Source organism: Peromyscus maniculatus, chromosome 3 (genome assembly GCF_049852395.1).
Source record: "Peromyscus maniculatus bairdii isolate BWxNUB_F1_BW_parent chromosome 3, HU_Pman_BW_mat_3.1, whole genome shotgun sequence".
Taxonomy (NCBI): Eukaryota; Metazoa; Chordata; class Mammalia; order Rodentia; family Cricetidae; genus Peromyscus; species Peromyscus maniculatus.
In genome coordinates, this window is record NC_134854.1 from 169,881,913 (window position 1) to 170,026,091 (window position 144,179).

At 41.8% G+C, this 144,179-nt stretch overlaps 1 protein-coding gene and 3 pseudogenes across 9 annotated transcripts; 1 reads left to right on the forward strand and 3 right to left on the reverse strand.

Moving 5' to 3' along the window:
• Nucleotides 1–18,592: 18,592 nt before the first annotated feature.
• LOC143272578 (large ribosomal subunit protein eL31 pseudogene) lies at nt 18,593–23,205 on the reverse strand (annotated as a pseudogene).
• Nucleotides 23,206–37,017: 13,812 nt separating this feature from the next.
• On the reverse strand, nt 37,018–70,079 carry LOC107399857 (large ribosomal subunit protein eL8-like; annotated as a pseudogene). The gene is made up of 3 exons (XR_013050255.1): nt 70,006–70,079; nt 38,494–38,590; nt 37,018–38,120 (listed from the first exon to the last, which is right to left on the reverse strand). The product of XR_013050255.1 is annotated as a large ribosomal subunit protein eL8-like (transcript).
• On the reverse strand, nt 48,957–70,127 carry LOC102921415 (EARP and GARP complex-interacting protein 1 pseudogene; annotated as a pseudogene). Its single transcript, XR_013049658.1, has 3 exons — nt 70,006–70,127; nt 59,300–59,935; nt 48,957–57,760 (listed from the first exon to the last, which is right to left on the reverse strand). The product of XR_013049658.1 is annotated as an EARP and GARP complex-interacting protein 1 pseudogene (transcript).
• Nucleotides 70,128–79,359: 9,232 nt separating this feature from the next.
• Nucleotides 79,360–110,047, forward strand: Resf1 (retroelement silencing factor 1). Of its 7 annotated transcripts, none has more exons than XM_006995910.4 (5): nt 79,360–79,478; nt 80,291–80,350; nt 99,832–104,293; nt 105,981–106,064; nt 109,164–110,047. In XM_006995910.4, the coding sequence occupies exons 3-5, from the start codon at nt 99,889–99,891 to the stop codon at nt 109,319–109,321; spliced, it is 4,647 nt and encodes a 1,548-aa protein (XP_006995972.1). In that variant the 5' UTR covers nt 79,360–79,478; nt 80,291–80,350; nt 99,832–99,888; the 3' UTR covers nt 109,322–110,047. The 7 variants fall into 7 exon arrangements, with proteins under 7 accessions (XP_006995972.1, XP_015844808.1, XP_042130328.1 ...); XM_015989322.3 differs by having other exon boundaries at nt 79,361–79,478; nt 80,291–80,332; XM_042274394.2 differs by having other exon boundaries at nt 79,448–79,885.
• Nucleotides 110,048–144,179: the final 34,132 nt, after the last annotated feature.

Genomic DNA, 144,179 nt, shown 5'->3' on the forward strand with positions numbered 1-144,179 from the left:
GCCCAGGTTTGAACATGACAATAAAAGGAACCTTATGTGCTTGTATCAGAAAGTGGCTCCTTGGTGGTCTCTGGGGGTTTCAAAATGGGCACAACAGTTGAAAAACATGTTTTGCAATTTACATCAAATCTAAGAAACAGGAACTTATTCTCAATCACAAATAGAAATCTTAACTTGTAAGGACTTAACACAGGACAAACAGGAACTTATTCTTTAACTGCAAACAGGAACCTTAACCTGCACAGGTATATTGTTGCTGTTTTGGTCTCTCATTATGTCAACTAGGCTGGCTTCAAACTCACAGAGATCAACCTGCCTCTGCTGTACTAAAGATGTGTGCCTCGTTGTGGTGATATTTGTGCTTTGAAAAATAAAGTTTGTGTGGAGATCAGGGGGGAAAGGCCAGCCATTTTAAGTAAACAAACTCAGGCAGCACACGCCCTTAATCTGATCACTTATCAGGCAGGGTCTCTGTGTGTTCAAGGCCATACTAGGGAACAGAGCCAAGCCTGGAGACACACGCCTTTAATCCCAGTACCAATAGAGACCTGGAGGTCTGTACAGACAGGCAGTGACAAGGAAGTGAGGTAGCTGGGCTAAGAGCCAATGAAAAGGCAGGAAAGCAAGGCAATAAAGGTGTGGGTAGACAGGAAGTAACTCACATTCGGAAGCTACAGAGTTGGTGAGGTAAGGTTGGCTGGTGGCTTTCACCCCTATATTTGGCTCTGAGTTTTTTTTTTTAATTTAATAAGACCACTTAGAAATTCATCTACACCTCATGCCCTTCTAAAACCCCTTCTCAAGTTAGCTATCTGATCAACTCTGTGAGTACTAGCTTTCTTCCCCTTGAGTTGGCTGGTTCAGGTTGAGATTCCAATAAATAAGCCTTATCTGTGTTGTTCTGAATATGAGACATGGCCTCATTCCTGTTTCTCCTGTGATAAGATCCCACCATCTAGTATCAGTCCTTTTTTTTGTTTTTCATTTTTCTCTTTTATTGAAAATAGATTATTTTCTCATACAATAAATCCTGGTTACAGTTTCTCCTCCCTGTATTCCTCCCAGTTCCTTCCCACCTCCCCTCCCATCCAAATCCACTCCCTTTCTGTTTCTCATTTTAAAAAGACTTCTAAAAGATAATAATAAAATATAACAAAATAAGCCGGGCAGTGGTGGCACACACCTTTAATCCCAGCACTTGGGAGGCAGAGGCAGGCAGATCTCAGTGAGTTCGAGGCCAGCCTGGTCTATAGAGTGAGTTCCTGGACAGGCTCCAAAGCTACAGAAAAACCTTGTCTCGAAGGAAAAACAAAACAAAACACACACACACACACACACACATATATATATGTATATATATATATATAATAGTAAGATAAAATTAAAACTATCACATTGCAGTTGGATAAGACAAACAGAAGGGGAAAAGCCCAAGATAAGACACAATAATCAGAGATCCACTGGTTTGAACACTCAGGAATCCCTAAACTGGGAGCCGTAATATATAAGCAGAGGTCCTAGTGCAGACTCATGTAGGCCCTGTGCATTCTACTTCAGTCTCTGGAAGTTCATATGAGATTTGGTCATTTAGAGTATTTTCTTGGTGGCCTCCATCCCCTCTGGTTCTTACACTCTCTCTGCCTCCTCTTCTACAGGGTTTCTCTGAGGCCTGAGGGAAGAATCTTGATAGAGAATTCCCATTTAGGGCCAAATGTTTCAAGATCTCTCACACTCTGTATAATTCCTGGATGCAAGTTTCTATATTTGTTCCCATCTGCTGCAAGAGGAAGTTTCTCTGATGATGGCTGAAGCAAGGCACTGATTGATTGTTATGCCCATGTCCTGAGTCCCCCCCAACAAGACCATCAAGGAACCGACTTCTAATGCATAAACAAAAGGTTTCTTTATTCAAGGCAGGCCTGGGCAGGGACTTCATCCAACACTTAGTTACAGCAAATGAAGGAGGAAGTCCCTGGGCACTTATTACAAGGGGTATTATAGGAAAAAGTTTACATGCAGTGGGTTACACATCTTGTCATTCCGGGATTGGATCAGGAAGCTAGGGGTGAGGTAGTTCTTTGAAGTTATTGGTAGAACTATAAACATGAAATTAGTAATGGCTGACAGGGTGCAGGGTATCTACAGAGACATAAATTTTTACTCCCTATATTCTGTTTTGCTGGATCCAGGATGTATACATTCAGATTTATTGTTCCAGTTCAGTCACTGGTCAGCTCTGAGTTCACCTACTGGTCAGCTCTGGGTTCACTTGCAGGTCAGCTCTAAATTCATCTACTGATCAGCTCTTTGTTCACCTGCAGGTCAGCAGATACCGCAAGCTGGGGGCTGACTCTCAGGAGGGCTACTGGTTTTTTCCCTTCACTATAAGTACAGCAGAATATTATACCATTAGGAGTAATTTTATCACTACTTTGTTTTTTCAGTAGTACTTGGTCTCACCCTAGGTCCCTGTGCTATCTAGTCTATGGTTCTTAGTCACCCAAGCAGTGTTGAGTATGGCTCCATCTCATGGAGTAGGTCTTAAGTAAAATCAGATTTTGTTCGATTACTCCCACAAGTTTTGTGCCATCATTGACCTAGCATATCTTACAGGCAGGACACCATTGTAGATCAAAGTGTTTGTGGCTGGGTTGGTGTTTACCTTTGTCTTTTGATAGTGTGGGAATGTGACAGTCAGTCTTAACCCGATGGCACTGTGTTATTGCCTGCCCGGGGGGGGGGGGGAAACACTCTCTATCTCAGTCATTAATGACACTTCTTTCCATTTTTTCCCACAGTGATCTAGTTTGTGTGACAATTTATACATGATTCTCCTGTGATGCCTAAAGAACTTAACTTGGTATCAGGCACCACTTAACAGCCACTTTACTTTGTTTTGAAATGCCTATGAGAGTCTAGTGGCCTGCAGGTATTATGGCTGTGAGATAAGAATAATAAAAATGGTATTCTCACTATTGTGAGATAATCAACCACTTGCTTCGGTTTTTGGATGAATATTCTCTTTATTGCTGTATAATGGGAATGAGAAACAACTGAAGAGAATAAAGCAATTTTCTCTCCCAGCTGTGGAATCCTTAGGGCATGAGGTAATCATGATGCCTACCTTTGATGTCCATCTTCATAAACCTGTCCTTTAGTCCCTTTTGGCTCTAAGGCTATTGTCCTCCTACCAGTAAGAATAAAATTATGCTGGGCAGTGGTGGTACATACCTTTAATCCCAGCACTCAGGAGGCAGAGGCTGGTGAACCTCTAAGTTTGAGGCCAGCCTGCTCCACAAAATGAGTTCCAGGACAGCTATGGCTACACAGAGAAACCCTGACTAAAAAAAGAAAGAAAGAGAGAGAGAGAGAGAGAGAGAGAGAGAGAGAGAGAGAGAGAGAGAAGGAGGGAAGGAGGGAAGGAGGGAGAAAGGAAGGAAGGGAGGTAAGAAAAAAAGAAAAAGAAAAAGAAAAAAAGGATAAAAATCATTTAATCTAAATTTGAATTGAGTCTAAGTCTTGGGTCTTTCTGAGTGGATTGAAGTTCACAACATGTAAAATACCACCCTGTACCAAAGACACTCGTACATAGGGAAGAAGGCTCTATGTAGGCAACAGCTCAACTCTTCCAGGTTCAATGAGTTGTGTAGGTGTTGTCTTCAGCAATGGGATCTTACCATCAATTTGTGGACAGCAATCTACATCTTAGCAACAGCCTGAGTTATCTGGGGATTCCCATGGGATCCCTTGGTCAGCAACCCAGTTAGATGTAACCCAGTCCTGATACCAGAAGCTTCATTTGATGTCAAAAAAAGGCCAGTTGAATCTCCCCCACTATGTGGCAATTTCATTTAGACTTAGGAAGCTTCTACTATATTAGGTTGCCATATTACCCCTCAAATGCCTAATTTTACCCCTTAATTTTAGCTGTCTCTCCTCATATTCCTTCCCTCACATCTCTCCCCTCCCCCTTGCCACTTGATCCTCCTATTCCAACCTCTTCCGTTCATCCATAATTATCTGTCCTATTTCCCTTTCCTAATGAGATCTATCTCTACTTTCTAGTCTCTTACTGGAGACTACTAGTCCCTACCCTCTGTGGTTCTATGGACTGTAGTAGCTTAGTTATCAGTGAGTTAGCAGCTAATATCCATACATAAGTAAATACATAGCATATTTGTCTTTCTGGATCTGGGATACCTCACTCAGGCTAATCTTTTCTAGTTCCATCTATTTGGAACTAGAAATTTGCCTTGAAAATTTCATAATGTCTTTTTTTTTTTTTATGGCTAATACTTCATTGTCAAATGTACCACATTTTATCCATTCTTCTGTTGAGGGACATCAAGGTTGTTTACAATTTCTGGATATTATGCATATAGCAGCAATGAATATGGTTGAGCTAGTGTCTTTGTGGTAGAATGAAATGTCCTTTGGGCATATGTGGTGATACTTTGTTGTACTCTAATAAATTTGCCTAAAGATCAGAGGACAGAGTCAGTCACTAGATTAAACACAGAGGTCAGGCAGTGGTGGCACACACCTTTAATCCTAGCACTAGGGAGGCAGAGATCCATCTGGACCTCTATGAGTTCAAGGTCACACTGGGCTACATGAGATTGATCTAGTCTAGGAGAGAAACAGAGCCAGGCAGTAGTGGCACACACCTTTAACCCCAGTATTTGGGAAGCACACGTGCCATTAATCCCAGCACTACGAAGGTTGAAATGGCTGGGTGGAGAAAGGCATATAAGGCATGAGGAACTTTTGGCTGAGGACTGAGGCATTCAGTCTGAGGATTTGTGGAGACAGGATCAGCTGAGGAGTTGGGGAGGTAAGAAGTGACTGTGTCTTGTTTTCTCTGACTTTTCAGCATATCTGACTCCAGATTTTTATTATAAGACCATTTAGGATTTGTGCAAGAGGTATATACCTAGGAGTGGTATGGCTAGATCTTGAGGAAAATCTATTCTCAACTTCCTGAGGAATGGCCACACTGATTTCCGTAGTGGCTGTACAAGTTTGCATTCCCACCAGCAATCAAAGAGTGTTCTCCTTGCTCCACATCCTCACCAGCATGAGCTGCCACTTATGTTATTGATCTTGGCCACTCTGACAGGTGTAAGATGGAATCTCAAAGTAGTTTTGATTTACATTTTCCTGATGGCTAAGAATGTTAAACACTTTTTAAAAAGTGTTTCTCAGCCATTTGAAATTCCTCTACTGAGAATTCTTTGTTTAGACATGCACTCCATTTTTTAATTGGATTATTTGTTTGTTTGGTTTCTTTCTTTTTTTTTTGGTATCTAGTTTTTTTAGTTCTTTATATATTTTAGATATTAGCTCTCTATTGGATATATAGTTGCTAAAAATATTTTCCTATTCTGAAGGTTTTTATTTTGTCTGAATGACAGTCCTTTACCATGTAGAAGCTTCTCAGCTTCATGAGGTCCCATTTATTAATTGTTGATCTTAGTGCCTGTGCTAACAGTGTCTTTTAGCTTTTCCTGTGCCGATGATATCAAGGCTATTCCTTACTTTCTCTTTTATCAGGATCTGTGTACCTGGTTTTATGTTACAATCTTTGATCAATTTGAAGTTAAGTTTTGTTTAGGATGATAATATGGATCTATTGGATTCTTCTACCCGCAGCCATCCAGTTATACTAGCACCATTTGTTGGAGATGCTGTTTTTTAGTCCAGTGTGCATATAAAGAAACCAGAAGTTTCTTTACTAAAGAAAATCGGGTGATCATAGGTATGTGGATGTATGTCTGCGAATGCAATTTGATTTTATTGATTAACTTGTCTGTTTTTGTGTAACTACCTTTTTTTTTTATTAAAATAATTCTACAGTACAACTTCAGGGAAGGTCATACCTTTGGCAGTTCTTTTATTATTCAGTATTGCTTTAGCTATCCTGTTTGTGTGTGTTTATTTCCATATGAAGCTGAGAATTGTCCTTTAAAGACCTATGAACAATTGTGTTAGAATTTTGATGGGGATTGCATTGAATCTGTAGATTGCTTTTGGTAGGATGGCCATTTTCACTATGTTAATCAACCACACTAAGAATTTATTTATTTATTTATTTATTTATTTATTTATTTATTTATTTATTTATTTATGGCATTACTCCATTCTTGGACCATGTTCCAATAGATTCTAGTTCCTCTTCCAGGTCTTGAACAGTTTTATTTATTTCCTTCCATTGTTTGTGTTTTCATAGATTTCTTTAAGGGATTTATTCATTTCCTCTTTAAGGACCTCTATCGTATTCACAAAGGCTGTTTTATGTACTTCCTTGTGCTTCAGCTGTGTTGGCACATTCAGGGCCTGCTGTGATTCAGTTGTTGGGCTCTAGTAGAGACATATTGTTCTGGTTGTTATTGATTGTGCTCTTATGCTGCTCTTTGCTTTTGTATATGGATTCAGACACCTTGGTGGTCTTTGGGGTTCCCCATGATCTGGGCATAACAGTATCTAGGCATCTGGGAAGGAAGACTGTAATTTGAGGTGCTGATATCTGGTCTTGTCTTTGTTGGATGGGTATTTTTTTTCCTTGGTTTCTGTTTCCTCTCTGGTTCTGAGGAGTGGCCAGAGAAGAAGTTCTACTATAGAGCTAGACTTGGAGGAATGGAGTGGGAGGAGAAGCTCTGCAGTTATCCTACCTGCTTCCCTGCAAAGAGTGGCCTGTGGGTTCCTAGGGGGTGCCTGATGGAGTTGGGGCCTGGGACAAAGCAATGGACTTGAGAGGGGGAAGTAGAGTTTGGAGTGGAATATCTATGTGATCCACCAGAGATTGGTACAGGGTGGAAACAGAGTGCAACAGGTGTTTTGCTGCAAAGCTGGGGATAAGACTGGGGGATTGGGTTTGGAGGAGCAGAGAGAAACGTGAAGATCATCAGTTAGCTTCCCTGCTTCCCTGGCCAGAATGACCTCTGGATTCCAGGTGTTATGCCAAAAACACCCCCAGAGAGACCACCAAAGACCAAAGATGTCCAGAATGCAAAAGCAAGGTTTATTTTTGTTTCAAGTCACAATAGGGAACTTGTCTCAAGCACTTACTCATTGTAGCACAGCCAGGAAGGGAGGAGTTGCTCTTTCTTTGTGAGGCTGGCTTTTTAAAGGAAAAAACCACGAGTCCCTCCAGGTTGTGGGGGAGCTATATGGGTACGATTCTAATTGGCTAAATCTTCCTTGGCCTCCGTGTTATCTTATTTTAGTTTGTCCGTTTGTTCTGTTAGAACTTTTACAGCCCGTCTCTGGAATTGAGAAGTGCCATCTCCGGCGTCGGGACATCCCGTGGTTAATCAGTCACTGCCAAATGGTCTGGCTTTTGTCTGGCATTTGGGGCACTCTTTTGTTAATTAGTTGTTACCAGATGGCTGTACTTTTAAGTTCCTGGGGCTGGAGCCATCATTTCTGGGAGCTTGAAACTGGCCTGGGTCTATCTATATTAAGATATCTTTGTCTAAGCCTCCTTCTTTGCCTTAGAGAATAGAGTGAGGGACTCACACAGGGAGTGCCTGCTAGACTTTGTTGTTTGAGATAGCATGTCCTCACCAGGCAGTGGTGATACATGCCTTTAATTCCAGCACTCAGGAGGCAGAGCCAGTCCGATCTCTGTGAGTTCAAGGCCAGCCTAGTCTACAGAGCAAGCTCCAGGACAGGCACCAAAACTACACAGACAAACCCAGTCTCAAACAAACAAAAGACAAAGAGAGAGAGAGAAAGAGAGAGAGAGAGAGAGAGAGAGAGAGAGAGAGAGAGAGAGAGAGAGAGAGAGAGAGAGAGCACGAGCTTGTCCTCCTAAATGCCAGGTTGGCCTCAAATTCACTTTGTAGTCAATGATGGCTTTGAATTCCTGATCATTTCATCTCTTCCTCATAAGTGGTAGGATTACGGGAGTGTATCACTATGCCCAACACTGTCAGTGCTTGATCAAATGAAGCAAGGATACAGAATACAATTTTCTTCCTTGCATACTTTCCTGACTCAGTATGGTGTGTGTGTGTGTGTGTGTGTGTGTGTGTGTGTGTGTGTGTGTGTGTGTGTGTGTTTTCCTGGAAACTGAACCAGAGCCTTGTGCACTCTAGAGAAACACTCTCCAAGCTGAACTCCATCCCCAGCCCACCTCAAAGAGAATTTCTTATTTATCACTGCCTGGGGGACCAGCCTCCAACAGCACAGGACTAGAAAGGAATCCATGGTGTGGGAACATACTAAGACTTTTCTAATTGAGGGAGTTAGGGAAAAAAACATTCACACTTTCTTGATAGTTTCCTTCTGTATTCTCTGTTCTTCCATGTTCTTTTTGTGTTCTTTCATTGTCAATTGAAGAAAAAAGGTACTCGGGGTTGGGGATTTAGCTCAGTGGTAGAGTGCTTGCTTAGCAAGCGCAAGGCCCTGGGATCGGTCCTCAGCTCTGAAAAAAAAAAGGGGGGGGGGGCGCTCCAAGACAAATTTTTAAGGCCTATGTGACAGTAGGAAGGTCCAGCCTCTTCTGATGGACTAAACTGGATGGGACTGGACCCTGAAAAATATACAAAGGCATATTCATTGATTATTACACAAAGTATTTCCTCATACCAATGTCCCTAATCTTAATTTACATGTCTTACTGTAAATTAAGCCTCCATGACTCTAGTCATTTTATTATGTATCATGTGCAATACAAGAGCCTCAGGTATGCCTGAGTGGTCTTGTTATCAAAGTCATGGGATAACTACAAAGTCCTTTCAGCAAAAGAATCATTGTTTTCCACAAGGATTCTTCAAGGTCAAAGTACTTCTAAAAAACAGCTGTTCATTCTAATATTTATCCTATACAATGATTCTGCTAAATTCCTACAGAGTACAGGTAAAAACATGTTTTTCATCTCCCTTACATGATTAAAAACAAAGTCATCCCAATAACCCATATACATTTACATCTAAGTAACTTGTTACATATTAACAGAACATGAGCAAGCAGAAAGTATTTTTTCATAGCCAACTCTTTTGTTGGCAGGTGATAGCAGCAGCAAACATGTAAAGGCACAGCAGAAGCAAAAGATATTTTGGGGGTGTGTGGTCTCAAGGCTTTGCCCCAAGATTCCAGGGGAGGTTGCCTCCTGGTGGGCTGACTGTTATTATTCCTAGTCACCTCCCAGCTACATGATTCTCCATGCACTATCCAGCAGTCAGGCAAAATGCTTAGTCACTCCAGGGCCTTACGTCCTACGTAATCCGTGTGCATTATGGTCACATAATTTATGCACATGTGTGGTGTAGCTACAGGAGCCCATACACGAATGTGTGAGGTGACCTATAAAAACAGGCTCCACCCACTCCCTGACTCTCTCTCTTCTGCACCTCTCTTTCTGGTAGGCCTATTTGCACATTCCCCCTTTCCCTTCCCTAATAAAACTCTTAAAGTGGGTTCCATTGTTTTCTTATGCCTGGTAAATAGCGCCACAAATAAATAACATTGGTTCTGCGACCAACCAGGCCCTCCCTGTGCCCTGCACTGGGATTCTGAAACAAGGTTGGTTCATCTACAACTGCCCACGTTCCATCTGCCTGACCTCTGAATCGCTCCACACAACACCAGCTACTTTGATTGGTGAGTTTTTCCTTAACCATTCAGTGAAGCAGGTCATTGGAGCTACAGGAATGACCATCAATTGTCTGGCAGATTTCTGGTGTCCTTGGAACTGGGAGTACCCCCATCCATGGTCTTCAGTGGCTATGGTCGGCCCCCATGGCTGACTATCACACTCAGCCATTCCCCACAACTGTGGTCTGAGGTATCATTCTCATTTGTTTCTCATCTCTCAGACCCTCATCCTTGGGCTACTGCCCCAGCTCTCACTCTTGAATGGATGGAACACTGAGTGACTTGTGCTGTTGTGCCCAGATCGTGACCCTCAGAGAGACCACCAAAGACGAGCATGCCGGAATGCAAAAGCAAGGTTTAATTCTGGATATCCAAAAGCAATACAAGCCTAGGCAGGGACTTCGTCCAATACATCCAACGCAGTGGAGGCTGGAGGAAGCGCCCACCTGTCTGCAAGCTCAGTTTTTAAAGGGAAAAGTCACAAGGTTACATCATTTAGGGGTGCTAGTACAGGTACAATTCTGATTGGCTCGCTTCTAGGGACTTCTAGAAATTACTTCTAAGGGAGTGGTTGCCCGCCACCATTTCTCATTGGCTGCCCTCAGGTGGGGGCATTTCTGTGGTCAGTTACCCTGGAAACCAGGGAGAGGACATTCCATAGTCCAGCAGGCATTACCTCGTGACTATCTTGTGACTCTGTACTTTTACACTTCCTGGTTTCTGGAATCTGAACTGACTGGTTTCAGTAACTAATAGCTTATTCCCAAAAGGAGAAATCTTAGGCCTTAATTTTAGGGTGAAAGCATTTTGGTCTTATTTCTAAGATGGCTCATTTTGGTCTCACAGTGCCATTAATCGATCCTTGCTTGATCTCTGGGACCCCTGAGATGTTTTAACCATTGGCTCTCGTTTTTTTGTTTTTTGTTTCCCTCTCTGTCGCAGTCATTGGAAACAAGGATTCTAATCCCATAAGACCGATATTTCCTCTGGGATACCTAAATATCTCATAGATAACAATAAAAAATGGCTACCTAATGGCTTGTTGGACCCTGATATTTTACAGGAGTTATCTAACTTCTGTCAGCAAACGGGCAGATGGAAAGAGTTATCTTATATCCAGGCCTTTTTCTATTTCAGCTCCAAACCCGCTCTCCTTGACTCCATGAAAATAGAAGCTGGTGATAGAATTGCTCAATTATTATTGCTTTCATATTTTAAATGCAAAATGGCGCTTATATGTAGAACTGGAGGCTTTGGAAGTACAAGAAAAGAGGTGTTTTGACAAACAGTTATCAATGATAAGCAGCCTAAATTAAACATAAAATTATATGGGATTGAGATTAAAAGATTGTTGGATTCTGGTGCTGGATATATCTATAATTTCACAAGAATCCTGAGATCCCAATTGGCCCCTTAAAAATTCTACCTCTAACCTACAAGGTATTGGCACAGCTCATTTTTTAGTAAAAAGGGGGGACCTTTAGGGCCCTGGTCTCCTCCCACATTGAGTAAAGCCATTGTCTGCTTGCCGACCTTGACCAGATGTCCTCCCTATGCTAATTCCCTGCGGTATACACCCTCCTGAATGCTTAAGGGAAGTTCCTTGTCTGTGTATCCTGCATACTGGGTGTTAACAGCTTAGATGCAAGAATGTAGAACATTCTGTAGCGAACTTCTGCCCTCTGGGGTTCTCCCATTGTGCTGTAAGCCTGTATTTAAGGTTTCCTCCCTCTTTCAATAAATGGCATTTGGAATTCAGCTGTGGCGAATGACTTGCTGTCTTTTGTCTCTTATTTATTTATTTATTTATTTATTTATTTATTTGGTTTTTCGAGACATAGTTTCTCTGTGTAGTTTTGCGCCTCTCCTGGGACTCACTTGGTAGTCCAGGCTGGCCTCGAACTCACAGAGATCCGCCTGGCTCTGCCTCCTGAGTGCTGGGATTAAAGGCGTGCGCCACCACTGCCCGGCCTTGTCTCTTATTTTTTAATCCACAGCTCCTCACTCGGACGTGGTGAACGGGTATCGGTAGCACGGGCGTTACCGCAACACTACTCACTTGCCCACGTGCTGCTAGCTACACACCTCGAACCAGAGGAACTCCTCACTACTGCTCTGGACCCTGCTAATGAACCCCCACCTGATGTAGCTGGACGGAAAGAGGAAGTAAGTGGCAGGGCACAGAAAAGTATATAGGTGTGAGTTTACAGGAAGTAGCTCTCTCAGAAGCTGAGGATTTCAGTCAGAGGATTTGTGGACTTCTTGAGGTTATAGCCAGTGGCTGTGGCTTGTTTTATCCTGCTGAGCTTTCAGCTTTCACCCCAATATCTGGCTCTATTTTGTTTTTAATTTATAAGACCATTTAACAACTCATGTCACACCCACCTTTCTGACCTCCTTCTCCTTCTCCTCCAGTGACTGCTTCTTTGGCTCCTTCAGCTCCTTCCTCCTCTCCACCCAACTCTGGCTCCCACCTTTACTCCTCCTGTCACTCATTCTTGAGCTGCTAAGGAACCCCAGCCATGCCAACCCGGCAGCCATCCTCCCTTTGTGAGAGGTAGCCAGGGTGGATGGACTGGTTAAGGTACATGTCCCTTTCTCACTAGCTGAACTCTCTCAGACTGAAAAAACTGGGTTCTAGTATGTCCAACTCTACTTCCTTTATTAAACAATTACAATATATTACCCAACCCTAGAGTCTCACATGATATATACATGATCCTAACTAACAACCTACTTCCTGAGGAGGGTAGATGAGTTTGAGAACAGGCTACGATGCATGCAGATGAGGTCCACCAGACTAAGGCAGCACATCCTCCCAGGGCAGAAGTGGTTCCTGATTGGGACCCACAATAGAATTATAATACCCCAGGTGGCACTCTAGCTAGGGATCAATTTATGACCTGCCTCCTGGCAGGTCTTTGCAAGGCTGCCCTTACACCAGTAAACTATGAAAAGCTTCAAGAGATAGTTCAGGACAAAAAAGAGAATCCATCTTAATTTCTAGAATGACTTACAAAGGCCCTCTTATAATATACTAATCTAGATCCTGAGAGCCCAGAGGGCAGACAGTTCCTTATGACCCATTTCATCTCACAGAGCTTCCCCAATATTAAGGCCAAACTTAAGGATATGGAGAGAGGGTCCTGACCCTCTAGACAGAAGTCCTAGTGCTGGCTTTTAACGTGAACCATGGGGGAGATGAGAAACCCCATAAACAATATTGCTAAATTCTGGCCAAGGCTATCTGACTGGCCACCTGAGGGTCCCCAGGTCCCTGTTTCAAATGTGGTCAAGAAGGCCATTGGGTTCATACCTGATCCACCCCACATGGGTCACCTGGGCCCTGTCCAAAGTGCCACCAAGAGGAACACTGGTCAGTTGACTGCCCCTGGGCACCTCATGGCACGGGGACATCAAGTGCAGACCACCCTCCAGCTGATCTCCTAGGCTTGGCCATGGATGATGATAATTGAAAGTGCCCAGGTTCTGACCCAACAACTGTCATCTCTTACAAGGAACCTCTCTCACAGGGTAGCCATTACAGTATTAGGGCGATCCATTTGGACAACAGGGTCACTTACTCGGTCCTGAGGGAGTTTTGGGGTCCCACCTCTTCTTATCTCCCTATCGTCAGGATAGGCAGACAGCCTTACTTACCCCACCAGACCCTACCACTTAATTGTATTTTCAGGGTTATCCTTCTTACCCACACATTTTTGGTCATGCCAACTTGTCCTGTGCCCTTAATGGGAAGAGATTTTTTTAGCCAAGGTAGGAGCTTCTATTTCATTTGCTGCCCCCATTTGCCTGACCCCAGACTTGCCAGCAGCTCCTCTCCTCCTTCTCCTAGCCACCCACCCTACTAGCTCTAACATGTCATCTCCCTTGCCAGGCTCTAAGGTGGACCCCAAAGTCTGGGACACCCATAACCCTTCTATTGCTTGGCACCATTCCCCTATTGTTATCCAGTTGCAGGACCCACCCAAGCTCAGTACCCTCTCTCACTCCAGAGCCTTAGGGGACTTAAGCCTATCATCTCTCACCTTCTCAGAACAAAGCTACTTCACCCAATATCTTCTCCTTTTAACACCCCTATTCTTGCAGTTAAGAAGGCTAATGGAACCTATCACCTGGTTCAAGACCTCTGACTCATTAATTTTGCAGTGGTCCCCCTCTATCCTGTGGTCCCCAATCCTTATACACTCCTTTCCATTATCCCTTCAGGAACCTCCCATTTCTCAGTTCTGGATCTCAAGGATGCTTTCTTCTCTATTCCTCTCAGCCCTCAGTCTGAAAATACCTTTGCCTCTATCTGGACTGACCCTGACACTCCCCTGTCCATGCAGTTGACCTGGACTGTTTTGTCACAGGGATTCAGAGACAGCCCACACCTGTATGGTCAGGCCCTCATCTCTGACTTGCTCTCTTTGTCCCTCCCTGACCCTAAACTCATACAGTACATAGATGACATTCTGCTCTGCAGCCTGTCATTACAAGTTAGCCAAACTAACACCTCTGCTCTCCTAAATTTCTTGTCCAGCTGGGGTTATAGAGTCTTGCCTTCCAAGGTCCAGCTGTCCACTCCTTAGGTTACCTATTTTGATATAACCATTACCCCAACCCATAAGGCTATTACCTTAAATAGAAACATCTAATCTAGTCTCTTGCAGTCCCCTCTACTAAACAAGAGATTCTGTCATTTCTGGGAATAGCTGGCTTCTTATGTTCCTGGGTTCCATCTTTTTCTCTCCTTGCCTGCCCCTTATATGAGGCAGCTCTGGGCTTCCCACATGAACTCCTCCTTCACCCCATTACTAAACCCTTCTAGAAGCCCCAATGGGCTCTCCTCCAGGCCCTAGCACTTTATTTCCTAGATCTAACTTGTCCCTTCTCCCTCTATGGAACAGAAAGAGAGGGATATGCCTAAGGGAACCCTAGGGTACCAGCTGGGACCCTCCTTTGCACCCATAGCATACCTGTCCAAAAAAAAAAAACTAGACCTCACCACTCCAGGACAGGCACCTTACATATGTACTTTAGTGGATGCTGAGCTCCTTATTCATGAATCAAAGAAATGAACCTTTAGGTCACCCACCACTATCTTCTCCCACCACAACCTGTCCCATCTCTTAACTTATAAAGACTTAACAAACTTTACCTCCTCTCCCAGTTCTTTCTCTCCAAGTGGTATTACTAGAAGATGCCACACTTACTTTCTAGACTTGCTCACTCCTTAATAATTCAAGCCTCCTCCTTTGATCTAATGCTGACTATTCCCCATTTCATTCCTGCACTGAAACCCTAGAGGAACTATTGCCCCATCCTTCACACATACAGGAGGGCACACTGCCTCAGGCCACTTAAACCTGGTGCACTGATGGCAGCTCCTTTTTACATGAGGGGACCCGTAAAGTAGGCTATGCTATAGTGTCAGATACTGGGGTGGTTGAAACACAGGCACTACCCACACATACCACTAACCAACAGGCTGAGCTGATAGCTCTCACCCATGCCTTCCAATTGGCACAGGGACAATCCCTAAATGCTTATATAGACTTCAAATATGCTTATCATATCTTCCTGTCCCACACAGTTATCTGGAAAGAACACGGGCTCCTTACAGCAAAGGGAGGTCCATATCTAACTCAGGCTAAGTAATGGCCATGCTAAAAGCCTCCCATTTCCCCAAAGTTATAGGAATTATTCACTGCCGGTCTCATCACACTGACAGCTCCATCATCTCTAAGGGAAATAATCAGGCTGACCAGGCAGCAGGGACAGCGGCCCTCCAGGGCCCAGACTCACCCCACCCACTAAAGGAAATCTATACAGTACAGCTCACACCCTCACAGTCACCCTCTGACACTCGGCAAATTCTGTCCTATCTACACCAGCTCTTTCACCCTGATAGTCAGGCTCTGTCTCATTTTGTCAAAGCTCACCTGCAGCCCACCTCTGAGGACTTACAGTTCTTAAGAACTATTACTGCCTCTTGTAAAGTTTGTCAAAAGTCAGATCCCAATTCCAAATATTGGAGCCAACTTTTTCCCACGCACCAGGCTAGAGGCTCCCTTCCACAGACTGACTAGCAGGTTGATTTTACCCATATGCCCACTGTCAGACAAATTAAATATGTTCTTGTGCTTGTAGATTCCTCTTGAGCTGAGTAGAAGCATTTCTGATTTCTAATAAATGGGCTCAGACAGTCGCCAGCCTCCTTTTCCAGGAGGTCATCCCCCGATTTGGGATCCCTGCTTCTCTCCAGTCTGATAATGGCTCGAAGTTCACCTCTCAGATTTTCCAAACCCTATCTAAAGCTCTTAACATCCCTTGGCATTTCCATATCCCTCACCATCCTCAGTCATCAGAGAAGGTGGAACGTACCAACTGCTCTTTAAAAAACGTTCTTATTAAGATGTCTCAGAAACTTCACCTTGACTGGGTAAAATTATTGCCTCTGGCTCTTTTCAGGCTCCAGGCTCTTCCCAAGCAACCGGGTAGCATGAATCTTAACAGGTCTTATTAATAAAAACAAACTCAGAGCCAGATATTGGGGTGAATGCTGAAAGATCAGAGAAGCAGAACAAGCCACAGCCACCTCACCTTGCCAATTCCTCAGCTGATCCTGTTTCCTCAGACTGCAAGCCTCTGAGTCCTCATCCAAATGGATCTCAGCTGAACTGCTTCTTGAAAGCCTGAAAGCTTAACCAGCCTAGTTCCTGATCCTCACGCCTTATACACCTTTCTGCCATCACTTCCTGGAATTAAAAGGTTCTTGTTACCATGCCTGGCTGTTTCCAGTGTGGCCTTGAACTCACAGAGATCCAGGTGGATCTCTGCCTTTGGAATGCTAGGATTAAATGTGTGAGTGCCACCACTGTCTAACCTCTATGTTTAATATTGTGGCTGTTCTGTTCTCTGACCCCAGATAAGTTTGTTAGGGTGCACAATACTTTGGGGAACACAATATCACCACACAGCCCCTCTCCATCGGACCATTCAGACTCATGTACGGGAGGCCAGTTCTAACCCCTGGCCCCCTCTCCAAACCTTCGCCCCTCCCCGACCACCTGCTCACCCCCTTGCTCTCATCACCTCAGTTCTCTCCTATGGAATTTTGCTGACCATTCCCTCCCTGAGTCATAGGACAACCCCTGCCCACCCCCAATCAGTATTAGGGATCAGGTCCTTCTTTACCCTCCAGGCCAGTGTCCCCCACCCCTTCCCCATAAATGGCAGGGACCCTTCAAGGTAATTCTTGTAACCCCCACAGCTGCTAAGCTCAAGGGCTTCCCTCACTGGATTCATCTGTCTCACCCGAAGCCGTTTTCCCCACCCCCAACCCAGGGGAATTCCTCCTCATACACAGTGACACAAACAGGGTCCTGCTTTCTTAAACTCCAGAGGACATCAAGATCAACTGCCTTGTCTCCAATTCCAAAAGAATGAGATTTCATCCCATAATCGTATTCAATCCCACTGGATAGGGAACCCCATATGTTTTTTCTTCCTGATTCCCCTCTGTGTTCTCCTGTCCTTACTGATCACATTTGGCTTCATTATCTTCCTCTCCCTGTCAGCTCTGTTACAGGACCAACATCAGCCATGGAGCTGGGGGTGCGAGGACCAACAAATACACCCAGATGGCAAGAAACACTCCAGAGGTATTCACACCCCAGACTCAGAAGAGTCTGGACCCTGCCAAAACAAACAAACAAAACCAGACTTTATTAAATGCCCTCAGCATTTAATAAAACAAAACCAGACTGTTAAATGCCCTCGGCAACCTTTGTCTCTTAGATGCTGAAATGATACTGCGGTAATGAAAGGAAACAGGTGCCTTAAGGTTTGTCTCAGGTGAAGATAGGAAGCCTAATTTACAATAAGAAAAAAAAATAAAGCATGTTCCAGATTTCTCTCCTCTCTCTCTTTCTCTCTCTCTGTCTCTTTCTCTGTCTCTGTCTCTCTTTCTCTCTCTCTAACACTAACTAATAAAATTCTGATCTCGTGTCCACCAGCACAGGATTTTACACTCCCTTGTGGTTCCTTCTTAATATGTTTAAAATTTGTCTCCTTTGTAAACTTAAAAATTCTTCTGAGCTCCAGAGTTGGCTTGGACCTGCCTGGATAGGTCAGAACCACTTCAGATAAGTATCACTCAAACTTTCCTGGTCTTGGGACCCCCTCTCTAATCCTGGAACCTTTCAGGGACACCTCCATCTCATCTCCCTCTTCCTCCAAAGTAAAAATTTTTTTCTTCTTCTTCTGCCTCACCAGCACCTTGTCAGATCCAAGCAGTGATGGATATATTCCACAGGGCTAAAAGCAGCACGAAAACAATCAGCTACCTCAAAACATCTGGCTACCTCAAGAAAAGCCCCCTCCTGTTGTTATTACCAACTATTAGGATATAAAGAAATGAAAGTTAGTAGTTAGACATTATAATAGAACTTACAGTCATATTAGGTGTGTTTTCAAGATTGAGTAGATATATTTTAGATAGGCAGGTTATCTTCAAACCCTTTAGAGATCTACAGAATATAGCATTTAAAATGTTTTAATAACTTAGAATTTTTTTCTTTTTTGTCATGACTATGAGACATGTCGGCTCCTGGCAGTACCACTCTACTTCAGAGAAAATATGGGCATTGAAAAAACTGCAATTGGAGTTAACTTTCATTGTGGCAAAAGTTAGCCACTGGACAACAAAGTATCCTCGAATCAACTACTGACAAACAGGACAGACAGGACACCAAACAAAGGACTACCGATTCTTGCCAAAACAAGTGTGGTTATGGCTTTATCAAAAGGCATCTTCTGAGGCCAGGACATTATGGCACCATCCCTGAAGTGGCCTTCACAATCCGGAAAAGGTACAGTGCCTTTTTCTTCAAAGGCAGCTTAACAGGCAGTGGGCCGATGGCTTCTGATGTGCAATGGGACAGCAGCTGAAACAGTTATTCTTGAAGAGTAATTAAGCTCACACCTCTCAATAGTAGAATGACATTTAATAGAGGGATGTGGAGAAGAACGGGATGCTGAGATGAAGCCACATACACACATAGCCAAGAAGAATGGACAGCTGAATTTAAAAAACATCAATTTCCAGAATTCAAAATCCTGAATCATGACATGACACTAGTGGAATTCAGGTGTTTCTCGTATATAGACTGCTCTCACCCAATGTGAGGTTGAACTGTTGACCTTGTATACATCCTACTTCACAAATGAGTCTGTCAGATACGTTAAGCCTATAGGCTGAAAATGATGCCCCAACACTGTGGAGAAACCTCAGATGACTGTCCAAGCAGCTGGCTGTTTCTGTCAACTCACAATTTTTTGGAAGTTGCTTGCATGTACTTCCTGTTTTTATTTTTGTTAGCTAATATTATTTCCTTCTTGGGTCTCTGGGGAAGTTGAAGTTTAGTTAGTTATAGTTGAAGATTAATTAGGATAGAAAGTGAATTAGATACAATAGGATAGATAATGGAATTATTTTCTCTGAATTTGTCAAATACAAGTGAACTAGACATTGTTTAGGTATTTATTACTTGTATATATTGCATATAGTTATTGTACTTTTGTATATAGCTTTTCTTATGTTAGTTATAAGCTTTTTCCTTTTTTCTTTTTTTTAAAATAGAAAAGGGGAAATATGGTGATATTTTATTTGTATTAAAATGTTATTTGTTGGCCGGGCAGTGGTGGCGCACGCCTTTAATCCCAGCACTCGGTAGGCAGAGGCAGACAGATCTCTGTGAGTTCAAGACCAGCCTGGGCTACCAAGTGAGTTCCAGGAAAGGCGCAAAGCTACACAAGAGAAACCCTGTCTCGGAAAAAAAAATGTTATTTGTATGTTAATAAAGTTGCCCAGGGGTCAGAGCTATTAGCAAGCCATAGGAAAGCAGGGCAGTGGTGGCGTACACTTGTAATCCCAGCACTTGGTAGGCAGAGCTAGGTGAGTCTCTGTGTGTTCAGGGATTCAGCCAGTATTGGACACACATGCCTTTAATCTCAATACCAACCATAGAAAACCTATCTATACAGACAGGCCGTGACGAGGTCATGTGGTTGGGTTTACAACCAATGAGAAGGCAGAAACTCTATATAAAGACTTTAACACAGGAAGTAGCTCTGGTTGGGAGAGGTAGGACCACTGCAGGAGGAAGGGTAAGGTTTTAGCTCTTAGCTCTGACCTCTTGGCTTTCTTCTTTGCATTGATTCTGTGTTTCTTATTTAATAAGATGGTTGGTTACATCCACACCCTCCCCATACCCAAAAATTAATAGATGCCCACCAAGTCAGCCAGAAGCAGTTCTGAGAGATATGGTGCCCCATTCCCATTCACTCGCTACCCCTAACTCCCTACTTTTTATAATAACAAAAAGTGTGTAATCTTATTCCTAGTCACCTCCCAGCTACATGACTGCATGCACTGTTCAGCAGTCAGGCGAAATGCTTAGTCACTCTAGGGTCTTTTTTTTTTTTTTTTTTTTGAAGGTAGTTCTTCAACTTTATTTGACACTCTGCAGCTTAGTTCTCATCCACATTGACTGTCTGTAGATTTTTGAATGTGGTAACAGGTACGTAAGCTACCAGTGTGTAGAGCTTATTTGGGGAATCCTCATCCTCATTACGTTTTCTGGACAAACATACACAGATACGGTATGGAACATTCCTTATTCCTTTGGCCCAGACGGCTTTATTGAGCCTGGTATCAATGCGCACATCTGGAGTACCCATCTCCTTCATGGCAAATTTCCGGATTTCTTTGAGTGCCCTAGGGGCTCGCTTCTTGAAGCCCACTCCATGGATGTGCTTGTGAATGTTGATGGTGCATTCTCAGGTCACCACCTCGTTGATGGCAGAACGGCCCTTCTTCTTCTCGCCACCCTTCTTTGCGGGAGCCATTCTGCCGGGCCCAAGTTGGAAAGGACGGGCGCGAGGGATTGTCCACTCTAGGGTCTTATGTCGTACGTAATCTGTGCGCAGCATGTGTAGCATAGCCAAGTAAGCCCCTTTTATATGCATGCTCGAGCTGACCTATAAAAGCAGGCTCCACCCACTCCCTGACTCTCTCTCGACTCTCTCTCTCTTCTTCATCTCTCTTTCTGGTAGGCTTATTTAAATGTTCTCCTTTTCCCTTCCCTAACAAAACTCTTATAGTGTGTTCAGTTGTAACTTGTGTTTTCTTGAGCCCAGTAAATAAATAACACTGACCCCTTGAACTTCAATGGCCACCTGTTGCTCCTCTGGCATGGCCTCTAGCACTTGTCCTTTAAACAACCTTTTAAAAATGTCTTATAGGTCAACTCAAGTCTGTTAAAAGTATTCCTTTCTGTAGAAAGAGAAACACAACTTATTAACTGTATTTCTGCTTTTTAGTTGGTAATATCATTCTATACTTTTCTGAGATTACTATGATGGGCCTGTCGAAAATGAAGACATTCTAAAGAGACACGAATCAGACTATTGAAATAATGGTCCCCTAAGAAATGGGAATCCTCCATGAATCTCATGCTGCAAGAAGGAAAAGGCACCAATTAGAGAAGGAACTTGTCTCCCAGAAAAAGATCTCACTCTGTACTATTAGAAGTCCAGATAATAATGGGTCAAGAAGGGTGGGACCACATTAATAGGTTTTCTGTAACTCAATAATAGGTTTCTCCATGACCAATGCAGTAAGCCAGATCAAGCTGGATGAAAAACTAAAAGAACAGGTTTATTACAGCAAAGCAATTCCTGGGTGAGTTTTCCAGTCCTAGAGATTGAGACAGGAGAAGTCACACACCTGAACTAAAGTAGGGAGCTTATGGTTACATGAATTCCTAAATAGTCTTAATAAAAAACACGGAGCCAGAAATTGGGGTAAATACTGAAAGATCAGAGAGACAAAGGAGCAAGCCACCTCTTACTACTGGGACTCCTCAGCCTGAAAAGCTTTCCTCAGCCAAAAGATTCCTAGTTCCTGTCTTTTCACACCTTACATACCTTTCTCTACCCAGCCATTAAAGGCATGTGTGCTTCCCAAGTATTGAGATTAAAGGTGTGTGCCACTACTGCCTGGCCTCTATGTTTGATCTAGTGACTTGTTCTGTTCTCTGATCTTCAGGTAAATTTCATTAGGGTACACAATATATCATCACAGCTTATATAGCCTGTAGGTGAGGGGTGATGACATGTCTCAAGTATGGTCAAGAACTGAGTGCTTTTGACTTGGGGCTTCAGGGGAGGAGCTGGCAGAGCTGCTGCAAATTTAGAATTGGACTTTTTGGTGCCTTTTCTTTATTTGAGGTTCTCTGACAGGGTTGGGTTCAGCAGGAGAGAAATGAGGCTTTTGGGATCAAGCAGGAGTGAGTTGGCGGTTCCAGCCAAAAACATACCTAGATCAGAGCTGCTTAGATGTGCAAATCCTTGGCCCTCTATTTCAACATAGATCTCATTTCAGGACCCTGGATAGGGTTATTGCTAAGTCAGGATAAATACATTCTTCCCCCCTGCCCCTTGGATTTTTGAGATAAGATTTCTCTGTATAACCCTAACAACCCTGGAACTTGCTCTGTAAACCAAGCTAGCCTCAAACTCAGTGATCTGCCTGCCTCTGCCTCCCAAGTGCTGAAACCAAAGGTATGCTTGAGGAGTTTGCTTGGTCTCTTTGTCTCTTTTCCCAATGTGGCCACATTGAATAAATAACCTTTTTTCTGCTTCCCATTTTTAATTTGGCTCTTTAAATTGTCTTATTGATGATGGATGGCTGGACATGACTTGGGGGATGGAGTCTTGCCTATATTTGCTTTGTTTCTTCTACTCCCCTAATCTCTTTGTTTTAAATATAGTTATGCTTAATAAAGAGGCTGTTCCTGACAATTGAACCACTAACTGATTTTTTTTCATCATAGAGGTCACTTATACAAACACATATTGTGAGGGTCAGCACTTATAGTGGCCAAAAGAGACAGAAAGGAAGTGGTAGACATAAGATGAATATGGTTGCTGAGACACAAAACAACACGATCCAGACAGTCCAAGAGATGAGCAGTATAAATGCTCTTCCTCCATGGATGCACACATTATTCTAGTCACTTAGAGATGGAGGCTTTTCCTTCAAATTCATCTGCCTTCACCTTGTGACTTACCTTGACTGGTAAAATTACAGCAAAGTTGATAGAACCCATAGCCTATTAGAATGCTCATGGAGTAAGTGTACAGTGAAATGGCAAGATTGTTTCTATGAAATTAAACCAATTAGTGAGAATTTACTCTAAGCATTCAGATAATAAGAGGGAAAAATAAATCTTTAAAACCTAGAAGTCATTTGGTTCTGGCTAATGCACAAAGAAAAACCAGCCCCAAACAGAAATCGCTTACTATTAGATCAGGATTGATGGAAGCAGCATAAAATTGGAAGAACAAGGAGCCAGGCATGATAGGAATTCCAGTCATGCCCCCACTTAGTCATTTCTGGGTCCTACATCCTAGGTAGTCTATGTGCTGTATGGTCATGTAAATTGTGCACAGTGATTGACCATGTGATCTATATCTATGCACGTGAGTGGAGTAGCCATGTGGGCCCAAATGCGATCGCGTGTGGGGGTTGGGGGTGGGAGGGTGGGGGGTAGTCCTTAAAAGGTGGACCCCATGTACCCCCCCACCTTCTCATGTATCTTTCCAGCAGGCCTGATCACATCCTGTCCTTTCCTCTTCCTAATAAAACTCTTGATAGTGGGTTTTTGTTGTGTCTTGTGACTTTTCCTTACAGGGTAAGAGCACAGCATAAAACCAACAAGGCATGCTAACGCATGCCTTTAATCCCAGCACTCAGGAGGCAGAGGTGAAAGACCCTAACCCTTCAGGCTTACACCCCCAAGCCCCAGGAGAATGAGGAACTAAAAAGCTAGTTCCAAGGGCAAAGTGACTCAGCCATTACTCAACCACCCTTACCATAATGTATGGAGATTTCTGTTAAGATATGTTGCTCACCTGTGACTAGGATAATTGCAAGTGTTCCAGGAAAGACCACTGTAACCTTTGTGTAACCTTCACTCCCACCCTGATACCCCCCCCCCCTGAGGTTCCGGGAAAAATGTGCATATGGATGTAATTGAACCTACCCTGTGATCAGGCCATGATCTTGTGAAATTAGCCCCTAGACATGAACCAATCGGAATGAAATTGCATGGGAATTGCAATCTTATGGTTTTTGTGGTTTTTTTTCCTTTAAAAGTACCTATGTGGCTGCAGTAGGGTGCGACTCTTGGGAGGAGAGGAGCCTGACTGTACAGCCGCATCAATAAACCTCTTGCTGTTTGCATCAACTGGACTGGAGTCTGGGTTCTTGGGGCACCCACCCAAGAAGGTAGTACCCTGAGTCTGGGTCTATCAGAGGCAAGCAGAGTTCATGGCCAGCTTGGTTTATAGAGTGAGTTCCAGAACAGCTGGGAATATACAAAGAAACCTGTCTCAAAAGAAAACCAGAGAGAGAGAGAGAGAGAGAGAGAGAGAGAGAGAGAGAGAGAGAGAGAGAGAGAGAGAGAGAGAGAAACCTCTACAGAAATAGACTGGCCTTTAATTATAAAAAAAAAAAAAAAAAAAAAAAAAGAAGGGCATCCATCTATCTAGGGGGTGGGTGGATACTGTGTGTGCCAAGGTACAGGGGTTTGGGGAGTTTTATAAGTCAGAGGGATTTTCAGGGTGGAAGATTCCATCTGTAAATTTGTTTTCGGGCAGTCTCAAAGTTATAAATACCAATGAAGGCTGAAATGTTGACCTGCTTCCCAGGAGCTTCCCAGATCCTAACCTTCTGTAGAAGATGTTATCAGTGTGTCAACTTTCATTTCTAAAGTTTCTCAGCTCACTTGAGGTTTTTAAGTTATTAGATCTTTATTCCGTAAATCTGTGACATAAAAAGCCCATTCATAAGAGGAGTCTTGTCACTGAATTTTTTTGTCTGGCCCCATCTTTTGTTTTTTGATATACAATTTTTTTTCAAACATAGGCCTAGCGAAAATAAGAAACTTGAGAAACCCATTTGTTCATCTTTAAAGAAGCCGTAGCCATCAAAAAGAAAAAAATCTTTAAGTTGTTTGTATTTATATATACATTCACTTATTTATAAAACATGTTTAAAAGCACACACATAAGTTATTATTATCCAAAGGGAGCATGAATATACAATAGGACAAAGGTTTCCTGAAGCAGGAGTGATCATCTCTTAAAGTTAATTTATACCCTCAAGCAATGGGACCACGTTGTGGAACCAGAATTGGGATAAGGATCAAAGAGATGACATTTTCACCAGAACTGTAGGACTATGCATGTCTTGTCTTTAAAAGAAAATTTAAAATGTAAACAATTATGTTCATTGTCCATAAATAGCAAAATAAACTGAGGAAGGAATTTTGTGATCTCAGCTCAAGGAAGCAGAGTTTGGAGACAGCTAACTAGTATCACAGCTTGAGGTCTCTCAGAGTTGCAGAAGAGACAAGGGATGGAGAAAGAGATAAAGGAGCTTTTAAAAAACAAAACAAAACAACTCAAGACCCTATTTGTCTTTAGATGGTGAATAACTTCCCAAATCTCCCTAAGGAATGTTGCCAGCCCAGTTCCAGGACTGGCAGGGGCGGTGAGGGGGTGGGGTATGTGTGTGTTTCCAGCAGCTTAACAGTCTGTGTGCTTTCTCCATGTCACAGTTAAGGAATTAGCTTTACTTTTTGTATCCTTTTACAATAGTTGTTTTTACTATAGACATCTCTCTATAATTAATAGAAACCTCTGCTGGAAATAGATTACCCATTAGCTGTCCTTAAGGCACCATGTCCTTACTTCCTGAGCTGTTTTATTTTCCTTTTCCCTGTTACGGAGTCAGGAGGCCAGCTTGACCCAGGACAGGGATTTGGAGGACATTTTGAGACAAACATGCTTGAGTCTGAAGTAAGATGGCCAAAACTCATCTCCACACCCAGCTTCTCAGTGAGCTTAAATAGCACAAGGCAATTTGCCAACACAACCTATCAACAAGCATAGGGATCAGAAATGTCTTTTTGTTCTTGCAGGATTTAGGGGACTTCTCAGTAGGAAAGAAGTCACAGATCTCAACTGGACCTTTTGTGTCAAGGAGTGTGAGTGGGATATGTGTTTGCAATACATAAAATTTGTGATAGAGAGGAGGCAGTGTTTTTTAAAAAGTTAGTCTAGTAGTATCATCAACCATGAGGCTAAATGGTGATGTGGCAGATACCTTGGCTCCTTGTGGCTTTTGCCATTGTACCCAAACAAAAGGGTAAGGCTTTCTGTAAGGGTTCAAATTATAATGTCACCTTAAAAGACAAGCTGAAGCACACTGCCTGCAGACAAAGTTTATTCTAGCCATAATGATAAGGATGGCCAGTTGGGAACCATGTCTTCTATTTGTATAGAATAAGTGTCCCAAAATGGTGCCTTTGAGACTGGTTTCATAAAGAGTGTGGGGTTATATTATAGTATGTCAGTTTTGATAATTACCTTGGTTAAAAAGAAATTGGGCTGGCAAGATGTTTCAGTAGGTAAAGGTGTTTGCTGTCAAATCTAACCATTTAAATTCATCCCTGTTATCCATATGGTAAAAAGAGAGAACCAATTCCTTCACATTGCCCTCTGACCTCTACATGTACCCTGTGGCATGCACCACTCCCACCCATAAATAAAAATATTTGTGTGGAGGGGGAGATTCCTGATTTGTCATGGCTCACTTACATGTTCAAGGAACAAACTGACATATGTGGGGAAAGGCTTTTTATTAAGGTTATTTATTATTGTTATGATGTCAAGAGCTTGGCAGAAACAGCCTGCTGGTCAGAATGACCTATGTGACTGAGGGCTCATACCACATATTTTCACTGAGCTGAAGAAATTATCTGAGCTTGTTCTTGAACATTTTGAATCCACTCTCAAGAAGATATAATAAACCATGGCTCTCTGGTATCCAATGTGCTGTCCTTAAAATCTCTAATGCTTGTCCTGATTTTTTAAATTACAAGTGTAAATAAAACTTTGTCATAATTTGGAGTCCCAAGAGTAGTGAGTCTGTTCAGGACAAGGGTACATATTTTTAAACTAACTAAAATCACGTAAAGGAGAAGCCAGGAAAGGACACATCAGTATTATGAGAAATCCATGGAGTCTGCTTAAAGGGTAAAAGAATTTATTAGGGAGGAAAACTCACTACAGCATGGGAGATTTATTGTAGGGTCCTGGAAAGCTAAGTTACAGTCCCAAGCTGTTCTTCTGCCTGGTCTATCTCAGTACCCAAACCCCACAAGGGAGAGCAGAGAGAGGTCTACATGGCTCTCAGTCTTAAGGGTAGCCCTGAGCCATGCCCCAGGGGCAGGTACTTCAAGGTCATAGGTAGGTAAGACAGTTACCTCCTACATCTCTGGGCTTGTGCTTTAAGGTCATGGACAGAACAGCTACCCACTACACATCAGCTTCCAGTGGCTGTGATGCTTATGAGTTCAAGAAATCCCTAATTTTGTTTTGGTAGCTGGCAAGGTGAAGTCATGAGGAGGTTCCATTACCTGATAACACCATGACCAAGAGAATATACTTTGGTTTAATGAAATTGGAATTGGTCCTTTGAGACTTTATCCTTTTTGTTAATGTTACTAGCAAGTGGAAGCATTCAATTCCTCAAGACTCTGTTTGGAAAAAACAATAGAAAACCACTTGTCATGTAAGACTCACTATATCCGGGTCATGGAAGGAGACAAACTGATAGATGAAGATCAGAGAGGTGTGGTGATATATTGTATACCCTAAATGAGGTAAGAGGTGGTGGCTGTGGCTTGTTCTGCTTCTCTGATCTTCAGGTAAATTTTATTAGGGTATACAATATATCACCACAGAAAGGTTATACTAGGAATTGTTGGGCTGATCCTGAAATCTTAACTAAGGAGATTTAGAAAGTGCTTAACTATGTTATATAGGATTGATCTGTTTGTTTTTCATTTATTGTGTGTATCGAGGCAGGGTTTAACCCCTTGATTTGTCTCTAATTCACAGAAATCCCCCTGCTTCAGTCTCTAGAGTGCAGGAATTACAGGTATGAATCACCATATGCTGTGGAATAATCCTTCTGTATACTGTTAATATGTATTGCTCTCATTGGTTAATCAAAAGCTGACAGGCTAGTAGCCAAGCAGGAAGATTAGATGGGATAGCTGTATACAGAAGACTCTGGGAGAAGGAAGGACATAGTCAGGAGAGATCACCAGCCAGCTGCTGTGGAAGCAGGACATATAGAAAATGAAGTAACAAGTCATGAGCCATGTGTTGAAGCATAGATAAGAAATATGGATTAATTTAAGTGTAAGCGTTAGCTAGTAACAAGCCTGAGCTATTGGCCAAAAATTTATAAGTAATATTAATCCTCTGAGTAGTTATTTGGGAACTGACAGGTGGGAGAGAAATGACTGACTACACCATACCCACAAAATGTGATTTTAAATAAGGTTTAAAGCTATAGGGTTAACTAGATTGATCATCATCCTTATCTAATGCCTAGTGAGAAGGATATGGATTTTAGATACTCAGTATTTTTACTAGCCTATCCTAAGAAGCTTAATGTAAGCAATTATACAACTTTTCTTTGGAAGACTCTTCATGCCCACTTAAAAATATTGACCATTTGCTGATAGTGCTAGCCTATAATCCCAGTCTGACGCAGGTGGATCACCACTAGTTCATATCCAAGGTCAGTCTGTACTACCTAGTTAGTTCCAGGACAGCTTGGGATATAGAATAAGACTCTGTCTCAAAACAAAACACACACACACAAAAATGACTATTGAATTTATATTTACAGTGTTATGTGAGTGGATTTTTTTTTCATATCTCAGGTTCCACTGAATGGCTGCAGTTCTTTCTCTCTTCTTCCTTCCTTCCTTCCTTCCTTCCTTCCTTCCTTCCTTCCTTCCTTCCTTCCTTCCTTCCTTCCTTCCTCCCTCCCTCCCTCCTTCCCTCCCTCCCTCTCTCTCTCTCTCTCTCTCTCCCTCCCTCTCTCTCTTTCTGTCTTTCTTTCTTCCTGGCTGCAGTTCTAAAGTGTCCATATTAAGACTCTGCTAGGCTGGGGCTACATGTTAACTCGGTGGCAGAGTACTTGTCTAGCATGTACTACAGCTCTGGGTAACTTCTCAAGCATTATCCAAAACCCAGACCAAACCAAACAAAAATGTTTACCTTACTTACTAGCCAGATATAGTGGCACAAGCCTGTAATCCACAGCATTCAGTAGGTCTAAGAGGCAGGAGGATGTCCACAAGTCTGAGGTCAGCTTGCACATTGTGAGTTAGAGGCCAGCCAGGACTACATGGTGAGATCTTGTCTCAAAAAAACAAACCAAAACCAAACAAAAATAAAATGACAACAAAAAAGAGAATAAGAGCTCACATGGTACTTCAACATGGGGAGAAGGTTGCTCAAAGCAATGCTCACTTTGTAGACTAGTCATTGTGACTTGAGAGGACACAAAGGGTGTGGGCCATGTTTTGTGCTCCTTGTTGTAGCCCAGGCCAAGCACATAGTTCAGTTAGATTCAAATTGAGGCATCACAGTTTTAGAAAACACAGCTTAAAACCCTGTTGGGGTTCAGAATATGAAATTCAAACTATGGTGATTTGTTGTGTTGAATGTTTTGAGTTTGGGCACATTTTTTTTTTTTAAGATTTATTTATTTATTTATTATGTATACAGCATGTATGACTGCAGGCCAGAAGAGGGCACCAGATCTTGTTACAGATGGTTGTGAGCCACCATGTGGTTGCTGGGAATTGAACTCAGAACCTCTGGAGGAACAGTCAGTGCTCTTAACCTCTGAGCCATCTCTCCAGCCCAAGTTTGGGCACATTTTTATTTGTTGTTTTACAAATTCCCACTCTTAATCCTTCTGTGTCTGCCTCCTGCCCTGCTTGTATTCTAGACCATTTTTCTGTCAAGAAACCAGTATGGTGGTGTTTTTGTTTGTTTGTGGTGCTGTGACAGGGCAAGAAAATGCTGTTTCCTCCATCTCAGATTCTTGCTGAAGCCACTTAAGTTTCACTATAATTTGATTTCCTTGATGGAAAATTCCATAGGAAATTACTCAAATCTATTCTAAGTGAAGATGCTTCAACTAACTTGTCTTGGCTTCTGTTAAGCTGCCTGCTTGTGCAAACCAACCCCTCCAGCTAATTGCTTGTTTTCTGTTAAACTATTTGCTTGTATAAAACTTCCCACCTGTAGCTGCCAGCAAGATAACAGAACATGGAGGTTGCCTTTAAAAGCACATTGCTCTAACAGCTTGGTTATACTTGAGTTATGAATGCCTGAGTATAATTCCAGCTAGCCAGAATAAAGACTCTCTATGGGCTATGTCTGAGTGGTTTTCTCTGGTAGGGTCCCCATAAAAGCACAGAGGATGAAACCTAGGTCCTGGTACATGCTAGATACCCAGTCTTTGCTGAGTACTTTGATTGAGATAAAGGCCGGTGGGAAACCTCAAAAGAAGATTCAGAATTGTACTGACTAGTTTTATACCAACTCAATACAACCTAGAGTCATTTGGGAAGTGGGAGTTGAGAAAATGTCACCACCAAATGGCCTGTGAGTGAGCATGTGGTGCATTTTCTTTTCTTTCTTTTTCTTTTTCTCTTATATGCATTGGTGTTTTGCCATGGGTGTTGGTTTCTCTGGAACTGGAGTCACAGACTGCTGTAACTTCCATGTGGTTGCTGGGAGTAGAACCCCAGTCCTCTGGAAGAGCAGTCAGTGCTCTTAACTGCTGAGCCATCTCTCCAGCATCCTTCTTTTCTTTCTCTTTCTTCCTTTCTTCCTTTCTTCCTTTCTTCCTTTCTTCCTTTCTTCCTTCCTTCCTTCCTTCCTTCCTTCCTTCCTTCCTTCCTTCCTTCCTTCCTTTCTTTCTTTCTTTCTTTCTTTCTTTCTTTCTTTCTTTCTTTCTTTCTTTCTTTCTTCTTTCTTTTCTCTCTCTCTCTTTCTCTCTTGATTTCTTCCTTTCTTGAGATAGTTTTACTGTAGCGGTAACGCCCGCATTACCAATACCCGTTTACCATGTCTGAGCAAAGGGCTGCGGATTAAAAATAGAGACAAGAGACAGCGGGTCATTCGTATGATTGGATGTCGAATGCCGTTTATTGAAAGAGGGAAGAAACCTTAAATACAGGCTTACAACACAAATGGAGGATCCCCTGAGGGCAGAAGTTCGCTACCAATGGTCTACATTCTAGACCCAATGTTCTGTATTCTTGCATCTAAGTTGTTTACACCAAATACAGGATGCACCTAAGTTGTTTACACCACAAGCAGGATGTAGGAACAAAGAACCTCCGGTAAGCTCTCCGATGATCCTAAGGTGAGAAGGACACCGGCAGGGAATCTGAATAGGGAGGACACCTGGTCAGCAAGCAAGGCTGCAGCCACTCACAGTCGGGGGCCAGGGCCCATGGCGCCCACAGGTCCCCCCTTTTTATTAAATGAGCTTCTGACTTAGGTTGCGTGGGACCAGCAGACCACCTTACCCGTCATAGAGACACCTGCCCAGGCCACACAAGTGCTCTGTCTTAGGTTGATGGCAGCCCCCCAAGCATTACCCGTCTCTGAATACTCATTATCATACAGACTCAACCACGTGAGCTGTAGAGTGACTGCTGCCAAAGATCTCAAAGTGGCACTGGGCTTGCAATCTGTGCGACACAGAAAAGACCAACAGAAGTCCTAACCCACCCATAGCCAGAAGGCTACAGGCAATTGAACCATTCCCTATTTAAACGAGCCTTACCGCAAATAGGAGTCCTGTAAGGTGGTATCCCGAGCAAATGGAACTTGAGTTTTAAATAATTTACAACTTACAAAGCCAATTATAATGTATAAAAGTGGAATTAAATTTATCATGCCCAATAAGAAGAAAGATTAACTAACTGTGGTAGCTACTTTTGCTGCCAGGGTCTCCATTGTGCTAGTTGTAGTAACCAATTATGAAATAGCAATCCCAGAAACAATAGCAGCAGTGGCCACCACTGCTATAACAGCAACAATGGCAATAGCAATGTCAGAGTCTCTTCTGGAGCGTGTGAGTATCATCTGTGTCTAGCTGCCACGGTCCACTGGCATGGACACGGCTCCAGGAACACGAACCACCAAGGCCCATTTTTCTTGATCCCAGCACTACTTAGGCTGGCAGGTCTGCAAGAGAACAACTGAGAAACATAAAGAAAACAGAAAACAAAAACAGCAAACAAGGAGCAGAACTAATGGCCTCAGTAATGGCTACATTCAGGCTCACAAATTTTGAGGTATCTTCAGAAAGGCTAGATGAATTTCAGGAGGCAAATAAATGTTGCACAGAGCCATTCCTGAAAAGTAGGTACTACACCAGCTTGAGGGGGGTTGCAAAATGCGAAAAGCTTAGCTGGCATGCTACTGTTAGCAAATGAAGTTCATTGACCTTCAGAGTTATCCTTAATCTCCAAGGTGTGATACATTCTCAATGTTTTTGAAAAAAGTTACCATACATTACCTTCTGAAGAATCCAACCACATGGCTACAGTTCCTAGGCTTACAATAATGTTGGCCAAGGCTGGCCGTATTGGGCTCTCAATCCCCATTGGCATCAGAAGGGGAGAGTTTTTTACGAAGGCCCAATAGGTCTCTGCCATGTTGGGATTCAGCAGCAGCCACAGGGCGCACACAGCGTTCAGGAACCCACAGACAGATCCCCGGGCCCATACCAACACCGGATCGGGTCCCCTCCAAGTGCCAGTAGAAAGATCTTTCCATCGCACCAGAGGATGATTTGCAACAGGAGCCCTCCAGTGCTTATCTGCAGCAGATACTCCAGCAGAATCCACTGATAAAAAATTTAAAATATATAAAACAAAGGAAAGAATAGAATGTGGAGAGGAGAGATGAGCCCCTAACTCCCCCCTTTTTACTTTAGCAATATAAGTTTTTAAGGTACGATGGCAGCGTTCTACTATAGCCTGTCCTTGAGGATTATAAGGAATACCAGTCTTATTAACAATAGAAAAATCTTGGCAGAATTTTGAAAATCCCGTACTACTGTAGGTGGGACCATTATCAGTCTTTATGCATTTTGGCACTCCCATGTAAGTAAAAGCATGAAGACAATGATTCTTTACATCCTTAACCTTTTCCCCTGAATGGACAGAAGCAAAATTTAGAGAAGAATATGTATCAATAGACACATGGACATATTGTAATTTTTCAAAGGAAGGCACGTGTGTGACGTCCATCTGCCACACATGATTAGGTAAAAGTCCTCGAGGATTAACTCCCAAATGAGGTAAAAATTCCACACAAATAGGGCATGATTTAACTATGTGAATGGCTTGTTCCCGGGTTATGTCTGTATGATAACGGAGAGATCCAGCATTAAGATGATAATGCTGATGTAACTGAGTAGCCTTATCAAAGGCAGAACAGACTAATGTGACAGCCATACGAGTAATGGCGTCAGCCCTCTGATTACCTTCACTTAGAGGTCCAGGCAATTGAGTATGAGCTCTAATATGGCCCACATAAAGGTTATGTGAGCGAGACCATATAAGTCCTTGTACTTGCAATAAGTATTCATGAATGGAAGAAATGGATGGTATGTAGGCTGTTGTTTCCAAAGGCATAATGGCATGTGCCACATATTGACTATCGGTATAAATATTTACACTCTCATCAGAAAACATCTGTAAAGCAAGCAACAGCGCCTGTACCTCTGCCACCTGGGCAGAAGTGCCCTGGACTTTTATTCTCTTTACTATGTTACCAGAAACCACCACAGCAAAACCACGTGAAGTGCCATCAGTAAATACCACACGGGCCTGAGGAATAGGAGTCATTTGTACTATCTTGGGAAATATAACAGGATGCAATTTAAAAAATTGACACATATCATTGGAGGGGTAGTGAGTATCAAACTGACCCTGCATGGAGCATGTCAATATGGCCCAATCATTATCATTAGCTTGCAACCATGCTACTTGAGACTGGGTGTATGGGGTCACCACAATATCTGGCTCCTTACCAAAAGTTTGAACATTGATCTTGATTCCCTTAAATATAATCTGAGCGACAGCCTGTGGATAAGGAGTGATGATTTTTGCTGGAGAAGCTGGGGAATGTACCCATAAAATAGGACCTGTTTGCCAAAACACTCCAGTAGGTGAATGAGTAAAACAAAATATCAAATACAATAAGGGAGAATTAAGATCCATATACTGTACGTGAGCCTGTTTCAGGGCCTTTTGTACACGTTGTAGGGCTACATGTCCTTCAGCTGTTAATTTACGGGGAGATGAAGGGTCAGGGTCGCCCTTTAAGACATCATATAAGGGGCGAAGCTGACCTGTTGGAATTTTTAAAGTGGGCCGAAGCCATTGAATATCTCCCAGAAAGGTTTGGAAATCATTAAGTGTGCGTAGCTGATCCATGCGCAGAGTAATCTTTTGTGGGCGTATGCCCGTGCGTAACAATTCATGACCTAAATAATGATAGGGAAAAGATACCTGTACCTTTTCTGGGGCTATCTGTAAATTAGCCAAGCTAAGAACCTCTTGTAAATAAGAAAAGGCATCAAAAACAAGTTTTTTTATCTCTAGCAGCCATTAATATATCATCCATATAGTGAATTATATAAACAACTGGAAAAGCTTTTCGAACTGAAGCTAGGGCCAAAGACACATAATTTTGACATATAGTAGGGCTATTGACCATTCCTTGAGGCAATACCACCCACTGATATCTCTGATAAGGTTCCTTAAGATTTTCTGAAGGAACACTGAAAGCAAAGCGAGGACTGTCCTCGGGATGCAAAGGAATGGTGAAGAAACAATCCCTCAAGTCAACCACAATTAAGTGCCAATGCTTAGGAATTGCCACAGGGGCAGGCAAGCCAGGTTGTGTTGCTCCCATGAGAAGCATGGTTTTATTTACAGCTCTAAGATCCTGTAACAGCCTCCATTTTCCTGATTTCTTTTTAATAACAAATATAGGTGAGTTCCAAGGTGAAGTGGAAGGAATGATATGTCCAGCATCTAACTGTTCCTTAACCAATGCATACGCAGCCTCCAATTTTTCCTTAGTAAGGGGCCACTGCTCCACCCATACAGGGTCATCACTTTTCCAAGTGATTTTTATCAGTTGTATTATTGAAGGCTGTTGTGCAGTGACCCCTATGGAAAAGACCCTAATCCTCTAGTATCGCCAGGACCCCTAGTGACACAGTTTTTGTCTGCCGCAGGGAGCGGGTCTCCTTGTAACATTTTCCCTAAGCCTTTGTCCGGGCAGTAGCCCTGACTCTTTAGCATCTGTTGTACAGGCTGTGTAGTAAGCACCGTTCTCATACCATTTAACACATCTCCTCCCCACAAGTTCACTGGAATGTCAGGTAGCACAAATGGTTGAAAAGTTCCTGCATGACCTTCCTCATCCTTCCAATTTAAAAGTAGCCTGCTCTGTAATGGCGTCTGAGCTGTGCCAATACCTTGTAGGTTAGAGGTAGAATTTTTAAGGGGCCAATTGGGATCTCAGGATTCTTGTGAAATTATAGATATATCCAGCACCAGAATCCAATAATCTTTTTATCTCAATCCCATATAATTTTATTTTTAATTTAGGCTGTTTATCATTGATAACTGTTTGTCAAAACACCTTTTTCCCTGTACTCCCAAAGCCTCCAGTTCTATATATCAGCACCATTTTGAATTTAAAATATGAAAGCAATAATAATTGAGCAATTCTATCACCAGCTTTTGTTTTCATGGTCTTTTTTACATATGCCAATTATAAAAGCATTAAATACAATCTCTATAGGATTTGAAAAGGCAAACTTTAGGTAATACTCTTCTAGAGTATTTTATAAAATCTTAAAAAGAGGATTCTTTTTTATAGATTTCAAGTAACACATTAATGTAAATAACCAATTATTAACAATGTGGACCACACAATTTACCTGTATTTTATTTACTGGAAAAATAATTTTGTAACCTCTTTATCAGGAAGAGATTATTATTTATGGGTTTATCTTAGCAACATTATTTAATAAGCTAATAACCCAAACCATTTCAGGTGTTATATTTTTATAGAACTAAACCAAGAATTTCTAGAAAGCAACTTAAATTGTAGAGCCAAATTTTCAGTAATGATCAACAGACAAGACCATACCTAATATATAGTTTAAAATTATGAATTTTGTTCCTTTAGTTTATCAACCATGAGGATCAAACATTCATCCAAACATTTATCAAGACAATCAAAAGAACAAAACATCCTTTATTCAAACAGCATTGACTTAGCATTCAATGTCCTGACTGAAACCATATTTCACCAGAAGTTAGGCCCAGTTTAAAATTTTAGTGCTAGTCCCTTCCCGGCCTCTGTTCGCTGAAGCGAGAGCTGAGGCTGCAGCTTAGCTTTGCTCTGCCCACTGTTCGGGCTCTATTGCCAGTACCTGCCTGGGCCGCACTCCATCACGGCTCTGCCTCCCACCGGCGCGTACCTGCTTTGGGCTATCTCCTGCGCCTTTGTCCACCACAGCCGCTGGGCGCGCCCCGCACACACAAACACATTTAAACTTCCTACTCCCATGAAGGGACTACCTAACAATGAGTTATTCCCACCATAAGGGAAAACAGAAAAACATTTCCCACAAAGGGATCCTAAATATTGAATTATTCCCATTCTGAGGGAAAAAATAAAAAGCATTTGAAACAAAATTAAGCAAACAGCAAAACTTTAAGCTCTGGGCTCACTTGCTGTTCAGCCAGCAGCAATGAGGCCTACCTGTTGATTCTTTGTAATTCAGATGCTGCCGCTCTGCACTGGCAGAGAGAAAGAGCTCAAGAGTTTTCAGCTATCCTGAAAACTCTACAACTGGAAAATGTCTTTACATTCTCCATTACCACTGGGAAGAGGTTTCTCTCTTTCCTTCATCCTTCCTCTACAAGGCCCCAATCTTTAGGCCTAGTTTCAAAAATTTTTCCCCTTTTTACCGGGAAAATTCTTTTTTCTTGATTAAAAATTTTTCTCCCTTTTCTAACGGGAAACTTCCTTTCCTTCCCTCTTCTCTATTGGGAAGATTCCCTTTTTCATTTAAAATCTTAAGCTGTCTTGCCCTTACTTAACTTTGGTGCCTTCTTGCTTCAACAGTCCAATTAACTGACTGTGAGCTAGCTGTACCCATTTCAATTCACTCTTACCTTTAAAATGCCGGCCGGCCTTCCAAGAGTGTCCGTCAGCTGGTCCTTCTTTCCCAGATCTCGGTAGGAACCTCCATTTGTAGCGGTAACGCCCGCATTACCAATACCCGTTTACCATGTCTGAGCGAAGGGCTGCGGATTAAAAATAGAGACAAGAGACAGCGGGTCATTCGTATGATTGGATGTCGAATGCCGTTTATTGAAAGAGGGAAGAAACCTTAAATACAGGCTTACAACACAAATGGAGGATCCCCTGAGGGCAGAAGTTCGCTACCAATGGTCTACATTCTAGACCCAATGTTCTGTATTCTTGCATCTAAGTTGTTTACACCAAATACAGGATGCACCTAAGTTGTTTACACCACAAGCAGGATGTAGGAACAAAGAACCTCCGGTAAGCTCTCCGATGATCCTAAGGTGAGAAGGACACCGGCAGGGAATCTGAATAGGGAGGACACCTGGTCAGCAAGCAAGGCTGCAGCCACTCACAGTCGGGGGCCAGGGCCCATGGCGCCCACATTTTACAATTATATTTATGAAGAGAAAACTTAGCAGTGTACATTTAACACAGTTTAGTGGCAAGTTCTTTGCCCTTTGCCTTTTCCAGCTTGGCAATTCAAGTCACAGGTTTAGGATCCAGGATGTTGCCTCCCCAATGGTGCAGGTCTCATCATATTTGTAGTTGTCTTTGTAATTGGTCCTAATAGCTTTCACCAGCTTATCCAGAGCACTCTTGTCTTTCGAGTAAACCTGTGTGAAGGCAACAATGGTGCATGTCTTCCTGTGGACCAGCCACCATAGCCTGGTCTTTCCCCTAATGGTACAGTAGGGGACCCCCATCTTTTGACACAGGGTAGGCAGGAAGACTACCAACTCAATGGGGTCTACATCATGGGCAATCACCACTAGATAAGACTTCTTGTTCTCCACCAAGGTGGTGACTGTATTGACTCCTGCTCAAAGGACAGGTGGTCTTTAAGTTGGGATGTCCCCTTGGCCAGCAGCTTTCTTTTCAACATGGGCCAAAAGCCTTTACTTCTTCCCCTGCTTTGTCTCTGACCTGTTCTTGTGGGCAAGCTTAAGCAGCTGGGTAGCTGTTTGCCGGTCCAGGGCCTGGGGAACTGGTTAATGGCAGGAGGTACTTGGAGCCGCTTATAGAGGATGACCCTTTACTGCTGCAGCCTAATGCAGTGGGGGGCCATTTGAGGAAGTGTGTGAGATCTTTTTTGGGCTGGATGTCCTGCCCAATGTCAAAGATTGTAGGCCTTTTCTCAAACAAAGGTTTCACTGTTGGTTTTTGCAGCGCTCTTACCCTGTGAGGAAAAGTCACAAAACACGACAGAATCCACTAACAATAGTTTTATTAAGATAAGGGAGAGGGACAGATGTGCACAGGCCTGCAGAAAGACATGTGAGTGAAGGGAGAATCATGGCGCCGGCTTATAAAGGCTGGGCATGCACACACAGGCCATGTGGCTATTCCACACATTCGTGTAGATCACATGGATGTGCAGTGCTTTATGCAACCACGCACAGCCATGGGGTCCTGGTCATGCAAGACATTTTGATCAGGAAATGACTAGGTGGAAATGACTAGGTTCCTCTGGGCATGCGTGACCATGCCCAATCGTGGGGGCATGTTGTGAATCCATATCATTCACTACCTTTTTGGCTTCCTGTTTCTTCACAACAGCTGGAGCCAATGCCACCTCCTTCCCCTTGGCCTTCTTTCCTTTGGACATCTTGTTCTGCTGGAGGAGCGAGAGTATGGTGCATTTTCTTGATGTTTGATGTGGGAGGGCCCAGCTCACTTGGGGCAGTGCCACCCCTGGTCAGGTGGTCCTGAATGGTATAAGAAGGCAAGGTAAGCAAGCCATGAACAGCAGTCCTCCATGACTGCTTCAGTTCTTGCCTCCAGGTTCTTGCCTTGGCTTCCGTCAGGGATGGATTTATAAGTAATAAGGTGAAATAAACTTTTTCTGCCTCAAGTTGTTTTTGGTCATGGTGTTTAATGACAGCACTAGAAATCCTAACCAAGACAAGAATCAAGATCCTCCACAAGAGCAACAATACTTTTATCCACTGTGCCATTTCTCCAGCCCAAAAATAAAAATTTCAAAACTCCAGTTTTAGCAAAGAACTATGCTTAGTCAGTTTAGTTAGTTAGAACCTAACTCTCTGTATCTGATTAGATTCCCTATCTGTGGTGGTTTGAATAAGAATAGTCTCCATAGGCTCAGATAATTGGATGCTTAGTCATCAGGGAAGGGCACTAATCAAGGGGAATAAGGAGTTGTGGTCTTGAGGGAAGCATGGGCTCTAGCATTTCAAATGTTCAAGCCAGGTCCAGTGTCTCTCTCCCTGCAGCCTGTGGAGCTGGATGCAGAACTCTCAAGCTCCTTCTTCAGCACCATGTCTGCCTGCATGTTACCATGCTTCCTGCCATGATGGTAATGGACTAACTCTCTGAAACAGTAAGCCAGCCCCAATTAAATGCTTTCCTTCATAAGAGTTGTCATGGTGTCTCTTCACATGGGTTAGAATTTTGATTGACACCCTCCCCCTTTAAGCTGCAGGTGATACATGGTTGTCTTGGCCTGTTGAGTTTTTTAGCCAGAATTGCCTTCATCCCTGACATTATCTTTTGACACTTTTCCATCTGTCCCTTGTAAGACAATTGGTAAACACCTTATTAATAAAAACCTGGAGCTGGGCGGTGGTGGCCCACGCCTTTAATCCCAGCACTCGGGAGGCAGAGGCAGGCGGGTCTCTGTGAGTTCGAAGCCAGCCTGGTCTCCAAAACGAGTTCCAGGAAAGGCGCAAAGCTACACAGAGAAACCCTGTCAAAGCTACACAGAGAAACCCTGTCTTGAAAAAAACAAAACAAACCAAACAAACAAACAAACAAACAAAAAATCTTTCTTTAGCCGGGCGGTGGTGGCCCACGCCTTTAATCCCAGCACTCAGGAGGCAGAGCCAGGCGGATCGCTCTGAGTTCGAGGCCAGCCTGGGCTACCAAGTGAGCTCCAGGAAAGGCGCAAAGCTACGCAGAGAAACCCTGTCTCGAAAAACCAAAAAAAAAAAAAAAAAAAAAATCTGGAGCCAGATATTGGGGAGAAAGCCAAGAGATCAAGGAATAGGACAAGCCAGAACCAACCTCACCTCACCAACTCCTCAGCTTCCAAAGAGATGTACTTCCTGTATAACCATGCCTATATTCCTTTCTGTTTTGCATCTTACTTCCTCCCTCCATCCAGCTATTGTTGCGGTAACGCCTGCACTACCGCTATCCATTCACCATGTCTGAGCGAGGGGCTGTGGATTAAAAAAATAAGAGACAAGAGACAGCGAGTCATTTGCCACAGCAGAATGCCAAATGCCGAATGCCGAATGCCGTTTATTGAAGGAGGGTGGAAACCTTAAATACAGGCTTACAGCACAATGGAGGATCCCCTTCTTGCATCTAAGCTGTTTACACTAAATGCAGGATACGCGAACAAAGAACCTCTGGTGATCCTTCAGGAAGAAGGAAACCGGCAGGGAATCTGCATAGGGAGGACATTTGGTCAAGGTCAGCAAACAAGGTGGCAGGCACTCACAGTGGGGGTTCAGGGCCCACAAGCTGTATCACTTCCTGTCTATCTGTCCTGACCTCCAGACCTCTATGGTTAGTGTTGGGATTAAAGGAGTGTGTCACCATGCCTAGCTGTGTTCCCCAATGTGGCCTTGAACTCACAGAGATCCAGATGAATCTCTGCCTCCCAAATGCTAGGATTAAAGGCATGTGCTACCATTGCCTGACTTCTATGTTTAATATAGAGGCTGGCTTTTTCTTCCGATCTTCAGATAAGCTTTATTAGGGTACACAATATATTGGGGGACACAATATATCACCACAGTCCTTGACCCTACTTCTTAGTTCTAAATTTCCACTTGTACATGATGTTTTTGTATTTAAGCCCAAATGACTCCACTATAAGACCTTATTGCAGCAGTTTCAATATCTACTACCACGATCCTAATCAAAGTCTCAACTGTGCATTAACATGTATTAGTACTTTTCCCACCAATATTTTGAGAATTACTATTATGTCTTGAAGGGATTTCTATGACTTGTTGAATATGACTTGTTGAATAAAGCAAAAATCATAGTAGTGTGTACCATGTATAACTTAATAGTGTTAAAATTTCTGTTTATTTTATTAGTATATTGCTAAATGAATATGGAAACCATTTGAGGAAATTGGAGGGTTATCCTTACACAGGTACTATAGTGTATATGTGTCTGCCAGTCTGTGTCTGTGTGTTTGTCTGTCTACCATGAGCTAACCTCCTAGTGTTACAGAACTAATATGCCTTCTCAAAAAGAAATCACCTCACACACTTAGAGATTAACAAAGAAAAAGCTCTTTAACAGTGCTTGTCTGGCCTAGGCTAATGCTCAAAGAGGAGCTGATCTCTAATAGAAGACTTTATTAACCTATACATGAAGGTGAAAATCCAATAGCCCGCTTGAGAATTGACCCCCATCTCAAGTCATCTGTTGACCAGGGGGCTGAACTCAGGTGGAAATGGCCTGGAACAATAAATCTAAATGTATGTATCCTACACCCAGCAAAACAGGATATAGGTAGTAAAAATTTAACAAAGACCAGATGTCTCTATAGATACACTGCATCCTGTCACCATCCTGGGGCTTTCTGCAGACATCCTGTCAGTCATTAGTAATTTCACGTTTATAGTTCAACCAATAACTTCAAAGAACTACCTCACCCTTAGCTCCCCCTTCCAATCCTGGAATGCCACGACATGTAACCTACTGTTTGTAAACTTTTTCCTATATAAACCCCTTGTAACAGATGCTTGGGGCTTCCTCCTTCATTCGCTGAATTTGAGTGCTGGACAAGGTCCTTGCCCAGGCTCGAATAAAGAAAACTTGTTTTTGCATCAGAAGTCGGCCCCTTGGTGGTCTTGTTGGGGGCACTCTCAAGGCAGACATAACAATACACACCACAGGTTTATGCATTTTACATATGCTGTCGTCCTTAAATTTCTTAGTTCACAACCCAGGTTACATTTTGAACAATTCAAACAGAGACAGGAGACTGCCAGTCTGGCCACTTGGGTAGATGGGAGATTTATACATCAAATATATTGCCAGTGTTGTTTTTTGGAGTAGTTGTTGGGGTCATCTTGCCCATCTGGCAGAATTATGTTTTTCTCAAAAAAGAGAACTGAGGGCTTTAATGGCACCCCAGGACTTAACATTGTTTGTGATCCTGCGCTCAGCTAAAAGAGGAAAAGTGGAGCCAGCTGGCCCTTAACACCTAGTACCACACTTCTGGATGTAGTAAGTGTTGATATCATGGTGTGAAACTCCTTCAACTTTATTTTCAGAATTATATGCATTATTCATGCTCTTTTGTATTTCTAGGCTCAAGTCTTCCATTAACCTCTTTTTGTTAAATACAAAGAATGTTTTCTAGTTTACTTACATGACTTTAACAGAAGTGAATAGTTTTTGCTCATGTGAACTATTCTTTCTTTGCCTTTACAGTGCCATTCTCCTAGCTCCCTGGTTGTTCTAGTGTTTTTAAGCCTTCTTTGCCATCCAGCATTGGAATTTTTCAAGACTTGGTCCTTGGTCTCTTTTCACTTCACACTGTGCAGAGTGCAGAGGCTCCTCCATCTTGTATTCTTGCTGAGGCCATTTCAGCTTTGAGTAGAATTTAATCTCTTCAATGTAGAATCCCATAGAAAATTACCCAACTTGCCAGGCAGTGGGGGCACATGTCTTTAATCCTAGTACTTGGGAGGCAGAGGTAGGCAGATTTCTGTGAATTCAAGGCCAGCCTGGTCAAGAGTTCCAGAACAGCCAAGGCTACACACAGAGAAATCCTGTTGTCCCAGCCAGCGAGATCTTCAGCAGAGACCCTAGAAGGGGGAATGGTGAATGAAAGGATAAGAGACACAAAGAATTGACAGCAAGACAGTATTCTGATCAAACTGCAAAATTTTATTTTTCTCAGGTGGGTTTTATAGAAGCAGACCAGGAAACTTTCTTTGGGAAAAGATCAGGGGACTGTTGAGTTGCCAAGCAACCCAACCAAGCAACCTAACCACAAAACACTGTTACTAATGGTCACTGTAGCAGAAAGATAAGGAAATGTTAAGTTATTTTCTAATAACTCAGGACTTGTCCAGGCATGTAAAAAAAGTTTCTGGTTAGTGGCTCAATACTGGACAACAGAAACTTAACTCAGGCAGGCAATATGGCATGGCTCTTAAAACTGTCCTCGGCATCCTGTCTCAAAAACAACAAAAATTACCCAACTCTATTCTAGAAACCCAAGGTCAAGATGCCCTAGCTAACTTATTTTAGCTTCTGTTAAACTGCCTGCTTATACAGAACTCCCTCTGGATAATTAGCTTCTGTTAAGTTGCTTGCTTATGATCCCCACCCCTGCCCCATCAACCTTCAGAAACCCTGTGCTCTGCACACTCAGGGCTACACTTGGGTCTGAATACCTGAGTGTAGTCCCAATCGGCTGGAAGAAAGACTTTTAATTGACCATAAACTGTGTCTGAGTAGCCATCTCTGGTGACTTCCCTGTAATGATATAGAAGAAATCAGTGACTCCTTTGTGACTCTTAGTTTCATTAATAAAAGAACATAAGAATGGACTTGAATGGAAACACAAGAAAAATTTTATTGGAGTTTAAAAGAAAAACCACAGAGCAGGCAAGCAATGAAACCTCAGTAGCTGCCTAGAAGAGAATGAAGGAGAAAAGGAAAAAGTCATGCCACTTAAGCTGGCATGGAGGTCAGATATGGTAAATATGTAGCCACATGACAGGGAGGAAGAGTTTAGAGAAAGAGTGAGTGTTAATATTCTGATCCCACCCCTTAGTGCTACCTTCTGTAAAAAGTCTCTTTTTAAGGAAAGGCTCTGCCCATTTCCCTCTCTCCTCCCCTCCACTCCCTTGGTGTGTGCACCTCTCGACTCCCCTCTCACTCTCTCCCTTCCCCTCTTTCTGTCTCTCTGCCTCTTTATCTCTGTATTATAATAAACCATTTCTGCATGCCAGCATCGTTCCCTGCACATGTGGGAACATACTCATGGAGGCTACCCGTGTAAATCATAACAGTAAGGAAGGCCAAAATATTGGGGAGAAAACCGGAACTATTAAGAAAAGCATGCTTAGAAAACAGAAAAAAAATGAATAAAGGAAAAATTACACTTTTCTGAATAATTCAGAAAAGCTGGCAGACTTAAGGTCCTATGTGAGCTTCTGTACTAGAGGTGGGGATTTGGGGAAGGAAAAATATGGTATCTCCTTAAATAACTAAATATTCCACCTGTCTCTTTAGTATAGTGTACGGTGAGTCTGCCTTCCTAGGGGTAGGTCCTTAGCCAAAGTGATTGAACCAGCACAACTGGAATTTTAAGTCTCCACCCAGGTCAGGGAGTCTATTTTTGTGACCAGGAGCTTTTTCTACTCTAACAATTCTGACCAAGCTATTTCATGACCAGAGAGGTACTTAGCTTTGAAAAAAGAATTTTATTTATCAATAATAGGTTAGCTGGCCTAGGATTGAGCTAGATTTTATTTTTTCTTCAAGACAGGGTTTTTCTGTATAGTTTTGGTGCCTGTCCTGGACCTTGCTCTGTAGATCAGGCTGTCCTTGAACTCACAGAGATCCACCTGGCTGTGCCTCCAGAGTGCTGGGACTAAAGGTGTGCGCCACCACCGCCTGGTGAGCTTGATATTTTTTATTTTATTTTTTATTTATTTTTTAATTTATTTACTATATACAGAAGAGGGCGCTAGATCTTGTTACAGATGGTTGTGAGCCACCATGTGGTTGCTGGGAATTGAACTCAGGACCTCTGGAAGAGCAGTCAGTGCTTCTTAACCTCTGAGCTATCTCTCCAGCCCAAGCTAGATCTTTAGTATTAGTTTCTGCTTAATTTTTCTCACTCCAGGACCAGTAGCCCAGGAGTGGCACTGCCCACAGTGGGCTGGGCCCTTCCACAACACTTACCAATTTAAAAAAAAATCCCCCACAGGCATGTCTACTGGCTGCTGTGGGATGTTCTGTATGTCCTGTGGGAGCCTTTCTTGGGTTCTTTGTGGCGTTACCCAGCAGGTCCGTATAGAGGATGATTAGGACCATGGGCCTGAGTGCAGGTGTTTGAGATGGTCTGCACTTGGCTGTGCTGGGGGATGGTCTGTATGTCAAGTTGCTCTGATTGGTTAATAAATAAAACCTGATCGGCCGTGGCTAGGCAGGAAAGATAGGCGGGACTAACAGAGAGGAGAAATAAAAGGACAGAAAGGCAGAAGGAGACGCTGCAGCTGCCGCCATGACCAGCACCATGTGAAGATGCCAGTAAGCCACCAGCCACATGGCAAGGTATAGATGTATGGAAATGGATCAATTTAAGATAAAAGCACAGTTACCAAGATAAGGACAGTTAGCAGGAAGCCTGCCACGGCCATGCAGTTTGTAAGCAAAATAAGTCTCTGTGTTTACTTGGTTGGGTCTGATAGGCTGTGGGATTGGCGGGTGACAGAGATTTGTCCTGACTGTGAGCAAGGCGGAAAACTCTAGCTACAACTGGCCAAACTGATGGGACCTTTCCTCAATCGAGGTTTCTTTTACTCAGATGACTCCAGTTTGTGTCAAATTGACCAAATTAATAATAATAATAATAATTAATAATAATAGTGCTGGCTAGTTTTATGTCGATTTGACACAAATTAGAGTTATTGGAGAGGAAGGGTCCTCAATTGAGAAAATGCCTCCATAAGATCTAGCTGTAGGCAAGCCTATAGGATATTTTCTTAGTGATTAATTGGGAGGGCCCAGCCCATTGTGGGTTGTGCCAACTCTAGGCAGATGGCCTAGGTTCTATAAGAAAGCAGGCTGAATAGGCCAGAGGAATCAAGCATCACCCTTCCATGGTCTCTGCATCAGCTCCTGCTTCCAGGTTCCTGCACTGTTCAAATTCTTGTCCTGACTTCCTTCAATGATGTGGAAATGTAAGCCAAATAAACCTTTTCCTCCCCAGTGTGTTTTTTTGTGGTGATATTGTGTTTCCCAAAATATTGTGCACCCTAATAAACTTATCTGGGGTCAGATAACAGAACAGCCACTAGATATAGAGGCCAGAAAATGGTGGCACACATGCCTTTAATCCTATCACTTGGGAGGCAGAGATCCATCTGGATCTCTGTGAGTTTAAAGCCACACTGTAAACAGCTAGGTATGGTGACTCACGCCTTTAATCCCAGGAAGTGATGGCAGAAAGCAGAAAGATATATAAGGTGTGAGGACGAAGAACTATAGCCTGGTTAAGCTTTTAGGCTTTTGAGCAGCACAGTTCAGCTGAGAGGCATCCAGTCTGAGGAAACAGGATCAGCTGAGGAATTGGTGAGGTGAGGAAGCTATGGCTTGTTCTGCTTCTCTGATCTTCCAGCTTTCACCCCAATACCTGGCTTCAGGTTTGATTTTATTAATAAGACCTGTTAAGATTCGTGCTACAGTTTTGGGTCATGGTGTTTTATCACAGAAATAGTAACGCTGACTAAGACCCTAACCAAAACAGTTTCCTTTCATAATTTTTCGTGTTTTGTGTTTGTTTGTTTGTTTTGCCTTTTGAGACAGTCTCACTTTGTAGCCTAGGGGAGACCAGGCTGGCCTCAAACTCACAGAAGTCTGCCTGCCTCTACATGCCCAGTGCTGGGGTTAAAGCAGTGTTTCTTACTTCCTAATGCTGTGACCTTTTAAAACAGTCCCTCATGTTGCAGTGACCCCCCCCCCAACCAAAAGGTTTTTTTCATTGCTACTTCATAACTGTAATTTTGCTACTGTCGTGAATCATACTGTAAATATTTTTGGAAATAGAGGTTTGGTAGGGGTCGTGACCCATATATTGAGAGACAGTGGGTTAAAGGCATATGTCACCATGCCTGGCCTTTGCTTTTGTTATTGTTCATTGTATGATTTTATTTCTGCATGGACAGTAGTGTGCATAGAGGTCAGAGAATAATTTATAGGAGTTGGTCCTCTATTACTCCGTGGTTCTGAGGTATGGAACCCAGCTCTTCAGACTCAGCAATAAGGAACCCTTTCCAATTAAGCCATATCACTGACTCTAGCTTATTAATTTACATTTTTAAACAATATTTTATTTATTTATGGAGGGGAGTCATGAGGAGGGATGTACCCATGCAATCATGTACGTGGAGGACAACTTGTGGGAGCTGGTTTGCTTATTCTATTATGTGGGTCCCAGAGATTGAACTCAGGTTGTTGGGCTTGGTGGTTAGGGTTTTTACTTTCTGGACATCTTGCCAGCCCATTGTGTTTTTAAAAAAATTTTTTTCCAACAGGGTCTGCTGTAGTCTAGGCTGCTTTGGAACTTACTCTGGAGCTGACCATGACCTTGAACTCCAAATATTCCTGCTTGTGCTTCCCAAGTGTCAGGATTGCAGGCATGTACCACTATATCTGACCATTTCTGCCTTTCTTCTAAGTAGAAGTGAGATATGAGCATAAGCTGAGAGAAGACCCTACAACATAGTCTAAGCCCTATTCCACTTATACTGATGGATAAACTATCGCAAAACCCTGGCTCCAGCTTTCATGGTAAGGAAGGCCTCAATTTTAAAGTATCAGAAGTACCTTGAGGTAACAGGATGTTTAACCCACAGATAGTCATGAGATCAGCCACAAGAACTTGAGAAATTTCAAAAAGGAGTAAACAACTTCTAGTTCAAGAGGGTTATAAACCAACCTGTAGAGGGAGGAAATATTTTAACTTACCAATTGAGAGGCAGAGAATGATGTAGAAAAGTGTAAGCAGGATAGATTAAAGGCCTATGTAGCCTGGTGTGGTGGTGCCCATCTTAAATCTCACCATGTGGGAAGTGGAGGCAAGAGGATCTCTGAGTTTCAGGCCATCCTGATCTACATAGTGAGTCCCTGTCTCAAAAACAAACTGAACTGAACCACAGATTTTGTTGGTAGATCTTTTGCATATGTACTGTTAGTTACTAAACCTTGCTTGCTTTATCTTTGTGTCATGTTGAATTAGTTTGAATTCTTCTCGTCAAGGGCAGAAGAACTTCAAGGCCTCTAACATTTTCATCTGCCTTTAAAGGTTTATGTGATTATACTCAGCCTGAAATATATTTAGGTTTGGGAGCTGGTGGTTAAACACTGTTCACACAGTGTCACTAAGAATGTTATTTTAGTGCTGAGCTTTCCTTAAGTATTAAAAAAAAAAAAAAAGAATGTGTCCAAGTGTATGTATGTGTGCCAGCCCTTGGAAGTGAGAAACGTTGAATGCCCTGGAGCTGGAGTTTCACTCAGTTGTGAGCTGTTGTGTGGGTGCTGAAAACAAGTTGGGTATGATCCTCTGCAAGAGCAGCCAGTGCTCTAAATCACTAAGTTCCGACGCCTGGGTAACCAGCCTCCAGCACTGCAGGGCTCAAAGGGAATCTATGGAGTACTTTTTTTTTTTAATCTGAGGTTAAGAAAAAGGTACCCACACACTCTCTTGATGGTTTCCTTCAGAACTTTCCTTTATTCTTTTTTGTATTTTCTATCCTCTATTCTTATCTCTATCCAGAAATGTCCCTTCTGTCTCTCTTGATGTTTTCCTTCTAACTCTATCTTTATTCTTCCTCATTCTCTCATTCTTGATGCTTTCTGTCTCCTCTATTTTTCCCTTACAGTTTATGTACTCCAGCAAAATCTTTCAAGCAATATAAAAATTGTGGTTACATTCTATTTTTCAAGTAAATGATCACAATGAATACAAGTAAAAAAATAAAAGCATGTTTTCCTTATCCCTTATATAATTAAACATTTTACGTATTATAGGTGAAAAACAAATTATCCCAAGAAACCACATATATTCACACCCAAGCAACTTGTTATAGATTAACAGTGTAGGCAAGCAAGATATTTTTTTACTGGCAGGCTGCATTTTTGTGGTTACAAAGAAAGGACCAATCATTTTATTATCTTGAAAGGTAATCTTATAAGGGATCTTAAAGGAATCACAAACATAAATTTTTATACATGAAAAGCAACCAGTCAGCTCTACTTTAAATCTTTACGATGCATACCCACTCATCAACTGTGGCAGGGTCCTGCACTGTTCCCTTGGGGCCCAGTAGACACAGAGTCAATGACATAGACTCTGGGAGGATGTTGAAACAAGCTCAGTTTATTCAGGAAGAGGCAAGCCTTATCTACCCTCCATCCCGCCCTGGGGAAGGTCTGATGAATATGCATCTGCTGGTGTGACATGGCTGCCTCTCATTGGTCCAGGTCATCTCAGATCATATCTCAGTTGCTGTTGCTAAGGCCCTTAGGCAGAGCCAGGTTGGCTCTCAGGAAGCATCTTATGCCAGCTAGCCTTCAAGCCTGTTAAGGCTGAGTCATTTCATAATCAAGTTTTTCATATCAGGAGATTGAGGGCAAAAATGGGTATAAGGAATTAATCATCACCTTTGGTCATCAACCAATCATAGGAAAAAAAGTACTTCAGCTAATGATAATTGGGCTGCTTTATTCTTGTTCCTGGAACTTAAAGAGTTCCTCATTCAACTATGTGCCTTTCTAAAACTTAAAATTGTCTTGGGTTTCTCACCTCAAAGCTATTTAACAAAACATCTTAGTATAACTTCATTTTCAAAGCTTTGTTTCAGCTGTGATGCACTCTGAAACCTGTGAACACATCTTCCAACATTAAGGTTAAAAGAATTTAAGTCAACCTGGCTCCTGGGGACTCAATTGTTTTCCTTAATCATTAACCTGAACTGCAATCTATGCAGCTACTTAGGTGAAACACGTAGGCCCTAGCTGTGTGACAATTCCTTGTATTTTTAATCATCAAACTCTATTTAAAATAACATTATTATTATCAATTAGACAGTATAGCTAAAAAAGAAATCTTTTTCACAGTAATCTGCTGGGAGCCAGCCTCAGCAGTTGACAGATCCCGAGAAGATGTAGGGTTTTGGCAAGGGAAGGAGGGAGCCAGGCATGATGGTTGGGAGAATCTTGCAGCCTGAGTGACTAGCAGCCAGAGTGCTTCTTTATTTATACATAATTCAGTAAGCAGGGATAGATTCATGTTGTTCCAAAACATGGATCATTATCATTTTTGTCTTTGGACATGTGTTTCACTTCCTCTTGCTCATCTTTTAGTCATCATTGATGAACTAAGACAGAGGAGAGTTATCTTTTCCAATCATTTCCCCTCAAGTTCTGACACCATTGATTGTGGTGATATTATACCTGTGCTCCCTAATAAAGCTTATCTGAGGATCAGAGGAAAAAGCCAGCCACTATATTAAACATAGAAGTTACGCAATAGTAGCACACACTTTTTATTCTCGAATTTGGGAGGCAGAGATCCACCTGGAACTCTGAGTTCAAGGCCACATTGGGGAACAGAGCCAGGCATGGTGACACACACCTTTAATCCCAGCACTTACCATAGAAGTCTGGAGGTCTGTACAGACAGACAGGAAGTGATGTAGTTGGGCACAGAGAGTTAATGAGATGGCAGAACAGAAAGGCAAATAGGCATGGGTATACAGGAAGTAGGTCTCTTTGGGGACCAAGGCATCAGTAAGGTGAGGTTGGCTGTGGCTTTTCCTATTCCTCTGATCTCTCAGGCTTTAACCTCAATATCTGGCTCTGGGTTTTTTATGAATAAGATTGCTTAGCAATTCATCTACAATTGATGAACAGTTATCATTTTTACTCACAACTCTATAACCCAATTTTTAAGAATCTAGAGGTATATGATAGCCTGTCATCAGGCTGGTAGCTCTGGTTGCTTCAAGGATGCTAGAGCAAAACAAAATTTCCAAGCCAGCCCAGGCAGATTGCTGTGTCCCAAGCACGGTATTATTAACTCTTAAGGTCAGAGTACCCATGAAAATTCCACAGACCAAAGCTGCTGCTGTTTTTATTCAAACTTTGGCACAATACAAGGTTTATATTTTATGTTTGTAGAAGTTATATATATGTCTAATCCTGGCATTCTGTTGCTCCTCAGTCCTATGACACCACAGTGAGTCTGCATGTGCTAACTTTTCTAAGAAAGGGAGGTCCTGACATCTCATTCTTTTATCATCTTTCTACTCCATTCTTTGCACATCAATATACGTCTATGTAGAGCAGAAGTAACTTCAGCCAGTCTAACTTTGTTGCTGTATATGCCACATAATTGCCTGAATGTACAGTGGGAAGAGGCTTGCAATCTGATCTGTGGCCAACTCTTCTAGCCCACCTTTTAAGTTGACCTTAAGTTTACTTTGTTTTGATTATCCTGTTTCTAAGTAAGTACAGATGTTTCAAGAATGTCTCATAGCATCATAAAAAGACCTCTGGCTTCTTTATGTGTGTCACAACCTCCAAGGCATAAGGAAGACCTTCAAGCAGATAAGGATATCTCCCTAAAAGTGGGTGGGGTAGTATTTTCAGGCCTTTCCTGGGGAAGCTTAGAAGCAGTACTCCTAGAAGAAGGTATAAATGATTCATAAGAAATTTTCCATCAATCTAATATCCCCAAATTGTGCAAATATTAAAAGTCTCACAAGTATGCAACAGGTAGAGATGAAAACCAAAGGTGGCACAGTGGCTATCATGTGGCTCAGTGTAGCTCGAATGTTAGAACGTCTTTTAATAAAAATCTCGGAACCAGATATTGGGGCAAATGCTGAAAGATCATAGAGACAAAGGAACAAGCCACTGCCACATCTTACCTCTAGGACTCCTCAGCCTGAAAAGGCTGCAGTTCCTGTCTCATGCCTTATATACATTTCTCCACTCAGCCATCACTTCCTTCCTAGTGCTGGGATTAATGTCATGTATTCTTCTTAAATACTGGGATTAAAGGTGTGAGATCTCAAGTGCTGGGATTAAAGGTGTGTGACTCCTAAGTACTGAGATTAAAAGTGTGTCACCACTGTCTGGCTCTGTTTCTCTCCTAGACTGAATCAATCTCATGCAGTCCAGGGTGGCTCTGAACTCACAGAGATCCAGAAAGATCTCTGCCTCCCAGGTGCTAGGATTAAAGGTGTGTGCCACCACTGCCTGGCATCTATATTTAATCTAGTGGCTGGTTCTGTTCTCTGATCTTCAGGCAAATTTTATGAGGGTACATAATATATCACCACAGCTCAGCTTGGCTTTGTCAAGCAAATGTGCTGCCCTTATTACTTTGGCCATTCCCATCAGATATGGCTGTGCCAATAATCCACAGGTAAAAATGCCCAGTAGAACAAGATGTTTCTATGAGATAAACACACTACATTACAGGCAGTCGGGACCCCCCCCCCCCGGCCTGATTTCCATTGTTTGGTTGGTAAGAGGTCCCAGGGGCTCCTGTAATACCAAATGAGTAGACCTTGTGTCCACCAGAAACTTTACAGGTTGGCCCTCTATGATGAAGGTTATCATGTGGTGATATACTGTGTCCCCCACTATATTGTGTACCCTAATAAAACTTACCTGGGGTCAGAGAACAGAACAGCCACTAGATTAGACACAGAGACCAGACAGTGATGGCACATGCCTTTCATCCTATCACCCAGGAGGCAGAGATACGTCTGGATCTCTGTAAATTCAAGGCCACACTGGAAACAGAACCAGGCATTGTGGCACACACCTTTAATCCCAGCACTTGAGATCTCATGTCTTTGCTTGGGAAGGACACATCCCTTTAATCCCAGGAAGTGATGGCAGGAAGCAGAAAGGTATATAAAGTATGAGGACCAAGAACTAGAGGCTTTTAAGCTTTTAGACTTTTAGCAGCAGTTTAACTAAGACCCTTCTGGGTGAGGACTCAGAGACTCTTGGGCTGAGGAATTCCTAGAAGGCTTTTTAGTAGCAGTTCAGCTGAGATCCAGTGAGGACTCAGAAGCTTTCAGTCTGAGGAAACAAGGTCAGCTGAGGAGTTAGTGAGGTAAGGTTGGCTGTGGCTTGTTCTATTTCTCTGATCTTTCAGAAATCACCCCAATATCTGGCTTGAGGGTTTTTTTTTTTTTTTTATTAATAAGACCATTTAGCAATTCGTCTTACATTAACATAAGCTCCTGGGGGCCTAGTTCAAAGGAGCCTCAGCCTCAATAATCCTCCATAGCTAGGATTGGTTTGTGTTTGGGGGCAGCTACCTCTTTCCAGCATGAACATTCATTTTTCCAAAAACCCATTTCTGTGCAGTAGGCATATTGGACCTTTTGTAAAGGTCTCCTCTTTTTTTTATCCTGGTGTGCATGGATTGAAAATGGCTGGGGCTTGTAGGGCAGCTATGGTGGCATGCCCAGTCTTTTTAATCAGAAGATCTTTTTTGCTGTCTCTACCGTCAAACACTTTCTGGGTTATTTGTAATAGTTCTGACCTGTTCTTTCCTGCAAACCCATCCATCTTTTGTATCTTTCTATGTATGTCAGTGCGGGCAGAGTTTTTCTTTGGGACTGCCAGTTACCCAAATAACCACATAGAGACTTATTAATAATTATAAATGCCTGACCGATAGCTTAGGCTTGTTCCTAACTAAATTTACAACTTAAATTAACCTATATTTCTTACCCATGTCCTACCAAGTGGTGGTACCTTTTTTCAGCACAGCATGCTCATCTCCTGCTTCTTCTGTGTCTGGCTGGCAATTCCACCTTTATTCTTCTCAGAGTCCTTTCAGTCTGTCTCTCTTTCCTAACCTCTTCCTGCCTAGCTATTTACCAATTGGTTCTTTATTAAACCAATGAGAGTAATACATATTCACAGTGTACAAAAGGATTAGTCCACAGCATATCGGGGCCAATTGTGAAACAAAGGCCAGGTTAATTGCCTTGAGATTTGCTGGGTCCTCTGGGTCTATAGGAGTGGATAAGTGATAGGTGTCCAGGAGGTGCTCCAGAAAAGCTGAAGGTGACTCACATCTGCTACCTTAGCCAGGTTAGTGGGCTTTGGGGCTGCCCATTTTCATCCCTCCTAGCAGAATCTGGTGGTATTCATTGAACGATCTCCTACCTCTCTCTGTGTTATAGTACCACTGGGGTCTCCTTCTTGGCAGAGCGTGATCAATTTTTCTGCCCCCTGGTCATCAGCATTGAAACTATTCCAGGGAGTGCTTCAGTTATTTTCATGAGAATTGGTTTCTTTTCTTCGGCAGTGAAGAGGGTACGGAGAATATGCTGACAGTTGTCCCACATGGGTAGATGATTGAAAAAGATATAATCAATTAGAGAAACCAAGGAATTAGGGTTAATGATGAAAGGGGATTTCTGGTTCTTCTAGTTGTAGAGATCTGTGATGGAGAAAGGGACATACAGGTAGCGACTGTAGGAATGGCTATAGGGGAGCAAGGAGTGAGGGAGGAGTCAGGAGGGCCATATGGGACTCCCTGGCAGGTGTGAAGAGAAATGATGGGGAAGTAGAGAAGGGTGGGGAGATGATAGGCAGAAGTAGGAAAGAAGTATATGGTGGAGTAGGGGTAGGTGCAGACAAGGGGGCAGAGTAGGCCTTGGAGGTAGGGACTGAGGTGGCAAAGGTGGATGCTGAGGTGAGGAGAGGAGAAGAGGATAAAGATGGTTTACACAGGAAGGAAGATTCTTCCTCTTGTGAGTCCTGCAGAACAGTTTTCAGAGTGGGGTTCCTGGTTTTTGCTACAGACCCTCAAAGGGTCAGTCTGCCAACTAGGGCTTGGCCACCTTGCTGATGTGAACCATACAAATCTTCTTCCAGGGGGGTGGGTTGGAAGTTGCTTTAGCCCAAGGCAAGACATATCCAAACTGATCTGACTGGCCAGGCTTACTGAGGGTGCCATTAACCATTGTCCAGGCTGAGAATGAGAAATACCCTTGGAGAGCCAGTCAAACCCGAATGTGGGCCAAGCAGTTTCACAGGATGTTCAGCATTGATGCTTGTTGATAGGATAATCATAATCTTCCTTAGCTATGGGGGGCGGGGGTAAAGTTTATCAAAATTCTTTAGAATATAGGTTAGAGGGCTGTTAGGCTTGCTAATCTTACTACCCATACTGCCCATCAGTTCAGTTGCCCCAAGTCCAAAATAAACCAATTAACACAGAAAGTGCAAAAGACAGAAAGAGGACAGTAAACATGAAGCCAAAGACAAGACAAACAGGACATAAAACCAAATCAAGAACCTCAGATGGGTGGTGTGACATCTTGCTTGTTGCCCTGGACAGAATATTGGAGTCCCCTCGGACCCCCTCAACATCCCAAATCGGTATCCTACAAAACAGAACTAGAGTATAACTCACCAGGAGGCCTCCATAAACACTTACTGCTTTTCTCAACATGAAAGTTCACTCCATAGTTGCAAACTGAAGGCAATCTTGGAGCCTTAGATCATCTCAAGGCATGTGCCTCCTGAGGCAGCCACCTCTAGCCCCCCCCCCCGGGGGGGGGGGGTTGGAGCAAATGTATAAGTTTAGAATTTGGGTGGGTGGTCTGAATCTCACTGGGACTCTCCAGAAAATGTTAATCCCAAAGGCAAGAATAAGAACTCTGTCACAATTTGAACCAAATTTGAGGCAAGCTTGATTTTTTATTGGGGTGCACCCAAGAGCTGGCTAGCTATTGCCCCCTTAGTTGGGTTAAAGAGAGCAATCCAGAGGGCTGGAGAGATGGTTCAGAGGTTAAGAGCACTGAATGCTCTTCCAGAGGTCCCGAGTTCAATTCCCAGCACCCACATGGTGGCTCACAACCATCTGCAATGAGATCTGGCACCCTCTTCTGTATACATAATAAATAAATAAATCTTTAAAAAAAAAAAAAAAGAGAAAGCAATCCAGAATCCATCTCTTGGGCCCCTTTTAAGGAGTAAAATCATGAGTAGTTTTACAGAAGAGAGACAATGGAGCAATAAGGAAATACAAAAAAGTCTTTTAAAAAAATCATGTGATCACCACGTGATTAGGGAGGGTTCAGGGATGTCAGGGAGGGTGTGGAGGATATTCTCAAAAACAAATCAAGGTCATGGGTTGGGAAAGGTCAGGTTCCAGGAAACAGAGCAACTCAACTCTTTTTTTTCTCCAGAGCTTAAAATTTTCTAGTTTATTTCTAATAACCAACACTTGGTGGTTGACTCAGGTTTTATTTGCATTTGTCTACAGTATCATTTCCTTGTGAAATGAACTAGTACAGCTCAATTAACCCAAATCAAATCATAATCATCTGAACTGTTTGCAAACTCCCATGATCTAAATTTTAATCTTGTGTTTGCCTAGTACAGCCCAAGTTTTAAACACAGAAAGCACGAGAACAAACCAAGGCCAACATGTCGGATCTAGAAGATCTGGGCAACTCAGGAAGTCGACTTTCTGAAAAGTCTGAGGCACAATTACAGGAGAGTAAGAGTTCGTGTGCAACCTTCAGTAAAATAAGACAAAAAACACAGGAAAGCTTGTAAAAATATTATGAAAATATTTCTACATACGATATTTTGTTTTCATCTTTAGATCAGCTGAAGTGAAAAACACTCACTTTAAAATCTCTCATCAGCTTTACACTACTTTTAATTTGAGAGGATATTCGCAATTGCAGGAGTAAGTTATCCATCTTATTTCAAAATGTCTATCTGAAATAAAAGTTTAAGAAATACAAATATCCGGCCGGGCGGTGGTGGCGCACGCCTTTAATCCCAGCACTCGGGAGGCAGAGGCAGGCGGATCTCTGTGAGTTCGAGGCCAACCTGGGCTACCAAGTGAGTTCCAGGAAAAGGCACAAAGCTACACAGAGAAACCCTGCCTCGAAAAACCAAAAAAAAAAAAAAAAAAAAAAAAAAAAAAAAAAAAAAGAAATACAAATATCCTTTAAATCTAGTTACCAGATATTGTACTTAATTGATAAAGGTTTTAAAAAAGCATAAATCATAGTTAATGAGCAAACTGAAGAAAGTATTTGAAGCCTATTTCTCTGTGACAGGCTGACAGAGACATGAATTTAACATTTGCCTGAGATGTCTGATTTTTCAACACTGTAGACATCTAAGTAACAGAAGAATTCTTATTTCTGCATAATTTAAGCACAATCTTTTTCTTTTTCTTTTTTTCTCACCTGAGAAAACATATGGCTTAAAATGCTTTCAGAGCTTTATTTTTAAAATTAAAATCTGGTCACTTGAGATTCATTTTGTTCTCTGGTTTAAAAGTTAAAAGGTTTCTTCTAACAGTCTCTCCAGCAGCAAAGCAAGGTATACAAGGGGCCAGTAGTTGTGCTGGGGCTCCTTGTTACAGGAATTGTTCTCCCTCTAGTATTTATCTGCTCCAGTTTAAATAGGTGAAGCATTCTAAGATGTTTAGTAGGCAGATCAAGCAACTTAACCCTTATAGTAATAGAAACTTGTTTTTAACAATACAGCATAATGGCTCCTGCCTTCAAAATGGAGCCAAACAGGTTCTTCACAGTGTGTTGACAGCTTCAGATGAGCTTTTGTTGGAAGCTCAGCTGTTCCCCTTAGAGCTCCTGTTGGAAGTAATGTTGGTTCTCCCATGGAGGGATCTGTCTGCAAAGGGATTTACCTCACAGCTGCAGGTTTCTGAGAATCTGCAAGTACCAATCAGCAGTACCATGGGCTACTAGAGCAATTTGTGGTACTTCAGTACCCAGGGGACTGTGTTGATAACTAGCCTCCTGTCACAACTCAGGGAAGCAAATAGCCATGGGTCATCTGAGGCCCAATCCAAAGGGTACATACTCTCTTTGTGTTCCTCAAAAGTAGCAATAATATTGTCCTGCAAGGGCTCCTAACTCTTCTCAGCATGGTGCTCTGGGAGGGGGGTCCAATGACATCATTATCCACCAACTGGTCGAAGGGCTCTGAGGAGATGGATACATTGGTGAAATCATTAAGGGTACTCCACGTAGTTAAAAGGGAGGTTTATTTTGTGGGGTGACTTACAAGTGAAGGGATAGGTTACAGGGTCTGGACAAGGTGTAGCGCAGTCTGGTGGTGTTCTCTGAAGAACTCTGCTCAGTCTACCTCCAGCGTCCAGGGTCCAGGAACCAAGAGCACCTGGGCATCTAGATCTCGGGTCTTTAGGGTCCTTTCTTGGCCCCACCTTGTAGGCGTGACAGTTACCAAAGCCTCAATGGGGGTTGGAACTTCCAGATCAAGGCTGGAATGGCTACCCACTACATCTCCTTTTGTCTAAATAAGAAGGTTCTAACCTAATACCAGACTATATACAAAGGAATGGTTATCAAATATTGTCCAGGAGTAATGAATGAGGGATAATGACCTAGATAAGATGGAACTACAATCAATATGAACAATATCAAGCAAGAAACATATACTAAAATCCAGAGAAGTCTAGAGCATAGGTAAATGGCATGTTACAAAGATCATTCCAAAAGGTATCCTATCCTAAAGAACCTGAATCTAATACTTAATATGTTCTATCTAAGATTTTATATATATACATACTAAGTTGTAACTATAACTGCTAGTCTTCAATCCCATCAAAGACCTGAGAAGGAATATAATGGTACCTGAGAAATGGAAGATGGATGCAAGCAACTTTCGGGAATCTTGCAAGAGTAGACAGAGACAGCTGGCAGCCTAGACAGTCACCGAATGTTTCTCAGCATTGTTGATGCATTCAAATTGGCTATAGGCCTAGAGTATCTGACAGACCATCTTCAGAAGCAGGAATTCTGAAAGACCATCTTACCCTGTCTTGGCAGAGTTCAGAGGTCACTTTTCCTTGTGTCCCACTTGTCCAGAAGGACAGCACTTGTATTGTCAGCAGTTGAGGCAAGGGCAGTTCTTTACCCAATAGGCCATTTTGTGCCAAGAAGACAAACTTCCAAATGGAAATGTCTTAGAAGCCTAACATTCTCTTGGGATCAAACTGGTGCTGCCAGGAGCAATTGTGTCTCATGTCAACAAAATTCTAAGTTATTTAAATGCCATATTCTCTAGGTCTATGAAGTGTTTGAAGATTATCTGTCCATCCAACCTATGTATCTGTAAATCTGGATAACCTAACTAATGTAACTATAGAGATGACAAGCATAGGTGACTATAAATCTGTAAGTCTTATCTACCGAAATAACCTAAGGACTAAGGCTTCATGTAAACAAGGTAAACAGTCTATAAGCAAATATATGGTAAAGGACGATGACTTCAAAATTGTGACAATACACAAGATATTTATAACAGAGGTAGGAATGTACAGTGCGATAAGCAATATGACAATAATCTTAAATATATATCAATATACAGAATATCCTAAACAGAACATACATACAGTATGACAGATATAAATTTACATTTGTATCAATATACAAATATTTCAAATAAGAGTAGAAATACATGTACATTATAATAAATATAGTTCTGTATTTGTATCAATATACAAATTATCTTAAACAGGAATATAAAAATAGTTTACATTTGTATCAACATGGATACCTTGTTGAACAGGAAGACACTGCTGCCAGTAAGGATCAGCTGCTCATGAGAATGATGGTAGCAGATGAGAGTGATCCCCTAGGTGGGCTAGGTGACATTCTGTATGTTGTAGAATTTCACTTTGTAGTCATTTCTGCAGATGGTGAGAGAATACTGCCTGCTGGCACTGAAGTCAAGGTCAACACACCAGCTGCCAGTAGATGTTCTCTAAGCAGTATATCTGGCTCATATTCCATGTGTCCCAGACGCTCAGGGTAGTGTTACTTGCTGTGGTCACCTGGTAGTCATATGGGCTCCAATGCACTGCAGTGAATGAACTTCAGCTGTCCCCTTCCTTCTACTACTGCTAATTTGGCCAGCACTGCCTGGCTTGAACTTGCTTGGAAGTCCTACAGGAGAATGGCTGTCAGCCAGAGAATTGACGTTCTTCCCATCATCCATCAGCTGCCACATGAAGCAGGCACATTGCAATGGGGCACTATTGTCAATGTGACAGAACAGTTCCAATTGCACAGTGCTTGCAATGTCATTGGTCATCCTTCACATGGCCACATATGTGTCTAGACTCCACTATCTGACATTGTGTTGTTTCGGGTGGCCAGCACACCTTTATCTGCTGGATAAACATTAACATGCCATATCTTACCTACTTGATGGAGAACATTTTTATTCATAATATTATTTTCATCATCAAAATTTATGATGAGGTAGTATAGCCATATCTGATGGGAATGGCAAAAATCATAAAGCCGGCACAGCTGAGTGGCAAAGATCCAGCAAAGCTGAGCGACATGACCGATGCCATGACCATCTTTCACTTTTGGTTTTGATCTCCGCATGTTGCATGCTTGAGGGGCTTTTATTATTTGTACAACTTAGGGATATTGGATTGATAGGAAATTTCTTATGAATCATTTATGCCTTCTTCCAGGAGTACTGCTTCTAAGTCCTGAGCATACTATCCCTACCACTTTTAGAAAGTTATCCTGATCTACTTGAAGGTCTTCCTTATGCCTCAGAGGTTGTGATGCACATAAAGAAGCCAGAGATGAGCCAGGAAGTAGTGGTACACACCTTTTACCCGAGCACTTGGGAGGCAAAGGCAGGCAAATCTTTGAGTTTGAGGTCTTTACAAGGCTCTGAGATATTCTTAAAACATCTGCCACCACTTACATAGGAACAAGATAATCAAAACAAAGTAAACTTAAAAAGGTCAATAAGATTCGGTGGGCTAGAGGAGCTGGCTGTAGATCAGATTGCCTCTTCCTACTATACATTCAGGCAATTACGTGGCACATACCACCACAACATTAGACTAGCTGAAGCTGTCTGTGCCCTACACAGGGCTTATATTGATGGGCAAAGAATGATGTGGAAAGATGATATATGAATGAGGTGTTAATGTGATGCCCAGATCGTGGGGTCCCCCAAAAGACCACCATGGAGACTGAATCCCATATGCAAAAGCCAAGAGCCTTTATTTTCAAGCTCAGAGCTTGGGCTCTCTGTCTGAAGCAGCAGTGAGAGGGCAGTGAGCCCAGAGACCAGGCCAGGTGGGGTTTCTATCATAGCAGAGGTTGGGGTGAGGGAATTTCCAGGGTTCAGGACCCTGATTGGCTGACATTTGTCTAGAGACATAGGGAATGTTTGGAATGTCAGGTATTTTCCCTTAGATGCAGGCCTTCCTGGGTGAGATCAGCTTATGACTTTTCCTGGGTCCAGGTGTTGCCTGCCAGAAGCTGTGTCTGGGACTCTAAACCTGTCATGGCAGCTGGGTAGTCAAGCTGTTTTGGGGTCCCCCACAGTCAGGACTTCCCTTTCTTAGAAAAGTTAACTTGTTAACTCTCACGAAGCCACTGTGGTATCATATCACCAAGGAACAAAAGAATGCCAAGATTAGACATATAAAGAAATTCTATAAAGATATAAAATGTAAACATTATATTATACTAGAAATTGAATAACTGCAGCAGCTTTGGCCTGAAGATTTTTGTTGGGCCTATTGACACTCTGACCATTAAGAGTTAATAATCCATTGCTCAGAACATGGAAATCTGCTTGGGCTGGCTTGGAGATTTTCTTTCTGTCTAGTGTTCTTGAAGCCTCACGAGCTGCCAGCCTGAGAATAGGCTGTCATATGCCTCTAGAGTTTTAAAAGTTGGGTTATGGGGGTTGATGAATAAAAGTGATTGTAAAAGATAACTGTTTTGTCAAGGTTTATCAATGATGACTAAAAGATATGCAAGAGGAAGAGAAATACATTTCTAAAAACAGAAATGATATGGTCTGTTTTGGAACATCATGAATCTATCCCTGCATACTGAATTATGTATAAATAAAGAAGCACTCTGGCTGCTAGTCAGTCTGGCTGTGAGATTCTCCTGACCACCATGGCCTGGCTCAATTCTTCCCTCGCCTACTCCTTGCCTCCTTTCTGGAAGCTATCAACCACTGGCCCCTGGCAATGTGAATCTATCTGATTATTTGATTACATCCCAACCAAAAATTAATGGCATCTGTTTCTGTAGTCTAGGGTGTTAGAGTTAGTTCATCAGTGTGAGTCCTCCATGATGTACCCACATCCTACTTCCCTAACACTGGGCCATAACTCATTCATCCATCCCCCCCTCCTGCCCCCAGAAATGAACTACCAGCCCCAGGCCAGCTCCCAGTTTGGTTCCAAGTCCAAGAGTCTTGATACCCAAGGTTTGGGAGCAGTAACATAAGCGGCCACTGTCAGTGATTGCTAACTGTAACTGCTACTATGAGTCACTGGTCACTGGCTACGGAGCACAAAGCCAGGGATAGTCAAGGCCCACAGCAATAAGCCTCTAACCATAGCACCTAATGCCACAAATCTTTGACCTGTAGAGATGGGAGCCATAATCCTGTTTTGCAGGACCCAGAGCTGCAATCCTCTGGGTCTGCTAGTCTAGCTCAAGGGCCCTTGATCCAGAATCACCAGCACTAAGATGACAACTATTCCTGACTTCCAGCCAGATAAAGCAAAAGAAACCAGACAGAAACAAAACAAAAAACTCTTCAAGTGTTCTCCCTCACCCATCCCATATTATGTAGTTCTGGCTGTCCTGGAACTTACTATATAGATCAGGCTGGCCTGAAATTCAGAGATCTTCCTGCCTCTGCTTCCAAAGCATTGAGATTAAAGGCATGTGCCTGTTTTGGTCCTGGAGTTTCGAAAATAAAGGGGAGCAGACCACCAGGTCTATTAACCAGAAGCAAATTTTATTCCACCACTGTGGGGCACCAAAACTTCTAGCTAGCTAGGGCCACAGGCAAGTCAGGTGTGTGACCATGAGGGGAGGCCAGAATCCTCTTTTTATAGCAGAAAAATATATGCAGGATGGGGAGTTAAAGGAACTTTTACAATCTCGAGTTAGGCCTTTAGGAGAATATATTCTGAGATTTATGACTTCTGATTAACGGGTGTTAGTTCAACATGTTTATGAAAGCCAATGGCTATCCTGACACAGCTGTTGGTCTGTCTTAATTCCTAAGCAGCCGTTCTTCTTCCTATAACTACAAGGAATGTATGGCAAAGGGTCATATAAGAGTGACTGCTAAAGGTTAACTTGTTAGCTGTGATACTCCTAGAACGTATGTATAAGCTATATGAATACGCATACAATTTTTCCTTATTTTTTGGGCTCTTCAGTGCCCCTATACCCAGCCAAAAACCACATTTATTTTTAGGTCATCTGATTGTAAATTCAGTTTTATTTTCACAGGTCCTTTTATTTGTACTTAAGAAAATCATAGAGGATCCGGCCACTCTATCCAGCCAGATCCTGCATATCCTTCTCCAGGGCCTAATCTGGTAAATAGATGAAACTTTCTAAAAGATCATACTGAGTGAGGTAACCCAGATTCAGAAAGACAAACATCTCACGTTTTCTCTCTTCTGAGGCTCCTAGCTCCAAAACTTTAGATGTGAGTACACATGCTGGAGTAATTGCAAAACCCAGCAAATTAAAAAGAGACCATTGCTGTTGTGGGGGAGCAATAGAGGGAAGTAGCAGGGTACGAATAATCTGATGGGGTGTACTAGATAGTTTTATAACTTGACACAAGCTAAAGTTAAGTCAATTAAGAAAATGCCTCCACAACATCTGGCTATAGGCAAGTCTGTAGAGCATTTGCTTAATCAATGGTTGATGCGGGAGGGCCCAGCCCATTGTGGGTGGTGCTATCCCTGGGCTGGTAGTTCTGGGTTTGATAAGAAAGGAGGCTGAGTAAGTGTTTTATAACAGCAATAGTAACTCTAACCAAGCCATAGGAAAATGGTTGTTAAGTAAATACTCAGTGAAACCACCAAACTAGACCACTTTATGGGTAAAATAATGTTTATTTAGGGAACAAATGGCCAGGTTGTCTCCAAGGATCAAGGACAGCAGTCACAGGAAAAAGGCTTGTCAGTTTTGTTGGGAAGGCAGCAGTGGCAGGAGGCCCATGAGTCAGAGTAGCCAGGGGGTTAGAATGAGGACTCTGAACTGTTGCAGGCTTTTTGGGTTAATCAGGAACTAGATGCCCCTTTGGGGGCAGATCAGGGTGGTATTGACTTTCCTGGTAAACAGGAACCTACCTTACAAGATCTCTGGGGAATGTTGAGTTTAATTTTCTGTTTACCCAGTCAGAGCCCAGGCCATTATCTTAGGACACTGTCAGCAGCACTGCCATTTTTGGGGCTCACTGTGGTGATGTATTGTGTCCCTCAATATACTGTGTCCTCCAATAAAATTTATCTGAGGATCAGAGGAAAAAGTCAGCCACCATAGTAAACATAGAAGTTAGGCAATTGTAACACATGCCTTTAATCCTATCATTTGGGAGGCAGGGATCTGTCTGGATCTCTGTGAGTTCAAAGCCACACTGGGAACAGAGCCAAGCATGGTGACACATGCCTTTAATTCCAGTACTAACCATAGAGGTTTGGAGGTCTGTACAGATAGACAGGAAGTGACAGAGCTGGGCAGGAAGAGGAAGTGATGTAGCTGGACAGAGAGAGCAGATAAGATAGTAGAACAGAAAGGCATATAGGTGTGGTTATACAGCAAGTGGGTCTCTTTGGAGACTAAGGTGTTGATGAGGTGAAGTTAGCTTGTGGCTTTTCCTATTTCTCTGATCTCTCAGGTTTTCACCCCTATATATGGTTCCAGGCTTTTATTTAATAAGACCATTTAGCAATTTGTCTACAGCTCACTTAGGATCTAACAATGGGGGCTTTAATTAGATCAGGGGAACTAAATACAGGAGAGAAGAGGGTAAAATAACAGTAATGATGTCTGAAAAATTTATAAGGAATGACACTATTAACTAGCTACCTAAACAAACAAACCTATAATACATGTAAGTCTGTATATAAATACACACATATAATTTAAATGAAACTTTCCAAGTGGGCTGACAATGGCCCCTCTAAGAACCAAAGACTAACAAAAATCCCAACACCAGGCATGAGAAGGCCTCTTCTGAGTTGTTGGTCAAGGCTGTTCAAAAGACTAAACATACTACAAATTATTTCTATTGTCCTTGGTCCCCTTACTCCCAGAGGTGGACACCTATTGCAGAAGAAATCATTCACTTCAGACACAGGGCCCAGAGGCCCCTGAGATGAAACTGATTTGGAAGCCTCTTTCCTGACAACTAGCTTTCATGGTACCAGAAGGCATCACGCAAGCTCCCAAAGGAGGGAAGCAAACACTGGTCCTACCCAGTTATGACACCTATGAACCACAACAATGATACTGCATGATAGCCCTAAGGGTACAAGAGTAGCACACATACCTTGGTGGTAACCAACAGCTTCTAATTGGACTCAAGACCTGCACAACAAGAAGGAAATCTTGCCTGGTAACAGAAACCTAGCCAACTACCCAGGGCTCATAAAATTATGGATCTTTGAAGAGAATCTGTAACTACTTTACTAAGCCAGCATAATCCCTAACTACATTATAAATATCTGTCCTTATACCCACAGATAAATGTAGTTTTCACCACTCATCTAATAAATTTCTTTTTGTAACAGATGGAGATTATTACCAAAAATGTAGAATTTCTTTTTCCTTCCCTCCATTCCCTCGCCCCTCCCCCAACCCTAAATAAACTTGCCAGTGGATGTTGCATGTCTGTCATGTGAGTAACTTTCCACTGTCTGCCATGCCCACATGGCCTGTTCTCACCTGCAGTGGGGCACCTTGGTCCAAAACCCACCAAGGCCTCCCTAGTGCCGTATGATTACAGTGAGGAAAAAAGATTCTAGGACCTAGAGGATTAGGGAGTTTGCTATGAGATTGTGTCTTGTAGGGATGTCATAAACTATACCCATAAAAATACTGTTTAAACATGAGCTGAACAAGGACAACAATAATAGACATGCTAATGTGGATGGGGTAGGGGTGGAGTAGAGGAGGGTACCCCCGAGGCCTCAACCCTACACAAAAAATTACAGGCAACTACAGAATGCTAACATGGGAGAAATAGTCTGTCTCCTGTAAGGAAGAGCACACCATTTGGTTATCTAATACAAAATGGTCAGTCCTGAAAATACATATAAATAATATTATACAGACTGAGCAAGTTGTATTTATATATTTAGTAATATATAAGTATAAAATATACATACATGCATGTAAAATGATTTTTAAAAAGGCCATGAATCTGAAAGAGAGCTAGGAAGGATATGTAGGAGGATTGGGAGGGAGGAAAGGGGAAGGGGAAATGATGTAATTCTATTATAATCTCAAAAAATAGAAGAAATAATTAAAAAGGGAAATGAAAACCACAGAATAACACCAGGAAATGATAGTTACAGGGCCCAAAATTCTACCTGCCAAATACATGGATACTAGAATATGGGGCAGGAAGATGTTTGGATGACAGGATAATTACATCTTTATTTTTGTAAACATTTTTTTCTAAAATGTGCTGTTTTCTTAAATCTTAGCAACAAACCCATAGTAATAGTATATTAATGATAGCCCTGTCACCATAAAAATACATATTCATGTTACATCAGCACTGATGTATATAATTTTGAAATGTCATTTATGATTATCACTTTCTAAATCATAGTCATTATTAGATTTTCTACTATAGCTTACTGTGCTTATAAGGAAAAATGCAGAGCTCAGAACACAGCTCAGGTCAAGCATTTCCCGAACTTGCTCACGTCCCTGGGTTTAATCTTCAGTACCTCAGGAGAGTTAGGAGAAGAAATGTAAATGTATATTACCAGAGTACATGTCTCTTTGGTTTTAAGAATACTTTTAGTAACTTTCATATTGAGCTAATTTCTTTTATAATCTTATATAATTCATTTTATTCATTCAAAAGTATTTATTCTAAGCAGGGAACTGTGAACTGTACCAAAACGCCAATCAAGTTTATGGTACAAAACTGTCTTGTCCAACACAGCAAAAGCTAAAACTTGGGAGTCCTGAAAAAGAAGAGCAATGATTACTCAGAAAGAGAGTCACACAGACTCTTGGGTTTCTTTTGTGGAGAAAAGAGAACAACTTTATTTTATAGTCTGGTATTTAAAGGGCAGAGTAGAATTACTGGGAGTGTTGGGCTTTATCAGCTTTAGAGGTCATAAGGGCTCAGAGCTACCTCATGACATATGTCTCCCCAAAGCTCAGGAAAGTATTTTCCTTCTGGCTCTTAGATTGCCTTGCAGCTTTCCATAGGACCAACAAGGGCAGGATTACCTAAATCACAGGTTGCTCTTGAATTTAGGTTTGCCCGTGATGAAAGCTTTACAGGCTGTCTGAATAGCATCTCTTTCCCCAAATAATTCCTTTCCTCAGTAGTTATCTTCTTAGTATGGCCTAAATTAGATTACTAGAATTGTTACATTCCAACCAAATGAATGGAGAAAATGAAATTTCAGGACAATCCCTACCTTTAGGTATAATTTATATACAACATTTTATAATTTGACAATACAAAGCTAGCTGCAAGGGAGTCTTGAGGAATGTAATTTTTACTTTCAAAATGACTATGACTACAAGAAACTGGGCATGAAACAAGAGCAAGGGGATCTCTGTGAGCAAGCCTGGTCTACATACCAAGTTCCAGGCCATCCAGGGCTACATATTGATACCCTGCCCCTCTCCCCCCAAAAAAAGAAGAGGAGGAGGAAGAGGTAGTGGAGAAAACAGCACTGGGTACAACAGAGAAAAATGAAGGAAACTATCATTTTTCTTTCTATCTCAGCATCTTGAAGTGCTGGGATTGTACAAATGTACCACTATAACACCAGGATCCAATGTAATTTCTTACTATGAGAAATGATATCATGTATTTTTCTAAAATATTGTTTGTAAGCTTAGGAAATAGGAAGGTTTTTTGTTTTGTTATTTTTGACATTTGGTTTTTGGAGACAAGATTCCAGGTTCAGTTCTTAGTACCCACATGACATTTCATAATCATAACTCCAGCTCCAGATCTGGTGGCCTCTTCTGGCTTTGTCAGGCACCAGACACAGACACAGACACAGACACAGACACAGACACAGACACACACACTCACACACACACAAGCACACAGTGCATTTATACACACACAGGCAAAACAGCCGTACCCATCAAATATAGACATACTGTAGCCCAGGCTGCACTGGAATTCACTATGTAGACCAAAATGACATCAAGCTTGCAGTTAGGCTCCTGCTTCTGTCTCCTGAGTGCTGAATTACAGCTATATGCCATTCTACCCAGCCTGGACTTCATTGTAATAGGACACCAACTTCTAAATTCCTGTCAATATTGACTCGACTTTACCAAACCTAAACTTAAAATATCTATAACCCAAAGTATACACTGGTAAGGAGAAACAAGAAATGCCATCTTTTGTTTGTTTTCTGGCACAGGGCCTCTCTATTATGTAGCTCTGGCTGTCCTGGAACTCATGCCTTGAAATCACAGATATCCACCTGCATCTGCCTCCAGAGTGCTGGACTAATGGCTTGTGCCGCTATGCCTGACCTGCTGTTGTTGTAAAGATTTCTTTTTATTTGAGTGTGTAAGTGTTTGTGACTGTCTGCAGAGGCCAGAGGCACCAGCTCCTCTTACAGGCAGTTGTGAGCTGCTGACATGGGTACTGAGAACTGACCTCGGTCCTCTGCAAGAGCAGCAGCAAGTGCTTTTAACCTCTGAGCCACCTCTCCAGCTCCTTTGTTGTCATTGTTTGCAGACAGTTTCATGGCTCAGATTGGCCTCCAACTAAATAGAAAAGGATGATGATGAATTTCTGACTCTCCTATGTCACAAGTGCTGTGCAGCCACTACTCCAGGTTTATTTTTGCTTGGGGTCAAACCCAAGGCTTCATGCATGCTAAGCAAGCACTCTCTATCAATGGCGCTTTAAGGTTCACAGCAGAGCAATAAGGAATTACTTTGAATTTGAACACCAAGTCTTCCCAGCACTGACAGTTTGGTTATGAAGAAGTTATAAAGACAATCTAAGTAGGTACTCAAATTATGCTATAAGAAAGATAGCAGGCTGGGTATGGTAGTGCACAGCTTGCCTTTAATCCCAGAATTTGGGAGGTAGAGACAGGCAGATCACCGTGGAAGAAAGAAGCAGTGACAAAAAAGAGCTGAACTCAAGCCAGACTGTCAGTACACCCCGCCATACCTGACTGGGGCAGTGTGACTGTCTAGCGGTCTTGACTGGGTTCAGCTTTCTCTGCCAGTTACACAGTTAAAAAGCAGGAAAACTTTCAAGCTCAACAGGTAGCACGGGAGAAATCTCAGACACTGAAAACAGGAGCAGACAGGATCAATAGTTTAGGAAGGGCTTTTATAGAGGGGCGAAGAAGCACACATGCAGCAAACACAGAGAAAAAGACTCCTCCTCAAAGTAGAAGGGGCACTTGGGGAGCTGAAACCCAGTCTCTTCTTGAGGGTTAGGGTTTTTTAAGTCTCTGAAGGGTCTTGCTCCCCTAATTTGGTGTTGATCACTTTGAAGAAAGACGGGATGGCTGGCTGGACAACTATTGTGAAAACATGTCCTGTTGGGGCTTTCAGCTTGTGGAGCCAGTCCCTCAGTAGGGGCCTGCAGGAAGGAGAAAAAGCTCACAGGGCCTTTGTTTTAAGATGCCAGGCTTTTGTCTCAGGTCAGGAGGGTGAGGAAAAACCATCCATCTCGGAAGTTTTCCACTTTATTATCCAGTCATGGCCCCTCTTCCTATCTGTCTGACTCCAATCCCTCAGTAGGTGGACTGCCTCCCTGGACTACTATCTTACAAAAAGACACACAGAATGAGCAAATCTCCTGGAGAGAAGGTGCAGGCATTGAGAGCTTGCTTCTCTTCCGCAGGACCAGGGTTTGGTTCCCAGTGTCAATGTCCCAGAGTGTGTACCTGTAACTTTAGCTTCTGGTGACACATTCTGGTTTACACACACACACACACACACACACACACGGTTAACAATGCAGGGCACAGTAGCACATGTCTGTAATCTCATCACTTGGGAGGCTAGGGCAGAACTGCCTCTAATTAGAGCAAGTCTGGGCTGCATTGCAGGCCGGGGCTACGAAGTGAGACCTTGTCTCAAGCAAAGAAACAAAAAGGTTAAATTACAAACAACGCTTGTGACCACGTTACTTTCCTAAGAAAAAAAGGACAGGACTCTGCTTTTAAAAGGGTACTGCGGTCCTTACCTGACTTTGCTGGAGCTTCACGCGCAGGAAGAAGAAAAAATAATGTACACCGAATCTCCTTTCCGGGAAGAGGAAGTCTGAGCCGGCAGCTGGAAAAACACTGGGCGGCCAGAACGAGGAGGCGGAGAAACGTGGACTGCGCAGCCGCCAGGACACACCAGCTCCGCCCTTCTTCCCAGCTGTGTTTTGTTCTGCACCTCTGGGTTCTCAAGGCAGTTGGGAACCACAAAGCCCTTCTGTAACCTTGAGACTAGGGGCCGTGCCCTCTGGTCAGTCCCTATAGACCTGGAGCGCCATTGCACAGTTTTGTGCGCCACGTCTGGGGAATTCTGATTTGTAAAACCTCCTGCAGAGCTCTATGCAGCCAGCACTGTCCTGAGAGGATGAATCTGGAGAGGTGAATAAACTTTTATGACACATTCAGTTGCGATAAATCATAATATATGGCTCCCCTGTTGTAAAGTCACAGCCCACGGCGATTTTCAACCTGTAGGGCTCAGGTTCTGAATCTCTTAGATTCTCCACAGGCCCCTCAACTCACGACTCCAAAATTAAGCCATCTCACTTTCATTAATGAAAAGCTATGATGTACAAGAAAAAAAAAATCCCAAGCAAGGAAATTGACAAGCTATGTTTCTTTATCTAAATTTACCATTTGAGGAATGCTCCTCAGATGCCTGGTCAAAATCTGAATTGGGGCCTGGCTCAGTTGTTAGGAGTTTTTACGTAGACTGAGACCCTGGGAGCCATCCCTAATCCTAGCTAGCACTCAGGAGTGGATGGAAGAGGTTCAAGGTCATACTCAGCAAGTCAGAAGTCAGCCTTGGCTACATGACACCCAGTCTCAGAAAAAAAACAAGAAAAGAAAAGCTGGACCCATCTAGGTGACTCCGTGTGCCAGGGCCACTGCCAAGCCTGACAACCTGAGTTCCGCAGAGCCCACAAGTGTCCTCCTACTTTCACACCCCAGCACACACACACACACACACACACACACACACACACACACACACACCACAATAAATAAATGTAATAAAAAACTTTAGAAATCTGTGTTTAGGGGCTAGAGAAATGGCTTGGTGTCGTGTAGTGCTTGCAGAGCATCTGAGTTTGCCTCTCAGACCCACACAAGGTGTGCCTGTATTCCAGCTCGAGGGGATCCAGTGTCTCTGGCCCCCTTGGGCATCTGCACGCATGTACACAGACACATACAGATGCACATAATTAAAAACAGAAATACCAGGAGCCGTCCCTGGTAGTAGACCCGTCCCAGAGAGGAGGGTTAGGGAAGGAGTGACTGAGACATGGTGGTCGGGAGAATCTTACAGCCTGAGTGACTAGTAGCTAGAGTGTTCTTTTTTTTTTTTTTTTTCTCGACACAGGGATTCTCTGTGTAGTTTTGGTGCCTGTCCTGGATCTTGCTCTGTAGACCAGGGTGGCCTTGAACTGCCTGGCTCTGCCTCCCAAATCCTGGGATTAAAGCCGTGTACCGCTGCCGCCACCGCCCAGTGCCAGAGTGCTTCTTTATTTATACAGAATTTAGTAAGCAGGGATAGATTCATGTTGTTCCAAAACATAGGTCATATCATTTTTGTCTTTGAACATGTATTTCACTTCCTCTTGCTCATCTTTAGTCATCATTGATAAACTGTGACAGAACAGAGTTATCTTTTCCAATCATTTCCCCTTAAGTTTTGACATCATTGATGAACAGAATTATCATTTTTACTCATGACCCCATAACCCAATTTGTAAGAATCTAGAGGCATATGACAACCTGTTCTCAGGCTGGTAGTTCTGGTTGCTTCATGGATGCTAGAGCAAAACAAGATTTCCAAGTCAGCCCAGGCAGATTGCCATATCCCAAGCAGAGTATTATTAACTCTTAATGGTCAGAGTGCCCAAGAAAATTCCTCAGGCAAAAGCTGCTGCAGTTATTCAAATTTTGGCACAATACAAGGTTTATATTTTATATCTTTATAGAATTTGTTTATATGTCTAATCCTGGCATTCTGTTGTTCCTTAGTCCTAGGACACCACACTGAGTCTGCATGTGCTAACTTTTCTAGGAAGGGAGGTCCTGACATCTCATTCTTTTTATCGTCTTTCCACTCCATTCTTTGCTCATCATTATAAGTCTTTGTGTAGGGCAGTCAGCTAATCTCTACCAGCCTCTGCCTTCCTGTGTGCTGGGATTGAAGGCATGCACTACCACGCCCGGGCTCTAAGCTTTCCTTTAATTCCTTTTCACAAGTTGGAATCTCAGATGGGTGGCATCTTGCCCTGAGGTCACTACTTCTTTTATTTAACTTCTTAATCTGTTTATCTCCTTGGACACAGGATTTATCTCTATTCCACTTCCTGGTGCCTCTTTTCTCAATCTGTATATTTTGTATTTTTTATTTGCTCAGCTTGCTCCTTTTCATTATAAATCTTCATTAGAGTTAACACTAATAACCACATGACAGAGTCTGTACTAGGCTGCTTTGAGATTTCCTCTGCCAATGGAATTAATCCAAAGCTCTTCACTTTAACCTCAGGCAGACTTTTCAGACAAGGGAAAAGGCAGCCACATTCTTTACCAAAATATCACAAGAACAATCTCCAGGCAACAAACAATTTCTTCTCCTCTGAAAGCTCTTGAGAACTTGTCCCCCACCTCTCCCCCATAGTTCAAATAACTCTTAGAACCACTGTCTTCTATGCTCCTACTAGTATGCCCCCATTAAGCAGTACTTAAAGCCTTCAACTGCTTTTCTAATCTACAGTCCCTAAGTCCATATTCATTCAAAGAAAAACATGGTCATGCCTATCACAGCAATATCCCAGTCTCTGGCACCAATTTCTGTCTTAGGGTTTCTATTGCTGTGAAGAGACACCATGACCATGGAAACACTTATAAAGGAAAACATTTAATTGAGGTAACAGCTTACAGTTCAGAGGTTCAGTCCATTATCATCATGGCAGGAACATGCGGCATACAGGCAGACATGGTGCTGGCTACAGCTTAACCAGAAGGCAACAGGAAGTGGACTGTGACACAAGGCAGTATCTTTAGCATAGGGGAACTCAAAGCCTGCCCCAACAGTGACACACTTCCTCTAACAAAGCCACATTTCTTAATGAGATCAACTACCACATTCATAGAACCATTGAGGAATGTGACAAGGGATGTAAATTGAATATGGTAACTCCATTTTGGTACCTTGGATGAACATATTCTTGCTGTGTAAAGTGCTAGTAACTGCAATGGAGAACTTGAGAAAAACAATTCTAGGAAGAAAAACAATGGGGAACATAGTCTCTTTGCAAAAGTCAGCCTTACCTCACTACTTCTGATAATTGTGTAATATGGCTTTTGTAATTATTTGCTTAGCTTGCAGCTGGAAGAAGGAAGCTGAGATGGCTAGTGTTGGTTGTCAACTTGACGACACCCAGAATTAACTAAAACCCAAAAATGGAGGGCACACCTGTGAGAGACTTTTGTTTAATTTGAAGTGTGAAGATCCACTTTTAAAAATGGAAGAGCTTTGGTCTCACAGGAAAACCAGTCTATAACCTGGGCTATAACTTCTGCTGGAAACCTATATAAAGACATGGGAGAAGGAAGCTTTTGCTCTTTGCCTGCTTGCTCTCGCCTTGCTAGCAAGTCCATTCCTTCACTGGCATTAGAGCCTTTTGCAGGAGCAAAACCAGCAGCCATCTTGAGACTAGGCCTCCATCTTGAGGCATCTGTTGACGGGGGGGGGGGGGGGGGGGGGGGGGGGGGGGGGGGGGGCTGAACTCAGGTAGGAATATGCTGATACAATAAAGTTAAAAACATACATGTCCTGGACCCAGCAAAACAGGATACAGGCAGTAAAAATTTAACAAAGACCAGATGTCTTTGCAGATGTATTGCATCCTGTCAGCATCTTGAGGTTTCTTGCAGACATCCTGTCAGCTGTTAGTAATTTTGCACTTATATATTTTTTTGTTTTGTTTTGTTTTTGTTTTTTGAGACAGGGTTTCTCTGTGTAGTTTTGGTGCCTGTCCTGGATATCTTGCTCTGTAGACCAGGCTGGCCTCAAACTCACAGAGATTTGCCTGGCTCTGCCTCCAGAGTGCTGGGATTAAAGGTGTGCACCACCACCGTCCGGGGGAAATTTTGCACTTATAGCTCAACCAACAATTTCAAAGGATTACCTTATCCCTAGTTCCCTCATCCAATCCTGAAATGCCAAGACATGTAGCCCATTGCTTGTAAGCTTTTTCCATATATAAACCCCTTGTAATGGTGCTTGGGACTTTTCTTCCCTACTCGATGTATTGGAGTGTTGGACGAGATCCTTTCCCGGGCTTGAATAAAGAAACCTTTTGTTCTTGCATTGCAAAGTTGGCTCTGTGGTGGTCTTGTTGGGGGACTCACGATGTGGGGGTAACACTACTTCTTCAGGATTCCAGCATATACTGAAGATCAGCTGAGACATACAGCCTCGTCATCTGAACAACTACTGAATTCTTGAACTTTCTGTTCACAGCCAACCATTGTTGGATTAGCTGGACCTCAGCCTGTAGGTCATTCTAATAAATCTCATATTCATTCTATAAGTTATATTACTCTAGAGAACCCTGACTAATACAGAAACTTTGGAGACTTTCCAGAAAGGATGTGGTTTTCTTGCTTAAATATGGACTTTGTAAAAGGCTTAGCATTACACTTAGGTCTTGAATACCTAGCTGTAGTCACCAGATGGCTGGAATAAAGACTTTCAATTGGCTCATAGATTGTGTCTGCGTGTTCTTCTCTGATTGGAACTTGCAGCAGTTATATCTGGCTGGGTAGACATTCCTGAACATGAAGAGGATTATGTATATAAAACTAACTGACCTCTCACTAAAACTAGTCTCAGTGCCTGAATTCAGCATTTGGGGAAGGGGCAAGTACAAGGTTTGTTTTAAAAAAAGATAAGAATTTAATGTTCCTTAAACTGGTCTTTAAACCTTTTTCCTTTGAGTGTGTTGTTAATCCCACTGAATGAGAGTGGAAACCACTACCCAACTCCCTGAAGCTTACCTCAATTTTTTGTTTATAAGGAGATAAAAGTTTTAGATATATTAGCATTACCAATGTTTGTAATCTATACTGAAATCCAATTGTAGAAAAGTAGCCAACAGATGTCATACCTTGAGTCTTTGTTCATGCTTTTTAACCCAAAGCTTTTCCTTTTTTCCTCTGTCCAGAGAGCTGGACATATAAATTGGATAGAGATTTTTTTTAGCATGATGAGAAGCACCTTTGTATCTATGCTTAGAAGACAACCAAAAGAAATTTAAAATCTTAAACTTGTGACTGATAATAGTAGTATTTTATCAGCTTATTAGTGCTCCATTGATTGATATTAAAACTTTGAACCTTCAAAATAGAGGGAGAAAGAAATTGGAAACATTTTTTCATTACCTTAGATTACTTTCTTATACCTTTACAACTTGCATTTACATACCTTAAAATACTAGCTTTCACATCCTCAGACACTTTCTTAGACCCTCAGAACTTACTTAAGCTTTCACATTTTCCATCTAACCATTTATTGGAGACACATAGTTATTACTGAGAACACTCATTGCAAAGCAAGTTCCTTTAAGTCCCTGTCTTATTTTGCTCTCCTTTCTCTGTCACACAGGGCAGAGATTTTGGAGGAAACATTTATACAAACATGCTTGGGTCTAGAAAAGGAATCTATAACCCAACTCCACAACCAGCTATCCAATAAAGTGGAACAGCATGAAACAACTTTAATATTAGCCACACTCAAAAGACATCTGAATCCCTCCTAAACTGAATCCAGTGACCAGAAAGCCTAGGGATAAATTCTGAGCCCTTGCCATCAGAGCAGCCATGGCAAGCAACATTACTGGAGAGGCTGGTCTGGCAGGGATAGAGAAAACAAACAAAACCAATAAACACAGAACCCAGAAAGCTCACATGCTCAAAGGAAATTACTTAATGAGAAAGTTTCCAGGTGACAGCCTCCCATAAAGGGAGAACTGGGGCTAGGTTAGGCCAGGTGGGAGTTGGCTGAGGGGGTTCCATGGCAAAGCTGGAATGAGTAGCAGGAGTGCTGAAGGCTTCCAGTGGGCTAAAATTAGGTACCGGAGAGGGAGAAGGGGAGACTGGAGGGGCTGGAGGAAGAGGAGCTTAAAGTTGAGGCCAATGAGGAGGAGGCTTCTCAGCTAGATTAGAAATGGTTTGTGCTTCATAGCTAGGAGTTAGGTGGGGGAACAGGAAGAAGAGAGAGAGGATTTGGAGCAGAGATAAGAGGAAGTTGGGATATAGAGAATGGGGATCCTCTTCCCATTTCCTTGATCTGAAGGATCTGAGTACTATTGGGATCTAGGCTATGGTTAAGCAGCCATTTTGATTGGTGCCAAGCATAGAGGCTGGAGATTTTCTAAGAGGCATCCCAAGGGTGAATGAGAGGGTATGATGATACCACTCCCATGGATTGGGGATGGGCGTTGGAGTAGCCTGTAGTCGAGGGTGTCCCCAGGACTCTGGAAGGACCAGAAGAGGAACAAGCCATTTAGTGGGTGTTGTATTTTAAAAGTGGCATGATGCCGGGTGGTGGTGGTGCACGCCTTTAATCCCAGCTCTCGGGAGGCAGAGGCAGGCGGATCTCTGTGAGTTCGAGGCCAGCCTGGACTACCAAATGAGTTCCAGGAAAAGGCGTAAAGTTACACAGAGAAACCCTGTCTCGAAAAACAAAAACAAAAACAACAACAACAACAAAAAAAAAATGGCATGAAGGGTCACACCATACAATAGGGCCTATGTTGTAGGTTTATTGAGGGGAGGGGAGAGAAGGGGCAGAGAAGGGGGCAAAAAATGGGAAGAGACCAGTCCCTAGGGATGAGAGCAAAGGAAGAGAGACAGGAGGTGTACGAGGCCTGCCTTTTATAAGGAAATATAGCGAATGTGCACAGGGGGTGCTCTTAGTGCCTGCAGCTGAGGTTATATACTGTCAGGACCCTAAGGGCAGGCTAGTACAGATGCCTGAATGCTAACAGTGGGTCATCACCACATTCAGTGAGGGTCAGGGCTAACCACGTGAGGAGATGTGACACTTGGTACCAGGGCTTTCAATGAGGCCTGAAAGCTTGCCAGAAGGCAATGAAAAACTGAGCTCAGGAGTGAGGTCTCATCGACCGGAAAGGGATGGGGAACAGGTCACATACTATTGTGATGGCCATTCCTGGTTGTCAACTTGACTATATCTGGAACGAACTATAATCCCCAAATGAAGGGCACACTTGTGACCTGGATCTTGAGGCAGGAAGACACATGCCTTTAATCTAGACCTTGAGGTTGGAAGGCACACCTTTAATCTGGGCCATACCTTCTGTTGGAAGCCTATGTAAGGACAATGGAAGAAGGAAGGGATATTCTTCCCTGCTTGCCCTCACCTCCATCAGCACATCCTTTCCTTCTTTAAGATGCCAGCAGACCAGTTGAGACACCCAGCCTTGCGGGACTGAGCAGCTACTAGGTTGTTGGACTTTCCATTCATAACTAGCCATTGTTGGACTGCAGCTGGTAAGTCATTCCAATAAATTCCCATATATGTATATAGAGAGGGAGAGAGGGAAAGAGGAAGGGAGGGAGGGAGGGAGGGAGGGAGAGATTCATTCCATAAGTTCTGTGACTCTAGAGAACCCTGACTACACAACTATCATAAAAGTCATGAGGGATTACAGGCAGGTCTGAGGGTGGAGGCAGAAAGGAAGCAGGACAGTAAAGGGTCATAATAGCCACGGAAGCCGCAGGATTGCGGGGGACAGGGTCGGTGAAGAGAACCAGCCAGATGTAAGACTGGCTGGGAATACATCCATCTCCAAGAGTACCAGAGGGGTGCCAGATGCTCAGTGGTCACTTCCTCCGACTCGGGGAAGAGTTCATACCGACCAAAGGGGAAGTTTATGGAATTATCCCTGGTGGATGGGGTGCTGAGAGATGGTGAGCTCGAAGGTGAGTCTGTTGTGGGTGGACTGGAGATGAGATATAGGGTCCCAACGTGGCTTAGAACTCAAGAAGGAACACAGGCATCAGGAGAGCCTGTCAGCGTTACGGCAGCAATATAAGGGTTTTCTGTCGTAAGGGCATCTTGGCAATTAGGAGCCAAGGAATATCACATAATCAAACCATGTAACAAACCTCACACGAGAGATTTATTGGGGAGAAGAACAGAATGGCAGCTGCCTTTGAGCAGGAAGAGAGACAGCAGAGGGCTGAAGGGAGGGGAAGGCTTTTATATGGTTTGGAGCATGCGCTGTGAGCTTAGTATAAGAAACATTGTTTGGCTGTTAACGCTGAGTCATGGGGTGGGGGTGGGGACTTCCAAGTTTCTGAGCTCAAGGTCAAACCCCTGGCAGGATGTTTTTCCTTTGACCTTTGTCTTGGGATCAAGTCAGGGTTCAGGGTGTTTTTTTCTTGGCTCTGTTACCCTACAGTTGTGTCTCCATAAATGTCTACACTTGCAGCAGCTGTTCCCATCCATGTGGCTCACATCTTGTAACATAAGTGATTTCGCCCAGGCTGTATGGCTACAGGAACTACTACTGCACGTGACAAACAATCCGAAGCGTGGCTCAGCAGGAGTTGTTTTTAAGGAGAAAAATGGGGAAGGCCGTGATAGGATGAGTTGATAAGTCCAGATTGGTCATGTTAGTTTAGCCAAATAAACATTTTTGATAGCTGGACCTTGGTGGTCAGCCTCAGGAATGAGTCAGGCATGAGGAAGTGGCTGAACGAGTCTAATGTGGAATCTAGTGGGTTAGCAAAACAGTGCGGAGGGACCAGGGCCGGTGCCATGTTTGCCATTGTGGGCTTGTTAGAGCCCTTCAGCACTACGTGCCTATCTATCTTTCTATCTATTTTTTTTCCTTTGGTTGAGAACTTTGTCCTGGAACTTGCTAGGTAGGCCAGGCTGGACTCATTCACTCACAGCGATCTTGCTTCTCCCTCCCAAATGCTGGGTTTAAAGGCATGCACCTTTATGCCCTGCAGAGGGTGCATTTTCTTTCACGTACTTCATAGAAAATGTTGCCATCCCATCTGAAAATCGATCATTGCTTATGAGATCTTCATCGGCTTATCTTCACAGAATTACAACTTGTCTGAAATAGAGTTTCAACCCCATCCCAACTGACTGGATCGGTTATATTCCCGCCCGCGCTCGGCTTTTTGCTTCAGAAGCCCTCCAGGTGATTCTGGTGCAAATTCCAGGCGCAGGGCGAGGCTTTGATCTCCCCTCAGGCTGCAGAAGACGCTTCTGCCCGGCACTAGGACCGTGGTGGTGGCGCAGACGCCCGGGGGCGGAGCGCAGAGCCAGCTGGATCCGCCCAGACCGAGGCCGCCTCCAAAGCTCGGCGCAGTCCGCGCTCGGCGGAGGCCTTGATCCATGCTAGAGGCGAGCGAGCACCCGCAGGGGCGGCAGGTCTGCGGCGGAGCGGGCTTTTGTTCTTCGTTCGGGGCTCAGGGCTGGGTCTCGGTCACCTCGGTCCCCACCCAGGGGCGCCGCTAGCGTCCCCGCAGCCCGCTAGGGTCGCGGCGCACGGGGCGGGCGCGCGGTCTGCGGTTGTTGGCCTGACGCGGGCGGGCTTGTTGCAGCTTCACGTTCCTTCCTGTCTCGGAAGGAGAAGCAGAGCTTTGTTTTGCTTTTCGGTTTCTTTCTGGCTCGTCTTCCGCGCCTTACACCGCCTCCGCCCCTGCGACCCGGCGGCATTGCATTGCGCTCCTCCCTCGAGCTGCCCAGGCCTGGGTGAACACCGCGGCCCGCAGCATCTCGGAAGCACTTTGCATTTGTGGTACTTTGAGTGCCTTCCTAGAAAAACGAAAAAGCAGGTGAAGTGTGTGAGCTTGGCATGCATTCCAATAGGCCAGCAGCCGAACTTGCGTGGGTATTTAAATTGTCTGCTAAATGTGTTACATTTCAGGGGAAGTTTGTTTCTTGTTAATATGCTAAGGTCTTAGTAACTGCTTCCCTAAGCCCCAGTCGAGTTTTCTTTTACCAACCCAATAAAGAAAATTGCTAACGAAGTATTTTTGCTTTGGAATTTAGGACAGTAGTGGACTTGGAGAAGCGCACTTGAATTCTAGTGGCAGGGGATATTTTGAGACTAGCCTAGTTTAGTGGTTTTGTTTTTAGGGTAACTAATACCAGTTCAGTAAACTTAGTAAATCTCAGTACCACTTTAAGGAAGATAGATATGCCTTCTAATCTTAAAAAACGTTTCTTGCTTTTCCTAGGATCAAAGGCGTGAACATACACCTTGTGGGAGAGACTAAAAGGTAAAATTGTATTTACAGGTAAGTCTGCACTTTAAAAAGCCTGTCCTGGTTCTACAGGATAACTATTCACATTTTACCGTGGAGTAATTTTTTATGGAATAAAATGTCGTTGAGTCAACATTGGTTAAACCTACAGAACTTGGCCTGCCATTGTTTGCAAGCCTTTAATTCCACCGTTTGGGAGGTCAAGGCACGCAGATCTAATTTCAAGGCTAACCTGGTTTACCTAGTAAATTCCAGGTGAGTTAGGACCTACACAGTGAACTACTCAGAAACTCCCCCCAAAAGCTGAGCGATGGTGGCCCATGCCCTTAGTCCCAGCACTTGGGAGGCAGAGACAGGTGTATCTCTGGGTTTTGAGGCCAGCGCCTGGTCTACAGATTGACCTCCATCCAGGTCAGCCAGAGCTACACAGAAACCCTGTCTCTGAAAATCAGGAAAACAAAAAACAAACTGCCCCCAAACAAAACCCTCAGGAACCAGTGCAACAACAGTGGATTTGATGGCAAAGCCAAAGAAATAAAATTATTGGTGCTTAACAGTTTTTATTTATGCCTTAGTTTTAAAACAGGGGAGAGCGTTATTATTAATATTACTATTAGTTTTTGGCAGTGTTGGAGATGGAACTTTGGGCCTAATTGCTACCCTAGGAGAGGTTATATTAGGTGGTGAATTTAAGTTACCTAGGCAAAGGCTAGCTCTTTTAGGGGGAATGTAGTACCAGGGACTTTTTCTTATTTTTAAAATTTTTTTGAAAATTTGTTTTTTTTTTTTATGAGCATAAATGTTTTACCCACATGTAAGAATATGTTGTGTGTACTTGGTCTATGGAGGCTAGAAGAGGGTGTGGATCCCCTCAAACTGACGTTACAGGAAGTTGTGTATCCACCATGTTGGTGTTGGGACCCTACCCCGGGTCCTCTTCTAGGGCCACAATACTGTTAACTGCTGAGTCATGTCTTTACATTCGGTGATCTCTGAGGGTTCCATCCCATGACAGTAAAGCTTGTTAGAAAGCCTCTTCTGCTGATGGGGCTGTCGTTTCTGTAGCTGCATGTTGCAGTATGTTATTTGTGTCCAGGTGTTGGTGCCTCCACTTGGCTGTACCCCTCACTGTAAAATCTCAGAAGAATTTTACTTCCCTGCTTCAGCTTCTGTAAAATGGGATAACAGTAGTACTGAAAGACCCTGGCCCTTCAGGCTTACACCCCCAAGCCCCAGGAGAATGAGGAACTAAAAAGCTAGTTCCAAGAGCAAACTGACTCAACTATTATTCAACCACCCACAATGTAACAATGTAAAGAGATTTCTATTAAGAGATGCGCTCAACTGTGACTGGGTTAATTGCAAGTATTCCAGGAAAGACCACTGTAACCTTTGTGTGACTTTCACTCCCACCCTGATACCCCCTTGAGGTTTTGGGAAGAGAGTACATGGGACGTGATTGTACCCACCCTGTGATCAGGCTCTGATCTTGTGAAATTAGCCTCTAGACATAAGTCAATCAGAACGAAATTGTATGGGAATTGTAATCTTATGGCTTTTGTGGGTCTTTTTCCCCGCCTGGCTCTAGAACACTCTTAAAATAGCTTCTGGCACATAGTTACTGCTTAATAGAGCTTTAAGTTTTATCCTGTTAGAGACAGTGTATTTTTTATGACCGTAGACATTTTAAAGCTATACTATCTTGCAGTTCAACTTGCAAGAATAAATTAATGAACTTTGTGTATATCAAATCCATCTCTTGTAGCTTGGCCTGGCCTTGAACTTGCTGTCTAGCTGGGGATGATCTGTCTTGGTCCTTCTGGTCTTCCTAAGTGCTGGGATTAGATTTTCACTCCCTGCTTGTGAAGCCAAATTGCTCAGCAAATTCCTTGGATACAGAGATCTTGCCCTAGTTTTGTTTTCCCTTTTTATCTATATGATTAGTTCTTCTCTTTTACATTATCAGTGCCATGATTTTAGGAACTCAGCTGCTTAGGGAATTGTAATCATGTTAAAAGTTTAAGGGTGAACTTCAGGCATCTTTGTCTTACCAGGCTTCTTTTCCCATTTCTTTGGAAACTAATCCATGTAAAACGGAAGTGGGAAGCATTCAGTTTTAGATAAAGCAAGACTTTGTACCAGCCCTGGCTATAGAAATGCAAAGTAAGAAACCCTTAAGACCTTGAAGAATTCTGATTTTTTTTTTTTTAGAAGCTGTGCAGGGTTTAAAATTCTTGATATGCTAAATGAAGTTGTAAATGAAAGGTGTAGTTAGAGCCAGCCTAGTGAGATATAATCCCAAGTGAGATTAGAGCTATGCCACAAATGAGTGTCTAAGTGAATACTGCCTTTGACCTCTTACCCAGTCTTAGACAAGACATCACAAAGGTGGCTGAAATCAGGTTTTTATTTTCATACGAAGTAGAATGTATAAATTGAGAGAAACAGGTTCAATTAGAAATCAAGCAAATGTTGCTTCAAAGGAAAGGATTGATTTTTTTTTTTTTAAGAGAGAAACAGGTGAAATAACTTGTTTTGAGCAATTTCGATTGGTGCAAGTGGTCTGTTCATATACTTAGGCCAAGTGTGATTGGTTGTTATGTGCACTTGAGTGCAGGTGCTGTTGGAGTCCAGAAGAGGGTGTCAGATTCCCTGGAGAAGGAGTTAAAGGTGATTATGAGCTTCCTGATGGGGATGCTAGGAATTGGGTCTTCTGCAAGGTTTTGTTTGTTGATTTTTTTTTTTTCTTTCTTTTCCCTCTCTCCCTCCCTTCCTTTTTGGTTTTTTGAGACAAAGTCTCTGGCTGTTCTGAAACTCACTATGTAGCCCAGGCTGGCCTCTAATTCACAGAGAACTACCTGCCTCTGCCTCCTGAGTGCTGGGATTAAAAGTGTGTGCCACCATTCCTGGTTCCTTAAAGTTGTCTTCATGTTACTGTGAATAGAAAACCTTCCTTAGTTTCTGGCTTAATTATGAAGAAGTGCATTTTTTTTTCTTTTCCTTTCATTTTGTTTTTCTTTTGTTTGATACAATATCTTGGATAGCCCAGACTGCCCTCAAGTTCATGAACTTCCTGATTCTCTCTTTAGAGTGGTAGGAATATAGGCATATGTTACTATACTATGGGAGCCCACAGTGACTCCTGCTTGTGGCTTGATTCCATCTTGATTTAAAGTCAGAGTTCAAGCTTGTTTTTGCTCCTCAAGGCTGAATAATGGGATGTTTGGTCAAAGATATGGTTACTAGATGTTTTGAGAATTAAGGTGTTTGATTGTTCCTTGAACTATGGTAATGAAATCTTTTGCTGCCCTCGCTTTGGGTATAAAAAAGCTGAGATATAAATTCAGGGCTGCTGCAGTATTCACCGAGAGCCCTCCCAATTCTGTCTCTTGTCTCTTTCGTTCTTTTTTTTTTTTTGTTTTTTGTTTTTCGAGACAGGGTTTCTCTGTGTAGCTTTGCACCTTTCCTGGGACTCACTTGGTAGTCCAGGCTGGCCTTGAACTCACAGAGATCCGCCTGCCTCTGCCTCCCGAGTGCTGGGATTAAAGGCGTGCGCCACCACCGCCTGGCTGTCTCTTTCTTAATCCTCACTTCCCCTATTCCAATTTTGTTCAACAAGTTGGCTGGTCCCAACACTATACCTAGCTGGTTTTATGGTCAATCTTGTATTTGTGACCTAGCCAATTTAGTTACTTATTTTTGAGAAAAGGTGTCATGTAGCCAGGGCTGGCCTTAAACTCATTATATAGTGAAGGATGATCCTCCTTCCTGCCTCTACCTTCCAAGTGGTAGGATTGCAGACATGAGCCATCATTCTTGCCTTCAAACTTAGTTTTTAATTCAATTTTTAGAACAAATTTCTTTTGATTTTCTATATAGAGGGTATTTTCTACAAATAGGTAACCTATTTGTCTGGAACCTGAGTTGCTGTTGTCCACTCTGCATGCTTTATTGTAACTGCGATGGCCAGAACACCTAGGAAGTGTTGTGTAGAAGTGGTAAGACTGGGCATCCTTGTGTTCCTCTCTCTTAATGTCACTCTTAGAACATTAAACACAGCAGTGGTTGTGGGCATTTTATTTTTTGTAGTTTTATAATCCTCAGCAGTTCTCATGCACATTGATTATATGTTGATTTTTGATTGTGGTACAATAGGGGTGTAGGTACCAGCTTTTCCTGAATCTTCATCCTCACACTCAGGACAGTTATGCAGGGATACTGCTAATGGAACATCTTTATTTTTTTGGCCCAGGGTTTTTTATTGGGCATGGTATCAATATGTGTACACACAGAGCCCCCATCTCCTTTCTGGCAAACACGTGGAGTGCTGAGGGGGATTTCCTGTGAATGTTGATGGTGTGTTCTTGGATTATCACTTCAGTTGAGGACAGAATGGCCCTTCTTTTCCCCACTACCCTTCTTGGCTGGTACCATTCTCTTGGACTCAAGTTGGAAGGGCAGTTGGGAATATTTTAAATAAACTTTCTCTATACCTATTGAGATCATCTGATTTTCATCCTTTTTTAATTTTTTTGTTGATTCTGCATTAATTTGGGATGTTGAGTGAACTTTGGATTACTGGGATACATTACAGAGTCATGGTACATAACTAATGTGTACTTGGATTTTACTTGCTTGCATTAATATTTCTTGAGGGGTTTTTATGTCTTTATTTGTGAGATTATCTTCATTTTGTACAGGGTAATATTGGCTGAAAATAATTCAGTTGGGTGGTTTTCCCTGTCTCCTGTGTAAAATTGATTTTAAACCTTTAAAGATTTAATGTGACTAACAAAGCCATCTGAGCCCAAACATTTCTTTGTGGGTAGCTTTTTGGCAAATTTTTACGGTTTGAATGTAAAATGTCATCCCCTCAGGTAGGGTAATGATTGGGCACAGGACACCCAGCTAGTGGTGTGTTGGGAGGTGCTAGAATCTTTTTATTTTGTTTTTGGAGACAGTGTTTCTCTATAGCTCTGGCTGTCATGGAACTTAACTCTGTAGACCAGATTGACCTTGAACTCATAGGGATCCCCACTTGCCTCTGCTTCCTGCCTGCTGGGTTTAAATAAAGATGGATGCCACCACCACCACCAGTCCGAGGTGTTGGAATCTTTAGGAGGGGGGGCATACTAGAGGCACTAAGTCGTTGAGGTGTGTCTTTAGGAGCTATGTCTTGTCTTGATCCCTTTCCACATTCCTTTCTGCTTCCTATTACTTTGTACTTTATGAGTTTGAGCTATTGTGATACGTTTCACAATAAGCCCAAACAGTGGAGCCTGCCAACCATGAACTGCAACTCTTGAAACCATGAGCCAAGCTACTATAAAGCCTTTCCTGGCTTAGAATTTGCTGTGTAGAACAGGCTGACCTTCAACTCAGAGATCTACTTGCCTCAGCTTCCTCAGTGCTGGATTAATTAACATCCTTGTGGGTGATGAGGATTTACTACTGAATCAGTTTTGGTCATAATGTCCTTGGGGGTCACTGTTGGTATTCACTTGTTTATATTCCCTTGGTTGTAAAGTTGTAAATAATGTTCCTATTTTGTTCAAATATTTTCATTGTCAGTCCAGTAAAGGCATTAGTCTTGATCTTTTTCTAAGAACCTACTTATGGTTCTGTTGCTTTTTCTATTTCTGTATTCTTGAGTTTGATAGCAGAAGGTAATAAAATAGCTGTAAGAAACACATACCCATAGAGAATGTCCTTGAAGTTTCCATAGTAGGCTTTGGCTTTCTGAAAGCAAGATGGATGTGCTTTCTGCAGGTAACAGAGACACATGGTCTTAGAAACCATTTGTGTCTTTTTTTTTTTTTTTTTTTTTTTTTTTGGTTTTTCGAGACAGGGTTTCTCTGTGTAGCTTTGCGCCTTTCCTGGAGCTCACTTGGTAGACCAGGCTGGCCTTGAACTCACAGAGATCCGCCTGGCTCTGCCTCCCAAGTGCTGGGATTAAAGGCGTGCGCCACCACCGCCCGGCCATTTGTGTCTTTTAAAAAATAACTTAAGGCGGGACTAGAGTGTTGGCTTAGGAGATTAATAGTACTTACTATTGTTGGAGAAGGCTTGTGTTAGTTTCCCAGCATCCAGACAGTGGCTAACAACTGACTGTGACTTCAGTTATATATAATGCCCTTCTGACCTCTGAACAATGCATACACTTACATGAATGTAAAACATTCATACACATGAAATAAAAGTAAACACTTAAAAAAATTCAAGATTTGAAAGTACATATTTTTATACAGGTTAAATTAATAACACAACTCATTTCGAAATGATAGTATATCTTTACATATTAGCATTAATATTTTTACCCCCCAATAAGATAATGGTTTTTCTAATTTTTTTTGTAAATCATGGAAATAGTTGACTTTTTATTACAAAATAGTTGAGCAAGGCATGATGGTGCATGCCTCTAATCCTAACACTTGGGAGGCAGAGTCAGGTAGAGCGCTGAGTTTGAGTTTAGCCTGGTATACAATGTGAGTTCTAGCCATCCAGAGCTATGTAATAATACCCTGTCTCAACACACACACACACTTTTTTTTTTTTTTTTTTTTTAAACCTGACTGTTGACATAGGCCAGTAATACCAGGACTCTCAGGCTGAGGCCTGTGGATCACAAATTTGAGGTTAGCCTGGGCTATATAATGAGTTGTTGGTCAGCCTGGGCATCATGACTGAAATTTACTGTTCACTCTGGCACTAAAGATTGCTATAAATCCTGACAAGTCTATGTATTTAAATTCTACTGGACCTGGACTAAGAGGTCATTCTTCAGTGACAGATTCCTGAGAGGGAGGACGAGGGAATGAAAAATGAAGAAGATAGGAAGACTGAGTTATGGAGGTTTTGATGCACAAGTTATGCCAAGCAAGTTTATTAAGAACAGCATCTTATATATGATCTGCAGGGGGGAAATGGGAGAGAGTCAGGAGAAAGCTATCTTACAATGGGGCAAAGTCAGCTGAAAGTGATCAGTCAAGCAATGTTGTACAAAGAGACACAGGATATCTCAACTGCATCACTGACTGAGCACTCAGTGTCCTTGAGACTGATAACTCCAGTCTTCTTCAGGGGGAAAAGTCAAGTTCTTAGGAACTGAAACCTTAACTCCTTTGAGGCCGTTGGCCCTTTGCCAAGTCTGTCTCTGGGCAAGGACATAGAACTAGTTCCCTTTGTCCTTTAGCAGGGCCTCTGGGGAAGCCTTAGGTCGGTCTGGCACACAACACATGCCTAGAACAGTGGATAAATACTGTGACTAGGATGGCTTAAATTTTGGAATTAGTTGGCAACTGAGTGGTTTTCCATTCTTTCTGGCCCAGCAGACTTAGTGAACAGAAGTGTTGGCCAATGGAAGGACTCCCAGGAACTCCCATTGGGTGGTAGCTGTCAGAAGGATGTCCTTGAGTAACTAGTATGATTTTTTTTTTCTGTTTCTCCACCACAAGACAGGCTAGTTAAATTAAGAGGCAAGGTATTTTGGCAAAATGTGACTATTTAGAAAGCTAGTCCAGTGTGATGGACAGTTCTGTCACAGTGGTCTTTTGAATAAGAATGGCACCCTTAAGCTCATGTATTTGAATGTTTAGTCACCTGGGAGTGGCACTATTTGAGAAGGATTAGGAGGTGTGGCCTTGTTAGAGGAGGTGTGTCACTGGCAGGGGAGGGGCTTTGAGGTTTCAAAAGCCCAGGCCAGGCCCAGTCAGTCTCTCTCCCTCCCCTTCCCTCCCCTGCCCTCATGGATCAGGGTATAGCTTTCAGCTTCTGTTCTAGCACCATACTTGCCACCACATTCCCTGCCATGATATGTACTGACCCTCTGAAACTGTGATCAAGCCTCAGTTAAACACTTTCTTTTGTAAGAGTTTCCAAGGTCATGGTGTCTCTTCACAGCAAAATAGTGACTAAGATAGTCATAAAATGTGTCTTGCTGAGAAGCTGGTTTAGGGCAGTTTATATAAGGTAATCGGTGTTCCCACACTGGGTATCTTCACATACAGATGTGGATGCTGCCTATTTGATCCTTATTACCTAGTCATGGGGTAACTTAGGTTTTCATTTCTTTCTGTCTTTCCTTTCCCTTCAAAACTTGTGAAGCTCCTGCCTCAGCCTTTCAAGTACTGGGATTACAAATGGGCAGTACTGCTTTTCCTTGCTTAGCTCTGCAAATTGCCTTAAAACATTTTCTTTAACTTGTATTTATATTGTATATGTAGGGGTGGGGTGCATTCACAGGTCAGAGGACAACTTACTAGAGTTTTGTTTTTTTTTTTCCTCCTACCATGTGAGTCCTCGGGATTGAACTCAATGTCATCCTGCTTAGTTGGCAGCAGACTCCTTTGCCTCCTGAGACATTTTGCTGGCCCCAGTTCTACAAATCTTAAAAGTGAAAAATGGAAATCCTGGGGGCTAATCCTGTTACTCATTAGCTGCTCCAAGTCCTTGCTGATTGCCAAACCTTCGGTAACTTAGTAATGAATGGAAATATCAACTTTGCTTTATTAGTTTTGTTTTCCCATGGTCTCCTGGTGCCGAGAAAGCAGAAGTACCCTGTATAACTTCTGGATTACAGCTGTAACTTGGAAGAGACGACTGGGTCTGTCATACCCTTTTACTATGCTGACAAGATGGTGGACTCTGGCTAGTGGGACCTGGAGATATTTTAAGTCCATCATTAACTCCAGTCTTCAGTTTGTAAGATCTAGGCTTTCCTTCCCAGGCCCACAAAATGCCTCTGCTGAAGTTCTTATAACCAACTAACTAAACAGAATCTGAATAACCAGGGTAGACCCTGGAGTGTTGGCTGTACTTATCTATAAATAACAGGAAAGAAAATCCCATCAATTGTCTCTCTGAAACTATTTGGGCCTATTTAACAGGAATCATTCAGCGCTGCATAAGGAGTTCTGTCTACCCCCAAAAGCACAATCAGCTTGTTCCTTATAAGGAGTGATACTTAAAATTTTTGTATGTCTAACTCAGTTTGAATTCTAGCAGTCAGTCCGCTTTGTCTGTGTCTGTCTGTCTCTTTCTATTTTTGAGAAAGGGTAACTCAGGGTAGCCTTGAACTGATTCTCTTGCCTCCATCTCCCAAGTGCTAGGATTACTTGTGATAGGTCTGGCAGAAATGTTGTCTCTGAAGGCTTATACTTCCTCACCACACAGTAACTTACTATGTATACTTGGAGGTAGTTGTTAAGACTTAATAGATACTTAAGACCACTAACTTATTAGCATGATGGTGCATGTCTTTGATCCCAGTACTCTAGGGAGGATTCCAACACTTAGACATGAAGATTTCTTTGAGTTTGAGGCCAGCCTCAGCTCTCCCAAAAGAAAAAAGTTCTCCAGAGCTGAAGAGATGGCTCAGCAGTTAAGGGAGTTGCTGCTCTTCCAGAGGACCTGAGTTTAGTTCCCAGCATCCATATTGGGCAGTTTTATGAGCTCCTGCAACTCCAGTTGCATGGGATTTACAGCTTCCTCTGACCTGAGGGCATCTGCACATATGTTGCATAGATACAAATAATAAATATCTTTTTTTTAAAGGTCTTCATCTCTTTAGTGTATCATATTCCTTGGGATAAATAACCTAATTGATCCTGGGCAAAATTCTAAGAATGATATCTGACTTCTCTATGTGTTGTAATGTTTAATTCCAGTGGTAGGGTGGTAATACAGCCACAAGGGATACAACATTGAGTAAAACTATACACAGCCTGGTACATATGTAGTCTTTTGTGTAATGAGAGCCTCAATGGTCTATATATATCAATTTATTAAGGGGTACTTTGGGGAAAACAGACTTACTGATACAGGATAAGGTAAATGCAGCTGCAGAGCTCTTGGAAAGCTGGGGACCGATCACACGCTGCTTCACACTGCCTGATCTGGTCGGTCTTCACCATACAAGAGAGTGTGACTGCCTTTCTCCTTTTTTAAGTGGTCACCTAGGCAGATAAGAAGTACTGCTTCTATTAGGCCAGATAGCTCAAGGTCATGGGCAGAGCAGATTCCCACTACATTGTTCTTGTTAACTGAGGTCTAGTCTGTGACATTATCTGAGCTGGCCGTGCTTGTTAATGGAATTTGTATTGTAGTTGGGTTAATAAAAAATTTTTGTGAGATAACAGTTGCTATGATTTGCTCTTATTGATGACCAACCCAACTTAAGTCACTTCTTGCATACCTTGTAGGGATTGAGAGGGCACTGAATAAGACTTGGCGAGACAGCCACAGATTGTTCTGCCTCCCTAGTTCCTGTTGCCAGGATTTTGCACCCCTCCTCTTCATCCCAGGTATAGGAATGGCCCACTTCCAAGTTGGCTTTTCAGTAGCCCATGTTTTGACCGATCAATCCTTATTCTTTCTGGACTGTTGTGAAACCATGACTTTTGTGTTTTACATTGAGCTCCATTCTCAGTTCTGGGTCTAAGATTTCTTGAAACCAGAGGATGCTTATATTATTTTGTGTGTAAGTTCTGCATATCCTCCTGTGTACTTCACATCATTTCTAGAATATTTAAAACACAGTGTTGTTGTGCTGCAGTGTTTAGGAGCTAGAGCACGACGGAATCAGCACTAACACAGTTTCTCTTGTTTTTAATCTTTGGCTGAATCTCCGGTTTGTATGTGATTGTTTGTTGTTTGTGAGTGAGTTAATGCAGAGACCTGTCCAGCCACGTAACCATGTGTCCATGTGTCCGCCAGTGGGAACTGCTTACCTTTGTTAATATGCTAAATGAGGTGACATAGTTAAGTGTGGTGTGCAGTTCTTTCTTGTTCCTTTGTTATTTGTTTTTCTTGACAGGATCTTGATGCATAGACAAAGCTGGTCTGAGCTATGACCCTCTTTTCCCAGCCTCTGGTTGCCTCTGCCCACCTACAGTTGTTAGTACAAATAAAATTCTGAAAGGTTAGCTGTTATTTATTGTAGACTAGAGCTATGTTATAATGTAAAATTAAGGTAAATTGATTATACAAAAACTATCAGAAGAAGCCTATTTAGATTGACTTTCTTCTGTGGTTAAGGATATAGAAGGCCAAAGATACTATAGATTGACTAAATCATAATACTGTAGCAGGAATCTTCACAGTTATTATTAATAAAAACAAACCTGAGGCCAGTTATTAGGGTGAATGCTGGAAGGTCAGAGAAGCAGAACAACCACAGCTTCCTCACCTCGCCAATTCCTCAGCTGATCCTGTTTCCTCAGACTGGAAGCCTCTGAGTCCTCATCCAGAATGAATCTCAGCTGAACTGTGCTGCTCAAAGCTTGAAGCTTAACCAGCCAAATGCTTCTAGTTTCTGATCTTCATGCTTTATATATCTTTCTGTTTTCTGCCATCACTCCCTGGGATTAAAGGCTCACTTCTTGAGATTAAAGGCGTGTGTCACCATGTCTGGCTGTTTCCAATGTGGCCTTGAACTCACAGAGATCCTAGATGGATTTCTGCCTCTGGAATGCTAGGGTTAAAGGCATGAGTGCCAACATTTTCTAGCCTCTGTATCTAGTGGCTGTTCTGTTCTCTGACCTCAGATAAGTTTATTAGGGTGCACAATATTTTGGGGAACACAATACCACCACATAATACCTTTGGAATTCCTGAAAAGTGACATTATCTTGAATTTTGGCATTTGTAATTTTGTTGATTTTTATTGGAAATTATATATATATATTCTGGTGCTTTTATTGCAAATTAGAGTTAATAGAAATACTGGCTTTCATTTTAACTGCATCAGTTTGTACAAGCTTCACTTTTTGTAATGTGTAAGCTTGTTAGGGAACAGATGCTGGCAAGTCAAATGTGGTATATGCAGGAAAACCTTAACATTCTGGGTTAGGAGTTAAGGGAGCATGTGCAAGGGCCCTGAATGCCAGTGTTAGGATTTCAGGATTTGTCCTAGGGCAGAGACAGCAGACTGTGCTGGAGATCCAGATAAGGAGTGGAAACAAAATCACTGACAATTTGAATACTTGTGATGTGTTATACTGTCAATATTCTTGGGGACTCAGGACCCAAAGCTCCTTGGCTTGCTGATTCCATTGAACAAAAAGAGACAAAGGACCTCTGATGTGAGTTCTCTCCACTCTTCTTATCTTCCTGTCTCTAAATCCCTCTTCTATGAAGCCAGCCATGGAACCTGGAGATACCATTCTGTTCTCTACCCTCTGCTTCTTTGTAAGAACTGGCCATAAAGAGTTTCTCTGACTTATTAGGACAGTAGATTGTCAGCCCTCACACAGGGGTTTCTGCCCCAAACCCAAGAGGAAAGAATGCCCTAGGAGGTCAAGAAGAAGTTAGCTGGACAGGCTTAGCTGAATTTTTTCATACGTCCATTAAATATTACCTTTTTTATCCCATCATTTTAAAAATTAATTTGCTCTTAGGTATATGGGTGTTTTGTTCATATGTGTCTGTGCACCATGTGTGTGCCTAGTACCCTCAGAGGCCAGAAGAGTGCATTGGATCTCTTGGAACTGGAGTAACAGATGGTTGTGAGCCACTATATGGGTGCTGGGAATTGAACCCAGGTCCTCTGGAAGACCACCTAGTGCTCTTAACTGCTGAACTCTCTCTCTAGCCCGCTCTAGTCACATGTCTAAATAGGTGTTCATTCTTTAAATCTAAGCATAAAAATGGATACTCTCTCTGAATCTTCATTTCTGAAATTTCCTCTGTCACATAAAATGTTGATTAAATTTATTATCCTTTTTTAGAAAATATTTTTTCTTGGTGTTCAGAGATTTCTGATACTACTCAGCAAACATTTATGTTGAAAGACCCCCACTCCATTATGAGGACATGGGGCATTGGGCCAATGAAATGCCACCCCCCCCCTCCCAATAACTTAGCCTAAGAAACGCCATTCTGAAAGGCAAGAACCAGAAAAACAGGGGTTCACAGCTGTGGCCGGCTACCCGGCCTTGAGAGAGATAACTGTGGTCGGCCACCGGCCTTGAGAGAAAAACTGTTGAGTCAAAACAGGATATTTATGGCCGGCCACCCGGCCTTGAGAGAGATAACTGTAGTCAGCCACCGGCCTTGAGGAATAAGCAGCTGGGCTGGAAAAACGCCCACTGTACCCTAGGCGAGGCCAAGTCAGGCACACACATCAAATTTCTGAGAATTAAAAATACGTCCCCAAGTTCACCCTGGCCTTCTTTGAAACAACCAATAGGAACCCTGTAACTATGCATCTCGCTTCTGTAACCGCGCCTCTGCCCCTGGGATCTTATAAAAAGTCCCCCTTGCCCTAGGAAGGCGTGCAAGTCCTCCGAGAGACTTCGCCCCAGGTACCTGTGTATCTGAATAAACCCTCTTGCTGTTTGCAGCTGATCTGTGGTTTCGGCGTGTTCCTTGGGTTTGGGGTCTCTCCTGAAGGAAGATCTCCCCTGGGGGTCTTTCAATGTCTATTGGATAGTGTCTCATGTATCATTTGGGCCCCTCAAGTTAGAACTTTTATGCCTTTAATGTGGCATTTAGATCCACTGGGAAGACCAAATACCTAGACTCAATTCAAATTTAGATTAAATGAATTTATTCTTACTGCTGGCAGAAGGATGGAAGCCTTAGAGCCAATACAGCTTGCTATTTGGAGGTGGGGGTAAGGTGGACTTTTTAATTAAAGGCGGACATTGGGAAGGTGTGCATTACGACTACCCATGGAATCCGCAGCTGGGCAGGAGAACTGTTTTACTTCCCTCAGTTGTTTTCTTTTCCACTATGTAGTAATAAAAAGACCATTTCATCCCTTTCCCATAGCAGTAAGCAGGTTTTACCCAAGCAAAGGCAGCTGTTAAAACCTCACAGCTCATTTTCCTGTTCTTACCTCACCTACTGGCCACTAGGATCTCCCAGGCATTCCAGAGCAAAGGTCAACAGCCCTTAAAGGATGCCTGGCTCCATATTGTTTCTTTGGTCATCACAGGGGAACCTGTGTAAATTGTTACTAGAGTCTGAGCACTGTAATGACTGGGTTAGAGCAGTTCATTTCTGGGCAGGCAGAAACACAGTACCATCAGGTTAGAGCTGGCAGTCACATCTTCACAATAAAATATCTCAACAAAAGGAACTTTAAAGGAGAGACAGTTTATAAGGGTCACAATTCCAGGTTGCAGTCTTATTGTGGGGAAGTTGAAGCAGGAATTTGAATTAGCTGCTCCTATCCAGTCAGGAGCAGAGAATGAGTGCTTGCATGCCATCGCTCGGTTTGCTTTCTTAGACAGTGTGGAGTTCAGATCTACCTCAGTTAACATAATCAAGATGGCCCTTCCGAGACATCCCCATTGGTCAGCTTGATCTAGGTAATTCCTTACTTCACTCATCTCGGTGATGGATTCTAGGTTGTATCAAGTTGATTGTTAAAACTAACCATCAGAAAACCTTAGTAAGATCTTCATAAAATTTTCAGGTGAAAATCTTTACCTATTCACTTCATTCTTTTCACATTCCCCTTTAACTCAACCTCCCTAGAAAACTAAAAAGTAGACTTTATTTACTTCTAGGTTGTACGTTTTGTTTTATTTGAGATAGTTGCCCAGGCTGATCTTAGCACTGAGGGTTAAGTGGTCCTCTTACCTCAGCCTTTCAACTCCCAAGTGCACATTATCACACCTGGTTATAATTGTGTGTTTTGTTTGTTTTTATTTTTGTTTTGGAGGTAGGATCTTAATGTTTCCAAGGCTGGCCTCAAACTTCATAAACAGGGAAGGAAGGAAAGCCTTGAGCTTCTGATTCTTCTGCTGGGATTACTGTCTTGTGCCATTATACCTAAGTTGTGTGGTATTGGGGATGGAAAAAGAAAGGGCTTCATGCAGCTGATGATTCTTCTTACATACACAGAATAATAAAGTCATCTTCCTACTTAGAGAAGTGGTTCACAGCTTTTTTCCCCCTTTTGGCATGTTTGAATTGCCATCATTGCCACTCATGTTTTGGGGGCCATTATTAAGTAAACCTAATTGCTCGAACACAACCTTAACAGTAAGTTGCAGGTGGGTATCCACTGGACAAGGGAAGTAATTAATGTCCTGGGGAGAGTGGTATGAGATTTCATCATGCTACTCAGAACAGTGCATGCTTATACACAAAAACTTTACTTCTAAGAGTTTTCCATCTAATATTTTTAAACCATGGAAAGCAAAACCACAAATAAAGAAGGACTACTCTCTGTCTAGAGATTAAATTTAAGTTTTGCTTATTATAGCCAGTTATAGGAAGAATGTAAGAAAATTCTCAACTGCTGAATATAAGAATGTAGTCTTTTAATACATTAAAAAATAGATAGAAATATATAGGATATATGCACAATGGGATGTCTAGTCATAAAGTAGTTCTATCATTTTTATTAGCACATATGGAACAGGAAGTCATTATCTTAAGTAAAATAGGCCAGATAAGCCAGATAAATAGTACATTGTTACTCTCCTACAAACTGAAAAGCCATTTCTACAGCAGAGTGGCCACTACAACCTGAAGGGCAGAAAGGAAGACAGGGACTCTACAGATAGGCAGGATTCTGTGTTTTGTTTGCTTTTGTGTGTGGATGAATGTGGAGGTCACATTTGGGGGGATCTGCCTTCTATCTTGCTTGAGGCAGGTCTCTTGTTTGCTGCTGTTGAACCATTAAGTTTCAGAGGATTCTCTTGTCTCCACCTCCCATCTCATCATAGGTGGGATTACAGGTGCGTGCAGCTGTGCTGGTCTGTACATAGGAGCCGGTCTTTATACTTGGCATGGCAACACACTGTGCACTGCCTTTAATCCTTTCACTCTGACAAAAGAAACTTTAAGGGACAAAGAGTTCATTTGGTTAACAATTCTAGATTATGGTCCCTCATTGCAGGAAGTTAGGCAGGAACTTAAAGCAGTCATGAGTAGAGAGAGAGTGTGTGTATGTGTGCTACTTTCAGCTTGTCCTTTTATATTGTCCACTGTCCAAACCCGGGAATAGTGATACGAACAGTGGAGGACTCGTCACCATAACAGTAACATAATCAAAACCAGTGACAAGTCGACAAGTACAACTAACTGTGACACCCACTGAGCCTTCTTCATAGCTCTTTCGTTTTTAAGACAGGGCCTTACTGTGTAGCCCATTGGCCTGGAATTTGTGATGTTTCTGACTTTGCCTCCCTTCCAGGTGCTATGAATTCAGGCAGCTCTACTATACCTAGCTTATTTCTGATTTGGGCATAGCGTAGAAGAGTAACGTAAGTATAACAATACCTGATAAACTTAATCTTTTACATTTTTGTTTTGTTTTATTTTATTTTATTTTTTTTGAGACAGGGTTTCTCTGTGTCGCTTTGCGTCTTTCCTGGATCTCACTCTGTAGCCCAGGCTGGCCTTGAACTCACAGAGATCCGCCTGGTTCTGCCTCCCGAGTGCTGGGATTAAAGGTGTGTGCCACCATTGCTCGACAACTTTCAGATTTAAAAAAAAATTTTTTTAAAAATAGCCAAGTCACCCTCCAAAATAATGATTAATATTTAAACAGGTAGACGGGCTTACTGCCTCATTTAACCTTTAACCATTGCGCACTGAGAACATATATAAAATTACACTAAACCCCTGTATTGTATTTCAGTAGATACAGTTCAAGAAAATCCAGTGTTTTGACTCACCCCACTAGTGCTCTGTCTTAGTTACTTTTCTGTTGCTGTGTAGACACCAGGACCAAGACAACTTAAAGAAGAAACAGATTATTGAGAGCTTTCAGTTTCAGAGAATGGGTCCATGATCATTACGGCAGGAAGCATGACAACAGGCAGGCGGGCTTGGTGCCAGAGCAGTACGCAAGAGCTTATATCTCGATGGATAAACACGAGACAGAGAGCTAAGTGGGAAGGATGTGGGCTTTTGAAACTTCCAAGCCCACCTCTTCCTGCAAAGCAACATTTCTTAATCCTTTTCAAACAGTTCCACCAGGTGGAGACCAAGCACTCAAATATATGACCCTATGTGGACCATTCTTATTCAAACCACCACATGCTCCTGTGAAATAACTAAAATACATAGTGTGTAAGAATGCTTACTAAATAAGCAAGATGACCTGAGTTTAAATCTCCAGCACCCGTGTGAAAGCCAGACATGGCCATTTCAGATAGGTTAGCTGGCCTTAGAATTCCCGATCCAGTGGTCTCCATCCTCCAACCTCCAATATGAGATTATTTTTTTATGGGGTTATACGGGGTTATCTTTTTAGTTGGTCATGGTCGAATATGCTCTATAATTAGAGTACTTGAGAAGTAGAGAGGCAGGAGGATCACTACAAGTTTAAGGTTAGATATGGCTACATAGTGAGACCCTGTCTCAAATGTGTAGATATTTAGGGACCCCGTCCAGAACTGGGGCAGTAGTAAAACACCGATATATTTTGTACTGTACTGGATGACCTAGTGAGGTGCTCAGCCAGTGTTCTCATCTCGGCAGCCTGGAGTCCAGAGTTAAACTTCTCCCAAAGTTTGTTTCCATGGCCTGTTCCTTTTTGTGCCAGTGACTCTAGTGTGTCGCTTCCCATGACCCACGTGGTTGCAATGCTGTATTTCTATATTCACACAACACTTGTGAGACAGGGAATTTTCTCCCTGCCAACTTCTTCTTTAGTTTTGTGCACATGCCTTCTGGGTATCCTGATCTCCCATTCAGTCCTGTATCATCAAATTTTACTAGTTAAAGGGCTCACTACCACAAGACTGTCCAGTTCCTCCCATTCCTCGGAGTCCTGCATTACCTGCAACTGATTGCAAATTTAAGGGGTATCTTGTCACAATTCTTTCTTTGCTATACTCAGATGCGATGGATAGGGCTACCCTTTTTCAAGGGGTGGGTGGGATCTCCATCTCTAGGCAGAGTACACTATCCTGTAGCACTGCCTTGTATCGAAGCTTACTCTGATACTTGCAGTGTTAAACTCTGGCTCTTCCTGCTTTCTAAAGCTATGGGTGGGGTTGAAAGTTCTGTGCCGTTGGTGCTGAGTGCCTCCTGAGACTGCCTTGAGTTCTTCCTCTTATCAGTAGTACACACTCAAATGTGAGCAAAAGAAGCTCTTGACAAAAGAAAGTAGAAGGAAGTGTTCCTGTTACTTAAGGCACTGCAAGTCATGTAATGTTTTCTACCCAGGGACAAAGGTCAAATAATATTTTTTCTCTTTCGTTTTTATGGCTAGGCTAGCACAGTCTTGGACAACACAGGGTCCTGGAAAGGGGGGCAATGGTAGACAGAGACATAGGTCTATGATTCTGGCTTCACTTCAAGAATGAGTAAGTTTTATTTTCCCACAGTTGTATCTATAGCAGTTTAGCTATTTACTAACAATAGAATTGAATGCAAGTCGTCCCCTTTGTACCATTTTGAGTTCCTCTTCCACACTTCTCTGTTCCTGTGGTCTTGTGTATGCTGAAGGATATTCTTCCTTAGACTTGGACATGATCTCATGCCTGTAGCTTTCTGAAGTCATGTAGCCACACCTCAGTCAGGGTTTGTGCTTGAAAAAGGAACTGTAGACCATCTGGATCCTCACAGTTTTAACTTTTTATTTTGAGATGGGGCTTCACTGAATTGCCCGGGTAGGCCTTGAACTCACTCTGTAGTTTAGCTAGAACTAAGAACTGAATGTCTTCCTGCTTCAGCTTTCTGAGTGCTGGGATTATGGACATTCATAGCCAGACCTGACTCAGATGTCTTGGTATATCACAAGTGATATAGCCATAAGGTTGAATGCTATGCAGGTAGATGCATTTTCAGTGAAATATAATAGCCTGCCTGTGATATGAAAAACAGACAAACAGTCGATTGTGTTTGTTAGGATTCCTTGTGTCTTAAAAGATGTTTTAGATTTTGTTTCATTTTTCAGATAGGGTCTCTCCACATTGTCCAGACATACAGTTTATGAGTAGAGTGAATGTTTAGCATGCTTGAGTTGCTCTAAGTCCATCACCCTCACCTCAAAAAATAAGTAAAAGCAGGAAAGTGGTACTTTAATTTAACAGGTGCCAGCTGCTTTCTGTGGAGTCAGTGTTTACACATTTCACTGACTTTTGACAATTGGCACAATTATGTTGCAACTCCCATTACTACTGCTCTATCTGGGTATGGCTTATTAATGTGAGGTCCTTTTGTAGTTACCTTAGATATAATATGCTTCTATTTTTCTTTGAAATTCTGTCTAAGAGTGATTACCACAAGTTTGAAGCCAATCTGGTCTACAGAGGGAGTTCTAGGCCAGAAAGATTCTGTCTCAAAAAAAAAAAGTGGGGGAGTAGGGGGAAAAGTTTATTTTATTTTATTTATTTTTAAAATTTATTTATTATGTATACAGTGTTTTACCCTTGTCAGAAGAGGGCACCAGATCTCATTACAGATGGTTGAGAGCCACCATGTGGTTGCTGGGAATTGAACTCAGGACCTCTGGAAGAACAGCCAGTACTCTTAACCTCTGAGCCATCTCTCCAGCCCCAGGAGAAAAGTTTTCAATAAAAGATCTTTATTTGTATTTCTTGCAGATTTGTGACATTCAAAACCACAGACTACAACAGTACTACTGCTAAATCAGATCAACTATGAATTGGAATGCAAAGCCAGAGAATGCTACCCAAAACCCACCACCGTATTCTAAAAACCAGTCATCTGTTTTGCAGCAGTTTTTAATGCCTTCTACAACTTCTCAAAGTTCTTTTAGCTGTCTTGCACAGAACCAAGAAGCATGCATGTATCCCAGTAATTCAAATTCAGCTTCACAGCCACTTCTGAATGTCAGGAGTTATGTAGCTCCTCAGATCTCCAATATGCATAATAGGACTGTTGTGGCCTCACAGACTTCAGTAGAAAGAGTCACGTACCCAAATGTTAAAGGAGCCCAACAACCAAACCACAATTTGCAAACAGTGTCTTCAGGAGTTATGCAAAATGTCTGGATGAACTCACCAATGAGGAATTTTATGCCTTCTCATACAGAGGCAACTGTATCCCATAAACCTGATGGTGGGACTAATATGCCTTATATGCATGCACCACAGAGTCAGCTTGTCACATCCGATACCTATTCTGTGCAACTACAAATGACTCCTTCAAATTCTGTAAGAGTTCCTATAACTTATCAAGGAAATTATCAAGGAAATCAGGGACTTAACCACTCAATACCAGATCAGCTGGTTGACTGGACACAGTGCACATCTAATGATCTCACTTACCCAGATTACAGGACACCTACAAAGCAGTATCCTTATTTACCACAAAACTTTGTGCAAGACCCTTCTGTTCAGAAACAAAACTTTGTGCCATCTACATCATTACAAGTTAAAAATAATCAGCTTCCACCTTCCACACAGTCATTACAGTCAAAGCATCCTGTACCTGTGTCGTCATATCAGTATGCTGCAGAAGCCAGCAAAAGACTCCCTGCCCGGCCTTACAGCTGTAGATATGGAAGCCAACAAGTGCAAAATTCTCAGCATGTTTCTAGACACTTGCCTCTGGAAGTTCCTCAGAGTTCAGAAATACATTCATCTGAAAAAAAGAAAGATACTTACAAAGGCTTTCAACAGCAGTGGCAGAACACTAATAAAAACGTCAGCACCATTGGAAAATTCTGTGAGTTGAAAATAAATACCAAACAGTCTTACAGTGACTCTGTTAGTTCTTCTGGGGATGGTCTTCACACTCTTGTTCAAAATAATCAAGAGGAAAGAAAGTATTCCTGCAATCCAAGTACAAATCAAGTAATAGACACAAATGCCACAAAAGAAAAGCTGGTGAGGGATATTAAATCACTAGTAGAAATCAAAAAGAAGTTTTCAGAACTTGCAAGAAAAATTAAAATTAATAAAGATCTTTTGATGGCAGCTGGTTGTAGTAAAAAAGCCAATAATTCTTATACTGAACCAACTCAGCACCCTCAATTTTCAGCAAAAGAAGTGTCTGCTAAAAGTGATGGTCACTGCTCCATGGAATTGCTAGCAACATGTCTTTCGCTTTGGAAAAACCAGCCTCCAAAAAACACAGAACATGTTCCAAAACCTTTAGAAGAAAAACAGTATAATGCATCAAGAACCAGTACAATAGCAGTTGGCAGTTCAAATCCCACAAATGAAGTTCATGTTAAGAATTTTTATTCAGGTGTTAGAAATTCTCAGAAAATGACCAGCTCGTCACAAACAGTCATGTCCGTTCTCACACCGAGTTACGAGTCTTCGGATGTAGCTGTTGGAAAAGGAACAGAGCTTCAAATTGCTGTGGTGTCGCCCTTAATTCTTTCGAATATCAATGCCTTACCTGGAAAAGCGTTAGCACCTGAGGTTGTACCTGAAACTGTGTATCCAGTTGTTAAGGAAGGCAGTGTTTGTAGCTTACAAAACCAGCAGCCAGAAAATACAACAGTAACTGCGGCTTTCCCCTTTGATGTTACAGGAGCAGTAGCAAGTACTACTATATCAGCTGAGCCTTCCATGCCCATGCCTAATGAAAAACAGCACAAACCAACACAGGATGATCTAGACATAGCTGATAGCAGCCTAGGAAAACACTCTCCCCTGGGCGCTGAAGCTCTGCCTAACCCTAGTGACAGCACCATTGTGAGTGGACCTGTGTTACAGATTGAAAGTATCTGTTCTCTTGCAGAAGGTGATGTGTCCTACAATTCCCAGATAGCAGAGATATTCAACTCTGTACAAAATGAGCCCCAGAAACCTTCACCTAGTCAGCAGGTAATCAATAGTCAACAAGAAGAACAAGCAGGTGACACCACTGGAAGTAAAGACTTGGGTTTTCAGGAAGACAAGTGTGTGCAGTGTACAGATGTTCCTCATGAAGTCACTGAGCAGCCAGAGCTGCTGCAGCCTGTAGAGCCAGCATCTAGTGAGTATGTTAGAGCACACAGAGAAAGTCTAGAGGAAAGCAGTAAGGAGAACATTGGTGGAAAAGAAACAGCTAAGGATGTGTGTTCACCAGCTGCTGTTCAGCAAGATCCTCACCCTCAGGAAACTGATATGGTCAGCAATAAGTCAGGCCACAGTCTTCCTGAAATAAATGAGATTAATGATGAAAATGAATCTGTCTCATACCTACATGACCAGCTGTCAGAACTTCTAAAAGAGTTCCCTTATGGCATTGAAACTATGACCAGACATGAAGTTTCTGTGGGCCAACAAAAGACAAATAAAATCTCAGAAAATCAGACTGGTAGTAAAATTGGTAATATGCCTGGGGATAGCACAGACCAAATAAAAATTACAGTATTAAACTCAGAACAAATCAAAGAATTATTTCCTGAAGAGGATCAGCTCTGTGACTTAGACAAATTGGCAGAACCTGAGAATAGAAAAGTCCGTGCAGAAGTAAAGAGCCTGTGTGACTCACAGGTCCCCAGAGAAGAAAGTCATGACCCTGGAATGTTGGACCTGGAGAAGGACAAAATCCATTGCTGTGCCCTGGGTTGGCTCTCAATGGTTTATGAAGGTGTGCCTCAGTGTCATTGCAGATCTACAGAAGAGAAAGAGAAAGACCAGTGTTCTTTGGAGATCGACAGTTGCAAACAAGGAGAGCAGTCCTGCAATAGTGGAATCACTATTTTTGAAATTAATCCTATTTCTGATAACTCAAAAACTCCTCTGATCCAAGCAGCTGAGAAAGGCCATTTTTCTGAAATACATGGTGAAAAGATAAAAACATCAAAAACAAAAGACAGCAGTTCATCAAGGGTGGAGCAGGAATTAACTGGTCATTTTTCAGTTAAGTGTTATAAGAAAGATAAAGATGAATCTAAAACAAAACAAGATAGCTCACTGAAAATGGAGCAAAAAGTAAAAAATGTTTCATCTGAATGTGACAGACCAAATCCCTTAAAAAGCAATAAAATAGCAACCCCTGAAATATCTCATGTGATAACTTCCAACTCTGATAAAAATATGCTGGCATTTTCTAAACAAGCTTCTCAGGAAAGCCTACAGAAAAAACACGTATCTCAAGACTCAGGTCCAGGAAAAGCACATGTAGGACTTTTGCCAAATAAAGATCCATGCAAAAGGAATAGCATTTTGGTACAGTCAGTGTCACCAGAAAAGAAAAAAATAAAATTCAAAGCGGGTGGCTCCAGACTGAAATATTTTGAAAAAAGAAAAACAGACCATGTGCTTATCCCAGATGTAGAAATAAAAAAGAAGAAATATGAAAAACAAGAGCAAAACAAAAACACTGGAGACACACTCAAACTGTGCAGCACTCTGACAGAACCAAACGAAAGCACCAGTACTAAAGAAAAGACAGTGCCAAGTTCTGAGTCCTCAGACTCAAAGGGCAGCTCCTCTAAGAGTACCAGAGTTATAACCGTGCAGGAATATTTACAACGGCAGAAAGACAAACATATAATAGGGAATAATGCTTCCAAAAACATCTGTGTAGAGAATGTGCCGTGTGACCCTGATCCCGTGAAGTCCAGTAAGCATTCTGCACCAGCAAGCTGGGGAAAGTTAATTGAGGGGCAGGGTGTCAGTGCAGAGCCCTCAAAAGAACCAGAACGTAATTCCTCCAGCCATGGCAAAAATCCCAAGGTCCACCATTCTGAGGAGTTAAGGACATACAGTGTGTCAAGAAATAAAGGAAAATTTGATAGGAAGCAGCCAGACAAAGCCTATATTGATAAAACCAAATTAGAAAGATTGACCAGTATGAGTAAGTCCAGCCAGATATCTCTCCAGGTAAAGGAACAAAGGAAACAGTACCTGAACCGGGTTGCATTTAAATGCACAGAACGGGAAAGCATTTGTCTCACTAAGTTGGACAGTGCATCCAAGAAGTTTAGTAAAGAGAAAGAGAAGAGTAGGGCATATACACTTATGACAAAAGATGACACTGACAAACACATGTTGGAGTTTAAATTATGTCCAGATGTGCTGTTGAAGAATACAAGCTCTGTTGACAAGCAGGATGAGCCTGGGCCTGGGCCTGGGCAGGATCAAGCACCTGTGCAAGGTTCAGTATAATTTCTCCTTGGGGGGTGAGGGTGGGGGGGGCAGTTTCACATCTAGGTTGGCCTTTTAACTCTGATCCTCTTGTCTTCATCTCCCAATTGGTAGGAATGTAGGCCACAGGACCCAACCAGTGGTTTTGTTTGTATGAGGCACCCATAGAGGTGTAGTCCTAGAAGTGGGTGGATGGGATGGGTGAGAATTGGGGTGACAGTGTTCATTGAGCAGTGTTCATTGAGTAGCATTTGTTTTCTGTTTGTTGCCCTTTATTTTAAATTATAGTAAATTAGTACTGGCAAGTTTTCCAAACATTTCCTGAGCACAAATATATTTTATTAAGTCCCTAAGAAATTACACTGAAAAGCATTTCTTGTGGTAAAAGTTTAAAAAATATAAAGTGTACATTTGTTTAAAGAAGTTTTGGTTTTGTGGTATTGGTGGTCAAACCACCAGCACTCTGCCACTGAACCGCAGCCACAACTAGTGTCTTGGATTTAGTTTCCTTTTGTACTGGTAATTTCAAAGCAGCCTGTATGTGAAACTTTGTTCCAAATATTGAGAGGTAATGTAAGTGTTAATTAATGGGTCAATTTGTTGCCATCTTTGAAACTAAGAATGAAGATGTTATCCCCAAGTTAAAATGGTAACATCTAGTCTACTTATAAAACAGAAGACCTGTAGAAGCGATAATCACTTGGAACAAATTAATCTCTATTTACTCACAAAGTCTAAATGGTGATTGACAGAGTGGTACATATGGCATGCTAGAGGCAGAAGAATTTAGGGAGTTTAAGGCCACCCTTGGCTATAAGACGTCATCTCAAAAACTAAGAATAGTGAAAAAGCCAGAGTCGCAGTCGTGAGTCATAGGTATTATCTCCGTGAAGTGTAGAATTAAAGGGGAAAATGAATGAATAGTTATGGTTATAAGAGAAGGTTTTGAAGTTGTGGATATTATAGCTGATACATTGTGCAATGAAACTCAGATTGGAAAACGAGTCTTTTAGTTGAAATTTTAGTTTTGGCTCTTTTTTTTTTTCTTTTAAGTATATCTGTTGGGGTGATGAAGCTATAGCATAAACAGTACTTTTTGTGGAAAGTGATAGGTACAGAAGACAAAAATAATTTTGTTTAAAATGGCTGATTTCAAAATAAGACATGGTTGCACACATCTTAATTTCAACATGTAAGAGGCAGAGCCAGGTGGATCTCTGATTTTGAGACCAGATTGGTTGTAGTAAGCTCCAGAACTACATAATGGGACCCTATCTCAAAACAAATCAAATTAAAACCAAAAGGATCATTTAAATAGACATTTTTATTAGGTTTTTAGAATCTGAGACCTTGAGTGTAAATGGGAATTTGGAATTGAACAGGGGCAATGAGTGACTTCCTGTCTCATACCTTTAAATAAATACCCTGAGAAATGTTGGTGATTCAGCCCAGATGAGGAAATGTTTATTTAGTGTGAAAATTAGAAACAATTCATTTACCTATTGTAAAATACTCAGTTTCCTTACCTGGTAAAAATAATTTTTCAGGTCTTTTAAAAAAGTTACATTACATATGGTATAAGATACCCCATGATGTAATATATAGGTAGGTTTTTTGCTTTGTTTTTTTCTTTTTTTCATTGTGCTAAAATAGAGGAGGAGTAAAGATTATATATCTGAAAACAAATATTTAAACAGTTTCAGGAATAAAAACTACAAAAGAAGACTGGTTAAAATGCATCCCTACAAGGACAAAGATGTCTGAATCAAGTGAAGAAATAGGTAAAACACCATCTGTTTTCATTTTTTGTTTTGATTTACCAGCTTGTCTACAACATGGATATAATCACAGTACTGTCTCAATGCATGATTTTATTTATATTCTTTTTTTAGTCCCTTGGTGTTTGTTTCTGAAGGTAAGATAGCATTCTGTTTTCTCTGTCAGGATGGAGTGGGAGGCCAGGATCTAGTTCCTTAACAGAACTTTAACTTTATTAACAGAAAAATAATACTATCACACTGAATTAGGTGAGTTTTGACATAAAGTCTTGAATTTTCTGGATCTGAGCGGACCTCAATTTTGACATTGTGTCAAGTGATATGTGAATAAGAATATTGTGTAATTGTGATTAAACTCTTCCCTAAGATCTGTGGCAGGCTGGATTGGCCTCCAGTAATGTCTGACAGCCTCCATTTGCTGATTTGCGGGCTCATTCATTCAATCCCCTAAACAAGATAGGCATGGACATTCCCATTTGTCATCTGGCTTATTGCATTGCTAGATTAGGAACTTGAACCTGGTCTCTCTCTTCAGAGTTCTTTGAGGATAGCGGTGCAAGTGTTTTAAAGGACGAAAGGATGGTTGTCCTGGTAGCTTTCAGTTTGTTGGAGATTGGGCTCAGCCTTGTACTCACTGTGAGCTTCTGATTCTCTTGCCTCCACTCTCACCTGCTGAAGGTTTATGTGCTGCTAAGAATAGAGTCCAGGGCTCTGTGCACATTAGGCAGGAACTTTATTAACTGGATCCTCTGTTTAATTTAAAGTGGAATGAATGTATTTCATAGAGTAGATCTGAGGAGTTCTGCCTTCGTTTTGCTTATTTTAAAAGAAGCCTTTTAGCAAGTGGTAGTAGCTCACACCTTTAATCCCAGTACTTGGGAGGTAGGGGCAGGTGGATTCCTCTGAGTTCAAGGCCAGCATGGTCTACAAATCGATTTCCAAGCCAGCTAGGGTTGTTACATAGAGAAACCCTGTCTTGGAAAAAAAAAAAAGTAAAGGTAGTTTCTGAGTCTTGAAATTGGGAATACTTTTACTAAGAGCAATGACAGAATCTTTTTAAAAGATTTATTATTATTATTATTATTATTATTATTATTATTATTTTTATTTTTTTTATTTTTGAGACAGGGTTTCTCTGTAGCTCTGGCTGTCCTGGAACTTGCTTTGGAAACCATGCTGGGCTCAAACTCAGAAATCTACCTGCCTCTGCCTTCTGAGTGCTGTGATTAAAGATATGTGCCACCACGCCCGGCCAAAAGATTTATTATTTTTAATTAGTGTATGAGTATGAGTCTCTGGGTCTGTGTACCTGAATGCCCTCAGAGGTGTAAGATCCTCCTGAACTGGATTTGTAGGCAGTTTTGAGCCACAAATATGCATGTTGGGAATAGATCTTGGGTCTGCTACAAGAGTGGTATACACTTTTAATCACTGAGTCATCTATTTTTCTTTAAATTTTAAAAAATTGTATTTTTTTAGAGAGGAAATTTGACAAAGGTGAGAATAGAGATTCAGACATGTATAGGCAGGCATGTACAAACTGAGTCAGACATACTGAGATAATGCATATAAGAAAAAGCTTAGCTAGCCATACTGTTTCATGCTTATAACCCCAGTACTTGAGGGGATAAGGCAGGAGGATTGTAGAGAACTGGAGACCAGCCTGGGTTACAAAACAAAGTACTGTCTCCAAGAAGGAAAAAAATGGGCTGAGGATATAGCTCAGTAGGTTGGGTGCTTGCCTTGCATTCTTGAGGCTCTGGATTTGACATTCAGTGCCAGCCTGTTAGGGGAATACACAGGATTGAAAGTGTAGGTGTAGTGAAGAGGGAAAGGAGGCCCCTGAACTGAGAGAGAGAGCAGCTATAAATGCCTGGAAGCAGGAGAGACAAGGCCCATGGAACAATAAACTAAAGGGTTAAATGAAAAGGGAAGGTACAGGCTTTTCAGAGGTAGACAAAATTACCCCTTTACATTCACTGTTTGGAACTGGCCAAGGTCTTTATTGCTCTTTTCTTTTTCCCATTTCCTTTCCCTTTCTCCCTTCATTTCTCCTTTTCCCCTTTCCTCTCTTTCCCTTCCTTTCCTTTCCCTTCCCTTCCCTTCCCTTTTTTTTTTAATTAAAAAGATGGTGTCTTGCTGGGCGATGGTTGTGCATGCCTTTAATCCCAGCACTTGGGAGGCAGAGCTAGGTGGATCTCTGTGAGTTCAAGGCCAGCCTGGTCTACAGAGTGAGTTCCAGTACAGGCACCAAAACTACAGAGAAACCCTGTCTCGAAAAAAACAAACAACAACAAAAAAGATGGTCTCTTATGTAGCCCAGGCTTGCCTTGAACTAGGTATGTAGTTAATACTGATCTTGAACTTCTGGTTATCTTCTCTTCCTTAGTGAGTGTATATGTTGGGTGAGAGAATTATGTGCATTTGGGTGTAGTGCCCTCAGAGTCCAGAAGAGGACATTGGATCCCCTGAGTTACAGGAAGTTGTGAGCCCTCACTGTGTCGGTGCTGGGAATCAAACTTGTCTCATTCTTGCTCTTTATTCCCCCCTCGAGACAAGGTCTCACTGTGTTGCCTTGGCTGACTTAGAACTCTCTTTGTAGAAGCTGGCCTCTTCTCAGAGGTCCACCTGCCTCTATCTCCCAAGTGCTGGGACTAAAGGTAGCTACCACTGAACCATCCTTTGAGTTCTTCCTTTGGTTTTTGAGGCAAGCTCTTGTTGTGAAATTCAGATTAGCCAGGCGGTGGTGATGCACGCTTTTAATCCCAGCATTCTGTAGGCAGAGGCAGGTGGATCTCTGTGAGTTCGAGGCCGTCCTGGTCTACAGAGCGAATTCCAGGACATCCAAAGCTACACAAAGAAACCCTGTCTCAAAAAACCAAATCAACCAAACAAACAGAAACCACAACAAAAACTCAGACTGGCCTTGAGCTGAAGATCCTCCTGCCTCAGCCTTGAAAATGCTGTGATTATAGGCATTTGCTGCCATTTCAATAATCTAGCTCAGTTTTCTGCCCCCACACACAATGCACATTTCCTGTCTCATTTTTTTCAGTGTATGTTTGTCATATTGAACATTAAGTATCAGTTTTGTTTTCTTAGATCGGGCTGATTCAAGACTCTCTAAGAGAAGCTTCAGTGCAGATGAATTTGAAACGCTACAAAACCCAGTAAAAGACTCAAATGTCATGTTCCGGACCTACAAAAAAATGTACTTGGAGAAGAGAAGCAGAAGCCTCGGGAGTAGTCCAGTGAAATAGGCACAGGATGTAGTGGTTTTACTTTACCACCCAGCTATCTAACTTTTTCTTTTCAGGCTCCCTTGCTGGAAATAACTCAGGACTTTCACATTTGGATTTCTCAGCCAAGGAGTTCAGTTACAGCTTATGTCTTTCATTGATACTGTGTGACTGAAATGTTGGATTAGCTGCTGGTGAGCAGGCAAAGAAACATTGCATTTGTCTGGGAACTACAAAGTATGTGATCTTCTATATAGTTGAACCATGTTTACTATTTTAAGTCTTGTTGGCACAGTGGTGCACACCTGTGATCCTAACATTTGGCAGATGGAGACAAGGGGATCAAGAATTGGTCATCTTCAGCAGCATAGTCCATTGAGGTCAGTTTAGATTACATGAGATCCTCTCTCCAAAAACAAAACAACGGCAACCAAAAAGAACGTGAAGGTGACTTACACAAATCTTACTTTGAAATGCTGTTATGCTGACATAACTATTCATTAGCTAAGGACTTATTTGACTGGGACTGTAAATATATTTTTGTTTCTAATAAGCACATTAGCAAAACTTATTTTTCAGAAAATACCCACTGTGAATGTCAAAAGTATATTCCTAAGTATTTTGTACCTTATTGTAAAGGTTTTTTCAGAAGTCTTGTTTTATACTTTTGTTAAACTGAATGGAATTTTTGGAAGATGTCTTGACATTACTTTTCATACTTGAAATAAACATTTATTTTTTAAAGAACTACAGTTGAAGTCTTCATGGTTTCACTTCTCTTTGTTTTCTTACAGTTACTAATAGACATATTTGGATAAGTTAGGCACATCGTCAAGGAGGCTAAGATGGCCTTTGCTATAGAGGACACAGAATGTTTACTTCTAGGAGAGCATTGGTTATTTAGCATGCATGTTAAGTGCTCTGCCACTTAACTATACCTCTAGTCCTGTTTCTTTTTTAACCCCTAATGTTGTATATATAAACATTGAAATATGAAAGTACATTGAAAGTGTAAGGTAGACAAGAAGATTTTAAGATAATTATGAAGATTCAGCTTCCACCAATCTTGTGGGAAACACCTGCTTACAAGCTTTTTATGAAGTATCAAGGAATACACATGATTATTTGAAAATGCTATTGCACTTTTTTTCCATGAAAAAATATGAATGGAAGGCTGAGGCAGGAAGATTGCTGCTAATTCAAAAATAGTCTGGACTAGGGAGTAAGATCCTGTCCCAATCAAAAGAAAAGGTAGAGGTTTAGGCAGTGAAGGAAACCACCAAAAAGAGAAAGCTGATGAAGATGTAATTGAATGAAGCAGCATGTTTCAGCCCCAGCAAGCAGCAGAACTTGGTAGCTTCGGCCATGTGGTTCTGGCTTTAGAGTTAAGGGTACAAGAAAGGGGTTATGGAATCTCCCTTCCGTAACTAAGGAAAGCTGCTGAGTCCAAGCATGTGTTAAGGGTGTCCCTGTATGGAAGCCCAGAGAAGACATTGTGTGAAGCTATAAAGGTGAAGGCCTGGATTGCCTTGGAGACCCCAAGATGTTTGAAATGCCAGAGTCATATGGTACCTGCCAAGGAAATCTCCTAATGGATTATCAGCCCAAAAGAATTGTGTTGAAGTCAGCAAATCTGAAAGGAGTTGGAGATCTGAGGAGCATTTTAACAACAGACATGGAAGATGCAGAGTTTGGAATTTGCCCAGCTGGATTTTGGTTTTGCTTTGGTCTAATATTTCCTTAATATCCTTCTTTTCCTCCCTTTTAGAATGGTAATGTATATCCTTGCCATTATATGTTGGATGTGTGTGATATGCTTTTGATTTTGACTTTATAGGGGATTACAATCAAGAGACTGCCAAGATTCCCAGGAGAGATGACTTTTACGTGGTTGAGACTGTCATAGCGTATGGGGACTTTTAAAGTTGGACTTAACACATATTTGCATAATGATGTTGTTATAAAACTCATGGGGGCCAGGGAGTGGAATGTGATAGTTTGAAAGAAAAGGGCTCCCATAGACTCAGGGAGTGGCATTATTCTGAGATGTCACCTTGTTGGAATAGGTATATGTAACATGAATCATAAAAGGTCTTATTAATAAAAACAAACCTGGAGCCAGGTATTGGGGTGAATGCTGAAAGATCAGAGAAATAACAAGCCACATCCAATCTCACCTTGCCAACTTTTCAGCTGATCTTGTTTACTCAGACTGAAAGCCTCTGAGGCCTCATCCGAATGGATCTCAACTGCTTAAAAGCCACTGGTTCCTGGTTTTCACGGCTTATATACCTTTCTGTTTCCTGCCATCATTTCCTGGGATTAAAGGTATGTGTTGCCATGCCTGGCTGTGTAGATGTAACAGTCTTATTTAAATAAGAAACACAGAGTCAAATGTAGAGTTAAAAGCCCAAGAGGTCAGAGCAGTAGCTGATACAAAAACCCTTTTCTACCTTTTGCTGCCGTCCTTCCCCTGACAAGGAAGCCTACTTCCTGTGTGTCTGTCTTTTTATTGACTTTCTGTACTGCTTTCTTATTAGTTGTAAATCTAACCACATGACCTCATCACTGCCTGTTTATACAGATCTCTAGGTCTCTATGGTTGGTATTGAGATTAAGGGCGTGTGTCTCCATGCTGGTGGTGTCTTTGAACACACAGAGATCTGCTTGTCATGTGATCAGGATTAAGGGTGTGCGCCACCACCGCCCAGCTTCTGCTGTGGCTTGCTATTAGCTCTGACACCCAGGCAACTTTATTTATTATCATACAAATAAAATCACATTTTGGTACAAATAAAATATCACCATATTGCCCCCTTTCTATTTTAATAAAAAGAAAAATGGAAAAAGTTATAACTAATATAAGAAAAACTATATACAAAAGTACAATAACTGCCGGGCGGTGGTGGCGCACGCCTTTAATCCCAGCACTCGGGAGGCAGAGCCAGGCGGATCTCTGTGAGTTCGAGGCCAGCCTGGGCTACCAAGTGAGTTCCAGGAAAGGCGCAAAGCTACACAGAGAAACCCTGTCTCGAAAAAAACCAAAAAAAAAAAAAAAAAAAAAAAAGTACAATAACTATATACCACATATACAAGTAATAAATACCTAAACAATGTCTAGTCCATTTGCATTTGACAAATTCAGAGAAAATAATTCCATTATCCTATATTGGTAAGTCCAAAATGTACCTGATTCACTAACAGAACTATCTTATAACGTCTTTCAAATTTATACACTTACTCTTTAGTGAGTTTCTTTTCTAAAATTCTTAACAAGGAAAACTATAACTATCTAAACTTTAACTGTAACTATCTAATCTTCAACTCCCTCAGAGACCCAAGAAGGAAATATTACCTAACAAAAATAAAAGCAGGAAGTGCACGCAAGCAGCTTCCAAAAAAAAAACAAAAAAACAAAAAACGTGAGTTGACAGAAACAGCCAGCTGCCTGGACAGTCACCTTAGGTTTCTCCGCAATGTTGGGGCATCATCTTCAGCCTATAGGCTTAGCATATCTGACAGACTCATTTGTGAAGTAGGATGTACATAAGGTTAACAGTTCGACCTCACATTTGGTGAGAGCAGTCCATGTACCAGAAATACCTGAATTCCACTAGTGTCATGCCATGATTCAGGATTTTAAACTCTGGAAATTGTTGATGTTTTTTGAATACAGCTGTCCATTCTTGGCTGTGTGTGTGTGTGTGTGTGGCTTCTTCTCGACATCCCGTTCTTCTCCACATCCCATTACTGAATGCCAGTCTACTATTGAGAGGTATGAGCTTAGTTACTCTTCAAGAATAACTGTTTCAGCTGCTGTTCCACTGCACATCAGAAGCCATTGGCCCACTGCCTGTTCATCTGTCTTCGAAGAAAGGGGCACTGTACCTCTTCTGGATTGCAAACGCCACTACAGGGATGGTGCCATATTGTCCTGGCCTCAGAAGATGCCTTTTGTTGAAGCCACAGCCACACTTGTTTTGGCAAGAATGTAGTCCTTTGTTTCGTGTCCTGTCTGTCCTGTTTGTCAGCAGTTGATTCGAGGATACTTTGTTGTCCAGTGGCTAACTTTTGCCACAATGAAAGTTAACTCCATATGAAATTTCTTCAATGCCCATATTTTCTCTGAAGTAGATTGGTACTGCCAGGAGCCGACATGTCTCATAGATATAACAAAAAAGAAAAATTTTCTAAGTTATTAAAACATTTTAAATGCCATATTCTGTAGATCTCTGAAGGGTTTGAAGATGACCTGTCTATCTAAAATATATCTGCTCAATCTTGAAAACATACCTAGTATGACTACAAGTTCTTTTGTAATGTCTAACTACTAACTTTCATTTCTTTATATCCTAATAGTTGGTAATAATAACATTCAAGGATCAGCAAATTGCATTACATTGTTAAATGAACAGTATAAGTACATATTTTGAACAAGATTAGAAATATATGTATAGCATTTTCTAACAATACCAATCTCAATATATATAAATTGTATACAATATACAAAAATCCAATCCAATATAAAGTATTTAAAATTAGTAATTGTCTTTTAAAAGTAGATTCAATAATCTATCTTTTTATCTATATCTTTTTATCTATATCATATCTATATCTTCTCTTTATTTTTCCAAGTAGACTCAATAATCTATTTTATCATTCCTATGTATCTTTTTTTTTAAACAAGAACCTTAAATCTGTTCTCCTTTGCTTAGCCCTTTTCCTAACCCTTAACAACAACTTGTAACCAACTCTCCTAAACAATGAAAATTATCCCAGACCCAAAATCCATTAAAAGGCCAAAAAACCACCCGCCCCACACCACTCCTTTGGGAATATAGGCATCGTATTCTTAAATTTGCTTCTTGCTGGATATGGGCGAAGGTATCTTTATTCTGAAAAGAAAAATTTTGGGTTGTCAAATTCTAGGAAAGGTAGCTATATCCTTTGTTGTCCAGTCTGTGTATAATGCCAAAGTTCAGGGTTTATCTCAAGTCCTTATTCAGGTAGTCTTTGAAACTGGATCATCTCAGCTAGCCCCCTCAAAATTGCTCTGAGCACTTTGTAGTCCAAAGCTGATCTGTAGATGATGTTTGTCAGCTTAGTGGTATTATTATTGTCCACGTGGAATTATTCCATCTTCCTCCTGGAGACTTCAGTTGATGTTAGGCCTGGCCGTGATTTCCTGCAGAAAACTGATAAGAGACTCAAACACAAAGACATGAATAGAAAGCTAATTGAAGCCTTTTTTCCCCTAGAATTAGTATTTTATATGACCATTATTAACTTAACAAAGTTTAAAATATATATATTAATCTTGTAAATTTTGATATAAAATTCATACTTTAAGAAGAGTTTAAAGAATCAGAATAGAATCAAAGAGTTGAGATTAGTAATAGAATAGTCCCTTAATTAATTTGGTTTTTCTCCTGTCCCATAGCAGAAGACGGCTCTTCTTCTGGCATGATACAGGGAATTTGCATTTTCCTTTTAACAACATGCTTGAGTTTAAAGAAGGAGAGAGTCATTCTCCAACTCCAAAGCCAGCTTTAAATTTTAATTGAACTGGGACTACAAGAAGACCAATAGTGTTAAATGTTTTTAGAGAAGAGCAGAAACAAACATTGAGGAAGACTTATGAAATTTTATAGATGATATACCAATAGGCCATTTTACTCTTTTTCTTGGGACATTTTCTAGATAATTTGTTCTTTTTCTTCAGATGTCTCATTTGTCCAATGTTCTTCAGATTCCTTAGCCTTCATTCTCCTAAAAGACAAAAAAAAAAAAAAAAAAAAAAACCACCTTTCCCCAAGACCTCCCCAAGGGGAGGTTCCCTTTTGGCAAATTATATCTGATTAAATGAAAAGGCATGTGTTAATGGTATAAGTTTAAATTGGATGAGATGATCATGCTGGTTGATGAACTATCATCTTCTCTAATTAAGAGGCCTCTTGTTCAAATTGAACCTTAATCAATTTTGATGGTGTCCACAGCTTATCTTCTCCTGTAGAAACAAAAGCAAATCCTCATCCCCAACATAACACATATCCTGCTTTCCGTTCTGAGGTCAGCACATCCTTAAAGTATATAGGCTGATTTAATTCTGTAGTTTTTTCTATTATCCAATGTCTCTCTGCAGCTGTTGTTCCTTTCCTATCAATAATGTATCAATCTCATCATTACCTTGTGCTAGAGGGCCTGGCAGACCTGTATGGGATCGGATGTGAGTTATATATAAAGGATGATTCCTTTTCCTGATTGTATCTTGTAACTGAATAAATAGTGAAGTTAATTCTGAAGCATCAGGGATGAATTCTGCAGTCTCAATATGTAATACCACTCTTTCAGCATACTGAGAGTCAGTAACTATATTGAGAGATTCTGAAAAATCCATTAATACCAACAGAATAGCATACAATTCTGATTTTTGAACTGAATTATAAGGACTTCGAACCATTTTACCTAAAATTTCTGATTTGTAACCTGCCTTTCCTTGTTTGTTGGCATCTGTATAAAATGTATGAACTCCATATATGGGTTTTTCCCGTACATTTCAAGGCAAGATCCAATCAGCTCTCTTTATAAGATCAATTCTATTGCTTTTGGGTTATTTGCTGTTAATTTCTCCCAAAAAATTAGTGCAAGCTCTTTGCCAAAGTTCACTTTCTGTCAATAATTTTTCAATGTCCTCTTTAGTTAAAGGTATGACAATTTCTGCTGAGTCTATTCCTGCTAATTGACGTCTCAATTTTTCTTTCCAAATCAAGTCAGAGATTTTTTGTCCACATAAGTTTTTAATTTTTTATTTGGTTTATTTGGTAAAAATATCCATTCCAATATAATATCTAACCTCTGCATTTATATTCCTGTAGGAAAATGCCTAGAGGGTAAAATAACCAAAATGCAATCCAGCCTCGGATCAATACGATCCACGTGTTCATGTACTTTGTTTTCTACCAAGGCCAATTCTCTCTCAGCTTCAGGTGATTATTCTCTTGGACTGTTTAAGTCCTTGTCACCTTCTAAGGTTTTGAACAAATTATTCAGTTCATCATTTTTTACCCCAACAATAGTTCGTATGTGAGAAATGTCTCCAAATAATCTTTGAAAGTCATTAAGAGTCTGTAGTCTATCTCTCCTAATTTGCACCTTTTGGGGGTCTAATTTTTTGTAGCTCTATTTTATATCCTAAATAATTAATAGAATCTCCTCTTTGTATCTTTTCAGGAGCAATTTGTAATCCCCAGCAAGGCAAAATTTTCTTTATTTCTTCAAACATTTTTTCTAAAGTATCTACATTTGAGTCAGCTAGTAAATATCACCCACATAATGATAAATTATAGATTTAGGAAATTTTTTACGTATCACTTCCAATGGCTGTTGTACAAAATATTGCCACAGAGTTGGGCTATTCAACATTCCCTGTGGGAGGACCCTCCATTGATATCTCTTAACCGGTTGAGAATTATTATTATTATTATAGGCACCGTGAAGGCAAATCTGTTTCTGTCTTGTAAGGGTATTGAAAAGAAACAGTCTTTTAAATCAATAACTTTGAGAGGCCATCCTTTTGCTAACAGAGTAGGCAAAGGAATTTCAGATTGTAGAGAGTTCATTGGCTGAATTACTTTGTTAATTCCTCTAAGGTCTGTTACCATTCTCCATTTACCAGATTTTTAAAATAACAAATACAAGAGAATTTCAAGGGCTGGTTGATTCTTCAATATGATGAGCATTTAACTGCTCTTCTACCTGCTCTTCTAAAGCCTGGAGTTTCTCTGTTGTTAAAGGTCATTGCTGGACCCATACAGGCTTGTCTTTTAACCATTTTAAAGGTAGAGCTGTTGGTGTCTTTGGAAGATCGTCAGTTGTTGTGCCCTATTCTTGAATAGTATGAATGGCTGGTGACCACTCATTAGAATAATACCTTCTAATATTTCTCTCTGAAACATGTATTAGTTTATGATTTGTTTCTGAGGTTGGAGGGATGTTAATCTGAGTATTTCATTGTTGCCACCAGTCTTGACCCGACAGGTTCATAACTATGTTAGCCACATATGGTTTTAATTTTCCTCTCTGTCCTTCTGGACCTATACATTTGAGCCATCTTGCACTCTGTTTCACTTGAGATAATGTTCCAATTCCTAACAGCTGAACGTTTACCTCCTGAAGAGGCCACGTTGGATGCCAAAATTCTGGTGCAATTATGGTCACGTCCGCACCTGTGTCTACCAGACCAGACAACAAAACATCATTTATTTTTATTGTTAATTTTGATCTTTGTTCATTTATAGAAGTTTGCCAAAAATTTTTCTTTATGTTTTCACTTGAATTTTCTGTTCTCTCTGTCTCAGCTGTTTCATCACCCTAAGCAGCCTGGTTTATTCCATTAGGCATTTGGTTATTTAATTGTCCTGAGCAGGGGTTACCTCTATGATTGCAGGAAAGGTTTGAACTGGATTTGCTATGGGGGCCTGCCTGAGGCCTCTCTGGGAGTTTCCCCAAAGACCGAGGCAAAGTATTACCTTGTCTGTCCCTTGTTGATCTACATTCATTGGTCCAGTGTTTTCCCTTACCACACCTTCTGCATACTCCAGTAGGAAAGGGCGTTGTGTTGCCATTGTTCTTTGAAGAAACATTGTTTCTAGGAATGATTTCTGCAAAGGTTGGGTTCCAAATGTAGGTGTAACACTCTTATTAATTTAGAATCACAGAGCCAAATGCAGAGTTACAAACCCAAGCGGTCAGAGCAGTAGCTAAGAGCTGATACTAAAATCCCTCTTACCTTTTGCTGCCACTGCCGTCTTTCCCCTGAGAAATCAGAGAAACAAGCCATATCCAATCTGACCTTGCCAACTTTTCAGCTGATCTTGTTTACTCAGACTTAAAGCCTCTGAGTCCTCATCAGAATGGATCTCAGCTGAACTGCTGCTAAAAAGCCTAAGAGTTTAAAAGCCACTAGTTCCTGGTTTTCACGGCTTATATACCTTTTTGCTTCCTGCCATCATTTCCTGGCATTAAAGGTGTGTGTCACCAAGCTTGGCTGTTTCCAGTGTGGCCTTGAACTCAACAGAGATCCAGATGGATACCTGCCTTTGGAATGCTAGGATTAAAGGCGTGTGCTATCACTGCCTAACATCTATGTTTAATATAGTAGCTGTTCTGTTCTCTGACCCCCAGATAAGTTTATTGGGGTTCACAATATATCAACCACAGGTATGGCTTTGTTGGAGGAAGTGCACCACAAGGGTTGGGCTTTGACATCTCAGAAGCTCAAACCAGGCCTACTGGCTCACAGTCCTGCTGCCTTTGGACCTATATGTAGAACTCTCAGCTACCTTCCCAGCACTATGTATGCTCTGACATGTTGCCTCTGCTTGGAGTGTTGGGATTGAAGGCATGCACCACCACAGCTGATTCTAAGCTTTAATTTTTTTTTTTTTTTTTACAATTGGAAGTTTAGCTGCATAAGAACTTGCCCTGAGCTCACCACTCCCTTTATTCTGTTTAGCATCAGTCTTTTCTTTAATCTGTTTATCTCCCTGAACACAGAACTTTATTCTACTTCCTGGTGCCCTCTTTCTTCTCAAATTGTACATTTTGTATTTTTCTTTGCTCAGCTTGCTCCTTTTCATTATAAATCTGCATAAGAGTGAACACAACCACAGAGTCAATAGTAGGCTAGGTTTTTGTTTGTTTGTTTTGGTTTTGGTTTTTTGAGACAGGGTTTCTCTGTGTAGGTTTGCACCTTTCCTTGAACTCACTTGGTAGTCTAGGCTGGTCTGGAACTCACAGAGATCCGCCTGGCTCTGCCTCCCAAGTGCTGAGATTAAAGGCATGCGCCACCACCGCCTGGTTAATAGTAGGTGTTTTGATATTTCCTCTGCTAATACAATCCCAAACTCTTCAATTTACCCTCTGGCAGATTTTTTTTTGGACAAGGGCAGAAAGGACCAAGATTCTTCACCAAAATATCATAAGAACAGTTTTTAGGCCATGTACTAACATTCTTGTCCTTTGAAACATCTTCAGTCAGGTCCCCATAGTTCAAATCACCCTCACACCACCACTGCCTTCCATGTTCCTACTAGGATGGCTCATTAAGTTCCATTTAAAGTGTTTAACTGCTTTTCTAGTCCAAACTATCAAATTCCACATTCCATCAACAAAAGCATGATCAGGCCTATCACAATACCCCAGTCCTTGGTCTTAATTAGGTTTCTATTGCTGTGATGATACCCCATGACCACAGCAACTCTTATAAAGGAAAACCTTTAATTGGGGCTGGTTTACAGTTCAGAGGCTTAGTCCATTGTTATCATAATAAGAAGTATGGCAGTAAGCAGGCAGACAGTGCTGCAAAGGTAGCTGAGAGTTCCATATATGGATCTAAAGGCAGCAGGAAGAGACTGAGTCACTAGGCCTGGCTTAAGCTTCTGAGATCTCAAAGCCCAACTGCTAGTGATGTACTTCTTCCAAAAAAGCCATACCTGGTCCCAAAAGGCCACACCTCCTAATAGTGCCACTTCCTATGAGTCTGTGGGGGCCATTTTCTTTCAAACACCATACCATGAAAAGGTTGAAGGAGAGAATGAACTCCATAGAGTCATTTTCTGATCTCCAGTATTGCACACACACTAAACACACAATAGTAATAAGTTTAAAAAAAAAGTAAAGGGTGAGAATAAGAGGAGAGAGAGAACTGCCATGTGAGGAAGAGTGGGGATAGGCACTGTTTTAGGGGCAGGCCCATGTTCTAAGAGGGTTAGATGTCTATCTCTTATGGGATTCAAGTAAGGGAGTGATGCCCTTCCCTTAGTCATGTGTGTCCAGTAAGTTCTTGGGCTTGCTTTTCCTGAGATCCCAATTTGCTTTGATGATTTTATAGAGTGGCACTCATTCTGCTTTAAAAAAATGTTACATTTATTTGTGTGTGTGTGTGTGTGTGTGTGTGTGTGTGTTACAAACATGCATGTAGAGGTCAGAGGACATCTCATGGGAATTGGCTCTCTTTACCCCACATATGTCTTCAGGATTGAACATTGGTCTGTTGTTTTTCTGCCAGTACAGCAGCTGTACCTGAATATCCTGCTGTTTCAGCCAGTAACTACAGCTCCACAGTTACTAGCCCACTTCTCATGAAGTAGCCTGGTGGGACTTCTATGTCCAATAAAAACTCGGGAGTCAGAGGCTGGTGTGAAAACCTGCTGACTCAGAGAGGTTGAAAAGCAGCTAGCTGACCTTCCCTCTTTGTGGGCATCTTAGAAAGAGAATATTTCTTCTGCCACTCCAAATAAAAAGGACCACCACACTCACAGTCCCTCCCTACTACTTCCTGTGTGTCTCAATCCATTTTCTATGCTCCCTCTGACTCTGATTACTTTCTGTCAACTAGCTTCTGGCTCTGCCTCCTGACCCAAGGTTGATTTAATTTAACTGATGCAAATGTAAACTTGGGCTTCACAGTGTGATCATATATCATGCAACATAGGTCTTTTTGGGCACATCTGTTTCTACTTTTTGGAATAAGTTCCTTTATAGTCTATGCCTTTGGGTGGTCCTAGATAGATGGTATTTATGTTTATTAATAACATATTTATATATACCAAGATATGGATTCATTCTCCATCTTTAAAATGGAGTTCACCAGGGCAAGACATAGTCTGAAGAAACAATTTTATACACTAAGGAGTAACTTAGGGGAGAGAGTAAGCCTATCCCAATACATACTAAATTTGTAAGTAAAAAACAGTGAAACAGTAAGGAAGTGGAAGTATAACAATTGCCCTCCTAAGAATTTGAAATATTGTGTTAAAGGCATTGAAATCATCACAATTTACCTTCATTTAAATTTAAAATACACCAGGCAGTGGTGGCACATGCCTTTAATCCCAGCACTCGGGAGGCAGAGCCAGGAGGATCTCTGTGAGTTTGAGGCTAGTCTGGTCTACAAAGCCAGATCCAAAACTACACAGAGAAACCCTGTCTCAAAAAACCAAAAAAAAAAAAAAAAAAAAAAAAAAGATTTAAAATACCATATGGAAGAGAGGAAGGTGGAGGTAGCTGGGCTTTAAAGCATGGCTCTTTTGGTAGATTAAAAAACTTTTTTTTCCTTTATTTTCTCCTACTCTGTTGCATTATCTTTGGTTCAGAGTGAAATCTGCATTGTATTGATGAAGGAGAAACTTGAAATAATAAAATTGATGTTATAAAGGACTCACTAATAAAGTTGTTTAGTGTTGGAAGATAATACCCTTTTTGTTGTGAAGATTCCAACTCCTTTAACAGTCTGCCATATCCTTGCAGCTTTCTCTAAGCTCAATAATATGGAAACTCCCTTCCTCCCCAGCAAAGTTTCCTGCTCTCTACCTAGCCTTATCTGGAGGATGTCCATGGGCCTAGAGGAGTGTCTGGAAACTGTCTCTAAACCAGATGCCTGTCTCTAAAACCGGATGCCTGGCTTACTTACCTTTAGCTTGAACCCTGACATAGATCCCTGCTAGAAGATTCCCCTGTACTAGGAGCCTCATGATAGGAGCGTGCCTCAGTGCAGGTGATGCCCCACCACTATCCCCAGCCTTTATATTCCCCTTTCTTTCTGGAATAAAGTGGAGTTGTAACACTTAACTGCCTCCCAGGAGAGCTGTCTCCTCTCTGGGAGTCACAAGCTGTGCAACCCTGATCATTTGTTTTGTGGCCCCAGCCCCTCTCCACCCCTGACCCCCTCCCCACCCCACCCTTCCCAACGCCCCCCCCCCCCCAGACAGTGCCCCATGATCCCAAGGAAGAATTGTGGAGCAAACCACAGTTCAGAAAATATTAAAACTATTCAAAGTTGAATTTAGCTGAAGGTACACTGCTCTGATATGACTGGAAGGTGAGGAACCAGCCTGACTCCATTTTAAGGCCAGGAGCCATTTTGCTGTTTTGTTAAAAATAAGTTTTCATTTACTGTAAGAGCTGAGTTTCTGTTTTTGTGTTTCTCTCTCTTGGAACCTGACCTGTTTTTAAGAACATCCTGACCTGTTCTAACCAGTGACCACAACCCATATGATGGCTGTTTTTCAAAAATTTCTGTGCTTTCCTAACTGCCCATTGTCTTGCTTCTGTAAACATGCTTACAATTATTTGTGGTTTTATTCCCCCTTAAAAGGGCCCTGATAAATGGACTCAAGACTTCTCTCTCTAACACCATTTTGGGCAAAGTAGTCACTGGCCAGCTCTGGGGACTCAAATTGCTCAATTTGGTCCAAAATTGTGGTACTGGTCTTACGCTCATCTGGTGGGATTAACAAGGTAAGTAGTGTACTAACCAGGCTTGTTAGAAACTATTGGGTGAAAATTTTGTATTATCATTGAAGTTTAGCATTGCTGAGAAAGTTTCTGCTAATATTTGTTCACCAAGCATGATCTCCAATTAGGCTCCATTCCCAAAACAAAAGGAGACAACCCTGAATTATAATTAGCTGTTAGGCCTGTCTTTATATCACAGAACATATCTCTAACGGTCACCTCAAGAGGATGTTATGCCTGCATCACGAGTTCCCCGCCCTGCAACAAGATCCCCAAGGAGCCAACTTTGGATGCAAAAACAAAAGGTTTCTTTATTCAAGCCAAGCCCAGGCAGGGACTTCATCTGACACTCCTGTTACAGTGAGTGAATGAGGAAGGCCCAAGCACTCATTACAAGGTGTTTATATAGGAAAAGCTAACATGCAGTGGGTTACATATGATTGGACAAGGTAGCTGGGGTGAGGTAGTTCTTTGAAGTTACTATGAACTGTAAGTGTGAAATTACTAATGGCTGACAGGGTGCAGGGTATCTACAGAGACAAATTTTTTATTCCCTATGTCCTGTTTTGCTGAGCCCAGGATATATACATTCAGATTTCTTGTTCCAGTCCTATTTTCACATGAGTTCAATCTCCGGTCATCTCTAAATTACTGATTGGCTTCTGGGTTAATTTATAGATCAGCAGGTACTTTCAGATGGGGAGCTGGCTCTCAAGAGGGTTACTGGTTTTTCCCCTTCAAGGACAGGGAGTACAGGGTCACAGCCATTAAGTCCTGGTCTGCCTCTAAGTTCCCTGTGCTCCTATCAAGAAAAGCATAATTCTGCCAGGTGAGCAAGATGAACCCAGGTAATGACTGTTCGAAAAGAACAGCACTGGTATACTTAAAAAATAGTTCTAGCAGTATCTTTACTGTGTAAATCTCCCATTTGCCCAAGTAGCCAGACTCGCAGTCTCCTGCCTCTGTTTAAACTGTCCAAAGTATAACCTGGGGCCCAGTCCTGAAAGATATTTAAAGATGACAGTGTATGTAAAATGTAAGTTTACAATGTATATATTAGTAAAGTCTATTCCTGGCTTGTCCCTCTTCAGGCATTAGCCAGAGCCATATTAAAGAGATTTTAAATAAATCTATTTAAATAAAGCTATATTAAAGAGATTTTCCTTTATTACTTATTTCCTTTATTTTATATTTCCTTTATTCTAAGTATGTGGAATACTTTCTCAATGGGAAGACATTAATTCTAAAACAGTATCTTTGGACCTGGGTCTCTATTAACAGGACATTCCAAACTGCCCAAAGGACCATAAAGTTACTGTGGTGGTTTGAAGGAAAATGGCCCCCAGAGGCCCATAGGAAGTGGCACGATTAAGATGTGCGGCCCCTGTTGACTGGGTGTGTCACTAGGGAGTGGGCTTTCAGGTCTCAGATCCTCACTTCCTGCTGTCTTGCTGGCCGAATGTAGATCTCTCAACTCCTTCTCCAACACCATGTATGCTTACACACTGCCATGCTTCCCACCATGATGATAATGGACTAAAATTCTCAAACTGTAAGCCAGCCCCAATGAAATGTTTTCCTTTATGAGTTGCCATGGTCATGGTGTCTTTTCATAGCGATAGAAATCCTGATTAAGACAATTACCTTCTAGCAGAGGCTTTCTGATGAGGAACAAAGGCACTTGTCCCCTTAAGAGTTATGCTAGAGGCTGCAGAGATGGCTCAGAGGTTAAGAGCACTGGCTGCTCTTCCAGAATTCCTGAGTTCAATTCCCAACAAACACATGATGAGATACAACCATCTATAATGAGATCTGGTGCCGCCTTCTGGCATGCAGGTATATATGGAGGCAGAGTTGTATGCATAATAAATAAATAAATCTTTTAAAAAGTTATGCTAAATGGGCTTCTCTATCATCTGGAGCTTCGTGTTACAGAAACAAAATAGAAAGCCTGTGTCTTAGTTAGGATTTCTATTGCTGTGAAAAGACACCATGACCAGGTCAACACTTATAAAGAAAACATTTAATTGGGGCGGCTCACTCAGTTTCAGAATTTCAGTTCATTATCATCATGACAGGGAACATGGCGGTGTATAAACGGACATGGTGCTGGAGTAGTAGCTGAGAGTTCTACATCTTGCAGGCAACAGGAAGTTGACTATGACACTGAACGAAGCTTAAGCAAAAGACCTCAAAGCCCACCTCCACAGTGACACACTTCCTCCAACAAGGCCACACCTACTCCAACAAAGTCACACCTCCCAATAGTGTCAAACCCTTTTGGGGCCATTTTCTTTCAAACCACCACAGCCTGTATTGTTTTATTTTGTTTTAAATGTAAAATGGGATTTTGGGGCCATGGTGAGGGTGATGGCTTAATGGTTAAGAGCACTTGCTGATCTTCCAGAGTATCCATGGAAGGCAGGTGGATCACAACTGTTCTTAACTTCAACTCCAGGGGATCCAAAGGCCTCTTCTGGACTCCATCGAGCACCCACATCCGCATGGCACATACATGGCATACACATACTAAAGCACACATATAAATTGGGGCAATGGCCACTTTAGTCATAGCCCACATCTGTTAGGTCCAAATTGCACCTTCCCATGAAAGTTCTGGTGACCATGTCTTTAAGAAAAAATACTCTGGTAGAATAAACAGAAGGATTATTATTGGGTAACTGTCCTAGTTAAGGTTACTATTTTGTTGGTTTTTGTTTGTTTTTGAAACAGAATTTCTCTGTGTATCCTTGGCTGTCCTGGAACTCACTCTGTAGACTGGGCTGGACTCAAACTCAGAGACCTGCCTGCCTCTGCCTCCTGAGTGCTGGGATTAAAGGTGTGCGCCGCTGCAACCTGGCTGGGGTTACTGGAATGTCCCAGGAGTATCTTCTGAAGTGTCCAGGTTCTCATTTCCCAGGACACAGAATTGTAGCACAAGTCCTAAAAGATCTTATTAATAAAAACAAACCTGGAGCTAGGTATTGGGGTGAACGCTGAAAGATCAGAGAAATAGAACAAGCCACAGCTAACCTCACCTTGCCAATTCCTCAACTGATCTCGTTTCCTCAAACTGGAAGCTTCTGTGTCCTCATCCAAATAGATCTGAGCTGAGCTGCTGCTTGTGGTGGTATTGTGTTCCCCAAAATATTGTGCACCCTAATAACCTTATCTGGGGTCAGAGAACACAACAGCCACAATATTAAACACAGATGTTAGGCAGTGGTAGCACAAACCTTTAATCCTAGCATTCCAGAGGCAGAGATACACCTGGATCTCTGTGAGTTTAAAGCCATACTGGAAACAGCCAGGCATGGTGACTCACATCTTTAATCCCAGGAAGTGATGGCAGAAAGCAGAAAGGTATATAAGGCATGAGGACAAGGAACTAGAGACTGGTTAAGCTTTCAGGCTTTCAAGAAGCAGTTCAGCTGAGAGCCATTCAGATAAGGACTCAGAAGCTTCCAGTCTGAGGAAACAGGACCAGCTGAGGAATTGTGAGGTGAGGAAGCTGTGGCTTGTTCTGTATCTCTGATCATTCGGCGTTCTCCCCAATACCTGGCTCTGGGTTTGTTTTTGTTAATAAGACTCTAAGATTCATGCTACAGCTGCTAAAAGTCTAAAAGCTTAATAAAGATTCTAGTTCCTGGTCCTCATGCCTTGCATACCTTTCTGCTTCCTGCTATTACTTCCTAGGATTAAAGGCATGTGTCACTATGCCTGGCTGTTTCCAATGTGGCTTTGAACTCACAGAGATCTAGACAGATCTCTGCCTTTGGAATGCTAGGATTAAAGGTATGTGTGCCACCATTTTCTGGCCTCTTTATCTAGTGGCTGTTCTGTTCTCTGGCCCCAGATAAGTTTATTAGGGTGCACAATATATTGGGGAACACAATGTCACCACACAGAATTATACCAGAGACACATGTCTTCCTAATAGCCACATTCATGAGCACAAGAAGTACTAGTGGAAGTTAGAAACAGCCCCTTTTACATCTTTGTTCTTTTTCTTAATTAAATAAGAGAGGATCTCATGCTGGGTGGTGGTGGTGCACATCTTTAAGAGAGGCAGAGGCAGGCAGATCTCAGAGTTAGTGTCTTGAAAACAAACAAACAAACAAACAAACAAACAGGCTTTCATGTAGCTAAAGCTGGCCTCAAGCTGTATAGCCAAGGATGCCTTTGATTCTTCTAGCTCTACGTCCCAAATACTGGGATTGCAGGTCTATGCCAATCATACCTGTCTACTGTTTCTTTTTAAAACAGATATATTTTGAGTATATGTGTTTCTTTTTAAATGTTTATTTCATATTTATTATTTATTTATTTATTTATTTATAGCAAAGTTGCAGTTTATTAAGAGAGCTTTTAAAGGACAAGAAAGAACAGAAGAGAAGCATTTTGGTAAAAAGGTACACTTAAGAGCATGGGTATGAGTTTCTGAAAGAAGAGTTGCCCAAAGTTTTATCTTTTTTAAATTTTAATTTCAATTATTTATTTATTTATTTATTTATTTATTTATTTATTTATTTATTTTTGTTTTGTTGAGACAGGGTCTCATATAACCTTGGCAGGCCTAGAGCTCATTGTTTAGACCAGACTGGCCCTAAAATCATAGAGATCTGCCTGCCTCTGTCTCTCAAGTGCTGATATTAAAGGTATACAGCACTGAGACTGGCCCTCCAAAAAATGTTTTCTTCTATTTTCATTAAGTTGTACAACCAGCATCACTATCTAATCCCAGAACAAAGTCATCACCTACAATAGAACTCTATGCCACATCTCACCCCTATGGCAAGTATGGTCTATTTTCTGCCTCTATGTATTTACATGAACATTTTATATGAATGGAATATGTGCTCTTTTTCATATGGCTCCTTTTTATGAGCAGTGTTTTATCAAGATTCATGTTATAGTGTTCATACATCAGTACTTTATTTCTCTTTAAGCTGGGTAATATCCCATTGCATGTACTTTCATTTTTTTGTTATTGTTATTAAGCTTTTTATTTTTGTTTTTTTAAAAATAGCACATTTAAGGAAACTTGAAGTTCCAGTGCCCGACAAAGTGATATTTCAATCCTTAAGCACTGGCATCATTCTTTTGACTTGGTAGTTGACACTCCCCCTCCATCTGGGTCTTTATATCACTAAAACAAAACCAGGAGTAGAGGCAGTCACTGCACTGTGTGTGTGTGTGTGCGCGCGTGCTGCTAAGGGAACATGATTAATCTATGTCTGCAACCTGGGGAAATTGGAACAAAGGAGTAGATTTAAAAAATTTATGGTTGGCTTGGCATGGTGGTTCATACTTTTAATCCTAGCACTTGGGAGGCAGAGGCAGGAGACTTTCTCTGAGTTTAAGGCCAGCCTGGTCTACAGAGTGAGTTTCAGAATGCCTAGGACTACATCAAGAAGCAGTGTCTCAGAAAAAAAAAAAAAGTGTAGAAAGTGGTATCAACAAGACCATGTTCATGAAATATAGGGACTTAGGAAAAAGAAAGACTTCTAACTTTATGGTTCCTATAAATCTTCTATTATTGCCATCTACCTTCCATGTACTGGGTATAGATTTTAGAAGATTTTTCTTCTGGAAGTAGAAAATTAATCTACTGGCCTACGTTCTTGAGTCAGACAGTTCTTGTCCATGAAGATAAGGTAAAGATATTTACCTCAAGAGTTGATAAAAGGAATGCACAGAAGAAAGGAAGGAAGGGAGGGAGGAAGGAAGGAAGGAAGGAAGGAAGGAAGGAAGGAAAGGAGAGAGGGAGGGAAGGAAGAAAGGTCATTTAGGAAAGATGAGTCATACTCAAGTACAGGTATAGGTGTCTCACTGTTTTCTTTGTTAGGGCTGTCCATATGTGGCCAAATATATGTTTCAGTGGCTTTGTAAGTTACTTTGCTTAACGCAGTTTACAAGTTTGAATGTTAAGCCTGAGAATCATGAGGAGAAAAGACCAAATCCATGATTGTCAAATTCAAGCAAAGTGTATTTTGGGGTGTACCTGGGACTGGCCAGTGGGCTGTCTTACCCTAAGTCAGGAGTTGAGAGAGCAGCCCCTGCTGGCCTCTTGAAGTGCTTTCTGTAGGAGAGATGAGGTGTTCACGGGTGAGATAGTTGGCTGTTATACATTTTTAGAAAAATACAGTGAAAGAGAAGGAATAAGGGTAAGGATATCATGTGAATGGAGTCACAGGCTAATTATATCAGTTCTAAGAAACAGGAACTTACTACAAATAGAAACCTTAGCTTGCAAGGATTTAACAGAGAACAAACAGGAACTTATTCTTTAACTACAAATAGAAATCTTAACATGCACAGGACAAATAGGAACTTCTTAATTACAAACATCAACTTGCAAGGATTTAACATAGGACAAACAGGAACTTCTTCTTAACTGTCTTAACTGCAAACAGAACCCTTAGCCTGCAAGGTATATTTTTCTTGCTTTGGTCTCCCATATTTGCTGTGCCCAGGTCTCAAGACCCCCAAACAAGACCACTACAGAGCCAATATCCAATGTAAGTGCAAAGGGGTTTATCAATAGCAAGCAAGCCTGGGCTCAGTCTGCATCCAATACTCTGGCTGTGCAGGTGAAGGAGGATGGACCTGAGCTTTCAGAGTGAGAGGTTTTTAAAGGGAAAAACTACAAGCTGGGAGGTATGAGCCTTTGCATTTCAGGGTCATATTTCAGTTAACAAGAACAGTTAGCCAGGAGCAGAACTACAGAAGACAAAATACGTTTGGAGACTCTCCCAGAACCATAGACTTTGATGGATTAAGCCTTTTCTTTGTTGTTGTTGTTTCAAAACTATTTCTTGATCGGCAGCCTACCCACACTGGAGGGGTCGCCTTGACTGGGGTCCTAACTGGTTATTTATGTCTCTGGAACTTGGTTCAGTTTCTATCTTAGTACTGTTAGAAATAAAAGTTTTTAAATGGAATTTGTATTACTCTCTCATATTGTTCCTATTTCGGTCTCACACTAAAGATTAAATAATTTCCTTTTTTTTTTTTTTTTTTTTTTGGTTTTTTCGAGACAGGGTTTCTCTGTGTAGCTTTGCGCCTTTCCTGGAGCTCACTTGGTAGCCCAGGCTGGCCTCGAACTCACAGAGATCCTCCTGGCTCTGCCTCCCGAGTGCTGGGATTAAAGGCGTGTGCCACCACCGCCCGGCTAAATAATTTCCTTTTAAAAACAAAGTTGTAAAGTTTATTTATGGGGAAGGTGGTAGTTTGAATGTAATTGGTCCCCATAAGCTCATTGGAAGTGACACTATTAGGAGGTGTGGCTTTGTTGGAATAGGTGTGGTCTTGTTGGAGGAAGTGTGTCACTGTGGGAGTAGGCTTTGAGATCTCCTTTGTTCAAGCTTCACTCAGTGTGACATTTATTTCACTTCCTGTTGTCTGCATAAGATGTAGAACTCTTAGCTACCTCTCTGGCACCATGTATACCTGCATGCCACCATGTCCCACCACGATGATAATGGACTGAACCTCTGAACTGTAAGAAAGCCACCTAATTGAATGTTTTCCTTAATAAGAGTTGCTGTGGTTGTGGTGTTTCTTCACAACAATAGAAACCTTAACTAAGACAGGAGGTATTATTCAGGAATGAGAAAGGAATGCTAACAACTCAAGTTTTTAGATCATTTTGGCTCTAAGTAAGCAGTTTATTATATTTGAAGTCATTGATTTTCATATCTTTAGAATAACATGCACTGATTCAGTAGGCAGGTTTGGCTTTATCTGTTTCCTGCCAGCAGGAAAGGCAAAGCAGATCCCTAGATGAAGGGGCATGTTTTCCCTCCCATGTCTCTACAGCTTGTCCTGTCTTTCTATTCTTCCTTAAACTCTGGTTTAGTAGATTTCTCTGATGGTCTTATGGAAAGTTGACAAAATTTGGAAAACATATTACTTAGGCTTGTTTCACAAGTCTTAGGCAAATAAATTGTATTTAATACATAGAATCAACAGTCTAAACTTACTTTCATTTTGTTTCCTGCTGACCACTTATCTAAGTCAGATTAAAATGGCAGTGTGGTATGTGTTAATATTCTGATCCTGCCCCTTGGTGCTACCCTGTGCCGTGATGTAGAAACCTATTCTTAAGGGAAAGTCTACCCATTTCCCTCTCTCTCTCCATTCTGCTCTCCTCCCATGAGGTGTGCACACTGTCAGACCCCCCCTTCTTTCCCCCTCCCCCTTCGTCCCTCCTTCCCATCTCTTTCTTTCCCCACTTCTCGCTTCCCCCACTAAATAAACCTCTTCACTGAGTGCTGTTTGCATGGTGTTTCTCCATTTGAGGTACAGACCTTGAGTTACTGGAACCAGTCAACCCAGATTCCAGGAACTAGAAAGCGCAAAGTACAGAGTCACAAGGTATTCATGTGGTGATGACTGCTGGACCACGGAATGTTCCAACCCTGGTTCTCGGGGTAACTGTTTGACCACAGAGTGTCCCAACCCTAGTCTCCATGGTGATTGTTTAAGCACAAAATGTCCTCACCTAAGGGCAGCCAATGAGAAACTGACAGGCAACCACCCCCCTTAAAAGTAAGATTAAATCATGATTTCTGGAAAGTTCCTAGAAACGAGCCAATCAGAAATGTACATATATAAAAATCCCCTGCTACTGTAATCTTGTGGTCTTTGCCTTTAAAAGCTGTGCACAATTCAGGCTGGGCACTTCCTCCAGCCTCCACTGGGTTGGATGTGTTGGACGAAGTCCCTGCCTAGTATTGCTCCTGAAAATCCTGAATTAAAGCCTTGCTTTTGCATTCTTTGGTGGTCTCTCTGGGGGTCGCCATCTGGACACAACAGTAACAGTATGGGCCTTGAAAACCAAGATGAAGAAAAACAAGAAACAGCCAGGGGGCTGGTCAATGTCTTTGAGTATGCACATAATTCCATCATATCTCTCCTGCAACTCCCCTTCCTTTCTCACATTCAATTCCAGGTTGTTTTTTGTTTGTTTGTTTGTTTTTTCCTCACTATCCAATAATTTAAAGCACCCAGTCAAGGCTGGGTGGTGGTGGTGCATGATGGTAATCCCAGCACTCAGAAGGCAGAGACAGGCAAAGAACAGAACAGCCACTAGATACAGAGGCTAGAAAATGGTGGCACACACACCTTTTTCATTTGTTTGTTTTTTATTTTTGGAGACAGGATTTGTAGCAGGAATCTTAAAAGTTCTTATTAATAAAATCAAACCTGAAGCCAGGTATTGGGGTGAATGCTGGAAGATCAGAGAAGCAGAACAAGCCACAGCCACCTCACCTTGCCAATTCCTCAGCTGATCCTGTTTCCTCAGACTGGAAGCCTCTGAGTCCTCATCCAGAATGAATCTCAACTGAATTGTGCTGCTCAAAGCCTAAAAGCTTAACCAGCCAAATGCTTCTAGTTTCTGATCTTCACCCCTTATATATCTTTCTGTTTTCTGCCATCACTCCCTGGGATTAAAGGCTCACTTCCTGGGATTAAAGGCATCTAGTTCCTGGTCCTCATGCCTTACATACCTTTCTGCTTCCTGCCATTACTTCCTAGGATTAAAGGCATGTGTCACCATGCTTGGCTGTTTCCAATGTAGCCTTGAACTCACAGAGATCCAGAGGGATTTCTGCCTCTGGAATGCTAGGATTAAAGGTGTGAGTGCCACCATTTTCTAGCCTTTGTATCTAGTGGCTGTTCTGTCTTTGACCCCAGATAAGTTTATTAGGGTGCACAATATTTTGGAAACACAATACCACCACACTTTTGTATCCCCAATTTTATATCAAAGAACTATTAGAGGCAGCAGGGTTACAAAGTAACATTTTTATTATGGTGCTGGGCCTACTCACTCCACACTGGAATAGGTTATACTGGTGATATTTGGATATACAGACCATTTATAGGGATAGAGAGCTGTTGGATTCAGTTGTAGGTGAACCACAAAAATTACAAAAGCAGAACTGCAGGTTTACAAAAGAGTTTAACCAAGGGTTAGCTAATTGGAACAAGCAACACGGATACAATCTTAAGATGAGGGCTCACTTGGTGTCTTTTGTTAGTCATCATTGTGGTATATTGGGGACTATGGAGGTCCAGCCCCTCGATAGTCCCCTCCCAGGGTCCGGGAAGAAGCTACAACCAGCTGATAACTAATCTTTGATGAAATGAAATGAATCTATGTACACGAAACTCCTTAGTCCATATACTTTATTATTCTGTGACAGCTATAAGCTTATATTCTGCTTTCATATTTAGGTCATCTTTAGCCTGATTTCTCTCTACACTTGTCTGCGATCCCCTCTAGGTTCTATCTTAATTCCTTCATCTAGTTCTGCCCCTTCTAGGTTCTCATCCACTTTGTTCCTTCCCATATCATCTCCTCTCCTGTCTCCTCTCTCCTCTTCTCGTTCTACTTCACCTTGTTCTTCCCCATCTGGCTCTTTCTCATCTTCCATCTCGTTCCTCTAGTACTCTCCTGTAGCCCTTCAATCTACTTCTTCCCCATCTCAGTTTGTTCCTCTCAAGTTCTTACCCATCTAGTTCTTCCGTTCTCTTTTCTTTTCCCTCTCTTGCCCTGGAAGTCCCTGTATATAAAGGGAGTGTCCGAGCTAAACTGTGTAAAACTATTACTTAACGTCCACCTCTCCTAGGTGGTGTCCCCTTGTGGAATTTACCATAAGTCAGGAGACCTGCATGTAGGCTGTTATCATTGTTAGTCCTCGGAAGTTGGGTGCCCCCCTGGGCAGTGTCTCCTTGTGGAATTTAAGTAAGGAGACTTGCAGGTGGGCTGTTATCATTGTTAGTCCTCGGAAGTTGGGCACCCACCTGGGTGGTGTTTCCTGTAGTCCTTGAAAGTGGCTAAGGGAGATAATCTGATTCCAGAGAAAGCCTTTCCTGAGGCTGTTCTCCAAATACCTGGAATGTGTATGTCCAGAGAGTGCTCAGTCTACACTGTTAGTCCTTCTTAGGGGAAAGTCAATTGGGAAAACTATGAAGGCACACATGATTTTCCTAACAGAAGACAGCTGATATATAACAAGCCAAGTAACACCAAAAACTCCTTGGGATTTGGCTTCCTCTGGAGGAATTCCATGATCCCTCCAGGTAGTGACTTTGCCATAACCAGCTGAGTTCTTATGATATATTCCTGTGGCCCGCAGCAGTGGTAAGTTTTACAACCTCATGCTTTACCAGCTCTAGGGTTACAACCTCACTGTGACAGGATTTACAATTCCATATTTTACAATACCTGAGGCAAAAGTTTCATCTCCTGCTATACTTAGGGAGATTCAATTAATTCTTTAGCAAACAAGGGTGTCAGGCCAGATCCAGGTGAGAAATTTAACTCTTTCTATGCTTGCCTTTAATTCAGTACTTTGGAGACAAAGGCAGAGGGAGAAGAAGAGGAAAATGGATCTCTGAATTCCACAAGGGGACACTGCCTAGGAGAGGTGGACGTTAAGTAATAGTTTTACACAGTTTAGCTCGGACCCTCCCTTTATATACAGGGACTTCCAGGGCAAGAGAGGGAAGAGAAAAGATCTTCAAGGCCAACTCAGTCTACATAGTTACTGTGGGATGTCCTTCTGTACCCTGTGAATGTGTGTTGCTCTCATTGTTAATAATAAAGTTGATTGGCTGATAGCCACACAGGAAGTATGGCAGGACAACCAAACTAAGGAAGGAAAGAGAGCAGCAGAGTCAGCGGCAGAGGATGCCAGCCAGCTAGCTGCCGAGGAAGCAAGTCATGTAAAAAATGAGGTAACAAGCCACAAACTATGTGGCAAAGCATAGATAAGAAATATGGGTTAAGAATCAGAGCTAGTAATAAGCCTGAGCTACTGGCCAAGCATTTACAATTAATATAAGCCTTTGAGTGATTGTTTGAAAGCAGCTGCGGAATGGGGCAGGACAGAGAAACTCTATTTACAAATAGTGAGCTCCAGGACAGCCAAAGCTATATAGTGAGACCCAGTCTCAAAAAGAAAAGGTTTATTTGTATATGTATGAGTGTTTTGCCTACATGAGTGTAAGTGCAATACATTTGTGCCTGGTGCCAGGGGAGGCTAGAATAGGGCACTGGGTCCCCTAAATCTGGAGTTACACATATTTCTAATGCTATTGGTCATTGAACTGATGATCCAGATGCCCCAAATCTTGGTGAGAGAAGGATAAAAGGAATTCAGTGGTAGAATGCATGCTTAGCCGGGGTTAGGCACTGGGTTCAAAGTCCAGCATCCCCAAACAAATAAATATACAGCAACAAAAAAAGCTCCCCCCAATGTGGTGTAGTTTGAATGTGAAATGTCTCTTATAGGCTCATATTTGAACATGCCTCCCAGCTTCTGGCACTGTTTGCAAAGGTTATGGAACCTTCAGGAGGTGAAACCTTGCTGTAAGAGGAACATCACTGGGTAGAGGATTGGGGCTTGAAGATTTGTAGCCTGCCCCACTTCCTGGTCTCCACCTCCCCCTTGTTTTCTGTGTATAGATCTATATTAGTAAAATGTCAAAAGCCTTTCGAGTCCAGCTCTAATATTTTCTCCCAGAGTCCAAGGAAGGTTCTACAAACCAGTGAAGGAATCTATATGAGGGTATCAAAATAAATCTACCCACATCATGATTCCTCTGTCCACATCTCTGTATTCTTTCTCTTTCTTTTCCCCTTGTTGCAAGATTTTTTTCAGTTATATACATATACAAAACAAAGGCAATTCTCTGGAAATTACAAAGTTACAGAGCTTGGACATTTCTTTATCTCTGAAGGTCCCAAATATAATCTATTTGAAAGACTCCTTTTCTGACTATGTGTCCTGCCAAATGGGAGATAATCACAGGGAGCTAGCTTTTAACATTTGTCTCAGAGAAAGGAGTGGAGATTAGGCTGTGGGAACCAAGGTTATTGACTGCATGACTGCCACACAGAGTGGTGGGGGGAAGTTGCCCAGCACATGGGAGAAATTATACCCAGTAAATAATCAAAGCACTGCTATGCCATGGGAATAGAACCCAAAATTTTAATTGATGGGAGAAAGCTTGTGGCTTCATATAAGGGATCTACAGCAGGAAACAGCCAAATCATTCAAAAGGCAATAATGTCTTTTTCTCTCTGAGCCTAACTGCAAGATCCCACCTAGCTAAGTTTCCAACTTGTGAAAAGGAATTAAAGAAAAGCTTAAAGCCAGGTGTGGTGGAGGCATACCTTTAATCATAGCACTGTGAAGGTAGAGGCTGGTAGACCTCTGAGTTTGAGGCCAGCCTGGTCTAGAGATCTAGTTTCAGGACAGTCAAGCTTAGGTAGTCAAGGACAAAAAGCTGGTGAAGATGTAATTGAATGAGGGGGCCATGTTCCAGGCCCAGCAAGCAACAGAACTTGGAAGCTTTGGCCATATAGTTCTGGATTTTGAGTTAAGGATAGAAGGAAGGAGTTATGGAATAGAGCTGCTGAGTCCAGGCATGTATCTGGGGTGTTCTTGAATGGAGGTCTATTAGAGAGGCCATTGAGTCAAGCTGTGAAGTTGGAGCCTGGATTACCTTGGAGAAACCCAAGATGTTAGAGGCTACAGAGTCATGGGATACCTGCTGAGGAAAGCTGCTAACAGGTAGTGGAGCCAGCCCAAGAAAAAGAAGTGTGTTGCAGTCAGCAAAGCTGAAAGGGGTTGGAGATCTAAAAAACATTTTGACACTAGACATGGAGATGTGGAGTTTGGAATTTTCCCAGCTGGTTTTCAGTCTTGGTTTAGTCCAGTATTTCCTCCCTATGTTCCCTTCCTTGCATTTTGGAATGGTAATGTATTTCCTGTACTATTATATGTTGGAAGTATGTGATCTGCTTTTTGATTTTGATTTTTACAGGTGATTAAAGTTAAGAGATTGCATGAGTCTCAGAAGAGACTTTGAACTTTGGACTTTAAAACATTGTTGAGACTGTGATAGACAGAGGGGACTTCTGAAGTTGAACTAAATGCATTTTGCATTATATCACCACTACAAGCCTATGGGGACCACAGAGTGGAATGTGGTAGTTTGAATATAATTGCCCCTCATAATCTCTTAGGAAGTGGCACTTGGAGGTGTGGCTTTGTTGGAGTAGGCGTGGCTTTGTTAGAGGAAGTGTGTCACTATGGATGTGGGCTTTTAGGTTTCCTATGTTCAGGATACTGCCCACTGTCTCAGTCAACTTCCTGTTGCTTGCAAGATGTAGGACTTTCAGCTACTTCACCAGCACTATGTCTGCCTGCATGCTGCCATGCTTCCTACCATTATGTTAATGGACTGAACCTCTGAAATTGTAAGCAAGCCACCCCAATTAAATGTTTTCTTTATGAGTTGCCATGGTCATGGTGTCTCTTCACAGCAATACAAACTCTAACTAAAACACCTTGTTAGAGAAGTTGTCCCTTCAAAGGCATTTGTGTCTGTAACTTAAAGTGACTATATAGTTCACACAGCCTCTTCCAGAGTGGAACATCTCATTCATAGTAACTTGAATCTGAGACCCTGGGCTACGGTCACTTATTTTTGCCTCAAAATAAACTATCACTTATTCTCTTTGGAAGAAACATGCAGTTTATTGCTGTTGTCTTTGGTTACCACCTAGAGGTGAAAGGTAAGTTCCTATTGTTGAAGATACTATGCACTTTAGAAACAGGGCCCAGAGAACCCTGAGCTGGAACAGAACAGAATGGCCCTACCAGAAGACTAGCTTTCATGATACCAGAAGAAACTATGCAAGCTTCCAAAGGATGGAGATATCTGATAGTCCTACTCAGCTATGGCATCTATGAGCCACAAGAATGGCCAGCATGACACAGTAACCTTAGGGTGCATTAGCAGCACACTTACCGTGGTGGTAACCAGCAGCTCTGTAGTTGAATTTAAGACCTGCTAAACTAGCCCAGTCATCATCAGAGAGGCTTCCTCTGGCAGCTGATGAGAGCAGATGCAGAGACCCACAGCCAGATGTCAGACAGAGTTGGGGTAACACCACGGAAGAGGGGAGAAAGGACTGTAGGAGCCAGAGGGTCGAGGACACCAGGAGAACATGGTCCACAGAGTCAACTAGGCAGGGCTCACAGGAGCTCACAGAGACTGAAGTGTTAATCACAGAGCCTGCATGGGTCTTCACTAGGTCCTCTGCACCACTAGGTTTTTGTGGAACCCCTAACAGTGGGATTGGGGGTGTGTGTGACTCTTTTGCTTGCTCTTAGGACCCTTTTCCTCCTACTTTGCCTCATCCAGCCTTGATATGAGGATTTGTGCCTAGTCTTATTGCATCTTGTTATGCCATGTTTGGTTGATACCCCTGGGAGGCCTGCTCTTTTCTGAAGGAAAACAGAGGAGGAGTGGATCTGGAGGAGAGAGGAGATGGGGGTTGGGGAGCTGAGAAGAGTGGAGGGTGGGGAGGCTGTGGTAGGGATGTACTATAGGAGAGAAGAATAAATAAGAAAAAAAGAAAAAGAAAAAAAGACCTGCTCAACAAGAGGGAAGCCTTGCCTGGTACTGGAAACATAGCTAACTACTTATTGCTAGTGAAATCATGGTTATTGGAGGACAATCTACAACCATTAATTTACCAAACTAGCATAATCCCTAATGATAATCTATAAACACCTGTCCTTATTCCCACAGATAAGTATAGTCTTTACCCTTCATAAAGGAAACTTCTCTTTTCAACAGAGTCCACAACTAATCAAAATGCAGAATTGTGGAGCCCAGTACCAATGTATACAGCTACAAAACACTGTTGCACCTAAGGCTCAGGGAACACTGAGGAAGAGGGGGCATTTAAACATAATAAGAACCAGAAGGTCAGGGAGTTTGCTGAGATTATGTCTCCTTGTGATATCAGAAGCTACATCCATAAAGTCTCACCAACACGACTGCCAAAATACAGCTGAACAAAGATGACTCCAATGGCCAAACCAAAGTGGATGGGGAAAAGCTTACTAGGCCTCAACCCTATATAAAAGAACTGTAGGCATCTGAGGAAAAACTGGGAACAAGAAAAGTGGTTTTCCCCAGGGAAGAACACACCAATTGATTGATCAGTGACAAACACATTATACAAACTGAACAAGTTATATTTAGGAATCTATATGCATATGAATATATATATGCACATATATATGCAATAAAAATTAGTGGACAAAGAGGACATGAAGGAGAATGGGAGGGGCATATATGGGAGAGTTTGGAGGGAGGAAGGGGAAGTGATAAATAATATAATTACATTATAATCTCAAAAATAAAACTAAGAGGGAGAGAGAGAGATGCTATCTGGGGCTGGAGAAATGACTCAACAGTTATGAGTGCTTCCTGCTCCTACAGAGGACACAATTTGGGTTCATAACGCCTATGCTGGAAGGCTTACAAACTCTAGATCCAGGAGATCTAGAACTTCTGGGCTCCTTGAGCACCTGTACTCACATGCATATACCCACACACTGACACACACACAAGCACATGATTAAAAATAATAAGAGTGAATCTTAAAAATATTGTCTTGTATTTATAGTGTACATACCAGAATTTCTATATGTAAATGTTGACTGGAAGTAGTATATTAAGAAATATACATGTTCTATGAAGTTAGGTATTGAAAATGCAGAGGTATTTGCTAGTGGGGGACAAAGCTTCCCTGAGAGACAGTGTGCAGACTGAGTAGCAACCCATCTATCTCAGTGGCTCTCAACCTTCCTACTGTTGCAACTGTTTAATACAGTTCCTCATGTTGTGGTGACTGTTACCCATAAAATTATTTAATTTCTACTTCATAACTAATTTTGCTACTGTTATTAATCATAATGTAAATATCTGATATGCAAACCCAAAAGGGTTGAGAACCACTGATATCTGACCAGCACACTTGGGCTTTTGTGAAGGTGAAGCTTTCTCAAACTGAATCCAGGAATGTGTCAAAGACAAACATAATGGCATATAGTGTATCTTAGTGGTATACCACCTCTTAACAAGAACACACCTTGAATTAGAATACCAGCTCCCTATGAAACAAACACAAATCTTAGTTATTTGAACAAGTAATATAGGTTTTGGTTAGCTAGTTTTGAGAGAACAAATAGTTTTAATCTTAGCTAGTCAGTTATAACAAAGAATAGAGAATTAGATGTTCTGTGTTTGACCTTGTCACAGGTAAATAAGAGGGAATGATCCACATAACTCATGGGATTTGCCTAAGTCCCATGGAGAAGAATGATTCTTTGAGTAAGCTGTCTCTTAGAATGTGAAATAACAGAGAATTTTAAGCTGTAGGCTTTTCTCTAACATCTACATTAAGGCAAGGGTGTCCACTTTCACTCATCACAGTACTGAAAGTTTTAGTAAGAGCAGGTAGTCAGGACAAAGACATAAAAAGCACAGCAATAGGAAGAAAGTAAAATTTCCTTGTTTATAAATATAATTCTATACATAGAAAAATATAAACACTCCATCAAAACACCGATGAAGAAGTTTGGTAAAGTTGCAAGATGCAAAATCCCACACATCCAAAATCATTATTTTGTTTTGTTTTCTTTTTCTCTCATCTTCTCTTCTTTCTGTTTTTGTTTTTATTTTTGTTTTTCTCCCTGAGGCAGGATTTCCTACTGTAGGTTGTAGCTGAAGATGACCTTGTACTTCTGATCCTTCAGCCTCCATCTCCCAGGAGCTAGGGTTTCAGAGGTACATAGCTGGTTTATGCAGTGCTGGAGACTGAACTCAGCACCTCCTACATGCTAGGCAAGTACTCATACCAACTGAGATACATCCCCAGATAGATTAGTTACATTTTTTTTTAGTGCACCAATTATTTGATTTCTGGGAAATTTTAATAAAACCCATTTATAATAGTTACAAAATATTAAACATCAAAGAATAAATTTAACCCGGACACTGAGAGACCTCTACAATGCAAATTATACACTGAAAAAAGGAATTGAAGATACACACACACACACACACACACACACACACACAAATGTAAAGACCTAATTGGTTCTGTAGTTTCAATACAATTCCCATCACAATACCAACAATGCTTTATAGAACTAGGAAAAAAATAATCCTAAAATCATATGGAAGCACAAAAGACCTGAAAAAGAGTAGGGGAGGGATTGGAGAGATGATTCAGCAGTTAAAAGTGCTTACTACTCTTCCAGAGGATAGGAGTTCTGTTCCCAGCATCTAAGTCATAAGACTTACAGCTGCCTACAACCCCCAGTTGAGTAACCCATGTCCTCCTCTGGCTTTAATGGGCACCCACATGTGTGTGAGTACACACTCATACACACACATTCACATGCATACACATACACAATAAATAATAAAATAAATTTAAAAAAAGGACTGGTGAGATATCTCAGTGGGTAAGGGCACTGCTATGGGATATCTTTCTGTACACTGTGAATATGTGTTGCTTTGATTGGTTGATAAATAAAGCTGCATTGGCCTATGGCAGGGCAGGATAAGGTTAGGTGGTACATTCAAACTGAAAAAGAGAAGGGTGGAGTTGAGAAAGACTTGAGCCCACTGCCGAAGGAGCAACAAGATGTCAGCAGACCAGTAATGCCCCTGATATATGGCAACATAAAGATTTATAGGAATAGGTTAATTTAAGATGAAAAGCTAGCTAGCAAGAAGTTGGAGCTGGGCTGGAGAGATGGCTCAGTGGTTAAGAGCACTAACTGACTGCTCTTCCAGAGGACCCAGGTTCAAATCCTAGCACCTACATGGCAGCTCACAACTGTCTGTAGCTCCAGTTCTAGGGGACCTGACACCCTCACACAGACATACATGTAGACAAAACACCAATGCACATAAAATAAAATAAATTATTAAAAAAGAAGTTGAAGCTATAGGCCATACAGTTCGTAACTAATATAAGCCTCTTGAGTGGTTATTTTAAAAGTGGCTGTAATTGAATGAATACTGTGAATGTAATCTATGAATACCACAAATGTGATCAATATCATGAGTGTAATTAATGAATAATTAATTTTTAAAAAATAAAAAATAAAGAAATAAAAAAAGTCCATAGTTACAGGAAAGTCTCTAAATTACTAACCTTGCTTTTTTTTACTTCTGTACTTCTACTTCTGGCTAACTGTTCTTGTTAACTAAAGTATGTAATCCTGAGAAAGGCTCCATGCTACACTTGGATCCTGAACACCCAGTGTAGTCACTGGCTGGCTAATCAAGACTTTCTATTGGCTTAAACCCACGTCTGAGTAGTTTTCTCTGGTGGATTCCCCACAACAAATACCGTTTTGGTTATTATGGCAATCAAGTATTGTGATGACCCAAATTTATTCTTTTTGTTTTTTACAGTGTGTGTGTGTGTGTGTGTGTGTGTGTGTGTGTGTGTGTGTGTACCTGTGCATGCACATGCCACAGAACACATGTAAAGTTGGTTCTCTCTATCCACCATGTAAACTCTAGTTATCAAATTCAGATTATCAGTCTTGGAAGAAAGTGTCCTGTAGACAGAAAATTTGCCTGCAAATTTCATGCTTTCATTGTTTTTCTCTGCTGAGTAATACTCCATTGTGTATATGTACCACATTTTCTTCATCCATTCTTCAGTTGACAGTCATCTAGGTTGTTTCCAGGTTCTGGCTATTACAAATAGTGCTGCTATGAACATAGTTGAGCATGTATCTTTATGGTATGAATCAGCATTCCTTGGGTATATGCCCAAGAGTGGGATGGCTGGGTCTTGAGGTAGTTCGATTCCTAAATTTCTGAGAAACCACCATACTGATTTCCACAGTGGTTGTACAAGCTTGCATTCCCACCAACAGTGGAGGAGTGTTCCCTTTGCTCCACGTCCTCTCCAACATTGAGTGTCATTGGTGTTTTTGATCGTAGCCATTCTGACAGGTGTAAGGTGGTATCTCAGAGTCATTTTGATTTGCATTTCTCTGAAGATTAAGGATGTTGAGCATTTCTTTAAATGTCTTTCAGCCATTTGTGATTCTTGTTTTGTGAATTCTCTGTTTAGCTCTTTAGCCCATTTTTAAATTGGATTGTTTAGTATTTTGATGTCTAGTTTCTTGAGTTCTTTATATACTGTGGAGATCAATCCTCTGTCAGATGTGGGGTTGGTGAAGACCTTTTCCCATTCTGTTGGCTGTCTTTTTGTCTTATTGACTGTGTCTTTTGCCCTGCAAAAGCTTCTCAATTTTGAGAGGTCCCATTTATTAATTGTTGTGCTCAGGGTCTGTGCTGTTGGTGTCTCCAGTGCCAATGTGTTCAAGAGTACTTCCTACTTTCTTTTCTATTAAGTTTAGTGTAACTGGATTTATGTTGAGGTCCTTGATCCACTTGGACTTGAGTTTTGTGCATGGTGACAGATATGGGTCTATTTGTAATCTTGACATCCAGTTATGCCAGCACCATTTGTTGAAGATACTTTCTTTTTTCCATTGTATAGTTTTGGCTTCTTTGTCAAAAACCAGGTGTTCATATGTGCATGGATTAATGGTAACTATGGACTTTAATGGATTGGGTCTTTGTTTCAATTTTGGCAGGTGGTGCTGTCTATGTATTGAGTTTTATGGTCTGAATAGTACTTTCATCATGGAGTCAGTTGTGCTAAGGTCTGGGGCCTACTAAGGTCTAGGGCCCTGTTAACAGTACTGGCATGAAAACAGACACATAGACAATATGACAGAGTGGAAATTCCTAAACTAAACTCATATGGCTACAGCCAACCGATCTTCAACAAATAAAGTTGAATGAAGGATAGCCATTTAATAAACGGTGCTAGGAAAACTGTATATATATATGCAGAAGAAATAAACTATATCTTACCCTACAAGAGTCAACTCCAGGTTGATCAAAAACTTATATGAGACTAAGTGTGGTGGCATATGTCTTTGATCCTAGCACTTGAGATGCAGAAGCAAGTGGATCTCTAGGAGTTCAAGGCCAGTCAAGGCTACATAGTGAGACTTTGTCTCAAAAAACAAAACAATAAGTAAAAAAATCCTGTATGCAACAAATGAAACTATGATCCAAGTAGAAATCACAGGAGAAACACCCCAGGATATCAGTATAAGAAAAACGTTTTTGGATAAGACCTCAAAGAAATAGCAAAGACAAAAACAGAAAAACTAGCATTATATGCAACTAAGAAATATCTGTACCCCCAAAGGAAATAATTGACAGAAGCAACAGAATGAGAGAAAATATTTATAAACTATTGTAGCTAGAATTTTCCTGCCTTGCCCACAGTCAGGGCAAATCTTTGGCACTCGCCAGTCCCACAGCCGCTCAGACCCAACCAAGTAAACACAGAGACTTATATTGCTTACAAACTGTGTGGCTGTGGCAGGCTTCTTGCTAACTGTTCTTACAGCTTAAATTAATCCATTTCCATAAATCTATACCTTGCCACGTGGCTGGTGACTTACCGGCATTTTCACATGCTGCTGGTCATGGCGGCGGCTGGCTGTGTCTCTCTGCCTCAGCCTTCTGCTTCCCAGAATTCTCCTCTCTCCTTGCCCCAACTACTTTCTGCCTGGCCACCTACTTCCTGCCTGGCCACTGGCCAATCAGTGTTTTATTTATTGACCAATCAGAACAATTTGACATA

Bases quoted from the DNA above. Each gene is read 5' to 3' on its own strand.
- Resf1 (XM_006995910.4), top strand. From the start codon at position 99,889: ATGAATTGGAATGCAAAGCCAGAGAATGCTACCCAAAACCCACCACCG. The intron at 104,294-105,980 runs GTTCAGTATAAT...ATATTTAAACAG, and splicing joins GGATCAAGCACCTGTGCAAG to TTTCAGGAATAAAAACTACA. The intron at 106,065-109,163 runs GTAAAACACCAT...TTGTTTTCTTAG, and splicing joins TGAATCAAGTGAAGAAATAG to ATCGGGCTGATTCAAGACTC.